Raw genomic sequence first — 129,926 nt, 5'->3', positions numbered from 1 at the left:
TAGTTTGATTTATAAATTTTACATATTTAGACAAATGCTACATGGTTCTCCCTTTATATTCTTGTCCCAGCCCTGCTAAATGTTGGGGCAGCATTTTATATGGCGAGGATGAGTCATGAATTCAGAGGATAGAGAGATCACAGTGGGCTGGGTGAGCTATGAAGGAAGGCTTCGTGAGAAATCACTGCAAACTGGCATTTTAGGGTAGAAAGAGACTGTTGAGATTAAGCTAACTAAAAAGTCGGGCATCTGTTATTTGAGTTTGGATATAGCATGCTGAAATCATGGATCTAGTCCAATCTTCTTACTTTGCAAAAGAAAGCTCAGGAAGCTCTGGCTGATGGTAACAGAGCTGGGCCTGACCCCACGTCTCTTGGCTGCCATGTCAGGGTCCTGCCACTTCCCCATGTGCTTCTGCTGACCTGAGAGGAGCGACAGCTCTGGAAAAGTAGGAGTGTGTTCAAGGATAGGCAAAGAGCCTGGAGCTCCTGGAACTTTTCAGACGGGAATCAAGTGATTGGCTCTTCTCTACATATGGAAGAGCAGCCTGAAGTAACTGCCTTTGAAATCTCACCCCTGATCGTTTTTTATTTTTTGTTCTACTTTAAGTTCTAGGGCACATGTGCACAACGTGCAGGTTAAAGGTGATGTGAATTGTACATTCTGTTCTCTAAGTGAGGCTTTGGAATTAGACCAAGAGTGGAACTGAGACGCTGCCCCTTAATTGGTAAATTTGGGCAAGTTATTTGACCTTTGAGCCTCAGTCTCCGTATCTATAAAATGGGAGTAATAATAGCAGCGCTGCTGTAAGAATTAGATGACATCATGTATATAAAGAGTTCTTTGGTGGCAGCTCACACCTGTAATCCCGGAGATTTGGGAGGCCAAGGCAGGGGGATCCCTTGACCCAGGAGTTCGATACCAGCCTGGGCAACATAGCAAGACTCTGTCCCTACAAAAAATTTAAAAATTGGCCAGGTGTGGTGACATGCACCTGCAGTCCCAGCTACTCAGTAGGCTGGGGTGAAAGAATCGTTTGAGCCCTAAAGTTTGAGGTTGCAGTGAGCTATGACTGCACCACCGTACTCCAACCTGAGCAACAAAGTAAGACCCTGTCTGGAAAAAGCAAAAAAAAAAAAAGAGTGCCTTTTGCTCAACACATGTGGGCTGATGAGCCTCCCAGCTGTGTGGGCTGGCAGATTTCCCTAATGAATGCTCACACGCGGTATGTTTACTTAGCTTTGCTATGTACATCAAGACGGTATTATTTAGTGTTTAGAATGGATGTTGCAACTTATCTTCTCCCTTTGGAAAATGATATGCCAGCAACAGCTGAGTTTTGAAGAATTGATGACACGTTAACTTAGAACGGACACAGAGTAATGCTGAGGCCTGGTAAATTTCCTGTGCAGCAGCTCATAATCAGTGCAGATTCTTGGATCAAGGGGAAGTTTCCCTTTCCAGAGTTCCAGTCTATTTTTGTCAGCAAGGAGAGGTGATATGGCTTATTTTGTAATAATTCTTGCAATCCTATGATGATTATGCATGATCTAAATAGACTAATGAGCCAGGCGCAGTGGCTCACGCCTGTAATCCCAGCACTTTGGGAGGCTGAGGCAGGTGGACTGTTTGAGCCCAGGAGTTCAAGAACAGCCTGGGCAATATGGCAAGACATTGTCTCTACAAAAATTAAAATTAGCTGGGCATGGTGGTGTGCACCTGTAGTCCCAGCTACTTGGGAGCCTGAAGTGGGAGGATCACTTCAGCCTGGAAGGTGGAGGCTGCAGTGAGCTGAGATTGCGCCACTGTACTCCAGCCTGGTGACAGGGTGAGACCTGTCATAGTATTATGCTTTTATACATATTTAGGGGGAACCCATTTAAGTTGCTAGAAAAGTAACGGATATGTTCATATGGTGCACAAAAGGAACCAGGAATACATATTTCACAGTGTTTTAGTAAAACTAGTAATAATCTTAAATATGAAATGCGTATGAGTCTCAAAATGAAATTAGAAAAAATGGCTTTGGTGGTGAGTATGTTCTCCCTGCAGTGAACTGTGAATTCTAGGAAGAAACTGAATGATAAATTGTGTAGCTCTATCACTAGGTTGCTGCAAAGTAACAGAATTGCTCTCCCACTATGTTTCACCCTCTTTGGATTTTAAGATGGGACTGGGACTGGCCCACCAATAAGGTAAGGATGAACACACACACACAATATTTACATACAACTAGCCCACAAACCAATACTTCTGACCCTCTGTCCACTCTAATCAAGTCAGATTGGGAGAGCTAGTTGGATGATGAGACCAAAGCACCTCTCACTTTGAAAACGATGTGATTCTTTGGCAAGTCAGTGACTTGCCTGTCTTCGTGTCAGAACATTAATTCTAGGATTTTACTAGGATTCTTCCAAGTATAAGATAAAGAATAAGGTCTTCAGTCCCAGGCTCCCCCAACCCCACATGTACACAGGGGCCTTGGTTTTCTGATCGTCTCTGAGACTGCTTTGGTTTCAAGATGCCACTGATAAATTGGTTACAAGAACCAAATTCTGGCTTGTCTGACTCCAAAGCTGCGTTAATTTCATTGCACTAGTATTACAGGTTTTCCAGATCTTTCCTTTGAATATTTTATCTACGATGTATTTTATATTTTAAATGTTCTTTTAAAATACTATGGTGTCTGGTACAAGAGGATACGTACTCTTTATCATGTTGGATAAAAAGGATAGATAATTATTGGGTAAATAATTAAAGAGAGAATTTTGCACCTATCAAATTTACTCAGAGGTTATCTACCCCTGTTTATGTTTTTTGTTTTTGTTTTTACAAAAGATAGGGAGATAGTAATAGCTTCCACCCCTTGAAGGCTCTGAAGTGGCTAATAGAATATTTTAAACAACCTTTCATTTCAAAGTTGATGATTTGTTTTCTAAGACCACCAGAGCGGGCACAGAAGAACCAGCGAGTAGGCAAGTGTAGCAGCAAAACTGCAAGTTTACTTCGGCACCAACTGATTTGTTTTTCTAAGACCAGTCCAGCGAGCACAAAAGAACCAGCGACTAGGCAAAGGGTAGGAGCAAAACTGCAAGTTTATTTTGGTCACCTAAGGTGTGGGGAAGAGGTCTGTCGGCCTCCGGCAAAGAAGGCCAACAGAGTCCCCCGGTGGGGCTCTCCGACGGAGTTCCTGCAGTCCTGACATCCCGACAGGAGTGGAGGACTGAGGAAGGCCGCCCGTGGCGTCCCTCCGGAGCGGCTTTTCTAGGAGTGGGAGGGCAATAGGCGGGGCACGGGCGTGTCAGGGGGCGTTCCGCAGGTGCAACCAGGTAAATCTTGGTCTCTTCGGATTGACATCACCTGGCGCATGCCTAGTTGGTCTGCACCTTCCCTGGGCGCTGGCTGCATTTTCGCACGCGCGGGAAAAGTTGGTGAAGAAGAACCCGAAAGTGCACCATCTTGCCTCCGTTCGTCTGAACAGTCCAACCTTTTATTGGTAATAGTGATAAGGGGTGCCGTGGTCTGTCTGGCTACTTCCTGCTGTTAAGGGGCGTCGTTAAGGTCGGGGCCCATGGTTGGCATTTGGACGTACGGATGAAAAATAAAATAAGGCACAGTATTAGTATAGGAATGAGGAATGGAAGCATTTGTTGGAATGGGGCAAAACCCAGAAGGAAGGTCCCAGCAAGGTTGAGGAGTATGAGATAGTTAAGAAAATTTAGTAAGTTTGAGGCGAGTGGGGGAAAGCCAAACTGATTTCCACTGATTGCTTTTGGTAGGAGCCCTTTTTAGCTGGGAATGAGGAACGAGTGCGCAGAGTAGTTGTTGGCCAGGCAGCAATTAAGGAGTGGAGTTTTTGTGGAGTGGATGGCTTTCCGCTTACTCCTACTACAGAGATATTGGATGGAAGGCTAGGTCCAGAGAAGGACGGCAAAACAGAATAGGTAGCCTCGCCGTTGATTAAAAAATTGATTGTCTTACCCGCTACCAGGAGAGTTACCCACGGCTCGGCGAGGGTGATGGGGGTCCCCGAGTCTCGGCACCTTCAGTTGTCGTCGTCGTCCAGATGTAGGAGCTGGAAAGAGCTCCCAGGATCCTGGGAAAGGGGGTCACGTGGAGACGCGGCACCTGTTCTCAGGGTGGGGCAATGAGACTTCCAGTGTCCTCCCTGCTAGCAAGCAGGGCAGGGGGTTGCTGGTGGACGAGGGTTAGGACATTCACTGGCCCAATGTCCTGACGCCTTGCACTTATAGCAAGGCTGCGTTGGGGCTCGGGGACCTTGCGGACATCTGTTGGCATAGTGTCCTGCCTTGCCGCACTTATAGCAGGCTCCTTTCGTAGCCTTGGAGTCTGCGGAGTGTGTACTCTCTGGCCTGGGGTTACGACTGGGCTGTAAAGCCGCTGCTAGGAGCTGTAACTTCTGTTTGAGGTGAGCTTGCCGTCTCCTCTCTGGAGTTATAGACCTTAAAGGCTAATTTAACCAGGTCTTGTATTGATGCCTGAGGACCATCCTCTACCTTTTGAAGTTTCTTACGAATGTCAGGAGCTAATTGAGAAATGAAATAAGACGATTAAAATTTACAGTTTTGTTTGAGGCTCCTTGCATACCAGCCAACAAACACTGAACCATTATGTCTCGCCTACGGCGCCCAGGCTGGTTTGCTTGGTGGTTCCAGTCTGGGTCTGCCGAGGGGACTGCTTGGTCCCCTAGTGGGATGGCGGCATCAGTTAAATGTAGTTGGTTGGCGTGCTGCCTGGCGGCCGCTAGGATGCGCTCTTGCTCCTCAGCGTTTAGGGTGGAGGTTAGGATAACCTGGAGGTCATGCCAAGTTAAGTCATAGGCCTGACAAAGGTATCTAAATTCCTTTATGTAGATGGTGGGATTAGCTGAGAAATCCCCTAAACGCTTCTCAATTTTGGAAAGATCGGCCAATGAAAAAGGGACATGTACTCTGACTACCCCCTCCGCCCCAGCCACCTCTCGCAAAGGCGCTAACACCGTAGGAGGGTGTGGGCAGAGATAGGGGACTCAAGACAGCCAGTTGGGGGCCCGGAAGGAGGCACGGGACCGAGTGGATTACTAGTAGATAAGGAGGAGGAAGGAGGAGTCTGGGCAGGAAGGGAGGGGGTGGAGAGAGCGGGGAGAGAAGGAGGAGTATAGGGCAGATCGGGACGAGAGCGTAAGGCCCAAAAGCCTTGTACGTAATTAATTTCGGACCACTTGCCTAGCCACTGGCAGAAATTGCTGAGGTCGATCACGCCACAGTGGAAAGGAAAATTAACCACTTCCTCCTAAGGTCTTGTTCAAGCTGTAAGTTTTTTAAATTGGCTAGGAGGCACCCTAAGGGGGTGCTCTTTGGAAATTTGGACTGGGGGGTTTCCCGTTTGTTTCCTCTTTACTTACACAATGGACACAATGGAAAGGGAAGTGGATCTCTGCCTGGCTTCAAAGCGTCCTTTGGAACCAGCAGAGACAGACTGGAGGCTCATGGAGCCAAAGTGGAGATTACCTTCAGGCGGACGTCTCCGTCCTGAACGGGTCTCCCGAGCCACTTGGTGGCTCAAAATGGACCTCGGACCTGCGCAGGATTTTGGCCGAGGGAGGTAAAGAGGAGACAAGGGCACTTACCCCAGAGAGGCCGTGAGAGTGAGGGAAGCAGGTCTCAGGTCCTGGTCCGTCTGCCGTGTGGGAGCAGGAGGAGGTTCCTCAACCCTTAGAGGCCTGAGGAGGGGTCTCCTCCCGTGCCTCCGTTCGTCCAAACAGTTGACTTTTCGGTATTGACATAAGGCTCAGTGTTTTCAAAATATTTTAAAATTTGAGATTCCTATTTAAAGGTATACTGAGACCCTTTTGTGGTTCATACATGTGATGATTGGGTTTTCACACTCACATGTGAGATGTGCCTCCCTCCAAATTTGTTATGATGTCAGCACATTACCCACCTGACATGAGGAACAAACAAAAAGGAGGAAAAAAAAGGAAAAAAATTCAACATTATGCAATCAAGTCATGTCCTGTCAATGGGCAAGCAAAACTTGTTTCCATGTGCTGGTCAGTTCTGCTAACCTCTCTGCTCAGTTGGCCAGTCGCCTTTCAGAGATTTGCCATTGTGTTTGTTCACCCTGTTCCAAAATATCCAAGTGTTTATGTACCAGATGTCTGGGCACAGTGATGACTGTATCATCCACATTTAGACTGAGACACTGGTCTATAATACATTCTTTTCAGCATCATTAATTTGGGATGCAGTTAACATTTCAGTTCTATTTGTAAGGATCCATTATTTGTGTTGGCTGTTGATGGAACAGCACATTCTTTGAGCTCCATCTATTTCAGCCACTATTTAGTGTTTTTCAAAGTGCTGTGAGGAGCTCTCTAGCTTCAGTGCAGAAAGAAGAGAGGGTAGAGAGCCAAGCCACAGGGGATCATGCCACTTTCCCTTTACCAAGAATGGTTCTTCTTCGACTTGTGTGCCTGGAGAATATCTCGAGAGGTTCATTTCAAAGATTTTTCTTCTTTTCCCTGTAACTTCCTCTTTTCCTTCCACCACTCAAGGAAGTATCCAGCTTAATTTTACTCCTTCCACAGAAGTGTGTTTTAGGGCTAAAAGGCAAATTCAGCTGTAAAACTTTCTGAATTTTGTTTCAAAATATTACGTCCATGGGAGAGCATAAGAGCCTTGTGGTGGAGGCTGATAGCAGAGAAGGATTTTCTGATAGAGGCAGAATGTCTGGAAGATGCAGAAGGGAGCATGAGGATCTCCCCTCTGATAAAAAAAATGCTTTTTTCTTTGTAATCATACTAATTTGAATAAGTCTGAAGACTAGTGGGGCAAGAAGCATTTGTTTTAAGTAATTTGCACTTAAGAAATTCACTGCATTGCCATCAGAACCTGGCTTGCTTATTAGACAGCATTGCCTGATGTCGAAGACAACATTACAAATTAGGTGTGCCTTAAGAGCTGTCTTTTGGCATATTTCACATTACTGATATGGGTTAGCTGTGTCCCCACCCAAATCTCACCTTGAATTGTAGCTCCCACAATTCCCATGTGTTGTGGGAGGGACCCAGTGGGAGGTAATTGAATCATGGAGGTGGGGCTTTCTCATGCTGTTCTAGTGATAGTGAATAAGTCTCATGAGATCTGATGGTTTTATAAGGGGGAGTTTCCCTGCACAAGTTCTTTCTTCCCTGCCACTATGTAAGACGTGACTTTTGCCTTCCACCATGATTGTGAGGCCTCCCAGTCATGTAAAACTGGGAGATTATTAAACCTCTTTTTATAAATTACCCAGTCTCAGGTATGTCTTTATCAGCAGCATGAGAACAGACTAATACATTTACTCATGGTGTCATACTCATAGAGTCATGGTTTTTATTTTGCTTTTCTTTACTCATACTCTTGAAACTGATAGTAATTGTTGCTTTACATGCTCAAATTGCCATTGCATGGCTATCCCCATGGGTAGGCTTCTTTCCTTTGCTGACCTTTCTGTCCAGCTAAACAAATATCTCTGGAACAAATAGCCCACAGATATCTCTAGAAGAATCACTGCTCCAAGCAATCATGAGTTCTAGGCCTATTTTGCTCTACCTGGCCCAAGATTTGGTAATTACTATCTCCAAAAAATCCTACTGGTTGCTATTATTAAATGATCGTGCAAGGGCCACGACGTGCACACTAGAAGTGCATATCATTCAAGGGAACTCCTGGGTGTTACCAGATTATCACCCAGGGAAGCCAATCTGAGATATTTTAGTGAAAGAATGGAAGCCTTTTAGAATGTGCGTCATGGTGGTCTTCTCATTTTAACACCTTTATTATTCAATTAATTCCACACCTGTTCTGGGAAAGAATTTTGGGAAGAGAAGAGCTACAGCAAAGGCCCTAGGTGGAGGATATGTGGTGTGTTCAAGGAACAGCAAGGGGGCCAGTGTGGCTAGAAAGGAGTCCGGGAAAAATAAGAACTCAGAAGGTTATCAGAAAGCCAGATCACGTAGGACCATGGAGGCCGCTGTGAAAACTTCGATGTTTTTCTTTGAGTGAAATAAGGAGCAGCAGAAAGATCTGACTTAAGTTTTAAATAGCGCCATGGCTTCTTTGCTGGACAGTGACAGAAGTAGAAGCGAGACCTCAAAGAGGAATTGCACTCATCCATGCACGACATGATGCTAGCTTGGATATGGGTCTTCTCCTCAATTAGCTGTGCAATGTGAGAGAAGGAGAAGGGTTCCATAGGAGCCAAAAGGTTTTTTGTTTTGTTTTGTTGTTGCTATGACCTGAATGTTTGTGCCATCCCCACCTAATTCATAATTCACATTGAAATCTAATCGTCAATGTGATGGTATTAGTGGTGAGGCTTTTGGGGGTGATGCGGTCATGAGTGTGGTGCCCCCCGAATGAGATCAGTGCCCTATAAAGAGCCGAAGAGCTCAGAGTTCTTCCTTTTCACATTCAAGGAGACAGCAAAAAGGTGCCATCTGTGAATCAGAAAGTGTCTGTTCACCAGGCATGGAACTGTGAGAAATAAACTTCTCCAGAACTGTGGGAAATTCATTTCTGTTGTTTATAAGCCGTCCAGCTTATGGTCTTTTGTTACAGACTATGTTGTTCCTCTTTATCCTTTATTTTGAAATAATTTTAGACTCACAAGAAGTTGCAAAAACAGTATGTACATTTCACCTAGCTTCCCGCCCCCCACCCCATAAAAATGAAATGATAACATCATTTTTTTTTTTTTTTTTTTTTTTTAGATACACCATCTTGCTTTGTCATCCAGACTGCAATGCAATGGCACAATCAAAGCTCACTGCAACCTTGAACTCCTGGGCTCAGCAATCCTCCTGCCTCAACCTTCCAAGTACCTAGAACTATACGCATGCACCACCATACCCAGCTAAGTTTTTATTTTTATTTTAATTTTTTTTTGTAAAGATGGGTTCTCACCGAGTGCCCAGGCTGGTTTCAAACTCCTGGCCTCGAGTGTTCTTCTTGCCTCAGCCTCCCAAAGTGCTGGGACTACAGGTGTGAGCTACCACACCAGGCCCCATGATAACATCTTACATAATTATAGTAAGTATTAAAACCAGGAGATTGGCCAGGCGCAGTGGCTCACACCTGTAAGGTGTCAACCTCTGCCTCTGGGGTAGCCTGGACTACAGGTGTGCACCACCAAGCCCGGGGATTTTTGTGTTTTTAGTAGAGAAAACTAGAATTTAGTTTTGTCGGCCAGGCTGGTCTCAAAATCCTGAGCTCAGGCAATCCGCCCACCTAGGCCTCCCAAAGTGCTGGGATTACAGGCACAAGCCACCATGCCCGGCCTGATTTTTGTGGATGCTTTTTACCAGGATAAGGAAGTTCCTCTCTTCCGAGTTTACTAAGTGCTTTTTATCATAAATAGGTGTTGAATTTTGTCAAATGCTTTCTCTGCACCACTGCATATCATGTCGTTTTTCTTTAGCCTGTTATATGATGGATTGGACTGATTTTTGATGAGTCAGCTTTAAATTCTAGGAATAAAACACATTCGTTTGTGTATATTCATTTTTAAATATATTGCTGGGTTCAGTATACTAGTATTTTGTTGAAGATGATATGCATCTATACTAATGAGAGATTTTGGTCTGTACTTTTTTTGGTACTATTTTTTTTTTTTTGAGATGGATTCTTGCTCTGTCGCCCAGGCTGGAGTGCAGTGGTGCAGTCTTGGTTCACTGCAACTTCTGTCACCTGGGTTCAAGTGATTCTCCTGCCTCAGCCTCCCGAGTAGCTGGAACTACACGTGCACACCACCAAGTCTGGCTAATTTTTTTTTTTTTCTTTTTTGAGATGGTGTTTCACTCTTGTTGCCCAGGCTGGAGTGTAATAGCACGATCTGGGCTCACGGGCAACCTCTTCCTCCCAGGTTCAAGTGATTCTCCTGCCTCAGCCTCCCGAGTAGCTGGGATTACAGGCGTGTGCCACCATGTCCCGGCTAATTGTTTGTGTTTTTAGTAGAGATGAGGTTTCTCCATGTTGGTCAGGCTGGTCTTGAGCTCGTGACCTCAGGTGATCCACCTGCCTCGGCTTCCCAAAGTGCTGGGATTATAAGGGTGAGCCACTGTGCCCGGCCATTTTTGATATGATTTTTGTCTGGTTGTGCTTTTGGGGTAATGCTGACTTCATAAAATGAATTGAGAAATGTTTCCTCTTCGTCTGTTGTTTGGAAAAGGTTATGTAAAATTAATATTATTTCTTCTTTAAATGTTTGGTAGAATTCTCCAGCGAAATCGTCTGGGACTGGAGATTTCTTTTTCAGCAGATTTTAAACTATGAATTTATCCCCTGTTTGCTCAAGGGCAGTGATGGCGATGAGGGCTCTACCCGTAGTTCCAGTGCTGTGCACAGTAAGCAGTGGAGAGAAAAAAAGATGGGATTTATTTGTGATGTTTGTCTGGAGTAAGACAGATGTTGTCAAAAGGGTTCTGTCCTGCTCAATGCCCCCTTTCCTTGTCGTCTGGCTAAAAAGAGCAGTCTTTTCTTGGGGTGTTTCTTTTGTCTGCTACTTGTATGGTGTTTCCAGATTCTGAGATGCTCCAGTCCAGAATATACAAGTGAAAAAATTAAATAGGAAACTAACCTCCATATCCTTTTTTGAATCCTAAAGTATCTAGCTAATTTTCCATATTTTCTCCACTTTTCAGTCTTCTGATATTTATTTTATGTGTTTTGTCCAGGGTTTTTAGCTGTAGCTGAAGGAAGAGATATGGTAGAATGTGTTTACTCCTCCTTGTGCGGAACACGTACACTCTTGGGTTTTTGAGCTGAACAATTGGAAGGATGGATTTACCATCAACCGAGATGGGAAAGACTATGGGAAGAACAGGTCTGCTCATGAAGATCAGCACTCTGGTTTGGTTACATTAAGTTTGAAATACCTAGTCTTCAAACGAGTGGGGATATTGAATAGGGCAATCATACATGTCTAGATTTTAGGAGAGAATGTTGAGGTTGGGGATGTACATTTGGGTGTAATCCAGTAGACAGAATGCCTTTAAAACCATGGTACTGAAAAAGATCACCAAAGATGGAGGAAGAAAAAAAAAAAAAAACAAAAAAAAAACTCAGCATGTGCAACTGAGATGTAGGAGCCCTTGACGGAGGTCTGTGGTATCCTGGAAGCCAACTGAATAAAAATGTTTCGAGAAAAAGGCAGCAATCACCTGTGTCAAATATTGCTAATCAAAAATAGTATTTTGGAATTAGATCTAGCATTGAATTTCGCAAAGTAGAGTCTACTGGAGACTTTGATAAGAAAAGTTTAAGTGAAGTGGAGGGAGAAAGAAAGGTTGGAGTGGATTTATGGGACAACAGGAATAGAGAAATTGGATTGCGAGTACAGATAATTCTTTTGAGGACTTTTTTTGCAAAGAGGAGAAAATAAATGGGGAAGGCATTGGCAGGGGAAGAAGGGTTAATGGATGATTTTAATTTTATTTATTTATTGTTTAGATGAAGGAAATAACAGCATGTATGCTCTTGGAAATGATCTGGTAGAGGGTGAAAAAATGCTAATGTAGCAGAGAGAGAGGAGAAATGTTGAAGTGTCCCATGAGTGTATGAGTGCTCTGGTTTGAATGTCTGCGTTACTCCAAAATTCATGTTGAAATTTATTCCCCAATCCAAGAGTATTAAGTGCTGGGGCCTTTAGGAAGCAACTAGGTGAATGGGATTAGTACCCTTAAAAAATAAAACGGCTTGAGGGAGCGTTTTTGGCTCTTTTGACTGTTCCACCGTGTGAGCACACAGCAAGAAGCTGCGAGTGAGGAACAGGCCCTCACCAGACACTGAATCCACTGGTGCCTAGATCTTGGACTTCCCAGCCTCCAGATCTGTAAGAAATAAATTCTTGTTCTTTAGTAATTATCCAGTGTAAGGCAGTTTGTTATAGTAGCCCTAGTGAACTAAGACAATGAGAAAGAATGAGATTTGGCACGTAAATTGAGGCATTGGCTTAAGATGGCTTTGTTCATCTGTGGGCAATAGGTGAAGAGGCAAGTATGTAGGTGGAGATGTGAAGAGAATCTGTGAAGTCTCTTCTCAGTGAAGTATGAAGCAAGATCATCTGCTTTTGAGTGTGGGTAGAAGGTATTCAAAGTTTGAGAAGAGAAGCAAAGGTATAAAATAGCTTAGAGGGCCTGGTTCTGTTGCTCGTGCCTGTAATCCCAGCACTTTCGGAGGCCGAGGCGGACAGGATCATTTGAGGTCAGGAGTTCGAGACCAGACTGGCTAACATGGTGAAACCCTGTATCTACTAAAAATACAAAAAAAAAATTAGCTGGGCATGGTGGCAGGCACCTGTAGTCCCAACTACTCAGGAGGCTGAAGCAGGAAAATCACTTGAGCCTGGTAGGCAGATGTTGCAGTGTGCTGAGATCGTGCCATTGTACTCCAGCCTGGGCAACAGAGCAAGACTCTGTCTCAAAATAAATAAATTAATTAAATAAAATAGCTAAGAGAGTTGGGGAGAGAATGGACTATGGGAAGGTACTAAGGCCCACCAGAGTTTTGTCACAAATGTAAAGTGATTCCAGTTAGAGTGGCTGTGTGTACGTGGGGTAACCTGGTGGCAGAATGCCATAAATCCAGCTTGAGTCTCTCACTGCTTTCAATTGTCCCCTTCTCTCACTCATATCACCTCTTATCATCCCATTGTTTTTGAACAAACTACAGAAAAGAAAGCATTGCAACAAATTTGAGGCAGCAGTTCCAAACATGCGCTCTGCAGTGACATGGAGCATTTTTGAGCTGTGAACATAGCGGCATCTTTTGGACACTGTATGAATTATTAGCTCAAGAGAGTTCACAGTTTTATAATTGCATGATACTTACATTCCTTTCCATTACATACTTTCTTTGTCAAGCTGAGTTTTCAGCCATTGCTGAAATAAAAGCAAGTATTGCACAAGAATCAGTGTGGTGTTCCATCCAATTTCAAAGTTTGAGGAGTTGTGTCATGCCCAACAGGCACACACATCTCACTCAGTAATTGTGCTTAAGAATGAAATAGGCCAGGCGTGGTGGCTTAGGCCTATAATCCCAGCACTTTGGGAGGCGGAGGCAGGCAGATCACGAGGTCAAGAGATCGAGACCTTCCTGGCCAACATGGTGAAATCCTGTCTCTACTAAAAATACAAAAATTAGCTGGGCGTGGTGGCATGTGCCTGTAATCCCAGCTACTTGGGAGGCTGAGGCAGGAGAATCACTTGAATCTGGAAGGTGGAGGTTGCAGTGAGCCGCGATCAAGCCACTAAACTCCAGCCTGGCGACAGAGTGAAACTCAGTCTCAAAAAAGAAAACAAAAGAAAAGAAAAAGAAAAGGAAATAAAAATATTTTTATTTCAACTTATATGTACTATTCTTTAAGCAACAACTAAGTTGTTAAGATATGAATAAGGTCAGGCACAGTGGCTCATGCCTGTAAGCCCAGCAGTTTGGGAGGCTGAGGTGGATGGATTGTCTGAGGTCAGGAGTTTGAGACCAGTCGAGCCAACATGGTGAAACCCAGGCTCTACCAAAAATACAAAAAAATTAGCTGGGCGTGGTCGCAGGTGCCTGCAATCCCAGCTACTTGGGAAGCTGAGGCAGGGGAATTGCTTGACCCAGGGAGTGGAGGTTGCAGTGAGTCAAGATCGCGCCAGCCTGGGTGACAGAGCGAGACTCCATCTCAAAAAAAAAAAAAGAAATGAGTAATAATTAAGTTGTTTAGACCTAAGCTACTTTTAGTGCTATCATTAGCAATTTATTTTGACCTAGAGGTGCAGTGGAAAAATTAGAGATGTTAAGGGCATCAGTAACTGAGAAAATGTGGGAACCTCTGACTTAAAAATGAATTCCTGTTGCTTTCTCTTTTTCTTCCACGTACTGGGTCAAGGCCCTGAAAAGTGCAGTTGTATGCAGTAAAACTAAGAAATTCTCTTGCCAAAGTCTAAATCTTGCAGGGAAATCGCTTATGACAAACACTGTCTCCACCCCACCCCACCAAGTTCCCTCATTGCCTTAAAACTTGAGCCTAAATATCTCTCCCTGGTTTTAATGGCATATGGCTACACCACGACGATTTGTTATAATATGGGAATTTAAAGCCAAGAGCAAACATGTGCCTTTTGGCTCCCCTAGAGTCTTACATCTCTAAAAGAAGCCAGAACATGTGGGTCACCAGAAGACTTGGCTTGGACGTTTATCATTTTGTCAACATCTACTCCAAATAGGTAATTCTTGATAGATGACTTAGGCCAAATAATTGTGGCCTCAGGACTGCTTTCTTTTTGCCAGAGAGACACCAGTAATATACGCATGTGTACTGGGGAAATGAGATGCCACCAGGTGGTGTTTGTTTATATGTCTATGTGTCTATATGTGTTATGGACCTTTCAAGAGACTGTCTCTCTTCCCTGACCTGACACTGTGAGTTTTGCAAGTCAAGATTGTGCTTTGCAGCAAAAGAAACTCTCAACAGAGTAAACAAACAATCTACAGAAAGAGAAAATATTTGCAAATCATGCATCCAACAGAAAATTTATATCCGGAATTTATAAGGAACCTAAATAAATCTAGAAGAAAAAGCAACTCCATTAAAAAGTGGGCAAAGGACATGAACAGACACTTCTCAAAAGGAAACATAGAAGCAGCCAACAAACATACGAACACATACTCAACATCAGTAATCGTCAGAGAAATGCACAACGAGATACTACTATCTCACACCAGTCAGAATGGCTATTATCAAAAAGTCAAAAAATAATAGATGTTGGTGAGGTTGTAGAGAAAAAGGAACATTTATACACTGTTAGTGGGAATGCAAATTAGTTCAGCCACTACGAAAAGCAGTTTGAAGATCTCTCAGAGAACCAAAAATAGAACAACCATTTGACCCAGCAATCCCATTACTGGGTATATACCCAAAGGAAAATAAATCATTCTTCCAAAAAGACATGTACTCGTATGTTCATCACAGCACTATTCACAGTAGCAGAAATGGAATCAACATAGGTGTCCATTAACAGTGGATTGGATAAAGAAAAATGTGGTACATAGACACCATGAAGTACTGTGTAGTCACAAAAAAGAACAAAATTATGTCCTTTGTAGTAACATAGAAGCAGACGGAAGAAGTTATCCTAAATTAACCAATGGAGAAACAGGTAACCAAATATCACATGTTCTCCTTGATAAGTGGGAGCTAAATCTTGGGTTCATTTGGACCTGAAGATGGGAACAATAGACACTGGGGACCCCAAAAGAAAGAAGTGAGGGAGGAAGGGAGGGAGTTCTATTGGGTACTATGTTCACTATCTGGGTGACGGCATCAACAGAAGCCCAAACTTCAGTACCACACAATATACTCTTGTGAAAAACCTGCACGTATACCCCTGAATCTAAAATAAAAATGGAAATTAAAAAATAGATTGTGCTGGCCATGCATGGTGGCTCACACCCGTAATCCCAGCGTTTTGGGAGGCTGAGGTGGGTGGATCATGAAGTCAAGAGATTGAGACCATCCTGGCCAACGTGGTGAAATGCCGTCTCTACTAAAAATACAAAAATTAGCTGGGTGTGGTGGTGCATGCCTGTAGTCCCAGCTACTCAGGAGGCTGAGGCAGGAGAATTGCTTGAATCTGGGAGGCAGAGGTTTCAGTGAGCTGAGATCACGCCACTGCACTCCAGCCTGGCGACAGATCGGGACTCCATCTCAAAAAAAAAAAAAAAAAAAGATTATGCTTTGTTAATCCAGGTGTGGTATCACACACCTATAATCCCATTTACTTGGCTTAAGCCCAGGAGTTCAAGACCAGCCTGGGCAACATAGTGAGACCTAGTCTCAAAAAAGACAGTTTAAAAAATAGTAAATGTTTGAGTGACAGATACCCTAATTACTCTGATTTGATCATTATACTTTGTATGCTTGTATCAAAATATCACATAAACCCCATAAATATGTACAGCCATTTTGTATTCATAAAAATTAAAATTAAAACAAATTAAAGATCATGCTTTGTTAATTTTTGTTATGTTCAGTATCCAGGACAAGGCATGGTATATGGTAGACTTTGAATTTGTTGCTTACAATATGGAAAATAATAAATTGATGCTATCTGCATAAGCAGATATACTATAAAAACTGAAAAAGCTTGAGCTTCAGGGTCCCAAAGATTTATGAAAGTAAGATAGGCTTACTGCAATTAGTTAAAAATATTATTTCCACTTTGACTTACCCTCCATCACATCTGACTTCAAGTCAGTGAGATAGGATAGGTTACAAATATTTTGGGGATTAGATTTAGAGGAAGTTGAGTTAGGATGTGTTTAGATTGGATGTAGTGGGCTATATATTTGTGTAATTGACATTCGCTTTGATATATATTTCTATCAAAGTGTAGGAATAGGTTCCAGGAATCCTTCTGCCCACTTTAAAGGACATATCCTAGGTGGTGAAATAAGGGTGCAAAGTCAGGGGCTACATCCCAACATGAAAGCCTCCTACAGTGTCCAGGACCAAAGGATTGTGCAAAGAGGAGAAACAGGGGTTGAAATGTACAATATGAGAAACTAGTAGGCAGAAAAAGGCTTCTTTTCATCAGGCGTGTACAATTATAAGCGGGTAAATCTTTCTCTACAACATCTAGTCAAAAAGGATGTTCCCTTCTGACAAGAATATACTCAAAAGAGCAGAGCATGCACTATCTATTTACTAGTCTTTCCTTTTTGATGGGAATTGCATGACATGGGGTTCACCAGAGTTTTTGTGTTTGTGCAGTATAAACCCATACCGATACCACAAACAGCAAGGACATCTCTATGTGAAGCCACACATTTTATGCATCCCAACCTATTGGTTTGCACCTTACCATATCTGATGGATCCGTTTCTGATGAAGTCTGGTGGTTCCTGATGAAATGGTACGCAAAATTGCCGAGTCAGCAAAAGTGCCTGGACTTTCTAAATTGTTAATGGTAAATAACAAATTCAATCTATCACTAGAAGATTGGATTACTTTCTATCTTTATATAAAAACACTTCACGAGGAAGCCATTGGATATTATATGGTTTTATTAACAGAATATCACAATAGCGACCAGCTGTCCATTTCAGAGGAGTTTAACTATGGTAATGTCAGCTGCGAAAAACTGTAGTAAGGGACCCCGAGAGCGACCCCAGCAACTTTTTTGAGGAACTCCATATATTCCAAGAACTTGAAATCTTTGCCACTAGGGGAACTCTGAAGTTTCTTTTCTTTAAGGTTGCAGGGGGAATAGTCCAGCGAATGGTTTTGGGTATAACCTCCAGTGAGTCTGCTGGTACACAGGCAAAAAAAAAGGGCTGATTTTGTTTTCTTTCAGAATAGAAGTTGATATCATTGTGATGAGGTTTTGATGTTGATTTATGTTTGCTTTGGAAACAATCCAGTCTTTCTGAGTCATAATCATACACTCTCTTCTTTCTGTCACGTTTCTCTTTACTGTGTGTATAACTGTAATTGTGGTCCCAATGACTGTTGTTCTTCCTAAATAAATCAGATCTGGCCTTCTTTCTTTCTTTGCTTTCTGGGTGCATGTGAGACGTGCCTTGTTTTTTTGCAAGATGTAATTTAATATTTGATTCAGTTAAGGAAGCTAAAGAGTAACTTGTTCTGCTCTTGGTAGTCCATGGAAGTTTCTGTTCACTGAATGATACACTAGATGACCTAGACTGAATTTCCACAGTATTTAATGAACTATGACACAACCAGTCAGGAGATTTCATTTTGAAAGATGATCCATATTTCCTGCTTTTGTGGGACTTACAGGAAGGTGATGTAATAATTAAGGTTTCCTTTCTGCACTCTCTAGTACAATGGGAACCTGAATCTTCACTGTAAAATGATTTCAAATCAGTTGTGATTTTGTAGAGATTTTCCAAAGGAATGCCTGTCTGTAATTCAAATAGAATGTTTTCTGATTCCTGACTTAAATAAGTATTGGCTTCCAGAAACATACATTCCTCACTCTCACTTACTTCAAGACATGAACATTTGTCCAAGTCAGCTGGACTCTCAATATCTGTCTGAATATCAATAAAATCTTCAGAAATTTGAGTTTCATGTGAAACAGCTGAACCAGTAGCATTTCTCTGGGTCCTTAAATCAACAGATTCATATGTATTCCTTTCTTGAAACCATATGTGATATTGTTTGTTTTTTTCTGGAGTCACATGGAATTCTGACTCTGAAAGAACTTGAGGATCTTTCTTCCTCGGGCTGTGCAGATCACGGTCAGGAGCACACACAAGGGTTGGCTCTGGGAATTTTCCGAGGAGTGATGAGTTTTCATGGGGACTTTGCTTTTTGAAAGAAATATGTTGTTCTAACAGTTCTGTATCAATGGAAAGACTACCACTTTCTCCACCAGCATCTACTTTTTTACACATTGCAATTGTGTTTAGCTTATTATGTTTGGGAAGTAAATTTGTCTTAGGGAACGTACTTCCAACAGGAAGCCCCAGGAGAAAACGAAGGTATTTGTATTGTAAATCAAGATCTATTTGATGGAGAGACTTTTCCTCAAAAAGTAACAAAATTCTGTTTTGTCGTTTTGGTCCTGTGAAACCAGGATGAATACAGTTAGATAAGGGTTTCTTTCTCTCACGAGCACTGGTCATTGCATAAGATTCTCTTACAATTCTGGGAAAGGCTTTCATTTGTATCTCCAATGTTTTCACAGAAAAGTGCATGAGGAGTTTGCCTTTTTCTTTTACTGAGTGCTTTTGGAGAGTATGAGGCAACAGCATCTCACTAGCAGAAGTCACTGAAGGTGTTCCATTTTCTAACTTATTAATACTCTGTGGCTTTGTGATTGTCTCCTCACCACCACTTGAAATATCAACAGTCAGTGTCTTCATATTGCTGACAAGAGGTGAATCATTTTGGTATTTATGTTTTGAGTTAGGTTCTATGGTATGAGTCCCTTCTAGAGACATAAAGCTCATTGTTTTATGTCTCAAATAGAATCTCCAACTGTTATCTTTTAAAATAGTCCCTTTTGGATAAAAGTTGAACATTTGTAAAGATTTTCTTGCCATCTCTGGTATCAGATTCAGTTGTATTTCAAGTGCTTTTGACTCTAAATGTTTAGTAAGCTTATTTCTTTCTTTGGGAGTAAACTGTTCTAAAAGGGGTTTGTGCTGCAGTTTGGGATATATTGCTGCTGATATTGTATCTGGACCCTCTGGAAAAGGTGGTGACTTCAAGTTGTCAGGCTTATAGGCTTGTATGTTACCCAGTTTATTGGAAGAAACTTTGTCTTGGATCATATTTTTAACCTGGGATTGAGAGATATCTTTGGCTGCTTCACAAATGGGAAGTAAATGTTCTGCATTTGTACTGTCTGCAACTATTTTGACTTCATTACTTTTAACTTGAGGCGGTATGGGCACAGTTCCTGGGAAAGCTTTTTGTTGCTGAACATTTTGTGTGCTCATATCCCATACTGGTTCACTCTGATCACTTTGCTCGGGTAACTTTGGATCTTCAAGCATAGATGGACACTCTGTGGGTGTCAGAATGCGTTTTGGAATCTTTTCTTCCTGCTTGATGATACGTAAGTCTGGTTTTTTAATGATCCTTGAGACATCATGCCCTGGAACAATCTGTTCTTTTGTTTGTGCTTTTAAGCATTTTTTATTCATTTCACTTCTGAGGTTTGCTTCTGATTTGACATCAGAAAGTTTCTGCATTTGTTGTTTGTCCACTGCAAAGGACTGGGGATCTTGTGGAACTGTGTTTGTAAAATTCTGTTCCCCTTTTACAATTGTTAAAATGTCTCTCTTAAACATTTCCTGGAATTTGGTGTTTGGTGATTTTTCCTGGAATTTAGAAAGACAGATTCTCTTTTCTCTTTCTCGGTTTGTCTTAGAGTCAGCGTGAGGTGAACGCGTCATGGAAATAGAAAGACTTCTGATAAATATTCCTGAGACATCCTTACTCCACGAAACCATGTTCTTTAGCTTAACATCATACTCTAATTTCTTTCTATTACTTGGTGTACCACGCCCTGTGATATTAAGCATCTGTGGAATTGGGTGATTCTGGATTTTCATAGTTAAATATTTGGTGCTCAATTCTCTTTTCAGATCTCTTATTGTTAATCTGCCTTTCTGGTCTTTACGTTTGGGAGAAAGAGGAACATATGAATAAAATGAATCCAAAACATTTCTTTGAAATAAGTTTTGTAGTTGAATGCTTTGTTTTGCATTAGATGCTTCTAGTTCTTTTTTCTGCTTTTGCATGGTTAGGTGGCTATTCTCCCTTTGAGTGATGACCTGAATCTTCATTTGAGATTCCTCTGCCTTTAGAGATGGAAGATGCAGGTGTGCACTACTGCTTGTGTCCATTCTTCCTCTCTTCTTCTCCAGACTGGCAGTCCTGGCCTTGTGCATCTCTGTTTTCTCTTCTTCCAGATGTAGGGCTCTGTTTGCACCTATTTTTAATTTCCTTCTTTCTGATTCAGAGTAGTATCATTGTCCATTTCTATTCTTTTATGCTCTAGATTTATATTGGTGTTTGCATCTGTTTGATCTTTTTCCTCCAGATCTCCTGATTGAAATGGAAAAGTCCAGGGAGGGAATAGGGACTTCGGAAGCAATTCCAGAACACCTTCCTCTTGTTTTGAAACGAGCAATGCCTGCTCCTTTCCCCCTTTTGCATGGTCAATCTCTGTCATATCCATGTGCATTCCTGGTAGCATCTGTAGGCTGGGGTGTGCTGTTGTTTTCTTGTCCACATCTGTTTCTGATAGTGTCTTCTGCTTTCCACTTTGAAGTGGAAACTTAAGAGAAAGGATAGTGTTGGGCCTGGTCTTGCGGCCATGTATACACCGTCGCATCACTTGCTTTTTCATGACAATATCTTGTTCTTCTATATTTTGGGGGGCATTCCAACTGATGACGATAGTTATTTTTTTGAGTGATCCCTTTGTCTGTGGTGCTAACACTTTGGGAGAAAACATTTTGCTGATTTTTTCATTACTTTGTACTTCTTTCCCTGGCTTATCAAACTTACATGAACCTGCAAGTTCTGGAGATACTTTTGATGAAGTTTCTTGCTGGTGAGCATATCTCTCTGAAACAGAAAATCCTTTTGAACTTGTAGGGGTGCCAAATGTGACATACATTTCCTCAGATATTTTCCTTAGCAGTGAAACTGAAACCTTAGGACTGATTTTATGGTTTAAGTTATCCGTTATTTCAGTTTCTTGCTGAGTCTTTTTCCCTGTAAAGAGCCATTGTAGCCTTTTCCCACTTCTTATGGTACCAAACCCTGTGAAATAAATGTCCTCATCCTCTGAATTTAAAACTAACCGATTCAAATCTCCTTTTGACCTGACTCGTGAAGGTTCGTTCCTTTGCTGGATGCTGATCATGAAGTTTGCCATCCACTGTTGCTCTGCCTCTGGGCGGGGCACATACTGTTCTGCTTGCTTAACAATGTTTTTATCATCACCTTCAACTGAGTCTCTATTTGCTATTTTCTGGGTATTTGAGGGTACGTGGAGATTTTGCTGTGGACAAGATGATCCTGTAATTCCTGGTGTGTCTTTGTCTATTTTGTTCCCTGAATCCAGATAAAGAGGAGGTGCTGATGATACAGAAAGAAAAGTCCTTGACAGAACCACACATGCTTCATCTTTATCTTTGTGTACTTTTTTCTCCAGTTTGTTAATATTCAACACTAATTCCTTTGCATTAAGGATATATGACATTGGTGAAATCCTTGGCTCTTGGCAGTGTATCCTGACCCTCATATCTATCCTTTTCACTTCAAGCCTGTTTTCTTTCTGTGACCTATGTGGCTTTCCTTTTCTTACATCACCATTCCTTGCCTCTGCATCTGCTGTTTTCTCTGTATCTGGTAATGCTGATGGCATTAGTGGAAGCAAAAAGGATGTCTTACCTCCAAGCCTTTCTTCATCTGCATGCGTAGCTCTCCCCAGTTTAAGGTTAGATGGCAATGGTTTGGAAAAGAGTATGCAGTTTTTTCTTTGAATCATACCTGGTGGTTTATCTTGACCGTCATGTTCCTTTCGTCCTTGCCCTCCAAAGTTCACGTGCAGTTCTGTTCTGTGGAGCATACAGGAACGAGGTGACTTCTTTGACTTCAAAGTTATATCTGTGCCTCTCATATCAATTATTTTTTCTTGGTTCCTCTCTTCTTTTTGAGGGATATGTTGCTTTTCATTTTTAACATCTTTTGAGATATCACCAACAATGGACTCTCTATGTACAGTCTCCCCTATGTGTGATATTCTCTGCAAAATAGGTCTTTTAAGCCTTAGCATTTCATTATCTGAATGTGTTTCTTTATCCAATTCTAGTTGAGATAGGGATGGCAATGAAGTGGATTTAGTCAGAACCGCACCTGGTTCAGCTTCACATTCCTGCGTCTTCTCTTCCTGATGTTTGGGGAATATTATGATGTTTACTATTTGCACATCATCCTCTTCCTTGTTCTGCGACACATGTTTTCCTTTTTGTAGAAAGATTACAATACCACTAGCAATTGGTCTTATATATGTGCTTCCCTCAGTATCTGGGGATACCTGGAGTTTTACTAGGGGAAAAGAGGATCTTGTTAATATTGGTATGCTTTCCTCCTGGAACCCAGCACTCATGTTAGGGTGAAGTGGGGAGGATCTAGAAGGACTCTTAGACAACATGACATCTGGCCCACTTTTAACTTTCTGGACCTTTTCCTCCTCTTGCTCTCTAGTTTTCCACTGAAGGTCACTTAAACTGTGTGTATGTAAGACAGGCGATTTCTTTGCCTTCAAATACATTTTGTTGGGTTCCAGTACACTGGTCATATCCACGACTTTTTCTCTATCCTTCTCTTCTTTCCGTAGCAGGTGTGCTTTTACTTGCTTTACATTACTTGAAAGTTCTCCATGGGTTGCTTCTGGACATGCTATTCTCCCTGCATCTGATGAGTCCTTGAACCGTGACTGGGGGAGAGATACTTTTGTAATTCTTATCACGTTCTCTTCTCCTTCTATTGTATCAAACTTAAGATAAAGTGGAGTACGTAAAGAAGTATTCCTGCTTGTCAGACCCGTAACTTGTTTATTTTTATCTTGCTGAATCTTTCTTTTTTGTTCTTTATTTTTCCACTGCAATTTTTTGGTATTGAGTATCTCTGAGAGTAGTAATTGCTTTGCCTTCAGGTCCGTACATTTGGGGAGCATTTTGTCTTCCGTATCTATTCTGAGTTCACCTTTCTCTTCTTCCTGTGCTATGGGTTGTACTGGTCCTTTTGAGTTGCTTAACGTGTAACCATGTAGTGACTCAGTGTATGCTTTTTTGCCTGAATCTGACGAATCCTGAATCTTGAGTGGTGGAAAACTGAATTGTGTTTTTCCTAATGTGCCTTCCTTTTCATTCCTTCTAGTGTCACATTTCAGGTAAAATGGAGGAGGCAATGAAGGAGAAGGTTTCCTTGGAACCACTCCAGGTTCCTTTTTGCCTTCCTGTACTCGTTCCCCTTGCTCTTCAATATTCAAAGGGTAGTTCTTTCTATTGCATAGAAGTGCAAGTGGGGATGCCTCTGGTTTCAAATGTATCCTTTTGGGGAGTATTCTACCTTCCCTGTCTTCTATTTTTACTCTGTCCTTTGCCTCTTTATATGGTATTTGTTGATTTGCTTTTAGTATTACTTCATTTGAGCTAATACCTTCATTTGAATTTGCACATCTGCTTTTTCCTGCACCTGATGATATAGGAAGCTTTAGTTGTGAAGGAGAGAATCTATGGTGAGAGAGAGAAGGCATGAACAGATGAATTTTTGTCAGAATCACGTGAGGACATCCTGTCCTGTCCCGCTTCTGTCCTGCTCTCTCTTTTATGCCCCACTGTGGCTCCTTTCTCTTGCTCAGAGGACTGTGCTCAGTGCTGCTGAACACTTGTGGAGGTGCTGATGTCTTTGCCTTGAAAACAGCACCACTGGGGTGCGTCAGGCCACACATGGATACTGTTTGTACTCCGTCTTCTTTCTGTGGGAGAAGTTGTTTCTCTTTCTTTACAAGGCTCTCTGTTGGCTTTGTAGGTGCTGTTTGCCCTGAAGGCAATGATTCCTGGATCTCAAGAGGTTGCATAAAGCTTCCTGTTATTCCTGGTTCACCTTCCTCTTCTTTTATTGAGTCTAACTCAAGGAAAGCTGAAGAAGTGACAGAAGGACAAGTTTTGTTCAGAAGCACAACTATTTCCACTTCACTTTCTTGTGCCTTTTCCCCTTGTTTACTGATGGTCACCTGCAGTTCCTTTGTTTTTAGTATATGGGAAAGGGATGATTTCTCTGCCTTCACAGCTATGTACTTGAGATGCATTACCCTTTTCTCTGAAATATTTGCTTTATCCTTTTGGATCTGGGCCATGTATTTTGTTCTTTTTGAATCACCTGTGATATCATTCAAATACAACAAAGTATATTTTAATTTCCCTGTATCTGATGATTCCATGTGCCATGAGGGTGGAAGAAAAGATCTTGTTACTCCTTGTTCCTCTTTTTTGCCTGCTGTTCCTTTGTCTAATTTACAGTGAGGTAGAAAAGGTATTGTCAGAAACTCATCTAGCTCACTTTTTCTTTCCTGTACATGTCTCCATTTTTCTTTTAAGTTTGTTGGTACTTCTCTAGTTTTGGAGCCACTGCTGCCAGGAATATTGAGTGTGTGTGGAAGTGATAATTGCTCTGCCTCAAAAATTGTGCCTTCAGGTTGCATTATATAATCCACACTTACTATTTCTCCTCTCTCTGCTTCTTTCTGTGGCTTGTATTCTTGTACTGTTTTTACATCATTTGAGCTATCCACTGCAAATGAGTTTGTATGTGCTATTTTCCCTGCATCAAATGATTTCTGCTGCCTCAGTTGCAAAGCAGCAGATTTTATTATTCCTTGTAAGTCTTTCTCTCCTTCTTTTCTTGTGTTCAATTCATAACAAGTTAGAGAAGACTCAGACGGCAAATATAGGAACAGAACTGTTTCCTGCTTACTCTTGTGTCCATCCCTTTTCCCTTGCTCTGTGCCTGTTCCATCTGCTTGCTGTTGCCCTTCAACTTCTCCATCCCTTTTCCTTTGCTCCTTACCTTCTCTGTCCTCTTTCCCTTGCGCCTGTCCTTCTCCATCCCTTTTCCCTGGCTCTTTAGGATTCAATAGTAGGTTCTGTGAAAGTGCCTTCTTTCCTTTCAGATCTTTGTCTTTTGGATGCATTAAGTCTTTCTCAGCTGATATTTTTACTTCATCCTCTTCTTTCTGTTGCATGTAATCTTTTGCTTTTTGTACTTCACTTGTGATATCACCCTCACTAGGCACGCCATTTGCTTTTTTCCTGGTCTCTGATGATTTATGAGGCCTTAGTTGTGAAATACCACGTCTGATTATTCCTTGTTGGTCTTCCTCTCCTTCTATTCTTGTGTCCAATTTATAATGGGGTAGAGAAGAATTGGAAGGCAAATATAGGAACAGAACTGTTTCCTGTTCACTCTTGTCTCCGTGCATTTTGCCTTGCTCTATGCCTACTCCATCTGCTTTCTGTTGCTCTTCAACTTTGTGATCCATTTTCCCTTGCTCTTTGTCTTCCCTATCAACCTTTTCTTGTCCTGCACCTCTTCTGTCCTCTTTCCCTTGCTCCTCACCTTCTCTGTCCTCTTTCCTTTGCTCCTCACCTTCTCTGTCCTCTTTCCCTTGCTCCTGAGCTTCTTGATCCATTTTCCCTGGCTCTTTAGTATTCAACGGTAGGTCTTGTGAAAGTGCCTTCTTTCCTTTCAGACCTTTGTCTTCTGGATGCATTATGTCTTTCTTAGCCGATATTTTTACTTCATCCTTTTCTTTCTGTTGCATGTAATCTTTTGCCTTTTGTACTTCGGTTGTGATATCACCCTCACTGGCCAGTCCATCTGCTTTTCCCCCTGCCTCTGATGATTTTTGGTGTGATAGTTCTGGAAGACAGTATCTTGTTATTTCAGTGACATGCTCTGCTTTTTCTCTCCTTGTTTCCAGTTGTAAATGAGAAGGAGAAGGCACGGAAGCGCAGGCATTCGTCAGAAGCACACTTGTTTCACCTTTAATATGTTCTATGTTTTTCTCTTGCTCTTTGATGTCCAACTGAATTCCCTGTGAAACTGATGATTTCATTTTCTTCAAAGGCCTATTTTTTTCCATTTTTTGCCTCTCCTGTTCTTTTTGCAGTATAGGTTCTAGGGCCTTTTTTACACGGTTTGAGATATTATCAGAAATACACTTTTCGTATGCTAATTTCTCTGTGTCTGATGACTCTTGGAGATTTGGTTGTGAAAAAGAGGATCTCGTTTTTATTTCCATGGCTTCCTCTCCTTTAATTGTGTCCACTTTAGAGTAAGGTGGAAAAGAGATGGAAGCAAAAGGTTTGTTCAAAATCTCAACTTGTTTATCTTTCTGAATCTTTCCCCCTTTTTCTTTGATGTTCAACACTAATTCTTGGAATACTGAAGGCTGCTTCACCTCCAGAGCTATTCTTTTGGAATGCATGTTTTTTTCCAAAGCCTTTTCCACTCTGTCTTTGTCTTTCTGTGGCATATGTTTTGCTTTTTTGATACTGCTTAAACTATCATCAATGGGCTGCTCACATTTTTCCATTGTATCTGATAATTCCTGGTGTGTTGATAATGAAAGACAGAATCTTGTTGTTCCTCTCATGTATACTTCTTTTATTCTGGGATTCCATTCCAAGTGAGGTGGAGAAAGAATAGAAATACAGAGTTTATTCTGAACTACATTTAGATTACTTTCATCTTCCTGCATAATTTTCTCTCGTTTTTTATTGCTCCGTTGTGGTTCCTTTCCATGCAGTAAATGTTTAAAAGGTGATTTATTTCCTTTCAAAGTGATACATATGAGGCCCATTATGTCTTTCACATCTACCATATTTTCTCTATCTGCCTTCTTTTTCTGTGGAAAACATTTTGATTCTATTACATTACTTAAACTCTCTCTATTAACTGACTCTGCAAATGATACTAGTCTGACATTTGATGATGCCTGGAGCTTTAGTGGTGGAAGGCAGCCCTTTAGAATTCCTGACTTACCTTTACCTGCTTTTGTTCTTGAATTTGAATTACTATGTGATAGAGATGGTAAAGAAGTACACAAGTTTGTCAGTTTCATACTTGATTTCCCTTTACCTTCTTGTATCTTGCCCTCTTGTTTTATAATGTCCAACAGCAAAGGGAATTCCTTTATACTGAGTATATGTGGCAGTGATGACTTCCTTGGCTTCAAAATGATGTTAGGGCTTTTTGTTCTTTTCACATCCATTGCTTTCACTCTATCCTTCTTCTCTCCCTGTGATATACGTTGTTTTGTCCTTTTAACATTACTTGAAATCACCTCATCAATTGTGTCTTTATTCAATTTGAAGTGAGGTAAAGAAAGAATAGACTCACATATTTTTGCTGCAACCAAATCTAGTTCATTCATTCTATGTTTCACATTGACCATTTTCTCTGTCACGTTCCACTGCATTTCTAGTCTGTTACTTGGGGCACCACAGTCACTGGTATTGAGTATATGTGAAAATACTGATTTCTTCAATTTTGAAGTTCTTCTTTTGTGGCATATCACGCCTTTCCTAATAACTTGTTTTACGCTATCCTTCTGTCCTTTACTTTCTTGCAAAACAGGCATGGATGCAGAAAGAGAATGTAATGTTACAAATGTTACAGGCAGACACACTTCTTTTTGTACCTTTTCATTTGCCTTATGTGTTTCTATCTTCTTCCCAAGTCTTAACTTTGGTGAGCTATTATTTGATATTAAATCAAAGATCTGTACCCCATCTGATGATTTCATACCTTTTGGAAATAAGAGACTTGGATATTTTATAGTTTTATGGTATGATCCTAAGAGCAGCATTGTATCTTGTTTTTTCATCTGCCTTGGAGTAATCAAGGGCATAATCCATTCCAGTCCATTCTTAGTTATAGTGCTTAGTTGATCTTCAGAAAACAAGTCTAGTTCTGGTGTCTGGCTTGATAAATTACCTCCTTCTGATAATGTTTCCTTTTCCTGAGGCATTAAATGTTGCAGGAGACAAGGATACTTTTGAGGATAAGATATATGCTCCCAAAAGTTCTCGTAGGAAATTGGTAGGCACTGCCATTTTTGTCCTGTTTTGAGTAAGGCTTGTCTTTCTTTACTGTTTTGAGTATATCCAACTATGACATCCTTTTGTTTTACTGCTCCTCTAGTCTGTGAAATTAAATAGTCATAATGCGGAATATCCATAGCATCTAATTTCTCTTGTTGCATAGATGCATTGAACTGAAATAGATCTGTTTTGGAGTGAGATGCAGGCTTTGGAAGAGCCTCGTATGTACATTTTTCTTCCTGCTCTGCCTGTCTTGGAAAAAGCAAGCCAATTCCTTTTGTATTTGAAGTGTGGTACCCTAAACTATCAACTGCCTTTAATGCTTTCTTTACCTTTGGTGACTTAATCTGAAGTATGTCCGTTACAGAGTGAGAAACAGATGCTGGAAAAGCTTCATGTATACTTTCTTGTAGATGTTCTTTTCTTCTTTTAATATGCAGATTTATTCCTTCTGAACATGGAGGTTGATCCACCAGAATACCTACTTTGTGTGATGCTTTCTCTACCATTGGGCTTAAAACTTTTGAACTCATGATTTCTTCTGCTGAGTCTTCTTTCTTGGGATTTTCAACATGAAGGTGATGCAATATGCAAGGGAAAATGGATTCCAGAATATTCTCTTTATTCTGATAACAATTACTTAGATGCTTCATCCTCATTTTTTTTGAAAAGTCCATTTTCTGTCTATTTGATTTTAATGTAATATCCAACTTTGATTGCTCTTTTCCCCAGAGATTTTCATTGAAACTTTCAGAGATGGTAACGTTTTCTTTTCTTATTGTATTCACTGTCTGTTTTAAGTGAAGAGGGTCTTTATTTAGGAAAGATTCAGAATCCAGAATACTTTCAGGAACATGATCTGGATTCACCTGTTCTTTCTGCACTGCAGGCACTTTGTTCTGGACCTCTGATTTCGTATAAAGAAATTTCTGTCCTTTAGAACCTACAAAGATAGCAGTTTCCTTTAATCCTTCTCTTCCCAGTACATGTGAACTATTTTTTCTGTTAATGTACACATCTTTTTCCTCAGCTACCTTTCCCGTGTTTTCCAAATGAAGAGGTTCCATAATGGGGCAGGCCATAGACCCCAGATTTGTCATAGAAATATCTTCTTGTTTCAGCAATTCTTGCTCCTGGCAAGTCTTCTGTTGAGAAGTATCCAACTCTGTAAAAAATACATTCTGTCCTTTTGAGTTTAGTGGAATATCTAGTCTCTTTGATTCTTCTCTCTCCCATGGAATTGAAACTGAATGTTTGGCAATGCCCACATCTTTTTCCTTTGTTCTTTGTGCGATGAAGAATTCAAGTTCTTCATCTGTTCTAACTCGCGGGGTGTCAAAACTACTGTAATTGATTTGTTGTGAACTAATCCTTAACGGTCCAATATAGTATTGGGATATGTCTTCTGAAATGCTTTGGTGTTTTTGTTCGTTTTCTCTAATATCTTGTTCCTGTTTTCTAAGAATGTTGGACGTATCAGTACATCCCGACAATGACCTTTGCATTTCTTGTAGCGGTTTCTCCAGCTTTAGCTGTGGAAGAATGCATGCCCTGTCTTTTGACTTGTCTTTCTCCATTTTTATTTTTGTAAGCTTTTTAATGCTAGACACATAGTATCCAGAGTCATAAACAGCCTTTAGAACTCGATGTACTGCATTTTTACTCAGCTGGAATGACTTCTGCTGCTGGATGTTACCTCTCAGTTCTTTTTTATTGCTTGCGGTACCATATTCAAGCAGCTGGGAAACTGGTATTCTCTTTGCCTTCAATTGTATCTGTTTGGTATGCATAGTACTTTCCATATCAGCTGTCTTTGCCTTATCTTTATGTCTTATGATTTTAGGAAAAATAGATGTGTAGGGATTAGGATAACTCCAGATAGTTCCTGAGACACACAGCTCTTGCTGTTTCTTTTGCAGGGCAAGTGTCTTGGGATCTGCCCTTGTTTTCCAGTCTGCAGTTTTAGATTCTTTCTTGTTTTCAATTTGAAGTAGATGTATCTTAGAGAAAAAAACAGATTCTGGATTAAACTCTTCTGCAACATTTATCTTTGCTTCTCCATCTATTAAATCAGCTTCTGTTTTCTGGGGAGTAATGTTCCTAGAACACACTGTATTCATTAAAGGTGCTTCTGTTTTGAAAGGACCAGGCTCTCTCATTTGATTTGCTCCAAACTCAGACGGCTGGATATCCTGTGGAGCTGTTTGAAACCAAACCTGTTGTCCATACCCTTCCTTCTCCCTCACTTTTGCTTTGTTTAGGGAATTTCTTGTTTCAGAAGATTGTTCATATATATCCCAGGTACTAGGTGATTGCTCCATATTTATGCATAGTAGACGAGGTATAGAGACACATATAGATTTTAGCTCTGCATTTAATGCAACTTTATTTCTCTCTCCTTCTGTCTTCTGGGCTTTAAAGTTCTGTTTCTGTTCCTTATTAACGTTTACAATAGCATACCCTGCAGTATTAAGTGATTGTGAAACTGCTGATTGCTTTGCCTGCAAAGATCTACCTTGGGAACTTGACCTGTCAGCTATTTCAAGGCTGCCATTCTGTCTTTTAATTTCTTCTGAAGCAGGCGAATGCCTGCCAACAGAATCTGGGACAATTGCTGCCAAATTACAGAAAGCTTTTTCTTTGAAAACAGAATGGCCAATGTTCTCTTTATCATATTTATTTGATATGACATCATCTGTTGCCTCACTGAGTTCTGCACAGTTATCTGATTTCTCCATCCTTGGGAGCCCAGCTTTGAGACTTTCTTTTCCATTTTTGTTTTTTTCTATTTTTACATTTTTTTCTGAATTCCCTTTGTAAAACTGACTTTTTGAGATAAAAGGTTCTCCCAAAAGCACATCTTCTGATTTACCAAGATGAGGATCCTTTCTAAGATGTGTATTTGCCATGAAGTTTTCTGCATAGAATGGATCCATTTCTGTAAGATGTTCTTGCTTCTTTTCCCCACTTTCTCTATCATGTAGTTTTGTTCCCTTTACCAAGTTGCAAGTCCTTCTCTTGTCAGAACACCTTGCTATCCCTTCAGCTAGTGACTCTATTTGTGTTGGTTGTATATGACTTAACCCTGATATTCTCTTGTCTATCTCTGTTTGGAATCCGCTTTGCCTTTTAATGTCAGAGGTATCTGGAGTGAAGGAAATGGTATTTGGAAATGTATCAGTCACATTTTCACCTTGCCACATTGCTTTCAGTTTGGTTTTTAAATTGGATTCAAGTTTCTTCCTATGTTTTGTAGTAAAGTGTCTATTGATTTTATGTATCTGTGAAATTGGTGATTTCTTTTCCTTCATAGTTAAACATTTGGGATTCAATATAGTTTTCCTTTCTGATAACTGTATTGTGTTTGTCTGGTTTTTAGAGTCAGATAAAACAGACATAAAGAAATCTAAAGGACCTAAGGAACTTGCAGCTACATTTTCTTGTACCTCTTCCTTTTCCTCTGTAGTATGACCATCCAGATTTTGTTGGTGTGTTCTGTTAGACAGAGTGCCCCTTGCTGCTGTATTGAATAAGAGTTTATCAATCATTGATTTGGATGGTGGACTTTTAGCATATTCAGTGGCACTGAGTAATGCCTCTCCTATACTTGTGTACCATTGCCTCCCTTTCATCTTGTACTTAAAGCGGTGCTGTTTTTTCTTTCTGTGGTTTTCTGTAGAATGTCTTATGATATTAAACAACTGCAAAATTGGTAGTTGCTTTGTCTTCAAAGTTACACGTTTGGGACTCGTTATACTTTTCTTGCTTATAAACTCTAATGTATAGCTCCGACTTTCATATTCAGATGACATGAGACTGGAGAAATCTAAAGGTTTTAAGACTGTTCGTAAGTTTTTTGGATTCCATGCAGTTTTCTCAGAAATAGAACTATCCCATTGCCTTCTAGGATTTTCATCCCAAGGGGTATCATGTGGTATTGAACCAATTTCTGATTTCCCTGTTTTGGGAAATGAAGTCATTAGACCTACCACACATTTTATTTCTTCTTGCATATGAGGACTCTGTTTCATCATGTAACCGGAAATAGGCTCTAAAACAGTTTCTCTAAAGTGTGTTTCTTGCTCTGTTTTTTGCATTATATGAGACAAATTCCAAGAACTTCTGCCTTCAGGACTCTTCGGTTCAGATCCTGATTTGCAAGGGTCAGGATCTTTCATTTGATGTGTACTGAAACTGAGGTGTTGACTATAGCATGGAACTGATTCTGGTAACATTTTTTGAGTATTTTTATCTTCCTTTTCATGTTGTACATTCATGTTCATTGCATTGCTAGATTCGCTTTCCATATCAGTCAAATTGACCTTCTGTGCCTCCCCACCATGTGGTGAATTCTGTAACTCCAGGATGGCTGCTTGTAGATCTTTATTAAACTCTGCCTTTCCCCCTTTACCTGAATTGTGCTGTTCCCCCACACCTTTCCTATCAGTTGGTACACCACGTTTTATTGCACCAATTAAAACTTCACTGTTTAGTGGGTCCTCTGATTTTAGAGGAAGAAGTTTTGAATTTAATGTGCATACTGTGCCATTTTGAATCCAGAGGCATTTCTTTGTCTCCTCTCCTTGTATTGGCTCTGCAGGCTGAAGTTGTGGGACATCTTGTTTGGTAACAAACAGAATTTTCCTTCTTCCTTGGTCTTCTAATTTGTGAAAGTCAAGATCCTTCCTCTGACCTGAATGGAATATGAAATGTTGCAGGTGCTGTGGAATTACTTTTAACAATGCCTCCGGTTCCCTTTCTTCTTGCTCTTCATCTTGAAGACGGGTTTCTTTAATGTTATGTGAAGTAATACTATCTTCATGTGGAGATGTATCTTGCTTTACTTGAGTAGAACTGAGTCTTTTTCCTCTTAGCGTGCCTTTCTCTGTTTCTACCTTGCCATACTTGTTAATGTCAGGTGTCATAGTCAGGAAAGCATATGTTTCATCTGCTCCCTTTTTGCCTTGATGCACTTCTTTCATTTTGGTTGTCAAGTTACAGTTCAGTTCTTTTCTACGGTTTGGACCAGCACCAGCCTTGATATTGAGCATGTATGAAATTGATGGCTTCTTTGCCTTTATAATTCCACATTTGGGATTCACTAAAGTTTTCATGTCTGAAAATTGTTTTAAGTTTCTCTTCCTTTTAGGTGTAGATAAAGCAGGCATGCAGGAATCAAAAATCACTGTCTCTTTCTTTTCACTACCAGCAGCTTGTTCCTTTTGATGGCTAGAATCAGATGAGATACCACCTTCTCTTGCATAAAATATGATTTCATCAACCTTTGCTTCCCCTGACTTTAGAGGTGAAAGCCTAACATAACTCTCTACCTTTTCAAATTGAAATTGATCCAATGTAGGGCATGAAGTAGACTCCAAAATAGTTTGTGTAAAATGCTTTTGTGGTTGTACCTGAATATTTGTATTTCCTGGTTGCTTCAGTTCCTCATCTGATTTGACAAACTCATTATCCTTCTGATATGCATTGAGTATGAAGCCATGGCTATTCTCTGGAGTCTGTAAAGCTTTGGGAGATGGAATCTTACAACCCACAGGGACTTTTATGTCATTTTCTGTTTTGTTGACTTTTGGTAGTTCTTCAGCTTCTAAAGGACCCATTTGGAGACTAGTCTCTAAAGTAGTTTGTTTAAAACCTGTTTGGTGCTGCAAACTTTGTCCATTAATAGGTAGCTCCATTGTTAAACAGTTCAGCACTGGGTCTGATTCAAGATGGATTTCCTTCATTTGACCCACATCAGACCCCAGCTGCTGGCTCAGCTGTGGCGCTGCTTCTAATAAAACTTTCTGTTCCTCTTCCTCTCCATCTTGCAATTTTTCCTCTCTGTCATGGGATATACTACTCTTAGCAAAGACATCAATGTATGTCTTATCTGCTGTTTCTCCTTGCTTTAATTGAGACGCAGGGAGACAGAACTCTGTCTGCAATCTGCCATGCATTGGAGAGCAAAGGGTATTTACACATTCAGGTACAAATCCTTTAGTTTGATTTAACTTTTTAAACTTAGTCTTAAAGTCTAATTCTGATTTCTTTCTGTGGCTTGTGACACTGACTGTCTCTGAGATTGATGGCTTCACAGCCTTTTTATTTACACATTTGGGCTTCACCGTACTTGTTGTGAGAGAAAATGTTACTCTCTTTTTCATCACTTTAGAACAAGATAAAACAGGCATGCAGTAATTGAAAGACTCTAGCGAAGTTGCTGGTAAATCTTTTGGTATTTCTGTCTTTTTTTCTGCAAAACAGTAACCCATTTCTCTTGTATCACTTCCATTACTTGGAACTTCATTTTCTCTTGTTTGGTTGAAAGGGTCTCCAATCAGCAATTTTCCCGATATTGGAGAAGGCATCTCTGAATGTGCAGTGCATTTGCAGCCTGTTTGTGTTGTCTGAGTACTCTTCACATTCTCAACATGAGATGGTTCCATTATGGGAGACACAACAGACTTCATAATAGTTTCTGTGAATGGTATTGGTTGATGCATTTCTTTCTCTGTTTTAGTCTCCTTAGCTAGATATGCATCAAGTCCAACGTTCCACCTATCATGCAGGACTGCTTTTGGTAGAGTTTCTTGAACACCTTTTACTTCATCTTGCAACTTAGCATCTAGTATGTTTTGGGATTCATTTCCCTTATTAATGAAATATGGATACTTTTCTTCCCTTTCAATTTGGGATTCCTCTTGGACTAGCTTGATATGACTGTGATTCTCTGCATTTAATCTGCTATGCATTCTAGTATTAGGCAAAATAGACATATGAGGGTAAATAACATTCAGAAGCATACCTGCCACAATTTTATCTTGCAGTATCTGTTTAATTATAATTTCAAAATTGCCTCCCATTTTTTTCTTGTGGTTTGGAGTACCGCATATATTGATATAAGGCATCAGTGAAATTGCTGGTTTCTTTACTTTCATAATTACATATTTGACACTGAGTGCACTTTTTGTTTCTGATAATTTTTTTCTAATTTCCTGCCTCTTAAAATATGGTAAAGTAAGCAAGTGGTTATTGAAAGACCCCAGGGCAACTGCAGGTAAATATCTTTTTACATCTTCCTTTTCTTCTACAATATGACTATCCATTGTCTTTTGGAGGTTTCCACCAAATGGGACACTATACTCTGTTGTTTCAATTAAAAGTTCACCAACTGGCAAGTTCTCTGGTATTGTAAGTGGATTCTTTGGATCTCTGGCACCCTCTCTGTCTGTAAGTCTATCTGTGCTTTCCTTCACCTTCTCCACTTGAAATGGATCCATCATCGGGCATGGACTAGTCTCCAAAATAGTTTGTGTAGAAAGATTTTGTAGTTGGACCTCTTGCTCTTTATTTGGGGCTTTACTTCCTGAACTGATCTGTTCCATTTCAAATGTGATGTATTTGGGCTTTTGCTTTAGATGTGCGCTGAGCCTGAAGCCTTGTGTCAGCTCCGAATTTGCTTCCTTCTCCTGTTCCTTTCGATCATGTTTTTGTGGCTTTTTAAATGTAGAGCTGTTATCAGTGTATTCTGCATTCTGTGTTTCCTTCTTATCTGGTAATTTCTCTTGCTTTGATGCTGAATGACTGAGCCTTATTATTCTTAATGTATCTGCCTTGGCTTTTAATCTGCTATGTGTTTCTGTATCAGGTAGTTGAGAAATGTTAGTGTAAGTGGCACTGTGAAATGCATCAGACGTTTCTTTATCTTGGTGCATATTTGTTATGTTACTTCCAGTGTGGCATTCTAGTTCCTCACTTTCACGTAGGTCACTGTCTTCTGTAACATTAAGTATCAATGGTGTATTTTCCTTCAGATTTACACTTTCTGCACTCACTTGAATTTTTATGGCTTCTAATTCTTCACTGCTTGTATGCATTTTGCTTCCTAGGGAAATGACCAAATGGACATTTGACAACTCCAGAACAAGTTCCAAAAAATCTTTTTGTTTCTGTGTATTTCCCCTTGGAAAGCACCTTTGCATTTTTGGTGTACTGGTTGGTAACTCCTCTCCATTTGAAAGTTGAAGACAGGAATTCTCTGAACTTTGTAGGTCCTCTGGTATTTTCATTCTATTGTTTGATTCCATTTCAGGAGAGAAAACAAGTTTCTGCATAGGTTTTGATATGGCTTCTTCTAAAGATGTCTTGTGATTTGGAATATGCAGATCAAATGGTTTTTTACTATTTGGAGCATGAAATTCTGTAATACCAATTCCCTTTGCTTGAGTAATTGAGTCTTTAAGAGATTCGTTACTCTTCCGATTTGTTTCTACTAGTAAACAAGGTGCTTTTAGTTGAACAATGTTGACCATGAAGGATTGTTCTAGCTGAGGTAACATTTTTGGTGAAATATTTTTTAGTCCTTTGTTTTCTTTGTCATACTCCTCTTCCTTTTTAGTAATACCTGAGATTCCTGTCTCCTCAAGAGGACCTGCATAACTGATTTTCTCTGTATCTGGTGACTTATTTTGCTTCTGCAGAAAATGTCCACATTTTATTAAACTTGGCATGACTTTCAGTAGTTGTTTTCTGGAATAATTTTTAACATAAGGCAGAATAAGCTTGGAAATAGAAATAAGATGCAAAGCTATATCTGATATGTCTTTCCTTTCATGTAATTCTTTCTTCTCAGTGTTATTCTTGCATCCTAACTCATTCCTATTTTTTAACGTGTGACATACTGTGATTTGAAATACTTGTGAAGTTGGTGTTTTTTTGGCTTTTAGAGATGGAATGTTAAGACTGAGTTTGCTTTTACTGTCTGGTGTTTTTCTTCTATTTTTCTGCCCTTTAATGGTAGACAAAAGAGGCACTGAGCTATGTACAGAATCCTGGTTTAATTCTGGTGAAAAAATTTGTTGCTGGCCTTGTGGTTTTACACTCCTTAGTTGTGGCATATCTTCGGTAACTAAATTTGGATTCAGAGTTAAAACTAGAAATTCAGCATTCTTAAAAATAGTGTCTTGCCCCTTAATTGAATATTTAATCTTGTTTGAATTTATAAACCAAACAGAATGCTGATCCTCACCTAAGTGCTCATCAGACTCCAGGCCCTTTACTGAATATTGTGCCTCAACAATTGATGGAATTTTAACAAAATGTTGGTTCCTATCCAAATCTTGGGACTGGAAGGAGTCTTGTGTGCTGCTAGAAAATGGCTTCCTCATCACATCTTCAGGTTGGGCAAAGTTGCTGGCCTTGCTATCAGGCTGGCTGTTAATTGAGTCTTGGTTATGATTTATATATTGGGTTTGACTAGTAAATTGGGCTTCATAAAGACATTGATTCTGAAAAGCATTTTGTCCTGGAAAAGAATCCTGTGCTTGGACAGAAATAACCATTCCAACAGAAGGTTGATTCTGATTCAAGGGCTCTTGAGACCTTGAGCATTGATAAGTAGTTCTAATCCCTAACTTAGTTTTGGGTTTTGAAGGAATTTGATTTCTCACATTTTCTTCCAGAAGTCTAACTTGATCTCTAGAAAGAAATAAGTGGGCAAGAGGGCAAGGTGCCACATCTAGATCTTCAATTTCTACAGCTAATCTAGAGGCTGAAAAGCTAAGATCAGAAGAAAATTCAGAATTTTTGTTTTTGTTGGTTTTCATCATTGAAAACAATTTCTTGGAGGAAAATTGTATTGTTTCACATTCACTGTCCGGATGCTCTGTATGGCTTAGATACATTTCCTCTACTTCTGAACAAAACAATGGCAAAGATGAGCTGATTCCATTTGAAGATGGCACATGACTTCCACTAGAGTGACTTACTTGATCTTCACTTTCACTAGTACCTGACCGTATTATTTCATGTGAGAATAAAATTCTATCTTCAAAGTTACATTCCTTTTCTTCAGATGTAAGTGATGAAGTAATTCTTTTCTCTGAAAAGGTACCAACTCTGAAATATAAGAAAACAGTGTACAAATGAATACTAGGATATATTTCATATAAGAATTACCTTCCAGATTCAAGAAAATGCAGCATAGTGTATGAAAACAGATCAGTATAGAGATAAATTGGAAAACCATTATCCATAATACAAAACAATTCATTACCTAGTTCTTCTCACTTAATAAACTAATTGACTGAAAAAGTGAAGTAAATCAATTATATATCTCAGAGAATATACCTCAGCATCTCTAAAAGTCTATTTTTGACAGGAGTGGGTCAAAGTTGCTGGATTAAGATTATATTCTTTTACAAGGAACATCTTTTCTGTTCTCTATATGAAAGTTTTCACAAAAAGAAAACATTCTTAAAAAATAAAAAAACATTCTTATGGAAATGTAATAGGTACAACAGAAGAATACCAATAGTATAAACTAACTGTCTGTAAATAAATCCAGATTATGTTAACAGTTCTTTGGGATCAACAGAAAAGCCTACATTTTAGGGAAGCACGTCTCAGTACAATTTTGGGCTGGAGTAACGATCATGGATGATGTGAACTTGCCAACACCCATGTACCTCAAATGATTAGTCTCAGTCTAAGAAGTGCTCAGACCAACAGCATCAGCATCATCTGGTGTGATAGTTAATTTTATTTGTCAATTTGGCTGGGCAGCGATGCCCAGAGATATGGTCAAACATTATTCTGGATGTTTCTCTGAGGGTGTTTTGGATGAGATTAACATTTATATCAGTGAACTGTGAGAAAAGCAGATTGTTCTTCCTAATGTGGGTGGGCATGATCCAATCAGTTAAAGGCCTGGATAGAACAAAAGACCGATACCTCAACCCTCTGACATACTCCAGCAAGAGGAAATTCTGTCAGCAGACAGCCTTTTGACTTAAACTGCACATTTTAGGCTTGCTAGTCACCATAATTGCTTAAGCCAATTCTTTAAAATATATCTCTTACTCTCTCTCTCTCTCTATATATATACATACACACACACACACACACACATAACCTACTGGTTCTGTTTCTCTGGAGAACCCTGATAATACACCTGGAAACTTATTTGAAATGCACATTCTTTGGTTCCATCCCAGCACTATGGTATCTGAAGTTCTGAAGGTAGGGTCAAAAAATCTGAGTTTTAATAAGCTCTCCAGCTGATTCTGATACATGATAAAAATTGAGAGTCACTGTTTGATGGATGAGCAAGCCTAAAATCAAAAACTGAAATTCATATAAACTAGGTGAGATCATTCTAGTAGCTATTTGTTTGGGGAACACAGATTACCTCTTACTTTACTGTAAGTGTGACTTTACTTTTAAATACCCCTCAATCAAAGTAGTGAAGGCAGCATATGAAATCCATCATGATCTACTCAACTGCAAAAAATTATTTATGCTAAATGATTACTTATAGAACTGAGAATTAAAAATCAAATGCTAAGTCTCACAAATGACTGAATGGAGCTCCTCTTGGCCAAGTGGACCCCAAAGAAATCTTGAAAAATGAATTCCTGACCATGATGGGATGGGAGGTCAGACAGGCCTTAGTATACTACCTCCCTCCCTCGCTACCATTAGGCTTTCTTTCCTAAGGGTAAACAGAACAGCCCTTTGGAAAGGCTTGCACCATCCTTGATATCAACCAATGACCTGATGCTGCCCCTCACTTCTGCTTTCAACGAAACAACCAGCTAGCATTCCTTCCTGATAAGAGACCACCAACCACAGAGTGGTTCTGCCCAGTCTAGCGAGGATGTGCAGTGGGGGTTTTCATGTCCCTGGCTTCACCTTTTGATGTCAGAGGGCCAAAAACTCCATGCTCATATCATGCTAAAGCTGCCATTTTCTGAACATGAGTTCCATGGAGAGGAATGAAGCTCAATTGCTCATGCACACATTTCTCCTTTCATAAATATTCATGATTCCTCCTACAGCTTATTGACTATAAGTATTATCCACCTCATTCAGCATGATTTCCTGTCTTATTCTTCCTGCCTTCCAATGGCCTGTGTCTGGCTTCTGACAAGAGGCTATGCTTCCCAGTCTGTCAGAATGGCTATCCTACAGGCTGCAATCCTTTATGAACACCATCATTCTTTTCAAAACCATCATTCTTCAGCTGACACAATGAAATCTCATTAATCTGGATTTGGTTAATTAGAATTTGGGGTTTTTAAGGCTATACTAATGATTTTGTTTTTTCATAGATAACACAAAAATATTAGGTAAATATTTAAAATATGTTAGTTTTCAAGTTCTCTCAATTTTTAGAGCACCTATTAACCTCTAATATATAGGCTATTTTATAGGCTGAATTGTGTTTCTCTAAAATTCATATGTTGAAGTCCTAACCCCAGTATCTCAGAATGTGACCATATTTGTAGACATGGACTTTAAATAGGTTATTAAAGTTAAATGAGGTCATATGGGTGGGCCTTAATCCGTATTTGGAGATAAGGCCATCAAAATGTGATTAAGTTAACTGATGTCTTTATTTAGAGTGGGGCCCTAATCCAATATGACTGGTGCCCTTGTAAGAAGAGGAAATTTGGACACAGAGACACCATGGACATGCACATACAGAGAAACGAGCATGTGATGCACATGTGTGTTTATTGCAGCACTATTAACAATAGCAAAGACATGGAACCAACGCAAATGCCCATCAATGATAGACTGGATAAAGAAAATGTGGCATATATACACCGTGGAATACTATGCAGCCATTAAAAAGAATGAGTTCATGCCCTTTGCAGGGACATGGATGAAGCTGGAAACCATCATTCTCAGCAAACTAACACAGGAACAGAAAACCAAACACCGCATGTTCTCACTCCTAAGTGGGAGTTGAACAATGAGAACACGTGGACACAAGGAGGGGAACATCATGCAAAGGGGCTTGTCAGGGGGTGGGGGGCAAGGGGAGGGAAAGCATTAGGACAAATATCTAAAGCACGCTGGGCTTAAAACCTAGATGACAGGTTGATAGGTGCAGCAAACCACCATGGCACATGTCTACCTATGTAACAAACCTGCATGTGCTGCACATGTATCCCAGAACTTAAAGTAAAAGAAAAAAAAAAAAAAGAGAGAAGAGCATGTGAGGACACAGCAAGAAACTGGCCATCTGCAAGTCAAGGAGAAACACGTCAGGAAAAACCAAGCCTTTCAGCCTTCAGAACCTTGAGAAAATAAATTTCTGTTCTTTAATGCCACCTAATTTGTGATACGTTGTTATGGCAGCCCCAGCAATCTAATACAGACTGTATACACATCTTTGTTATCTGCTCATTACTTTTAGTATATAATATTTGGTAGTAAAGTCCGTTCTCCAACTAAGACAAAATTTTGGGTTGGATGATCATGATGTCTACTCTCCAACACCTGTTCTACCTCAGATTATTAGGCTCAGTCTAATATAGTAATCCCATTTCTGAGTGATTAGTTTAGGAATGGGCATGATCTAATCCTAACGTAAGAAAATGCTAAAGCAGGCTGGGCAGGGTGGCTCACGCCTGCTAATCAATTCCAGGTCTTTGGGAGGCCGAAGCAGGTGGATCACTTGACATCAGAGTTTGAAACCAGCCTAGCCAACATGGTGAAACCCCAACTCTACTAAAAATACAAAAAGTAGCCGGGTGTGGTGGCATACACCTGTAGACCCAGCTACTTGGGAGCCTGCGGCAGGAGAGTTGCTTGAACCCAGTAGGTGGAGGTTGCAGTGAGCCGAGATTGTGCCATTGCACTCCAGCCTGGGCAACAGAATGAGACTCCATCTCCAAAAACAAAAACAAACAAAAACAAAAACAAAAAAACCTTCCAGCAAACCATTTCCCAAAATTCAATAATCCAATGGAAGATCAGCAGTTCGCTTTGCTCATTGAGACTATGCCTGGTCAGCACAGTTCTCTCTAATTTCTCATGTTACCTTCTGACATGTAATTTATTTATTATGTTGTCGTTTATTGTCTGACCCTCTCTCACCCCTACACACTGTTTTATTTGCTGATGAGTCTCAAGGGCCTACAGCAATGCCTGACACAGAGTAGGCAATCAGTAAGTATTTGCTGAATGACTATCTCCACCTCCAGGCTTCTGATTGCTAACAACAAACTGACCCAACTCTTTCCTCAATTTCAGTGAGGAGAAAAAAATCCCTCATACACAAACCACTCATAGATGTGACTGATTTTAGTGAAGACTTGGAGGCAGAAGCAGGAGAGAGTTGACTACAGTCATGCAAAGGGCTCCCATTTAAACATTAGGTACGTCTCCCCATTTCTGAGATGTCCTTTGGCCTCTCCCCACCAAGGAATCCTAATTGGCCTTTGAGATTTTAAAAATAACTCCTCATTCTCCTAGGAAAACAGTGACAGTACTAGAGCCATGGTAACCAGTACCAGAATCAGTTGTCAATCAATCAATGGCAACCCTATAGTCATAGTAACAAATAAACGCCAAGTCTGCTTCTAAACTGTTTTATCTATCAACAATAACTCCCTTTAGGAAATGCATTTCTGAAACCAACCAGTCAGTGACAAGTTTAAGCTTTGAGAGTCAGGTGACTAGTGGCAGATTCTCACTCAAGCATGCGTCTTTGAATAAGGCCAACCCTAAAACAAACCATTCCCCAAAATCTGATATAAGGTCAGCCGTTTGGTTTGCTTACTGATACTATACCTGGTCAGGTGGAGTCCCCAGATTTCAGATACTGAGTGGTGGTCTCATCCTTTATGCCACTCAGTCCTAAGCCTCATAGCACTACACTTGCAACTCCTTCTGTTCTGCTCCCCTTTGCCCCCCTGCTACCCCTTTCTCCTTTGTCCTATTTCATAAGCAAGATAAAATCCACTCCATCTCTAATGCAGTACATTTTAACCATTCTGATGCTTAGGTTTCAGCCAATATACCTTTCTATTTCAAAATAATTTATTAAGATGCTGTCCCACTATTTCCAATAGCAAACACATGGAACCAACCCAAATGCTCATCAATGATAGACTGGATAAAGAAAATGTGGTACATATACACCATGGAATACTATGCAACCATAAAAAGAATGAGATCATGGCCTTTACAGGGACATGGATGAAGCTAGAAGCCATCATTCTCAGCAAACTAACACAGGAACAGAAAACCAAACACCACATGTTCTCACTCCTAAGTGGGAGCTGAACAATGAGAACACATGGACACAGGGAGGGGAACAACATACGCCAGGGCCTTTTCAGGGATGGGGGATGAGGGGAGGAAACTTAGGTCAGGTCAATAGGTGCAGCAAACCACCATGGCACACGTATCCCTATGTAGCAAACCTACACGTTCTGCACATGTATCTTGGTTTTTTTTTTTGAAGAAATTTTAAAAAATTAAATGAAATAAAATTATTTGAAGGTGTCAATGATTAAAAATAAAATATGCTGTTCCAAACATAGTTCTTTTCCAAAAAAAAGAATTCATATATATAAAATATATGTGTGTATGTGTGTGTGTATATATATACACACATATATATACATACATATATACACACGTATACACACACACACACACACACACACCACACACACACACATATATATATATTTTCCTTTCTAGCTGGAGTCTTGCTTTGTCTCCCAGGTTGGAGTGCAGTGGCACGATCTCGTCTCACTGCAACCTCCGCCTCCCAGGTTCAAGCCATTCTCAGCCTCCTGAGTCATTGGGATTACAGGCACCTGCCACCACACCTGGCTAATTTTTGTATTTTTAGTAGAGATGGGGTTTCACCATGTTGGCCAGGCTGGTTTCAAACTCCTGACCTCAAGTGATCCACCCACCTTGGCCTCCCAAGGTGCTGGGATTACAGGCGTGAGCCACTATGTTACACATATTATTTCAACTAATCGTCATGATATTCCTAAGAGGTAATTCTTCTAATCCTTAGTTCAAAAATTAAAAAAAATAAAATAAAATGGAGGTATAGTGAGTTTAAGTCCTTAGCCCAAGGCCATGCCATCATTAAGAGGTAGAACTACAGGGCTGGGTGCGGTGGCTTATGCCTGTAATCCCAGTGCTTTGAGAGGCCAAGGCAGGTGGATCACCTGAGGTCAGGGGTTCAAGACCAGCCTGGCCAACATGATGAAACCCCATCTCTACTAGAAATACAAAAAATTAGCCAGGTGTGATGGTGGGTGCCTGTAATCCCAGCTACTATGGTGGCTGAGGCAGGAGAATCACTTGAACCCAGGAGGCGGAGGTTGCAGTGAGCCGAGGTCGTGCCATTGTTCTCCAGCCTGGGCAACAAGAGCAAAACTCTGCTAAAAAACAAAACAAAACAAAACAAAAAAACAAAGAGGCAGAACTATGATATAAAGCTAGACCTTTTTAAAATTCAAACTTTGTGTTTTTTCACCGTAATATGCTGCTGCCATAGGAGCCATATCTTTTCTCTAATCCTTTTCCTTCAACACCACCCCCAACCTCTTCTTCTCAATGAATTTCCCTTAACACTCCCTAGAAAGATGTCACCCAAGGATTAACTTCTGTCCAGGCAGGAAGGGAATAATAGGACACAGGGATGGAAAATCTTTAAAGTGTTCTTGATTCTGAAGCTGAAAATCCTTTTTCTTCTCCATGTATTTAATCCCTTCTTGTGAATTCCTCTTGCCTGTTAATCCTCTGGTTTTGAATTACATGTGAATCTTGGGTCACCAAGCACACCTAACCCCTGTAATATCTCAAATGCTGACTCTTGGTCTGTCCATTTGGACTTATTCTGATTGCACTACTGACATGCTGTAGCTTGTGCTGGCATTCCTGTTCCCAACCGGCCCTGACAAGGGTTCTACCTACTCACACCTCCAGATATTGTTACAGCTTCCCAAGACACTCACCTGAGAACTAGAGTTGCTAGTACCCAATACGACAATATAGCAACCAGATTAAAAGAATAAAGTCCTTTTATACCTGACAAATAAAAGAAATTAGAGGAACATCAAGTAATCCTCTGATTCACACAGCGACTAATCACACAGTGACTAGTGATCTAGCTGAAACACAAAACTGTGCCACTCTTATGTGTAACCACCACTAGTGGTTATTATCTACAGAATTGAATCCGGGCTTCTTAACACGGTATAGAAAGCCCTTTATGACCTGACTCCTACCTACCTCTTCACATTCGTCTTCCACTACTTCCTGACTCAACCTCAACATTCCAAGCAACTCTGAAACAATAGTAATTTCTTGCACATTGCTGCTGTTTCTGTTCATGTCCTGGAATGTCTTTCTTACCCTCCTAAACCTGTGTCCTTTTCGGGCTAATGCTCATTAATCCTTTAAAATTCAGCTCCAGCATAACATTCTTCGTGAAGCCATTACCAACGCCCTAGGCTGGCTTAGGCATCTCCTAAATGTTTTAATATTTATGTCACTGTGTCACCATACCACAAGGCAATTTTCCTGTATGTATACATCTTCTCCACAAGAATATAAGCTTCTTGAGAACACAGACTATCTTATGGCTTGAATCCCAGTGTTTGCGTCCACTTTATAGTAGATATCTAATAATTGTTGAACGGATTTCAATTAAAACAATTAAAATATTGATAGCAACAAGATTCGTGATTATGTCAGTATTTAATCCCTAGTATGGAGATAACTTTACAATTCTGAGAAATTCTGATTTTACAGACTCCTTTCATGTCACTCATGCAGCACCTAGCTCAGTGTTTGCTTGGTCCACAGTAATTGCTAAATAAATATCTTTTCAGTTGAATTGTAAGAACTGGTGTATTGGAGAGAGTGTTAGAGTAGGAAAGAAAGTCACTTATCGTCTTCAAGCTTTATTTTCCTCATCTGTAAAAACAATAATAATACTACCTACCTTGAAGGATAATTTCAATAATATACAAAAAGTCCTTAACACAGCTTGGAGCATAGCAACCATTTAAAGTAAATGTTAGATTGAATCGTGACGTTGAACAGCTAGGAAAACCCTTCTCTGAAATTCAGAAGTAAAGGCATTTTGAATAGAACACAACCAACTATTTCATTTAGCTTCAAAATATATATGTGATATATCACATACCTTTCTCCTGAAGATGGATTAATAACTGACCAATTCTCTGGAGCTGAGTAGGAATAAAAAAGTCACAGTATCAATGAGAAAAGCTCAGGATGAACAAGTTTTATATTAAAATGTGAAATTGTATAATACTTACCAAATTTCCTGCTTTTCAGGCAACTGTCTTCCCTCTATTTTAATGGAAAAAATTGTTAGAGGAGTAATCTGAGTATCAAAGTTCAAAAATTTTACAAATTATTCTTATGTCTGATTTTGAAAACTAGGGAAAGGGAAAATCAACCATTTGTTCTTACCTCCCTGACATCTGAACTACCCTTTTCAGGAAGTGCGGACTTCTTCCAAAAGGATGCACAAGCTTTCATGAGTATTATTTCAAAAACAATTCCTAGTAAAATTATAAAGAAAATTGCCATCCAATCATTTTGAATAACCCAGGACTCTAGAAATTCCCACAATGTCACAAATGTGTTATCTTCCAGTTCACCCCCTACCCCTTTTTTAAAGGAATAATATTGCTTTGACATTTTAATGTAATATGTGAAAGAGACTGGTGTCTCATTCAAAAGTCCTTGATTTCAGAGGCCCTGAATTATAAAAAGTTGGTATGCCCAACTCATAACCATGTGCAACGTTTGGCCAGTGCTTCTTGGTGTCTTATCAAGTGTGGCAGTGACTGCTCTGGGCCTAAGTTAAGTGAGGTACGTGTCATAGTGGGTATTTAACTGAGCTCACATCAACTTTAGCAATAATGAAAGTTCATAGGTAAGATATGTACACTGTATAAGTAGTTTTTTAACTAAAATTCAAAAAATTACCTTCTCTTAACTTCATAGAAAGCAACATAATTCTATCATGGATTGTCACTGCCCTATTATAAACATAGAATAAATTTGGATTGGTAGAAAGCATTTGATATAACCATTTCTATTAACACCAGGAATAGTGTATTTTATGCTTCTTTGTGGTCAGGAAAATATAGTCCTTTCTTAGAATGAATATAGATAGGGTTGACAGGTTTAGCAAATAAAAACATTAGATGCCCAATTTAATTTGAATTTCGGAGAAATGTCAAATAATTTTTTTGGTCTAAGTATATCCCATTGCAACTATGTGGAACGTATGATGACTTGTCTTTTATGGGCCTGATTTTTCTCTTAAAATAGAACACATTTTATATTTCTTTTTGCTAGCAGGGTCCATTGGCACCATTCCCCTTCAACAATCTATTGATATGCTGAAAACTAAAGTGTCTTTGGAATAACCTCCTGTTGAATTTCCTTTTCACCCTGTCTACGGTGATTTCAAGGAGCTACTTGTGATGTCCTTTCCGATGTCAGAATTAAGGGTGGGACAGAGGCAGATGTAAGTACAGTACTGCCCACTCTCCTCAAAGTCTAGTGGGTAGGCCTAGAAGCTTATTGAGAAGTACAATTTTAGTCACAAGTAGACAGGATAGTCTGGACTAGTAATGAAAAATGTTAACACTACCTTGGATTTAGAGTCCTCTTCCTTTGAAGGTGTAATTAATTAATACTTCCTTTGCAGATGTAATTCTTTAATGCTTCACTTTTGTTTTGTTTTTAGTACTTCACTTATCCAAGGTAGGTTAAGCAAAGAAGTATTACTCATTACACTGAAGTATTATTCATTACACTGAAGTAAACTGTTCAGGCCTCTTCTGTCACATCAGTTTAAATAAGTGCAACAAAGATTTACAACTTCAGCTGGGTGAAGTGGCTCATGCCTGTAATCCCAGCACTTCGGAAGGCTGAGGTGGGTGGGTGGCTTGAGCAGGAGTTTGAGACCAGTACTGGGCAACATAGGTGGACCTCTGTCTTTACCAAAAATTTAAAAATTAGCCAGGCATGGTGGTGTGCGCCTGCAGTTAGTCCCAGCTACTTGGGAGTCTGAGGTAGGAGGATTGCCTGAGCCTGGGAGGTGAAGGCTGCAGTGAGCCACGATCCCGCCACTGCACTCCCATCCTGGACAACAGAGCAAGACACTGTCTCAAAAAAAAAAAAAAAAAAAAAATTATCAGCTCTGTCCCTGAATGTTGGAGATTATGAGATCAGTGACATTCTAAATGTTAGAATTTACAGTCTTCCAGTCTCCTGGACCACAACGCACAGGTATTTATAATCTTTATTTAAGTATGACTCTTATTTTGAATTTTGTCTTTGCAAAGAGTCACCCTTTAGAGTGCTTGGTAGGTCTTCATTGGCTCTGAAAGAAACTTCAGCAATTCCTCTTGATTTTTCTAGAACTATGGTAAAGTACACCTTCCCCGTACTCGCCTCCTCACAAAGACAATTGAGGTGATTTTAGTCTCCTGGGTTTCCCCATAAAATTTAAGCATCTGGGCCGGGCACAGGGGCTCATGCCTATAATCCCAGCACTTTGGGAGGCCAAGGCAGGCGGATCACCTGGGGTCAGGAGTTCAAGACCAGCCTGGCCAGCATGGTGAAACCCCATCTCTACCTAAAAATACCAAAATTATCTGGGTGTGGTGGCAGGTTCCTGTAATCCCAGCTACTCAGGAGGCTGAGGCAGGAGAATTGCTCGAACCTGGGCAGGCGGAGGTTGCAGTGAACCAAGATCACGCCATTGCACTCCAGCCTGGGCGACAAGAGCGAAACTCCATCTCAGAAAAAAAAAAAAAAAAAAAACATTAAGCAGCTGGAAAAATAGTTACTCTCACCTATTTGCAGAAATTCTCTAAATCATTCAATGGTAACTATCTTAAAAGGGATTCATTGTTTCAACATTTTCTTCTCTCTAGTTCCTTAGATCTTTCCAAGCTTTATGGCACTGAATCCCTAATTAGTATTTCACTGAAGAGCTCTTAAAGAACTGAAAAGGAACTGCTGCGTACCAGTCCTGCTGATGGGTAGGTTTACATAGGGGTAAGTATTATCTCTCTCTAGGGCTTTGTCATGTTTTTTACTTATGTACTTGCTACTAACGAAAGTATAATTATCTATTTTTCAGCATAAATGCTTCTGTCCCTTGGACTAGAAACCTCCTAGACCAATGTCAAGTGAACAGCACCAAAAGTAAATGCTAAGCAAGATTTACTTGCTTAGAGTAAAAAGAAAAGGAGTATCAGAGAAAGCCTATTACTAACAGTAATAAAAAAACAGACACTACAAGAAAACACAAGGAAATTTAAAGTTTTTTTTTTAAACTTCCTATTATATTTACCAATGTTACCATCTTTGAACTATTTTGACATTATGAACTTGGTTTTTGTTCTTAACAGGAAAAAGTCCCAATATTAGATATATAAAATAGCAACACAAAGCCAGAGATTGTTCAAAATTGTTAGAAATTCTTTCTGTAAATATCTTAGTTTAATACATGTATTGAATAATAAATTGTGTAAAGCACTGAACAAGGAACGAAAACGTGCTTTAACACACTTTAAGTTTTGTTAACATCTTTGTTAACATTTAACAATGATGCAGAAAAAAAATCCCAAACTTGAAGGAATCTGTAACGTGAGATGGAGATATTAATAACTTAATGAGAAGGTAGAGTTCGGTTAACACAGAAAGGAGGAAGATATTACAGGAGTTTGAGGAGAGATACTTGGTTTGGGGTAATTTCTTTTTTGAGATGGAGTCTCGCTCTGCCGCCCGGGCTGGAGTGCAGTGGCCGGATCTCAGCTCACTTCAGCTCACGGCAAGCTCCGCCTCCCGGATTTACGCCATTCTCTCGCCTCAGCCTCCCGAGTAGCTGGGACTACAGGCGCCCGCCACCTCGCCCGGCTAGTTTTTTGTATTTTTTAGTAGAGACGGGGTTTCACCGTGTTAGCCAGGATAGTCTCGATCTCCTGACCTCGTGATCCACCCGTCTCGGTCTCCCAAAGTGCTGGGATTACAGGCTTGAGCCACCGCGCCCGGCCGGTTTGGGGTAATTTCAAGGAAAGCTGCAAAGAGAGGAAAAAAATTTTTTCCCCTACTCATTTGGATTTGGTAGCAGGCAAAGATGAACAAAGAAAGTAGGAAGAAGAGTAAAAAATACTTCTTCCATTTTATAAACATTTATATAGTCCATTTTAGCTATAGCACGGCTACAGGTGTGAAGTCTGGGAAAGGAAGGCTAAAATGTTGACAGACCCCTATTGTGGAGCCACCTTCGGAGATCTAACAGTTTTTGAGTTAGAAGTATCAACTGGTGTATCAAAGCAAGGAGACAATAAAATTGGAAAATCAATTAGGCTACTGCAGTGATAGAAGAGAATTGATAAGGGTCTGAATTAGAGTGATGGTAGTGTAAAAAGAAGAGTAAGAGACTGAAATCCAGGATTTAGCAACTAAAAGAAAGCAAATGGCTGGGTACGGTGGCTCATGCCTGTCATCCCAGCACTTTGGGAGGCTGAGTTAGATTGCTTGAGCCCTGGAGTTCGAGACCAGTCTCAGCAACAAAGCAGGACCCTGTTCTCTACAAAAATATTTGAGACCCTGTCTCTCTAAAAAAACCATAATTTAAAAAAGTAGTCAGGTGCAGTGGCAGGCGCCTGTAGTCCCAGCTACTTGGGAGGCTGAGGCAGGAGGATCCCTTGAGCCCAGGAGTTCAAGGTTGCAGTGAAGTATGATAATGCCACTGCATTCCAGTCTAGGTGACGAAGTGAAATTCTGTCTCAAAAAAATAAAACTGGGCCAGGCGCAGTGGCTCGTACCTGTAATCCCAGCACTTTGGGAGGCCAAGGCAGTCGGATCACTTGAGATCAGGAGTTCGAGACCAGCCTGGCCAACATGGTGAAACCTGTCTCTACTAAAAATACAAAAATTAGCGGACATGGTGGCACACATCTGTAATCCCGGCTACTCAGGAGGCTGAGGCATGAGGATCGCTTGAACCTGGGAGGCGGAGATTGTGCCACTGCACTCCAGTCTCAAAAAAAAAAAAAACAAAACTAAACTAAAATAATAATAATTAAAAAAAGCAAATGGGTCAAGGAGGGGGATGGAAGAATTAATGGTAACGGAGAAAGGACTTACAGATAATCCGAAATTTGGTTTAAGATGAGGCTTCCCAATGTGGGCACTATTGACATTTTGGACAGGATTATTTCTTTGTTGTGGCTGCAGTCCTGTGTATTGTAGGATGCTTAGCAACATCCCAATCTTCTACCTACAGAATGCTGGTAGCACCCCAACCCTAGTCATGACAATCAAAAATATTTCCAGACATTGCCAAATATCCCCTAAGGCAGGGGTCCCCAACTCCCAGGCTGCAGATCAGTACTAGTCTGTGGCCTACTATGAACCAACAGCAGGCAAGCCAGCATTACTGCCTGAGCTCTGCCTCCTGTCACATCAGCTGTGACATTAGATTCTTATAGGAGCAGGGAATCTTATGAACTGTGCATACGGGTAATCTATAGGTTGCATGCTTCTTATGAGAATCTAATGACTGATGACCTGGGATGGCACAGTTTCATCCAGAAAACATCCCTATCCCCACCACTCCCACCCCAGTCAGGTGGAAAAATTGTCTTCCATGACATGGGTCCCTGGTGCCAAAAAGGTTGGGGACCACTGCCCTAAGTGGTAAAGGTCCCCCATGGGTGGAGAGCATTAGTCTAGGCGAGTGGTTATGAGGCAGGAGAATAGGGTCTGGAGGCAGGGAACCTAAGACCCATTCACCCTGACTTCCTACAACTAAGTTGATAGGAAAATTCCAACTTTCCACGCTTAAGTAACAGAAAGACCAGAGGCTACTCCCTTTGCAAACCCCTTTTCTGTGTAGCAGATGGAAAATTGAAAGCTGGTTGCAAAATTGGTTGCTTTCTGCAACCAGACATTTGCATGGGAGTGTAACTTTGTAACTTCACTTCAGCTTCTAACTGGTTGCTTTCTGCAAGCAATCGGACTGATTGTGGGCCACCACTTCATTTACATGGGGTGAACACCAAGTAGACAATTGGAAACCTCTATGGGGTGTTTGCACCCCAGAAGATTCCTTCTCCAGGGCTCCTGAGCGACTGCTTGGGCCCACTGTGGAGTGTACTATCATTTTCAATAAATCTATGCTTTCGTTGCTTCACTCTTTCCTTGCTTTGCTGTGCATTTTGTCCAATTCTTTATTCAAAATGTCAAGAACCTGGACAACTTGCAGTCAAGACCCTCTACCAGCAACAGCTATGCCATTAATTAGGGCCTACCAGAAGAGGAACCCAGAATGGCTCTTTGTCTATAATCTCAAACTTGAAGGGGCTGAACATTTTCCTGCAAGGTGTGGTAAATCTATGGAGGAGAGCAGATGTGACCTCTTCCTAAATGTTCATTTCAGCTGTAGATATATCATTCATATCTTTCTCTAGGAGTTATATGTTCCCCAAATATGGCTAGCTATACAGTCCTCAAATGTCAAGCCATTACATCAATAAGGAACAGTAGTTTTTTATAGACAACTCAGGGGAAAATCAACTTTAAATGATCATCTACCTACATTACCCCTGTATTTGATGTAGTATCTTTGGTCATCATATTATGCCTATAGTTTAATTTTGCAAACACAAATATTGTAAATTGTATAGCCTGGTTAGCAGCCTTTTAAGTGTTTTGCTGTACTCTAACATTATGTAATAAGTTGTCCTTTGTGTTTTCCTTGTCCCATTATTTTTACTTCTGGTTCACAATACTTATGTTCCTCAGTGACTTAGAGTTGTTAATAGACCAGTGATTCTATCTTCTTGATAGCTTTGCATATTTTTTATGTTTATAATCTTTTGATACTAGTAGTGTTTTAAAATTTCAAATGTTAATTATTGTTTACTCATACAACATATTTAAAAATTTAGGTTCAGGAAATAACTTGGTTAAAAATATCTATTATACATAGTAACAGGAATTTTATAGTTATACATCACTTTATTCTATAATATGAAAGATTTAGACATTATTCCCTAGGTTTTCATTCTTTTGTCATATTTAGAAAAATAATATTTTAAATCTACTGATTCCATCAGGGCAGGAGGAATGAAGGGCCTCAAAAATCTGCAAGCTGCCCAGGCCACTTGAGGCTATTTTAATGGCCTAACATTAAGAGTAGTAGGGAGGATATGCAAAAGATTTACTATAAAGAAACATTTCTTACTACAAATTTCTATTTAAATTTAATATCAGCCTCATCACCTTTTGTGAATTTTACAGGAAATACAAAAACCATTTTTTAAAATATATAACTCAATACCATTCAAGCTTGAGATCAGGTGATAGTTGAAATTTCCAAGGCAAAATGAAGTGCACCAACTGCCTAGATATAGCAAAGATGTTAGTACCACAAATTTACAATTATTTCTCTCTTTAATCAGAGTGGTCTATTGATTTTACACACTATGTCGTTTTTCTGAGACATAGTCTCACTGTTGCCCAGGCTGGAGTCCAGTGGTGTGCTCTAGGCTCACTACAGCCCCTACTTCCTGGGTTCAAGCAATTCTTCCACCTCATCCTTTGAGTAGATGGGATTATAGATGCGTGCCACCACACTTGGCTAATTTTTGTATTTTTAGTAGAGACAGGGTTTTGCCATGTTGGCCAGGATGGTCTCAAACTCCTGGCCTCAAGTGATCCACCCACCTCAGCCTCCCAAAATGCTCACATTACTGGCATACGCCACCATGCCCAGCCTCACACACTATGTTGTAAGCTCCAAGTTTTTATTCATCTTTGCAAACCCAATGAGGTTTGCCTGTAATAAGCCTTCAGTGAACACTTCTTGAATTAAAGATCTTTATGTCATTCTAAAAAGTCTTCAGGGTCCCCATATTCGAAACATATGTCCACTCCTATCCCTTCACTGAGATTTATTAAAAGGTGAAGTGTGCATTCTATAAATCTGACTAGATTAAACATAATGTTTTGATTTCCTTTTCTGAAGATAACACTGCTCTGCAAAATTTCTCAGTTGTGTATCAATAAGACAAAAGCACCTTTGTAACAAAATTTGAATGTTTAATTCTTTTCAAAACTTAACTATACTAATGAAAATAAATTATATGTAGACCACCTTCAATATTTTTACATCATCTTTATACAACTATAACAGTGCTTTCAAAAGACATTTTGTGAAGGACATTAATTTCACATTTAAAACGTGTTTCAAAAATAAGGGAACATTAAAGAACATCAAATTAGTCTGAAATATATCTCACAATGCTGAGAGGCATACTCTTCTTTATCAAATTAACTGTATGTGTATTCAAGATGGCTTTTAACTAATGACATTTCTTGTCCATTTCAGTAATTTCTTGGATCCAAAACAAAATCTGTGTATTTATTTCTTTGAAAACATCATTTGTCGACCGTCCTTTCACTGCCATGGAATGATTTGCCTTCTCAATCCAGTGGATTTTATGGGGAGCTTGCATTTTCTGTGCCACTTTCTCCAACAAGTTCTAAAGAAAAAAAGAAGAGGATACTAGACTAATGTTCTGTTGATATTTAATAAAAGGTCCTCTCTCCCCCGCCTTTACTGACATTCATTCCCAAGTATTCACTAAATGCTGTCTCACAGACAACTTTCTAGGCAATAGAATGTGTGAGGAAATGTCCGTAAATGTGGCAGTCCACTTCTCTCAGCTGTAGCAATATCAGATCAAGCACTCATGCATCTACTAATGTTAAATAAATTGGAATAAAAAAATTTTTTCCCAAAAAAATCTTTTTCCCAAGCAAATTATATGCTCTGGGGAATACAACGTTGTTTCATAATATTGGGCTAATATTTAGTAATGTGTAGACATTGCCAACCCTTTCTCAAGAATCAATTTTACAACAAACAATCTGCCTGAATATTGAAATGATTTAAAAAATCTACAGTGTAGTAATCCCCAAATCAGACGATTCAGATATTAAGCCTTCATTTTCCAAATAAGGGTCATATTTACCAACTCTATTTCCAGGGAGACAAATTTTGTCAGTATACTTATATTTTTAGGTTCTCAAAAGCAACGGAGTAACCAGGACACAAAACTAGCATTAGTCAAATTGGCAACTTTTAAAAGAGACTGTTGCGCGAAGTATCTTGCTCCCAAGATATTTCTTTCATTCTCTTTCATTCACACAAACATTGAGTTATAATTCACCTTTTCACACATTTCATCTGCTGAGCCTGACACAAACAGTACAGGCTCTTTTAAACGAAAGAGGTCTTCATCTCTGAGTTTATGCTGCTGCTTTGGATGGTGCAGTGGGTAAGAAATACAAATGAGACCCCGAACAAAATCATCACCATCATCTGGCTCAATGTGACACATTACAGAAGCAGCTGCTCTTGAGCCCATTGAACGACCTAAAATCAATTAAAATTAAGTTCAGTTTGAAATATAAACTTTCACATAAAGTAGCAGTGATGGTGTGGCAAATTGAATCTTTTACTGTTCATCATATATGTTTACCAACACATTAACTCCAAATGGCAGCAATTAACAAGTTGCAATACCAGGCCAGGCGCAGTGGCTCATACCTGTAATCGCAGCACTTTGGGAGGCCTAGGTAGGCAGACTGCCTAAGGTCAAGAGTTTGAGACCAGCTTGACCAACATGGCAAAACTCTTATCTCTACTAAAAACACAAAAATTAGCCGGGCACAGTGGTGCACACCTATAGTCCCAGCTACTTGGGAGGCTGAGGCAGGAGAATCACTTGAATCCCGGAGGTGGAGGCTCCGTCTCAAAAAAAAAAAAAAAAAAGAAAAAGCTAAAAATTGATCTTAAGTCAAATGCTAAAAAAAAAAAAGGCAATTATTTTTCTGAACACTTAAAAGGACAAGGACAATCATTGTAAAGGAATCATATGCAAGAGGACGATTCAGCGATATGAATAAAAGGAGAGAAGCTCAGCTTATAATACATATACATGAGGTTCAAGTTTGCTCTAAGTATATAAAGTACTTTAACATTAAAAAGGTGACTTACGAAAACAACAAAAAATCATTAAATTAGCTTCCTATGATCAACTAATTTTAATTCTCCATTACCTATTCCTATATTAAAACAGGTACTTAACAAGTATTCACAAGTATTGCACTTACCTCCAAGAAAAACACCTGCAAGTTTGTATTCTCCTGATGTCTTTAGGTAATTCTAGAAAAATAAAAAAATTATCAGTTCTTCATCTATAAAATATTCCACTGGAAAGGCAAGATATATTGCTTCTCATCATTACTGAAATGTATGAAAATCTATGCAAAGATAACCAGAAAATCTTAAGGGATTCTTCTTAAAAGAGGTAAGCAGTCCTTCCTCTTCTGGTCATGCCTTCACTATTAAACCACGTTAGGTTATATAGGCAAATACGTAAGAAAAAAGTCAATCTACTTTTACTAAAATATTTAAGCACTAAACTATTTTTAGAGAATAAATTATTTTTTAAAAAGGCCAGCAAAGGCTTGCAACTAATACCAAATTTGATAATGTTAACATCTAAAGTTCTAAAAAACTTAGTAAGTTTGAAAGCATTTAGATCGGGGTGTTCAATCTTTTGGTTTCTCTGGGCCACAGTGGAAGAACTGTGTTGGGCCACACATAAAATACACTAACTCTCATGATACCGGATGAGCTTAAAAAAAAAAATTGTAGGCCGGGCGCGGTGGCTCAAGCCTGTAATCCCAGCACTTTGGGAGGCCGAGACGGGCGGATCACGAGGTCAGGAGATCGAGACCATCCTGGCTAACACTGTGAAACCCTGTCTCTACTAAAAAAATACAAAAAAACTAGCCGGGCGAGGTGGCGGGCGCCTGTAGTCCCAGCTACTCGGGAGGCTGAGGCAGGAGAATGGCGTGAACCTAGGGAGGTGGAGCTTGCAGTGAGCTGAGATCCGGCCACTGCACTCCAGCCCGGGCGACAGAGCGAGACTCCGTCTCAAAAAAAAAAAAAAAAGAAAAAATTGTAAAAAAAAAATGTCATAATGTTTTAAGTAAGTTTACAAACTTGTGTTGGGCCACATTCAAAGCTGTCCTGGGCCATATGTGGCCCATGGGTTGGACAAGCTTGATTTAGTGAAACTTTAGTGTTATCCAGGATTTTAAGCAAGGTTTCTAAATAACATATACAGAAAACAGTATCATATTTGTACATGCATAGTATGGTAAATATTCTAGAATGTCAAAATGATGTGCTAAAGTTACATAATTCCAGTGAGAAAAATCATAAGTAGTTTCCTTGGCAATATCACGGAGGAACATTTATGATGTAAGCATTCATCTCCATGGAAACTGGTGACAGGGAAATCTGACCATTAAAAAGCTTTCAGGTACTGCTGAGTTTTCTAAGAATACACTCATTCAAATATTTTTTTAATTAAACCAGATGACTACTAATAAGATTTATATTACATTTATTAGGGATTTCAAACAGAGTTCTGTTATAAGTAAATATAAAGAAATTTTCTTACCAAAACTGATTTATATGCCTTAATTCTATGTACAATATTAAGTCCTTTACAGGTAAATCTCAGGCAGAAAAACCCATGGGATGCAAGATGGGATGCCAGTGACATCAAATGAGGAAGATTCATATCTCCTGATGCTCCATGTGTAAGAATTATTCCATATGTTAAGCTCTTGTTAGGTACCAAACAAACGGCATCTAGTAATTTATTTCCAAAAGGTATTTTTAATTTAACCTGGAATTCAAGAGAATAAAGGGATCAAAAATTACTTTCTTGCCTATTAAGACAACTGAACAGCCACATACATGTTTGCTCTGTGAGGCTCATAATTCAAGTCATAGCCTCCAAATAAAAAGTAGTGATATTAATAATAGTATTTAAGTGCTTACTGTGTTGGGTATTATTATAAGTGCTTTATATGTATTAACTTATTTCAGCTTTCTAACAATTCTATGAGGCAAGCACTATCATTATCCCCATTTTATAGATAAGGCACAGCAGATTAAGTAACTTGCCCAAGGTTATATAGCCACTAGCTAGGATTTAAACTCAGGGCAGTCTGTTCTAGATTCCTCACTCTTAACCACTTATGCTATACTGCCTCCCACAGTGAAAGTTGAAAATAAGATTACTCTGAAGCCATATAATTACAAACAAACAAAAAACCAGGAACCCTGAAGATGCAGAACATACGAAAATATTACCTCTGTATGACTCATTTTCACTGTTGAATAACAAACTTAAAGTGCATTTACATCTGAGAAGCAAAGGACATCTCCCTGAAAAGAAGATTCTGTTGTGAAAGGTGAGTTGGCAGACATGGATATGACACAAAAACTATGAATGAACACATTCAGTAGCTAAAATAAACATTTAGAATTACTTCCCTAAAATCTGGTGTCTTTACATGTACATTTTTCTATGGGCACTCAGAATTGGTTAGAGGGCCAGGTGCAGGGTTGGTAGATGTTATAGAAGATAAAACAAAGGTGATACTTTGACATGGAAACTGTAAGGTAATTCATATCAAAGTAGGATGTTGTATCTTGGCAAAAAAATGATAATGTAAAAATGTATAAATACACATTTTTGTAAGAATCTTCATTCTAAATGAACTATCCTAATTTTTCAGCATCTTTCCATTAACCCATTTTCTTCATTATTATAGTTCCCAAGCCTACCTATCCACACCTTGTCATGTAACTTCACAGTGCTGCCAGAAGGCAGAGTATAGATGTCTTCACCCTGTTTACTTTGGACTTGGCTATGTAACTTGTTTTAAGTAATGGAATGTAGGTAGACATTTCAATGTGTGACTTCTGAGCTTAGGCGTGGCAAACTTCCAGAAGCCCTCTTGAACTTTCACCCTCAGCCATGAGAAAAACATGCTCTAGGTGGTTTTGCATTTTCAGCCTGGGTCTCAAAATGAAGACATATGGAACAGATCTGAACCCAAAACTGAAGTCTGGAGTCCAGACTAGTCTAATCAAGACCTAAACAACAGCTGATCTGAATATCCATGAGCATGAAATGTAAGCCACTGAAATTTTGGGGTTGTTATGTAGCATTCCTTCCTATGTTAAGAGCTCTTGTATTGTTTAGGATATTATCAACATTAGGATCTCCATTACTCACCCATTTTTCCCATTAACATTTATTTATTCATTCATTCCATAGGTAACAGTAACAAGGTTTAAAGTTCAAAAGGTACCAAGAATATGTAGTGAAAAAGTCTCACTCATTCCACTTTTGACTTGCCATCAGATCCCCTCTCCAAAGGTAACCAATATTATCTGCTTCTTACTTATCCTTCCATATAGCACTGTACTTATTTTCACACGAGTGTAAGTATATTTATAAGATAAATTCCTGGGGAAGGAATTGCTGTGTCAAAGGGTTTGTTCATAATTTTTTACAGAATTTTTTCATAGAACTTCCTGAGGTGAATACATTTCATTTTTGAACAGGTATCATGTGCACACGGTACACTAAAAAATGTAAACAGACGTCAAAGGATTTGTTCATAATTTACAGAATATTTTTTTCATAGGCCTTCCAGAGGTGAAGAATACATTTCATTTTTGAATAGGTATCGTGTGTACATGGTATGTTTTAAAAGACAACGTAAACAGAGGTTTCCTCACACTCTTTCCCCCGGCCACCAAGTTCTTTTCACTTCCTAGAAACCACCATAACCAACGTATTATGTACCTTTCCCCATCTGTGTGTGTGAGCGTGTAGAATACTCTTATTTCAGCCTGGAGAGCATTAGTCTGATCTGACTGTAAAAGTTTTGGAAGTTGAGTGAGATAAGGGAGATGAAAGACTTGAAGCTTCAGTGTCCCTAACTTCATACATGTAGCCCCATAATTATGCCTGGGTTTCTCAGTTCAAAGATCCTCTGTTTTACTTTCTCAAGAGAATAAGCCTCCATCCAGTCTTCTAACAAGGGGAAAGGCAGTCAGCCAACAGCGTGAAATGGGGAAGGGGATCTGGATATCCAATTGCTTCTCAGATTTCACCTAAATCGTTTCTTTAAGCTCCTTACACCCACCTTCTGCACCACGACCACCTTCATTCCCAGTACTACAGCTGTCCAGTGCTGCCAGTTTCCATGCAGTTTGAAGATTCTGTGGTTAATACAGGGTTTGCTAAGATATTGCCAGTGTTTCCTTTCCTATTCTCCTATATTGTTGGAGGTTTGTTTCTGTTTTTAAATCCCCTTAATGTAATTTTAGTGAAACTTCATGAAGGAGTAAATTTAGATGCACGTAAACAATCACTATCAACTTAAAATGCTTCACTATGTTTTTTTTTTTGTAGTTTTTTTTTTTTTAGTAGAGACGGGGTCCCACCGGATTAGCCAGGATGGTCTCGATCTCCTGAACTAGTGATCCACCCATCTCGGCCTCCCAAAGTGCTAGGATTACAGGCTTGAGCCACCGCGCCCAGCCTATTTTTTTTTTTTTTTTTGAGACAGGTTCTTGCTCCGGTGGACAGGCCGGAAAATTCAGTGGCGCAATCATAAGTTCACTGCATCCTCGAACTCCTGAGCTCAAGCGATCCTCTCGCCTCAGCCTCTTGAGTAGGTGGGACTACAGACGCTCACCACCACGCCCGCTAATTATTTTAAAATGTTTTTGTAGAGACGAGGGTCTCCCTATGTTTCGCAGGCTGGTCTTGAACTCCCGGGCTCAAGCGATACCCCCTGCCTTGGCCTCCCAAACCGTTAGGATCCCAAGGCGTTTGCCACCTCCCGGTCTGCTTTACTATTTTTCAGACTTCACGATGCACAGTGTGTTCTTCACGGCTGGTGCACACATGCTGCTTTTCTTCAGAAACACGGAAAATGCCCCATGATACAATCCCCAAGCAATCTGCTCTAGGTCGTCTGGGTGTGTTTTTTTGAGACAGTCTTGCTCTGTTCGCCAGGCTGGTGTGCAATGGCGCGATCTCGGCGAACTGCAACCTCCGCCTCCTGGGTTCAAGCAATTCTCCAGCCTCAGCCTCTCGAGTAGCTGGGATTACAGACGTGCGCCACCACGCCTGGCTAATTTTCGTATTTTTAGTAGAGACAGGGCTTCACCATATTGGCCAAGCTGGTTTTGACCTCCTGACCTCAGGTGATCCACCCGCCTCGGCCTCCCATCGCGTTGGGATTACAGGCGTGAGCCATTGCGCCGGGCCACTGTCGTCTGGGTTTTCATCTCTGGATTTAAGTTCAGAGAGGGCAGGGTTTCAAGACTGGCCCGGCCTCAGTGCCCTCAAGGGCGATGAAGATGACCGGCTAGAGGTGCTGCGCCCACGAAACGCCAGCGCTGGTGGCGTCCGGAGCGCCGGCTCCACCGGCTGGGCGGTCGGCGGAGTTCTAGGACAACTCCTACTCAAAGGGCTGGGCGATCCCCTCCAACGCCACAGCCCCTTCAACTTTCTGTTACAAACGTTCGTGCCCTGTTACGTCCACAGCATTACGTTGGCTGACGTGCGGCAAACAAAAACGTTGAGTCCGAGTCTTACAGGGGGTCGGCTCAACAACCGCAGCAAACATGGAGAGAAAATTCAAAGCGGGTCTCACAGGCGTGCGGGGCTCGGCGGCGCTCGGGCACGGGATCCGTTCCCTCAGCAAATGCGCGCTGCCGGGGCTGCCCCGCCGGCCGCCCCGGACGACCCCTCTCAACTCGGAGGCTGCTTCGAGCCAGTCACCCGGGACTGGCTGACGCGGTCCAGGTTGGCCGCGTCCGACTCTCCCTGTCCGTACCAACCCCACACTCCGCCCTCCTACCCGGCAAAGCCGACGAAGACCCCACCGGCTGGTGCCCGCGGGCACCGAACTTAACGGAACGCCTCCTGGCTCGGACCAACCGCGCCTGAGGAGCGACGCCCGCGAGCCTCAAACGCCTCAGGCGGGCCTGCCGGGTGCTCTCCCCGTCTCGTCTCCCAGGAAGCCGCCCCTCAGACGGCGGCGCCAACCGCCACCGCCGCACTTACCCGGGAAGGCAAAAGTGGCCGCGGGCACCCAACCGCCGTCACTCCCTTCAGGGAGCTGACTAGCGCGCTCGAAGCGACCGCTTCGCCTGCCCCGCCACAGCGATCGTCTACGACGCACGCACGCGCAGGCCACGCCCCCGGGTGCGCGGGCCGGGCCGCAGAGCACGTCGGGAGCGTGAGTCTCCCAGCCCGCCACATCCTGGGGCGGTACGCGCTGACTGGCAGAGCCGGAGGAAGACGCCAGGGTGGCCTCTGCCTCAGCAGCACGCAGACGGCTGGAAAGTCAGCCCCAGTTTCCGCATCCCCCAGGATTGCTCCACTCGGGGCTTTTCCTCATCCTAGCCACCACTCCATTCCGAGGCGCGATCAGCTCTGACCAGTCTCTTCCTCACATCCATAGTCAATTCGTTAGTCCCGTTAGGGTCAAACGCTTACAGAATCCAACCGCTTCGCACACTTCTACATGGGGTCAAACCTCCTGTTATCTTTGCGGGGATGACTGTAACAATCACTTAAACGGTCGCTTCGTACCATCTTGCCCCTGCCTGGGCCTTGTCGGCGACGCCGCAGCCACGTGGATACTGTGGAAGCCTACCTGCGCCCCTCCCACCCCGCCGGATCTTCCAAAGGCTCCGCGCTCATCCCCAAAGCCAGCGGCCGGCAGTGGCCTAGGTGTTGCACGCGATGGGCTCCCCCACATCTCCCCTCTCTATCTCCTTTCCCTGGAGGCCCGGGGCAGCCCAGCCTCCGCTATCCTCACCACCACCCACCAGGCAGGAACCCACGACGACGGGCTTTTGTCCTGGCTGCTCCCTCCCAGCGTGGGCCGTGTCTTCTCGGGGTCGGCAGGGTGCCTGGTTTTCACAGCCAGGCCTCTCCTGATCGACTCCCCGCTCTTCCTGTCCTTCCCTGGTCACCTCACCAGCTATGGATGTGTCTGTCTCCTCACTGCACTATAAGCTCCCAGGTGAAGACAGGGTTGCTTTCCCTAAATTTTTGTTTTCACTGTGAACCTCCTGTGTATGAATAATGCTCAGAAAAAAAAAAAAAAAATTAAATGAATGACTCTTGCCCAAGCCCAGTGCAGCTGGCACCTGCCCTCTTTTCTGTCACAGTACGTACAAGGAAATACATTCCACACAACCACACAGTCACTGTCATTTATCACAAGTGTTTTCCCAAATTACAAAGTCTTAATACTTCCTTGTCTCCTAAGTTTTTAGCTGTGTTTTCTTAAAAAATTTCTTTACATGCCATAAAATTCACTCATTTGAAGTGCACCATTCAATGATTTTCAGTAATTTTAAAACCATTTGCAACCACCACTATAATTTAAGAACATTTCCATTATCCCCCCGAAAAGTATGTGCACCGTTACAGTTGAGGTAGGAGATCAGCAGGACTTGTTTTCCAAGCACTGATCACCACCCGCTGAGCAAAACAAGATCCGGTCAGAACAGGATGCCCTAAAAAAACGGCCAAAATTGCCCTGAAGAAACAGGCCCAAACCAGCTAAAACAAGAATGGCCACCAAAGTGACCTCTAGTGCCCTCACTGCCCATTATACATTAATTATAATATATTAACATGCTACCACACTTACATGGGCGCCCTGACAGTTTATGAATGCCATGGCAAAGGCCAGACCTTACCTTATAGAGTTTAAAAAGGGAAGAATCCTCAGTTCCAGAGGAACTCTGCATCCCTTTTCTAGAAAATTCGTGAATAACCCACCCCTTATTTAGCGTACGATGAAGGAGTAGGTATTAAATATAGCTAGCCACTGGCCCGGTGCCCTGACTTATGCCTGTAATCCCAGCACTTTGGGAGACCAAGATGGGTGGATCACCTGAGGTCAGGAGTTGGAGACCAGCCTGGCCAATATGGTGAAACCCGGCATGTACTAAAAATACAAAAATTAGCCAGGCGTGGTGGCAGGAACCTGTAGTCCCAGCTACTTGGGAGCTGAGGCAGGAGAATTGCTTGAACCCTGGAGGCAGAGGTTGCAAAGCCGAGAAGAGTGCACCACTGCACTCCAGGCTGGGCAACAGAGTGAGACTCCGTCTCTCTCTCTCTATATATATCTATCTATATATCGATATAGATATAGATAGCTATAGATATCTGTCTATATTTATATAGATATATAGCTAGCCAGCAATCCATGAGTGTTACTCTGCCTGTGGGGTAGCCCTGCTGTGTTTACCAGAAGCAATTTTCCTGTGATTTGTTGCTCTAATGTACTTGCTTTGCTTTCATTTTACTGTCAGTTTGCTCTTGAATTCTTTCCTGTGCAAAGTCAAGAACCCTCTCAGGCTCGGCTCCAGTTTTGGGATTCACTGGCATTACAGCCATTCTCTGTTCCTACCCCTATCCCCGGGTAACCACTAACATACTTTCTGTCTCTCTGGATTTACCTTTTCTGGACAGTTCATATAAATGGAGTCCTACACTGTTTGGTCGTGTGCCTCTAGCCCCTTGCACTTAGGATAATGTTTTCAAGGTTTGTTCATGCTGTGACATGCATCAGTACTTTGTACCTTGTTACAACTCATGAATTTTTATTGCCAAATAGTATTCAGCATTTTTGAGTATCCATTCACTAGTTGGTAGACATTCGAATTGTTCATACTATTTTGTTATTATGAATTCTGCTGTGCCATTCAGAGAAACAGAAGGCGATGTGACGACAGAAGCAGAGAGATTTGAAGATGCCAAGATGCTGGATGGGAAGATGTAAGAGGGGCCTCAAGACAAGAAATATAAGGACTGCAGCTCTAGAAGCTGGAAATGGCAAGGAAAAGTTTTCTCCTCTCCGAGACTCCAGAAGGAATCAGCCCTGCCAGTGACCTTGACGTGAGCTCTGTGAAACTGATTTCAGACTCTGACCTCCAAAACTGTGAAAGAATAATTTATGTTGTTTTCAACCACGTAAGTTTGTGGCAATTTATCATAGCAACAATAGGAAACTAATACAAAAGCTTTATTTATGAACCAAAAATTGAATTTCATATATGCTTCGCATGTAATGAGATACTCTTCTTTTTATTTTTTTCAGCCACTTAGCAATGTTGAAATCATCCTTAGCTTGCAGGCTGTACAAACACTGGTGGTGGCTCAGATTGGGTCTGTGGGCTATAGTTTGAAATATCCTAAATTAAATATTAGTGCAATTAATTCAGCCATGTATTAAAATAATAATATGTAATAACCCTGGTTTTTTTTTTAAACCCTGGGGTTTTATAATGTTTCAAAAATTAGAATGCTGTTATTGTAATATATTACAGATTAATGCAGCAAAAACAAAGCCAAATAAAACATGAACATTTCAATAGATGCCTTAAAAACACTTAATAAAATTTAATGCCTTTCCTATTGAAAAAGGAAATAAGTCAGTATTAGATTAGAGACCAGCCTGGCCAACATGGTGAAACCTGGCATGTACTAAAAATACAAAAATTAGCCAGGCGTGGTGGCAGACACCTGTAGTCCCAGCTACTTGGGAGCTGAGGCAGGAAAATTGCTTGAACCCGGAGGCAGAGGTTGCAAAGCCGAGAAGAGTGCACCACTGCACTCCAGGCTGGGCAACAGAGCGAGACTCCGTCTCTCTCTCTATACATATCTATATCGATCTATATATAGATTGATATATACATATAGATATAGATATATAGATACATAGCTAGCCAGCAATCCATGAGTGTTACTCTGCCTGTGGGGTAGCCCTGCTCTGTTTACCAGAAGAAATTTTCCTGTGCTTTGTTGCTCTAATGTACTTGCTTTGCACTTAGGATGATGTTTTCAAGGTTTATCCATGCTGCGACATGCATCAGTACTGTTTTAATAGTGGTTGTTTATCATAAACTAGACCAAACATTTTACTCAACGTTGAAAAATCTGTAACATCTTTGATGATCCAATCTAAACTAGCCACCACTATCTACCCCACTTTTTTCTCTGTAATACCCTGTTTTTATTTATGACAATCCATAATTATCTTGTTTAGTTTTTACTTGATAATTTTCATTCTTTTCCAGAATAGACAGCAATTGTTCACTTCTTTATCCTTAGAGCACAGTACAATGTCTAGCACATATTAGGTGTCAAGATTTGTTGAATGAATTCCCATTTGTAATGCTAACTTTATGTGTCAAGTTGGCTGATCCAGGGTGCCTAGAAAAGTGGTCACACATTATTCTGCATGTTTCGATGAGGGTGTTTTGGGGTAAGATTACCATTTAAATCAGTGAACTGTGAGTAAAGCAGATTGCCCTCTGTAACGTGGTGGGTGGCAGGGGGTGGGCGCTCATCCAGTTAACTGAAGGAGTAAGTAGAACAAAAGACTAGCCTTCCTTGAGCAAGAGGGAATTCTGTCAGCAGACAGCCTTCAGGCTTGAACTGCGATACTAGTTCTCTCCTGGGTCTCTAGCCTAATGGTCTTCGGACTTTAACTGCAGATGTTGGACTTGGTAGCCTCTAAAATTGTGTGAACTAATTTCTTAAAATAAATCTTTATACACACACACACACACACACCCCTCTATTGGTCATGTTTATCTGGAGAATCCTGACTAATGATATACCATTGAAGTCTGAAAGACAATAAGAATGCTTGTTGTCACCACAATTATTCAACATTATGCTAGAAGTTCCAGCCAATGCAATAAGGATAGAAAATAAATAAGATTATAAATATGGTAAAGAAGATACACTGTCACTTTCAAATATGATTGTGTTTGAGAAAAAACAAGTGAAATGTATTAGAGCTAATAAAATCGTTCGTTAAGGGGTTGGGTACAGAATATATGTAAGAATCTACAGTTTTCTTAGCTACATTAAATAACCAGCTAGTGAGACCCTATCTCTACAAAAAAAACCCAAATAAACAAAAACATAATCTTTTGAGCATTAAAAGACACTGAAATGAGAGTCTAAGACATGCCATAAAGTAGAACGTATGCAGCATATACCACAAAGTACTAACTCCAAAATATATGTCTATGAATCCAGCAGAAAGTCGAACTACTTAGTAGGAAAATAATTAAAAATTTTACAGGAAAGGCAACACAAATGGCTAATAACCACAAAATGGTCAGCCTCATTAATAATCAGAGAAAAGGAAATTAAAACGTGTTACCATTGTGTACTAATCAGACTGGCAAAAAATTTGTCAGTCTGATAATATCAACTGTTACCAAGAAAGTAAAGCAACTGCAAATTCTGTACAGCCCTAGAAAGAGCATAAACTGGGACAACCAATTTGGAGTCATTTAACAATATCTAGTGAAATAACAGATGTACATCCCTTATAACCCAGTAATTCCACTTCTAATCAAAGTGGCTAAGAAACATGAATAAGAATGTTCACTGCAGCACTGATTGACATTTCCCCCAAATGGGAGGAATCCAAATGTCCATCTGCAATGGAATGGTAATATAAAGTGATCATATTTATATGGTGAAGTACTGTCCACATATAAAAAATGAATAAGGCTTAAAAGGAGACAGGGGTTCATTGCTTTGTCATTTAAAACCAGTCTGGGCAGGTGGTCTGGGCTGCTGTGCATCAAGGACCCAGGTTCCCTCTGTTTTTACTGCTCCCTGTTCCAAACACAGCTAATAATTAGCACAACATAGGCCTTTAAAATAAAGGTGGTTTTATTATAAAATTCTAAAAATGTACTTTAAAGTATAGTCATGAGAATACTGCATAAGTAGAAACGTGTCTTCATACTGCAGACAATCACACAGATATTACATTGTCCATGGAATTAATACTTTAAAAAATTCTTCTTTTTAGTTAAGAAGAGTCTTCAGAGCACCATTATTTTAATAGAAGCTATTTTGCATATCAGAGTTCATCTTTGGTCTGCAATTAAGAAGCAAAATATTTAGAGCTATCAAGAAGTCTTACACAAGTGAAGAAGACTTACATTCATTTGTTAATTATTTTCCTGTAAAGATGAGAGGGAGCCAAGCTGCCGCTAGAGGCTTTTAGGGCTTGGGACTATTTCCAGAGGCCCAGAGTCAGCTAAGGGTAAAATCACATTATGTTCCATAGCCTACTGATAAGGAACCCAAACTTCCACGGGCTGTACTACTGTAAAGGCCTTGTGTTATGAACAGTGGTGGTGAAAGGTTAGGATAGACAATGAGTGAAAAATAAACAAAGCTACCATTCTGGCTCCTAACTTCTACTAATCAGTGGAAGATACTGGCTGGGTACCTCCTCTCAATCACGTAGATGAAGATAAACAATTGAGCAGAAGTGGAGCAAGGAAGCTGCCTAGTCTCACTTAGAGCCAAAGTGAGAAGTGTTCTGATACCTAATCACAGATTGGTGAGGGGGAAGCTTTCAATTTGGCAATTCTTGTTTTGTCATTGGTTTTAACTGATTTTTATGGACCTGGAGCACTGATAGAGTTAACAATGATGATGAACTACCTTTGAGGGCCAGTTGGTTACTGGTAAATGAGTTCTACAAAAAACAAAGACAAAAATAAAACAACCAAAATTCTGATTTGTAGCATGTGCTGATTGTCATGGTGTAAATACTCCTATCAGGCTGATTCCAAACTACCAAAAATTTAACCAGTATGCAAAATTCCTGAATATTTATCAATGGGTGAGCTCATATACGCTGGTTCTGTCACATCACTGGGGCCGGCCTCACCTTAATTCCTTTTACACCTCCTTGAGAGGTAGACATAATAATTGCCAAATCTGCCTTCTTGTCTTTGGTTATAATACCACAATTTTGAACTTGTCCATTCAGAGACCTAATTATGTTGCTTAAAATGTCAAGTCAGCATATGTTACACACACACATACACATACACACAAACACACATATACACTCTGTTTTATGCAATTTACATTCCTTCAAACAGAAATCATAATCAAAGCAACAGTCTCCTGCCACACTATGTCTTTATATACAAACACACACAATCACAATCTGATGATGAGAGATTGGTTTTTGCTTTGCTATAATCCAGCTAGACTGTGATTTTGAGCACAATTCCTTTTAGGGCTCAGTTTTGTTAACCATAAAATGAAGGCATTTACTGGATGACTTCTAAGGTCCTTTTTACCTTAAAAGTCTGGATGTGAGCCTGACTTTCATTTTTATCAATGAGATCCTTAAGTAGTGGTATCAACAGAGATGACTTTCAAATGAAGAATTGGAAAACATCAATAATCGTGGTTACATATTTTTCCTTCTCTAAACTGGGATGATGAACTTTGCCAAACTTATGAGGAGATGAGTGCATCAGATGATACACATGAAAATATTTTCCAGACTGTAAGCATCCATTCAACTAGGGTGTGAACTGGATCCTCACATTATAAAAGGCTTCCCTCCACTTTGCCAGGGAGCTATCATGTCTTCTCAATTATCTGCATTGTAGCATCCTTTCTTGAGCACTGCTGTCTTCTATACCTATCTCTCTGGCAGACTGAATTGCTTGGAGACCTCGAGAGGAACTCAAATATTTGCTGCCTGATTGAATGACTATAAGAATAAATGCAAGTTTGGATCAATGTTCGTTTTTATTCTGACACTGGTCATAAGTTCAGTTCTGGTTACCTTTTTCCTATGGCAAGTACAAGGGAAGAGGTCATCCTCAGTCTGTGGTTGTACCCTTTTCATGCCCTCTCGGATTTGGGGCTCACTCACTTGTAAATTGGCATATTCCTGTTTAAGCAACAACATAAAAGCATTCCTTATACAACACTTTATATCCACCCAATGAGACAGGCTAGAATATATAAAGACTATGATTCATTTAACGTATGTGTGTCAAACTGTGATCTGCATAGTCTGTCAAATATACTAGTTCTGAACACCAACAGTAGAGCATCTGAGAGGATGAACACTGGCTGCCTATTCCTAACAGATATCTCTTTATTCTATCCTACATTTCCATGACTTTTTTTTTTCAACCATCTTCTGCCTTACGGTAAAAATAATTTTGCACACAATCTTCCCTAGACTGAGAATGTGAAGACAGAGACCATTCTGCTTTCCTTATCATGGCTTGCACAAGCCTCCATCATCATCTTCATTTATCATATGCTTACTCTGAGTAAGGCACTGTGCTAAGTACCTATGCTGAATGAATGAACACTGCCCCATGGATGCTTAGAAATTCACATGGTAAATCCCCCGAGTTTATTCATTTTACATGGTTTATCCTCCACTTCCCTCCATCAAGGGAAGGTTACAAAATGGGGAGGAGCCAGTACAGGCCAGAAATACATCAACTTTGATCTGCACCAGAGCCTCAGATATGGGGCTCAGTATCTGCAACTGTGAGATAAAAATCTTACTCTAGATCTAGTACTATTATTAGCCAAGAACTTGTTTACTACCTTTTTTTTGAGACAGAATCTCACTCTTGTCACACAGACTGGAGTGCAGTGGTGTGATCTTGGCTCACTGCAACTTCCACCTCCTGGTTCAAGTGATTTTCCTGTCTCAGCCTCCCGAGTAGCTGGGATTACAGGTGTGTGCCACCATGCCCAGCTAATTTTTGTATTTTTAGTAGAGATGGAGCTTCTCCATGTTGGTCAGGCTGGTATCAAACTCCTGACCTCAGGTGATCCATCCGCCTCAGCCTCTCAAAGTGCTGGAATTACAGGTGTGAGCCACTGCACCCAGCCTACTACCACATTTTGAAAAGAGTCCTTTAAATGGTCAGATATGCTTGATTACAATCTCTAAATGCTTGGGTCCATGGAAATAATTTCCAAGGGAAATCATGGCTCATATGGAGACAGGACAAGAGGCCCAAACACACTTGGCACTGTTTAGACAAAGATACGGTGAGGCAGCAGCAACGTAACACAAAGAGAACATACAAATCTATGCACCATAACTGTGCCTACACAGAGGCCAATTTCTTAGTCAAACATCACATAGTTCTAATATTAATACTTTTCACTTAGTATTATAACATTTTCCATTAGCTAATCTTTGGTTTTCAACTATTTTTATGATTACTTAATATTTGTCTCTGATTTTCATCCACAGAAGTATATATATATACTTCTGATACATATATATATGTATCTCCCTATAGTAACATATGTTTAGAAATTGTTAAGTAAAATATTATTTGTTTTTAACATGTCTACTTATAAGTTATGTGATAATTTTCTTAGAAAATACTGACCTGGAAAAGTTTGAAATAATAACAGAATATGTCATCGCCCATGAGATTATTTCTTGCAAATTCTTGTCCTGCTTTTGCTATCTTTTTGGCCTACAGGAAGAACAATGATAAAGTCCTGTAATAGAATCCATTTTTCCCACGCAGGCATCTGCAAACTGCTCTTCACAGTACGTATACATTGAGGCAATTGCGGGAAATAATATCTTTGGGGATAGTCTCATGTTGTAAACAGAACATTTAACAGAGTATGTTTGTTTAAATCGGAATGAGGTTTCTAAGACTTGAAAGTTTCAGAAGTCATAATGGACCTTCTAGAATTAAGCCTCTCTTGGAGAGACAAGGTGTACACCAAGCAAACTAATGATGACTTTGTAAACGCAAGATGAAGCTTAGCACACTGCCTTCACAAATTTCAGCAAACAATTAGCTTAAAGTTTATTGCATTCCATCCCTCTTTATTTATCTATTTATGGCTGCATCTACTTCTGAATCAATCCCTCATTTTAACCTGTAGCCAGTTAGTGACACCTGCCAGACTGGCCATCTTATAATTTTCGCATTGCTAGTGGAGGTAATGCTTGTGGCTCAGAGCAATCCTACTGAAAGAGAAAGTGTAATCAAGGCCACAGTTCAACTTTTTGTTGTTGTTGTTGTTGTTGTTGTTTTTTGAGACAGAGTTTCACTCTTGTTGCCCGGGCTGGACTGCAATGGTGTGGTCTCAGCTCACTGCAACCTCCACCTCCCACCCAGGTTCAAGTAATTCTCCTGCCTCAGCCTCCCCAGTAGCTGGGACTACAGACACCCATCACCACGCCCGGCTTATTTTTGTATTTTTAGTAGAGACAGGGTTTTACCGTGTTAGCCAGGCTGGTCTCAAACTCCTGACCTCAGGTGATCCACCTGCCTCAGCCTTCCAAAGTGCTGGGATTACAGGCGTGAGCCAACGCACCCAGCCTAGTTTTTTATTTCACATGCGGAGTGGAGAGTTAATGTAAGATGCAGTGCTCGCTGTGTTCAGCCCAGAGGAACTGCCGTGCCATCCATGAGCAGGCAGCTTCCCATTTACAGGACAAAGTCTATTACGTGAACATCCTGGATGCTCTCCAGCTACAATACATTTCAAAGGGACCCATGATATTGGGAAACAAGTGGAAATAAGCCTTCAAGGAGACTAACCTTACCTCTTCATCATGATCTTTTGCCCATTTAAGTTTTTCTAGCAGATCGCTCAGGTTGCTCTTAACCGGAATGTAGTGTTTCCAGGGCTGCAGCTCATTATAAAAATGTTCATAGTAGATGGAGTCCTGCTTCAGGACAACACTGTCACCAACTAGCAAATATGGCAGGCGGTAAGCTGCCACAGTGCCATCGATATTTATTTGATACTTATGCTGCAAAACAATGGTAAAGTCTAAGAACCTCCATTAAATTTCCTTTTCTCCACTCTATTTTCCTTCCCAACCCACACATAAACCTTTGCAATCCTCAGACACAATTTGGCCAGCTTCCATGCTCTGCCTTTGCCATTTAGTAAGCGTCATTATACAACAGGTTGATCTAGAGCTAAATGCTTGATGTGCTCCTAAATTTTACAAAGGAGGATACAAATCTGGTGTTGAAGCAGCCAATAAAATCATATTGTTGTCCTAAGGCTACAACATAAGGAAGGATGGATTCATTTGTGACTTTTTGTAATTCTCCTACTACTTTATTGATTGCAAACATATGATGGCACATTCTGAGCCATGTTAACCATATTATTTATGTATTTATTTTGAGACAGAGTCTCGCTCTGTCACTCAGGCTGGAGTGTAGTGGCGTGATCTCAGCTCATTGCAACTTCCACCTCCTGGATTCAAGTGATTCTTGTGCCTCAGCATCCCAAGTCACTGGGATTATAGGCACGCACCACCACGCCCGGCTAATTTTTGTATTTTTAGTAGAGATGGGGTTTCACCATGTTGGCCACGCTGGTCTCGAACCCTGGACCTCAGGTGATCTGCCCGCCTCAGCCTCCCAAAGTGCTGGGATTATAGGCGTGAGCCATCACGCCTGGCTAACCATGTTTTTTAAACACCCAGACATATGTCTTAAAGAAATTAGCAAGCTGTGGAGCAAGAACACCTATGAATAAAAATATTCATAGAACTGTAGTAATCTATCATCTTTAGTTGCAGAAAATTCAACAGGCAGGAATAAAGCCAAGGCAGGATGCAGCATCCCTCCACTGAGGAAGGATGGCTAGTGTCCTTTCACTTTTGTTATAATCATTTCTTTCAAAAATCTTTGGGATATGCATATAGAAAAATATGGACAATTCAACTTATAACATTCTTTAGGTCAACCTGCCTCAACACAACCCGTCAAAAGAAAACCTGGTCATCTACAGGGCAGACAGAACTCCTTAATCACTTGTCTTCCCACATACAGAGGACAGATGACGACCTTTTCCCCACCTCTCTTTCTACCGTGGGGGACTTCAGAAACAGCTACATGGTCTAAAGAGCAGGGTGCTGCCTACTGCCTTAAAAACGGAGTTGTTAGAAAAAGGACTGCTCCCCAGGAAACACGGGGAATCCACATTCTAGACACAGAAAGCAAACCCTAATTCCCAGGCAGAACATTTGGACAGGTTTCAAGTCATTCCCTACCACAAGGCCTGATAAGAAACAAATAGTTTCTATCTTCCTTATTCTGTGGTGATAACATGGCTCTGGGGAAAGTATTTGTAAAATGACTTACATGTAAGTATTATTAAAAACATATTTGGAGGTGACATGTGCTTATCTCAAGGGTTAGCTGCAAAAAAATTATAGCTCTATCCAGGCTCCAAACTCCCTTGATGCACATTTAATGTCAAGACTGGGCAGTGAGGGCAGATCCTGGTTGCCAAAACAGTCCCCAGCACCCCCATGCCTCGATATTCACTCAATTTTGTGTGAACTTCTCCCACCTCTTGTAATTTGCAGGCCTCAATTTCCCTTCCCAAAGCACTATGTACAAATACATTAGAAAAACAAAAAAGATTAGCCACTGATTAAGTCATACCTTGAAGAAATCAAAAAATGAAATGTGTTTCACAATGGGACCATACAGGCTTTCATCGTGTTTAAAGAAGAAAAAGTTGGTGAAAGCAGCGTCTATGAGTTCCGGGTGTTTTCTACTGAGTTTAACCAACTCGAGTCTCTCTTTGCGGCTGTCTCGCCCTCTCCAGACGGCAGTGGAATTTTTGCTTTCCCAGGGAGGACCCGTGTTAGCTTGCACGGACATCATATCCAGACTCACCCTAGAAGACAAAGTGCAACAGATTTTCCTCCCAAATCATCATATCACAAAGGTTGCTGGAAAAGAACTCACCAAAGAAAGAAAACCAAGGCTCTGAGCCAACCCTGACTTCTCTCTCACCGGCCCATGGTTTCCAGAACAGAATCAGTCAAGTCGTAGGTAGGCATCACGATATCCTTGGAATCTGTGGAGCCACACCAGGAAAAGATCGGATGGATGTTTGCATTGGATTTCTTTTTTTCCAAAGGCCAGTCTCCCAAATTAACAAAGAACTCCATATCTGGCATCTTCACCTAGAAAAAACAAAACAAGAAGCTTATTCACATTTCCTGCATTGGATAATACATTGTATTTATCAATTTAAATTTGAAATTGCATTCATGAAAGGCCAATGTTATATGTTTTAGGTAATGATAATTACCTTGGTTTGAATAGTGGGCAATTTTTCAGAATATGGTCACATGTATAAGCATTCTACGTTCCCTACGAAAGGGATGAAATGGCAAAAGTAATCTCTGTTCTAATACTGCAAACAGCCTCTGAGATGATCAAAGAGAAGGAGAATTATTGGAAAATAATTTAAAAATTAGCACTTGGGACTCTAACCCTAGTTTCTTGCTAGTGAGCCAATGGTTCCATTTTAAAAAACATACACCAGGTAGGTAGTGGGACCAGGATTTTAACTCAGGAAGCCTAACACCAACAGCAACATAGTAAGTTTCAAGCTATGCTTTCTTCCTTTACTGGCAAATGACATGAATATGTAAAGAGGATCTGTTTTATCTAGTCACAGAAAATGTTCAGAGTATTTACAAAACAACAGATATATATTTTTAAGGCCAGAGCAGCACTGATCAGTCTGAGAAGCATCTTGAGAAACTGAAGTCCTGAAAAACATTCTCATTTTCCCATAGATTGACACAGAGGAGCAAGAGAAGTAAGACAGTACTCTGATGTCTTAGTTTAAAGGAGGCTTAATATTGATGCTATATAACTACCTACATTCAGAATTAACAGACTGTAAGTGCTTTGAAATCTCGAAAAGAAAGGTATTATGATTTTCCATGAGTAGTTTAATCAAGAAATACATGCAAATTATTCAATAAATAAATATTATAATGGATTATAAATAAATATACATTTGGTAAAAATGTCGGTAGAGTCTTTCACATCCACTATTTTAACATTACTTTCAAACCATTCCACTAGAACCCGACAAAAGCCCATTATCTCAAGGAATGGGATTCAGTACAAGGCAAGTCATCTTTGGACTCAAAGTTAGTTTAGTACCAAAATAATTTTATGATAAGGCATTTTTCTTTCCTCTATAAAATATTGTGTCCCTGCAAAAGATATGCTGAAGTCTTAAACCCCAGTGTCTCAGACTGACCTTATTTGGAAATAGGGTTGTTGCAGATATTAGTTAGGATGAGGTCATACTGGAGTAGGCTGGGCCATTAATCCACTGTGCTGTGTCCTTATAAGAAGAAGAGACCCAGAGACATGAGGGGAGAGGCCCACATGATGACAGAGGCAGAGATGGGAGGATGCAGCTGCAATCCAGGGAACACCAAAGATGGAGGGTCGCTGCCAGGAGCCAGGAAGGGGCAGGAAAGCAAAGGATCATCTCAGAGGGAACTGGCCCTCCTGACACTTTAGTTTTTTTTTTTTTTGAGACAGGATCTCAGTCACCCAGGCCTTGGGAGTGCAGTGGTGCGATCTGAGCTCATGCAGCCTCGACCTCCTAGGTTCAAGCAATCCTCCTGCCTCAGCTCCCCATTAGCTGAAACTACTACAGGCTAATTTTTGTATTTTTTTGTAGAGACAGGGTTTCACCATGTTGCCCAGCCTGGTCTCGAGCTCCTGGGCTCAAGTGATTTACCCGCTTCGGCCTCCTAAAGTGCTAGGATTACAGGAGTGAGCCATGGCACCTGGCTGACACTTTGATTTTGGACATCTGGCCTCCATAACTGCGAGAGAATACATTTATTTTAAGCCTTTCAGTTTGTAGCACTTTGTTATGGCAGTCCTAGGAAACAAACGCAGATACCTGAAATAACAGAAAGCTTCACAACAGTATTATCATGAGGCTCTAGAAGAGAATACGCTGATAGTGTTAGAATTGGTATTTTGAAAAATTATCCTGTAAAATCTGGGCTTAAATGATTTATTACAGCTAAGAGAAAATATATACTTACCTTCCTAGTCAAAGAAAGTAGTATGGCATCCATGAAAATTCTAAAACCTACATGTTCACCGTGAGTCTTGATATAAACCTAAAAGAGAATTTACCATTTATTATGTTAGTCTAAAAACACTGGCAGATTTCACTGAGGAAAAGCTTGTCACAATGCTCATTCGAATGATGTTTATAACATGATTTAGCTAATTGTAGCCAAATGTTCAAAACAAGCAAAAAAAAAAAGAAAAAAAATCACTAAAACAAACAAGCAAACCTGAATCGCATGTTGTACCTTGTTATCCTTCAAGGTGTAGTGACATAGGCTCTGCCTCTGTCCAAATCTCTTTGGGATTTCTACTGCAATCTTTTCTGGATCCACAGTAGGGAAATGTGCCAAATCTCTCTGAATCTGAGCAATGGTTTCAGGGCAGTTCATCTCCTGTAGCCAGGCTGCACTATCTTGCAAAGGACAGTCACAATTCTCATGATAAACCGGCCCTATTTACATAAGAATAACAAAGCACAACAGTGATAATTTCACTCAGCATTTGAAACTTGTAATAAATACCTATAATATGGCTTCATGAGTTTTGCCTAGTTACACAGGAAGAGCATTTTCATTGAAAACACATTTTAAGAGAATTACAGGCCAGCAAGGTGGGCTCATGTCTGTAATCCCAGCACTTTGGGAGGCTGAGGCAGGAGGACAGCCTGAGCCCAGGAGTTCAGGACCAGCCTGGGCAACACAGGGAGACCCTGTCTCTACAAAAAATAAAAACCTAGTTGGGTGTGGTGGCATGCACCTGTGGTTTCAGCTACTTGGGAGGCTGAGGTGGGAGGATCACTTGAACCCAGGACGTTGAAGCTGCAGTGAGCCATGTTCGTACCACTCCACCCTGGGCAAGACAGTGAGACCCTGTTTCAAAGAAAAAAAAAAGTAATACATTTTTACTATATTGGGGCATTGCAAGTCAGTCAGTCTTCTCCTCTGACAGCTCTTCACAGTGAAGTTCTGGGATATTTTCATAATAATGTCTACTTTGCATTGAGTTCAAAAGAAAGCAAATAAAGGCTGGGTGCAGTGGCTCATGTCTGTAATACCAGCAGTTTGGGAGGCCGAGGTGTGTGGATGACTTGAGGTCAGGAGTTTGAGACCAGCCTGGCCAACATGTTGAAACCCCATCTCTACTAAAAATACAAAAAAGTTTAGCTGGGTATGGTGGTGTGTGCCTGAAATCTCAGCTGCTGGGGAGGTTGAGGCATGACAACAGCTTGAACCTGGGAGATGAAGGTTGCAGTGAGCGGAGATTGTGCCACTGCACTCCAGCCTGGGTGACAGAGCGAGACTCTGTTTCAAAAAATAAAAGAAAGCCAACAGATACTTGGTTTATGTCTATGGTATATATTACAGCTCATTATTCCTTATGTTTTGTAGACTGAAGAATAACCAAATACTGGTAAAAGGGTATCAGAGGGGCATACCTATTTTAATGAAAGACAAAAGTGATATGATTTAATATTTTGATAGTCTGTTATACAAACAGGTTCTTAAAGTGTCTACGGTACTTTTCTCAATAAGTAAATCATCAATAACAATGAAAATAAACAAGGAACTGCTATTCTGTTTTTTTTTTTGTTGTTGTTGTTTAAGAATTATTAAGAAGCAAAAGTAGGCTGGGTGCCCTGGCTCACGCCTGTAATCCCAGCATGTTGGGAGGCCGAGGCGGGCAGATCATGAGGTCAGGAGATCGAGACCATACTGGTCAACATGGTGAAACCCCGTCTCTAATGAAAATAAAAAAATCAGCCAGGTGGTGTGGCATGTGCCTGTGGTCCCAGCTATTTGGGAGGCTGAGGCAGGAGAATCGCTTGAACCCAGGAGGCAGAGCTTGCAGTGAGCCAAGATTGCGCCACTGCACTCCAGGCTGGCGACAGAGCGAGACACTGTCTCAAAAAAAAAAAAAAGAAAAAAAAAGAAGCAAAAGTAGCTGGGTATAGTGACTCACGCCTGTAATCCTAGCACTTTGGGAGACCGAGGTGGGCAGATCACTTGAGCTCCAGGGTTTGGGACCGGCCTGAGCAACATGGCAAAACCCTGTTTCTACAAAAAATACAAAAATTAGTGGGGCATGGTGGTGAGTGCCTCTAGCCCCAGCTACTCATGCGGCTGAGGTGGGAGGATTGCTTGAATCCAGGAGGTTGAGGCTGCAGTAAGCAGTGACTGCACCACTGCACTCCAGCCTGGGCAACAGAGCGAGTCCCTGCCTCAACAACAGCAACAAAAAGAAGCAAAAGTAATTCTCAAAACAGTCCACTTCACTAATTTTATAACAAGTTAATTACAATCTGCATTGAGGTTTTACTGTTATTCCTTTTTATAATTCTCAGACCCCACCTAACCCAGGCAGTGGCTGACAATGGAATATCTTTTTAAGGTTTAGTGGGTGATACTGTACCAGGCGGTACTGGCGGAATGCAGAAAAGGAGCCTAGACACTCTTTTTTTTTTTTTTTTTTTTTTTTTTTGAGACGGAGTCTCGCTCTGTCGCCCAGGCTGGAGTGCAGTGGCCGGATCTCAGCTCACTGCAAGCTCCGCCTCCCGGGTTCACGCCATTCTCCTGCCTCAGCCTCCCGAGTAGCTGGGACTACAGGCGCCCGCCACCTCGCCCGGCTAGTTTTTTTGTATTTTTTAGTAGAGACGGGGTTTCACTGTGTTAGTCAGGATGGTCTCGATCTCCTGACCTCGTGATCCGCCCGTCTCGGCCTCCCAAAGTGCTGGGATTACAGGCTTGAGCCACCGCGCCCGGCCGAGCCTAGACACTCTTAAAAAGTATCTACGTTTTCTTACTTCTCTGCAGAGTTCACAAAAATAAAAAAAAAAGAGTTTACTTTTCTTGCCGTTGTTAAGGGGGGCAAGATTTCTGCCCTTGTATATACACTGTTTCCCTACTGTTTTGTGGTACTGTCGCCTGTAAGAGGGAAGGAGATGGCTCTAGGTAACAAAACTGTACTCTCATCCTATATAAGAAACATCAGAATGGCCGGGCACAGTGGCTCATGCCTGTAATCCCAGCACTTTGGGAAGCCGAGGCAGGCAGATCATGAGGTCAAGAGATCGAGACCATCCTGGCCAACATGGTGAAATCCTGTCTCTACTAAAAATACAAAAATTAGCTGGGCATGGTGGTGCGTGCCTGTAGTCCCAGCTACTTGAGAGGCTGAGGCAGGAGAATCACTTGAACAAAGAAGGCGGAGCTTGCAGTGAGCCAAGACTGCGCCATTGCACTACAGCCTGGCGACACAGCAAGACTCCGTCTCAAAAAAAAAAAAAAAAAAAGAAACGTCAGAGAATATCTCTGGGAAAATGGCATTGGAACAATACAAAAAACAACCATCAGTGCCCTCCTTCTCTTTCAAGCTATCTGAAATTGGAAATATATGACTTAAGTAATTGATAAGTGTTATTGAAATTTGATAGAAGTGATCTATCAAATTTCAATAACACTTATCAATTACTTAAGTCATATATTTCCAATTAAGAAAGTATCATATATGATCATGCACACAGCTTGATTATTCTTGCTAATGTATGTCTTCACGGAGTAAATTCTCTACTAATATGTTCCTTGCTCTTAAGCAAATCAGAATTTCCGTTCAAATCTTGTCTTTTACCAGGACTTATAACTTAGCTTTCAAGTAGAAAGCCTTTATTTTTTTTCTTTCAGTAAAAAAAAAAATATGTATATATATATCATGCCAAGTTGTTTTTGTTGATGGAATAACATATATTATTTTATTCAAATACTGCTGGTATAAAATTATATTCCAAATTACCTTTTAAAATATATGGGGATTTGGCCACATGCTGACCTTGGAATTTAACTTCCACCTTCAGATTTTTGTAGCTTGCATACATTCTGTATCTTACTATGAAGGACCCATCTTTTCGGTCTAACACTTGGACTCCCACTCTAGTGAATTGCTCCTCTGGTGCTGAGACTTTCACCTGGAAGACCTTTTCGCCTGGAGAAGATGTGAATCTGTGATGAAAAGGCGATGGGGAAAATAAACAGATTATTTTAATGAACAAACACACAAAGATTATGTTTTTCAGTCTGGAAAGCTGATTATTCTCCTCCACATTCTTCCTCTAACATATAATTGCTTCTTTTTCTCTTATGCTTTTAGTACCAGAATGAATATGATGGATCAAAGATTTAAAAAAAATGAGGACGACAATGGCCAAGATAACATGAAACAGTTTCATTAAACAATCACAATGGAATACGTTAAGACTACTAATCTATATAAGCATAGAACATACTCATGCATTCCATATAGAAAAATATTCTTACCAACTTGTTTATTTCATGCCATCACATCTGGATATTTGTGATCAAACGGTGTCCCAAAGATAATGATCCTATTTTGAAAAATCTCTGCCAATGAATCTTTACAATAGCAGTATTATAAATCACGCTCAGGCCTGGCACTGTGGCCCATGCCTACTATCCCAGCATTTTGGGAGTCCAAGGCAGGAAGATTGCTTGAGGCCAGGAGTTCGAGATTAGCCTGGGCAACAAGGTGAGATCCTGTCTCTACAAATAATAATAATAATAATGATAATAATAATAATAAAATAAATAGCCAGGCGAGGTGGCACGTGCCTGTAGTCCCAGCTACTAGGGAGGCTAAGGTGGGAGGGTAGCTTTCAGCCTGGGAGGTTGAGGATACAGTGAGCTGTGATTGCACCACTGCACTCCAGACTGGGCTAGGAAGTGAAACCCTGTCTTAAAAAAAAAAATCACGCTCAGCCATGGGCAAAAGCAAAGTAGTAGGTAGTGTATCATCTTTTGCCAAATAACAAAATTTACAACCTGTCTTTCACTTGACAACCTTTTATTCCAGTATTTTTTTCTGTACGAAATACACATGGTCAGCATCCACCAATAATAAAGACAATCATTTCAGAAGTATATGAATCATAAAAATAAGTTTTAAGTATGATGTTAAAGTATTAAATTCATTGGAACAAAATATTTGTTACAATCATATAGGAGATTAATACTTCGATACTTTCCTTCTGAACTCTAAAGTTTCAAATAGTACTTCATTTTTCTTTTTCAGTTTCAAAACATGCTTACCTGCAGATGTCTCCTTGAAAATTGAGAGCTGCACCAGAGAAAGATGAAGCCCATCAAGTCTCTAACAGCTAGGTTTAAATCCCTTATAACAGCTTATGCGAAAAGTAGTTAGAAACAGTATTTCCAGCAAAGTGGAGGGACTTTGTCTTGCCCTGATAATGTGGGAATCCGAATCAAAATTGCTAGGAGATTATTTTATATGTTATATACAATACATTATATTGCATATATTATAATTCGGAAGAATTTCTACAGCTACAGAGAAAAACTGGTACCCAAATATCCTGGAATTTAAACTGTTGTGGAGAAACGAGTTCTTGGAAAGAAAAAACTTAAAGGGAGAAACAGATTTAACCGCCATCCAGAATAGGTAAGGAGCCGTTTCTCGACTTACTTATTCCCTGATGTATCCACTGCCTGAATATAGAAATAGCGGGCGGGAAGGACGACGTCTGCTTTTAGCCCGGGTCCCCATATTTCGCTCTTCTCCGGGCTCAGCTGCCTTTCTCCGCCGGTCTCGGCGAGTGCTGGAACCGTCGCCGGAAAGAAGCAATAAAGTAGCAAAATGCTAAACATTTACAAGACGGACTTTCGAAATGATCCACGGATAAATGAAGAAGTGTAAGAGGTGGACAGAAGCAGTCGAGGCTTCGGCAGGGGCACGCCGGCCGATTGCAGCAGCCAACGCGACCGCAAAGGGTGCCGCCCGGCGTGCAGGGCAGGCGCGCGGGTCTCCGCAGCCCCAGGACAATCAAAGCCCGTGCCCGGGCGCGCCCAGGTGAGGGTCCCCCGGCGTTCTGCTCTGCCGGCCGAGAACCGCGCTGTTCCTCTCTCTCAGGACAATGATGAACTTGAGTTGCTCCTGCCACTGGAGCATCTTTTGGGAGCGAATCCGTCTCAGGTTCCAGCCAAGGTATAGGGCGAGGGGATTGGCCCGTGCGTCGAGCCAGGCTCAGTAAGGCCTTCTCCAAGTGGATGGCGGGGTGGACACGCGTCCCGGCGCCCCGGGCTCCCTGGGATATGTAGTTCGCGACAGGACGAGCGGAAATACTGCCAGGTTTTTACCACCTCTCGCCCATTTATTTACTTTTCGGTCACCGCTTTCGGGGGACAGATAAACACCACAGATGCCCATCAAAGGGGCGCACGGGTCTGGAGGCGCAGCTCAGGTTTTTGCGTTGGTCACCCTGCCCTCCGCACGTGCAGAGGGCAGGCATAAAGCACCTTGAAAGGAAGGTGCTGTCAATGCTATCCGACGACCTGTCGCCGGGCACCGCAGTCCAGAGCGCTGTCCTCGCGCGCTCCGATGGGACGAGGGACGCCGGCCCCAGGGTAACCGGAGGCGCCTCGCGGGCCGCGCGCTGGATGCTGTGATCCAGGTCCGGAGCCGGGTTCCGCCGCGGCCGCAGCGACCCGACCCCACCGGACAGGCCAGAGGTACCCCGGGGCGGGGGACAGGGGCCGAGGTGGCAGCCGGCTTTGCGCCCTGAGCGCCTGGCCCTCCGCTGGGCACCTTGGCGCCGCCGTCCCGGCCTGCTGCCACTTTACGCGCAGCCACCTGGGCATTCAAAATTTTTATTTAATTCTATACCAGCCTGGGCTGCCAGGGGTCATCGCCTCTCCGGAGCCCCGTGGCGTCCAGATGGAGGCCACTGCATGGGTGCCCGCTCTCCCGGGAAGGAGTAGGGGGAAAAGCTGGGTCGCAGGGGGAAGAGAAGCGCCAGGGAGAGAAAGGCCTAGCCCTCTGGTGAACAAAGCTCGATTGGGAGGTGTCCATCTGGATACCGGTGACCCCCGTGCTGCCGTCGGTCTCCACGCCACTCTGGGCAGGGTCCGGGAACCAGCGCGCGGCGGCTGTTGCCTTACCCTGCATGCCGGCACCCGGGCCCGGGCCGCCGCCAGGAGTCACGGGCGCACCGCCCTGGTCAGCTCGGGAGTCGGACCCGGAGCCGCCTCCTCTGCCTACCTCCCTCTTGCCAGCTGCCCCGAAACCCAGAAGGGCCGGTGGCTCCGCGCCAAGGCGGGCCTGGTCAGGCGCCAGGGCAGGGGGTTTCTTTCGTATTTTCTTTTGTGCAATTGTCATTATTAATGATATCGACGCGTTTACTCAAACACTCGAATCGGAACCCCAGCTCTTAGCCCGGGTGCAGCAATTGCCCGCGGGCCCCCTTTAACACCGACAGCGTCCCCGGGCCCGGGACAAGCATGTTCGAGGCGGTCACCCCCGGGCCTCGGCGCGCTCCCCCGGTGGAGTGCCTCGTCTTCCGGCCGGTGAGGGAAGGTGGAGGCGGGAGTAGGGGCGAGGAGGCCTCGGCGGCCCTTGGGCGCTGCGGACCCGGGACTCGGGGTCCTCGCGACTCGCGCTGAGGCGCGGGCTGGGGTGGCAGCGGACAGGGGGCGCAGCAGCGCTCCTTCCTCTCCGCCCGCGTCGCCTCGGCGCGCACTGGTTCTGCGCGGCCGGGGCTTGGCCTGCGCTACCGTCTCCCCAGTCCTGGCGGACTCCGAGCTGGCCGAGCCACGAGCTTGTCAGAGGACCGTGGTGGGAACGCTCCCGGCCTCCCCAGGAGCGCGGGCTGCAGGCCGGCGCCAGGCGCGGAGGACTCGGGTATCTTTTGACAGGCGGGCGCCTTGGCTCTGGGGACCTGTAGGTCTGAAGGGGAGGAAGGGGCCTGGAGGGCGCGGGAGGACACTGGGTGGGAAGGGTGGCATCAGCTCGGCTGGGGGCCGTGCGCCTCTGGTCTCGCCCGCCGGCCCATATTCGACCTTTACGAGGTCACCGGAGTGCCCCTGCTCCTCAGTTGTCTTCTCTACAGAATATGGATGAGGGTATTTTGTCATATGAAAAGGCTTTACTGAAGAGGGTTTTAGAGATGTTTGGTTCTCTCATAAACTTGGTACTTGAGAATATAGACAAAATATAACCAGAAAAGTCTATAACCTAGGCGATGAAGATTGGCTTTACAAATGGACGTTTATTTTACAGAACACGTCTTTCAGTGACTTTGAACAATTGTGACTCTGGCGATGCTTTTAATGGTTGCCATTTTATAAATTTTTGCTTTGCATATGAGCAAAACATATTTCTATTGCTTATGATGTGATTTTATGTGTAAGCTATTAGTTGAGCCTGAGGTCCTGCAGTAATTCTTAGTAGTAAATCTTCTTTTTTTTTTGAGACGGATTTTGCCCTTATCGCCCAGGCTGGAATGCAATGGCACAATCTCAGCCCACTGCAACCTCCGCCTCTCGTGTTCAAGCGATTCTCTAGCCTTGCCTCCTGAGTAGCTGGGCCTACAGGCATGCGCCACCACGCGTGGCTAATTTTGTATTTTTTTTTTCAGTAGAAACGGATCTCACCATGTCGGCCAGGCTGGCCTCAAACTCCTGACCTCAGATGACCCACCCGCCTCAGCCTCCCAAAGTGCTGGGATTACAGGCATGAGCTACCTTGCCGGCTTAGTAGTAAATCTTAATATAGCAACACCTCACTTGCCTGGAAGAGGGAACCTCAATCAATCAAAATGAGGGCCTACAGTAATGCCTGACGTGATGCAGACACTTAAAAGTTATCTGTTGAATGAGATGTCTACAAATGCTAGGCCCTGGGGATACAATAATCTGGAAAACCAGACTTGCAGGATGCAGACGTTGATCATATAAACAGATGCGCACAGAATTAAATGTAAAATTGCCACCTGGTAAGACCTGTGCGAGGAAGGTACTGGAGTCTCTACTGGGTGACCTGGCCTAGTTTGAGAAGCCAAGAAAGTTTCCCCCAGAAAGTGACATTTGAGCTGACGTTGGAAAGATGAATGGGAATTAACTAAGTAAGGGAGACAGTATTGGGAGAACCAAAAAGCAATGTGGAGCTTGGGGGGTGGGGGAAGGGAATGAGATGGAGCTAACCACATAGATCTAGGGACCATCAGGAGTTGGCCTTTTGTTCTAAGAGCAGAAGCTTTCAGGCAGAGGAGTTCTGTGATCATGTATATGTAGCAAACTTTATTTTCTAATATCTCTGCACAGGTCAGGTTAGAAGTATCAACTCACTGGGAATGGTTTGTAAATAGAGAAACAAAAGGAGTTACAAGATGAGTCAAAACAGTGACAGCTCAGTCTATTAAGTGGAGGGACAAACTGCCTCTCTATATCTCAGTATTGTCTATAATGATTCTGTTATTAGTATTATCAGTAATAAATTGTGCTTAGTGTACTTTAAGAAAGCTAGAATCTGAGCAAAGCACTGAGGATGCAATAATAGAAGCCCCCTTCGCCTCTTCGGGCTCTCACTGTAGTGAGAAAATAGACGTGAGACAGTGTGGAAAGAAAGTAAACACTAGCAGTGTTTGGGTCGTGGGATTTGGGTAATTTCCATTTTCCTGTAATATCTTTTGGTACTTTGCATTTTTTTGTAATGTTTTACTTATAAAATCTATGAATATTACATTTTCAAAGAGAAATTTACATAAATATAGTTTCCAATGAGAATGTTTCATGCCCTTGGATTTTAGTGACAGTCAATATAAAATGCATCCTTATGTTGATGATCTTCATTTTTTTTTGCTAAAACTTCGACCAAAGAGATCATCTTATTCAGTGACCATTATTTAAAAGCAAACAAACCAAAAACACAAATAAAACCAGACTGTTACTTTTTTCTGTCTTTCTTTCCTTTTTTTTGAGACAGAGTCTTGCTTTGTTGCCCAGGCTGGAGTGCAGTGGTGTGATCATAGCTCACTGTGCAGCCTCAAACTCCTGGCCTCAAGCGATTCTTTCGCCTCAGCCCCCCAAAGCACAGATATTACAGGTATGAGCCACTGTGCCTGGCCCACACTGTTACATTTTCTATTAATTGAGTGCTGTGTTCTATCTTTAGCTTCCAAGAAGCTTACCCCCAACTTTTGTGCTTAAATGCAGCCATTTCCCTTTGCCTATGTTTTTGATAAGAATATTCTCCATGGCTGGGCATGGTGGCTTGTGCCTGTAATGGCAGCAATTTGGGAGGCTGAGGTGGGAGGATTGCTTGAGGCCAAGAGGTCAAGACCAGCCTAGGCAACATGGCAAGACCCAGTTTCTTAAAAAAAAAAAAAAAAAAAAAAAAAAAAAAAGATTATTCTATATATGTTCCAAATGAGCATACTTTTACAATCCCTGCTGGGCGCACTGGCTCATGCCTGTAATCCCAGCACTTTGGGAGGCCGAGGCCGGCAGATCACCTGGCCAACATGGTGAAACCCCATCTCTACTAAAAATACAAAAATTAGCCAGGCATGGTGGCACCTGCCTGTAATTCCAGCTACTCCAGAGGCTGAGGCAGGAGAATCTCTTAAACCTAGGAGGCAGAGGTTGCAGTGAGCTGAGATCCCGCCATTGCACTACAGCCTGGGCAACAGGGTGAGATTCCATCTCAAAAAAATCAAATCGAATCAAATCAGATCCTTACACTGTCACACAGAGAGCTGGTCCTACAGGCAAAATTCCATTCAGTGTGAGGAAGGAAGCCCCGGGAAAGTGGAAGCCAAGTCTGAGATGAGGATATAAAAGGGGCAGTGCCTGGAACATTTCTGTCTCCCCACCAAACTCACTCCAATAACCTTTGCCTATTGCTTCTCACCCAGACCACATGCTCTTTCATTCCTCACCTCCCACAGCCCACCCCTATGACCCCAATACCACAAATACCTACCTCTCTGTCCACCACACTGATGTAGAGAAAGGCATGAAGATCACAGATGAGAAGTAGAAAATGCTGTTAGGACACATGCTAAGAATCAGAGCAACTCTGTCTTCCAAAAAGATAAGAGTTTGGTCGGAACAACGCCAGGTACTGAGCTTCCCTCTGCCATTATCATTGCACCACCAGATGAATAAGGAGAGACCATCAGCACTTCTACCTGAGGACCCACTACACCTACTCCAAGATTTTTTTTTACCAAAAGAAAGTGAAAGTTTTCAAATGAAACCACGGGAGGTTCCACCTTTTGTGGTAATGTTCCTATCCAACTGACCCTCCTGCAAACAACTATAAACTCTGCACAAATTATTTTAAAACTGAAGGGTTTTTCTTTTTGTTTTTGTTTGAGACAGGATGGAGTGCAGGTCGCCCAGGCTGGAGTGCAGTGGTGCAATCTTGGCTCACCGCAACCTCCGCCTTCCAGGCTCAAGCAATTCTCCTGCCTCAGCCTCCAGAGTAGCTGGGATTACAGGCACACGTCACTACCGCCTGGCTAATTTTTAAATTTTCAGTTGAGATGGGGTTTTACCATGTTGGCCAGGCTAGTCTCGAACTCCTGACCTCAAATGAGCCACCCGCCTCAGCCTCCCAAAGTGCTGGGATTACAGTCGTGAGCCACCACACCAGGCCTAAAAACTGAAGGTTTGAATAGAGAAAAAGCATGCTTTAAAAGTATTTTTTAAGTAAAGAAAATGGAATTTTGCCTAGCACATGTGGAGTCCTACTATGCAGCTCTGTTTCCTTAAATTCCATGAAAGCCATGCAATACCTTTGCTAGTTTCTCCTCACAGATCAGGATAACCGAGGGGGCTCTTGCGTGAATCATCTTCTATTTCTTGCAGCCTAACTCATAGGCTTTTGTTGTTCAATATTTGTGTGATGGTTTTGATACTATTTTTTTGTAACCCATGACAGTTATTTTTATTTCTAATTTTTTAAGTAAGCAAATGGGCAGAGATATTAACTGGTAAAAGTCCAACTGATCACCCAGGGTGGATTGAATCTCTCGACTGATGCTCTGTTGCTGGAGCCCTGAGAAACCCACATACCCCGCCTGGGCACCTGCCTGGGGTTGTCTGCTGCGTGACCTGGGATGGTTCAATTCACCAAGGACTTCCTCTGGTATAAATCTTCAGCTTCCTTGCATGCCCTCAGTTGCTATTTAAGCTTTCTGTTTTCTTCCCTAAAGGAATCAGTTTAGACTTGAAATTCAGTTTTTCCTGAAACTGATCAGAAGTTAGTGACACCTTGATTGGATCCGTTTTTCTGTCAGGTGATGAATCTTTGAAAAATTTCCTTTCCGTATTCTTTGTTGATTTAAATCTGTGGTCATTATTCATTATGTATCCTTTATGCCTATGTACTTAAAAAATCTTGCTAATGCATTATTTTTTAGACAACTTTACGGAGGTATAATTCACACACTGTATAGTTTACCCATTAAGTTATGCAATTCATTGGCTTTTAGTGTATTTACAAAGTTGTGTGTTCATTGCCACAATCATTTATAGAATATTATTATTACAAAAAGAAACTCCACCCCCAAACCTCAAGCCCTAGGCAACCATGAATCTACCTTCTGTCCCCATAGATTTGCCTGTTCTGGACATGTTGTATAAATAGAATAATACATTATCTGATCCTTTGTGACCATCTTCTTTTACTCACTATAATGTTTTTAGGGTTCATCCATGTTGTAGCATGGGTCAGCATTTCATTTCTTTTCATTGCCAAACAATATTCCATTGTATTGATATACCACATTTTATTTATATGTTCATCAATTGATAGACATTTGGGTTGTTTCCATTTTTTGGTCATTATGAATAATGCTGCTATTAACATTTGTGTGAAGATGTATTTTCATCTGTCATGGATATATACCTAGGCATGAAATTGCTGGACCATATGGTAACTCTGTTTAATTGTTGGAAGAACTGTTTTCCAAACAACTGGACCGTTTTACATTTCCACTAGCAGTGTATGAGGGTTATGATTTCTCCACATCCTCACCAACACTTTTTCTTACCTTTTTGATTATAGCCATTCTAGTGGGTGTGAGGTGTTATCTCATTGTTGTTTTGATTTGTATTTCTATGATGGCTAATGATACCGAGCATCTTTTCATGTGCTGATACTAAGCATCTTTTTATGTGCTTATTGGCCTTTTATTTTATTTTATTTTTATTTTTATTTTTGAGACAGAGTGTCACTCTGTTGCCCAGGCTGGAGTGTAGTGGCGCGATCTCAGCTCACTGCAAACTCTACCTACCAGGTTCAAGCGATTCTCATGTCTCAGCCTCCCTAGTAGCTGGGACTACAGGCACGTGCCACCACGCCTGGCTAATTTTTGTATTTTTAGAAGAGATGGGGTTTCACAATTTTGGCCAGGCTGGTGTTGAACTCCTGACCCCAAGTGATCCGCCAGCCTTGGCCTCCCAAAGTGCTGGATTACAGGTGTGAGTGACTGCGCCTGGCCTTATTGGCAATTTCTATACTGATTTTGAAGAAGACACTATTCAGATACTTTGCCCATTTTTAAAACTTGGGCTATTTGCTGGTCGGACATGGTAGCTCACGCCTGTAATTCCAGCACTTTGAGAGGCAGAGGTGGGCGGATCACTTGAGGTCGGGAGTTTGAGAACAGTCTGACCAAGATGGAGAAATCCCATCTCTACTAAAAATGCAAAATTAGCCGGGTGTGGTGGCGCATGCCTGTAATCCCAGCTACTTGGCAGGCTGAGGCAGGAGAAACACTTGAACCCGGGAGGTGGAGGTTGCAGTGAGCCAAGATCGCACCATTGCACTCCAGCCTGGGCAACAAGAGTGAAATTCCATCTCAAAAGAAAAAAAAAAAGGGGCTATTAGCTTTTAAATTATTTTTTAATTATTTAAAAATAATTTCATGCATTATTTTAGACTAATTTAAAAAATAAGATAGTGATCATGACTCCAGTCATATAGTAGTTGTAAACTTAATATAGAATGAAGGCATATGTATGCATAAAACTTGCTGTGCTTTTTAGTGCTGTTTGTGTATCTGGTGGATTGTTGATCATTCTTTTTCCTTTCTCTTAGGAGCTCATTTTGTGACTCTCAAGCTTTTATAGCATGCTGTAAACAGTTGTCAAAGTTGTTTATCAAGAAAGAGTTGCAAGTTCTTTCTAGTAATAGAAATTTTACACTGCATTCAATGCCTAACGTTGCAGAAACAGAAAGGTCAAATGATTCTGGAAATGGTGAGCACAAATCTGAGAGACAGTCACCTGAAGAGAATCTACAAGGTGCTGTAAAATCTTTCTGCACAAGTGCCTCAGGAGCACCCTTGGGTCCCAAAGGAGATGGTCATTATCCATGGAGTTGTCCAGTGACTCATACTCGGGAAAAAATTTATGCCATCTGTTCAGACTATGCCTTCCTCAACCAGGCGACCTCAGTCTATAAAACTCCAAATCCATCCCGCTCTTCTTGTCTCCCTGATAGTACCTCTATATCTGCTGGAAATAATTCATCAAGATACATTGGTATCCCGACTAGTACGTCGGAAATCATCTACAATGAAGAAAATAGCTTGGAAAACTTATCCAACAGCCTGGGCAAGCTACCTCTTGCATGGGAAATTGATAAATCTGAATTTGATGGAGTGACCACAAATTCGAAATACAAAACAGGTAAGGAGGGAGCCATGAGGTTCATATGTGAAAATAATGAGAAAACAAACACTATGTCTTGTTTAATCTTGCCATTACACATAGTTTCCTTTTATAATACTAAATAAGGAACATGGCTATCATCTTGTCTGTCACTGTAGTTTTGGGAAAGTAACCTTGACATAGGGCATGTAGTTCATTACAGGGTTTCCACTGGAAACTTCAAGCATAACCTTTGTATTAAATTATTTTGAAAGCTTTGAAAATCTAAGAATGTTGTACAATATTATAGATAAACAGATGATAGCTTAGAAAAGGTTAACAATATGGCTAGAACAACTTACTACTGTTTCATAGTTTATAGGCACATGAAGTCATATTTCCTGACCAAACATCTCTTTTTCCTACTATATAATGTTTTAGCTTTTTTTTTGTTAAAATTTTTTAGGCACCCAGCAAAGCCTCCATGTACCACTGAGTGGGTTGTATACTGCTCAGTTTAAGAGGATGCTCTTTACCTAGGTTGTGCGTAACTTTCACAGTTGCAATGGGGTGGTCCTATGGCAGATAGAAATACTTTATACTTCTTTCTTTTGAATTCAAAGTAATACAGGAATTTTGTGAGGCAGGTACTGCTACCCACATTTGTAGGTGAAGAAATCGAGGCTTAGAGGGGATAAATTTCTAGACCGAAGTTGCAAAGTTAATAACAGGTCAAACTAGAATTTGTATTTTACTTCTAGGCTTCTTTGATGATTTTGTAAAACCTTAATGCTTCTGCTTGTTCATCTGCAAGATCAACTTGTTTCATAGAATGTTATGTAAATTTGTAATTCTCAAAGGTAGGAGGGGGATTTTGCTTTTTTGTCTAAATTTGTAAGTAATGAGCCTGCAGTTTTCTTTTTGTCTAATGCCTTTGTCCAGTTCTGGAATTAGGGCTATGCAAATCTTCTAAGAAAAGTTGGGAAGTGTTTTTTCCTCCTGTTTTCTGAGGATTTTCAGAGAGATATTAAAATCTCTGTGTATAATTATGGAGTTGTCTTGATTTCTGTTAATTTCTGACAAATTTTAATTTGTCCATGTCATTTAAGTTGTCAAATTTGGGGGCTTAAAGTTAATGTTATCCCTCTAACATCTAAGGAATCTTTATTTATTTATTTATTTTTTTTGAGACGGAGTCTTGCTCTGCCACCCAGGCTGGAGTGCAGTGGCCGGATCTCAGCTCACTGCAAGCTCCGCCTCCCGGGTTTACGCCATTCTCCTGCCTCAGCCTCCCCAGTAGCTGGGACTACAGGCGCCCGCCTCGTCGCCCGGCTAGTTTTTTGTATTTTTAAGTAGAGACAGGGTTTCACCGTATTAGCCAGGATGGTCTCGATCTCCTGACCTCGTGATCCGCCCGTCTCGGCCTCCCAAAGTGCTGGGAGGAATCTTTATTGACAACTCCTTTTGCATCCTAACACTGGTAATTAATTTATTTTCTCTATTTTTTAAAAACTGATCAGTCTAGCTAGGAGTTTATCAATTTTGTTCATCTTTTCAAATAACCAGCTTTAGCTTTGTTAATTTTCTCAATTGTTTGTTTTCTATTTCATTGGTTTCTGCTCTTTATTATATCCTTCCTCTGACTTACTTTGGGTTTACTTTGTTCTTCATTTTCTGACTTCTTAAGATGAAAGCTTAGATTATTGTTTTTAGACTTTTCTATCATAAGCATATAATACCCCAAATTAGTCTTTAAGTACTGCTGTAGCTGCAGCCCACAAATTTGATATGCTTATTATTATTATTTAATTTGAAATATTTTCTAATTTCCTTTGCAATTTATTCTTTGATACATGTATTACTTAGATGTATGCTGTTTAATTTCTAGATATTAATAGTTTTTCGAAATATTGATTTCTAGTTTAGTTCCATTGTGGACAGAGGGCATATGCTCTCAGTCTTTTTAAATGTACTGAGACTTGTTTTATGACCCAACATATGGTCTATCTTGGTGAATGTACCATGTGCACTTGAAAAGAATGTGCATTCTGCAGTCATTGGGAGTATCTATAAATATTAATTATGTCAAAGTGTCTGAAAGTGTCATTCACATCTTTTGTGTCTCTGCTTAACTTGTGTCTTTTCTACCAATTGCCGAAAGAAGGGTGTTAAAAATCTTCAACTATGATTGTGAAGTTGTCTTTTCTCCATTTAATTTCTTTTTAAAAAACTAATACATGTTTAATAACAGAAAATTTACCATCTTAACCATTTTTACATGTACAGTTTAGAGGCATTAAGTCCATTTACGTTGTTGTGCAGCCATCATCACCATTCATCTCCAAATCTCTTTTCATCTTACAAAATAAACTTTGTACCCATTAAACAATAAATCCTCATTCCTTCTCCTCACACTCCCTCGAAACCACCATTTTACTTTTTGTCACTGTGAATTTGACTATTCCAGGTACCTTATATAAGTGAAATCATATAGTGTTTGTCTTTTTATGACTTGTTTATTTATAGCTACCCCTGCTCTCTTCTGGGTGCTGTTTGCTTTGGATACTTATTTCAGTCCTTTTACTTTCAGCCTATTTGTATCTCCAGATCTAAAGTGAGTGTTTCAAAGAGAGCATATAGTTAGCTAATTTTTTCTGTTTCTTTTTTTGTGTGTGAACCCACATATACAAAAACATATTTTTTTAAACCCATTCTACCAATCTCTGCATTTGGAGTGGAGAATTTAATCCATTTACATTTAAAGTAATCACTGATAAGGAGAGACTTTTGTCATTTTGCTACTTGTTATCTATATATAAAAACTCTGTTCCTATACTGCTTAATCCCCACCCACTTTCAGTTACTGATGTTATAAAATTACATCTTTATACATTGTGTGTCTGAAAACATAAACTAATAATTTTTATGTATTAATCTCTTAAATAATGTGGAAAAGAAAATGTGGAGCTACAAACCAAAGTTATTATAATAATAGCTTTTTTATTTTTATTTTTTTGTTTTGAAATAGGGTCTTGCTCTCTTGCCCAGACTGGAGTGCAGTAGCACGACTATGGCTTACTGCAGCCTTGACCTCCCAGGCTTAAGCAATCCTCCCACTTCAACCTCCTAAGTAGGTGGGACTACAGGTGCACACCACCACACCTGGCTAATTTTTTAAAATTTTTTGTAGAGATAGAGTCTCACTATATTGCCAGGGCTGGTCTTAAACTGCTGGTCTCAAGCAATCCTCCTGCCCGGCCTTCCAAAGTGCTGGGAATACAGGCACGAGCCACTGCTCCTGGTCTACTACTAGCTTTTAAACTAATAATAATTTTTCAAAAACATATTAGTCTTATAAATCATATAGCATACAAAAACTGGAGTTGCAAATTAACAAAATAACACTGGCTTTTGTGATTGTTCATGTATTACCTTCACTGAGGTAAATTTATTTCTTCCTGTGGCTTTGAGGTACTAGCTAATGTCCTTTGATTTCAACCAACAGGAATCCTTTTGGCATTCCTTACAGGGCAAGTCTAGTGATAATAAACTCCATCATTTTTTGTTTGTCTGGGAATGTCTGAATTTCTTCTTCACTTTTGAAGGACAGTTTTGCTGGATTTAGGAATCTTGTTTGAATTTTTTTTCTTTCGACACTTTGAATATATCAGCCCACTTCCTTCTGGCTTCCAAAGTTTCTGATGAGAAATCTGTTGATATTCTTATTAACAGTCCATTGTATGTGATGAGTTGCTTCTCTTGTGTTGCTTTTTAAGAGACTGTCTTTGTCTTTTTGCAATTTTTAAATTTTTAAATTTGAGGCAGAGTTTTGTTCTTGTTGCCCAGGTTAGAGTGCAATGGCATGATCTTGGCTCACCACAACCTCCACCTTACGGGTTCAAGCGATTCTCCTGCCTCAGCCTCCCAAGTAGCTGGGATTACAGGCATGTGCCACCATGCCTGGCTAATTTTTTATTTTTAGTAGAGATGGAGTTTCTCCATGTTGGTCAGGCTGGTCTCGAACTCCTGACCTCAGGTGATCTGCCTGTCTCAGCCTCCCAAAGTGCTGGGATTACAGGAGTGAGCCACCAAGCCCGGCCTTGCAATTTTATTGTATCGTATATTGGGTCTTTCTAAGTTCATCCTGCTTGGAATTTGTTGAATTTTTTGGATGTTTACATTCATGTTTTTTAAAATCAAATTTGGCAAGTTTTTAGCCATTATTTGTTTGGATAATCTCTTTACCCCTTTTTCAGGGTCTTCTCTTTCTGGAACTTCTGCAATGTATAGGTTGGTCCACTTGATGGTGTCCCCAGGTCCCTTAAGGTCTGTTCACTTTTCTTCAGACCTTTTTCTTTCTGTTCCTCATACTCAGTTATTTCAGTTTTCCCATCTTCAAGTTCACTAATTTTTCTGCCTGCTCCAATCTGCCTTTGAATCACTCTAGTGAGTTTTTCATTTCAGTTATTATATTTTTCAGCCCAATAATTTCTCTTTGGTTTTCTTCTAAGTTTTCTATCTCTTCATTGATATTTCCATGTTCTTCATACACACATCTTTCTTTAGTTCTTTTAGCATCTTTAAGATAGTGGTTTTAAAGTCCTGTCTAGCAAATCTGCCATTTGGTCTTTCCAGAGATGGTTTCTGTTGGTTTATATATTTTTTTGTTTCTTTGAATGGGCCTTATTCTGTTTCTTGTGATTTTTTTGTTGTTGTTGTTGGAAACTAGACATTCAAATGTTATTTAATAATGTAGTAACTCTGGAAATCAATACCCCTCTTTCCCAGAGTTTGTTGATTTTAGTTTTTGTTTTTTGATGGCTATAGGCTGTTTCTATGCTGGTAATCAACCTGAGGTATACATTTAAGGGCTTCTCAGGGAAAAGCCCCTGCCTTTCTCTGAGTGTGTACAGTGATTTTCTAAATCTCACTGTGTAAGTGATTGCTTTTGAATATACTGTTTTTGAAATGTCTGACTCCCCAAAGGGAAAATGAAGAGAAAAAAAAATAGAACAAAAAAACCACACCCCTTAAGTCCCCTGGAAGTTGCTTCAGTTGTAGTGGGAGGGGCTTGCAACACTGGAAGGAGAGTTGCAACAATGGCTGCCCCCCTGTATCTGTACTTTCAAGATCAGAAGCAGCAGTCAGCAATCAGAACACAGGTTCCCAATTTTAGTAGGACATGGACCTTTTTGCCCACCATGGTTCCCACAAACTGCCTGGAGCTTCTCCAGGAACATATGCACAGTTGCCTGGACTTGGGGATAGGTACTTGTACCTTGCTATGTCCTGAAATTGACCAAAATTTGCATTTACTGTTCAGGACTTCCTCTGAAAGTTGCAATCCTTTGAATAGACTCTGGAATTCCAAAATATTTACATCAGACAGGTTCTGCCAATGCAGTTGTCTAAGTGGGGAGACAGATTCCTGGTACCTCCTACACTGCACTTAATTCTGTTAATTTTTTAAAAAATGTAATTTGAAGCTCTGTTATTAAGTTCATGCACATTTATGAGATTTATGCCTTCTTCCTGAATTGACCCTTTTATCATTATGAAATATGTTTCATTATTCCTGGAAATTTTTCTTGTCTGAAAGTTACTTTGTTTGATATTAATAAAGCTCCTCAGCTTTATTTTGATTATGTTTGCATGGTAGACATTTTTCCATCTACTTATTTTAGTTCTAGAATTTACATTTTTATAGCTTCTATTTCTTATCTGAGATTTGCTATATTTTTCATTTATTACAAGAGCATTTTATCTATGTCATAATGCATAGTCATAATATCTACTTTAATGTCTTATCTGCAAATTTCAAAATCTGGCTAATCTCAGAGTAGGCCTTATCTTTTTTCTTGAGAATAAGTCATATTTTTCAGTTTCCTTACATGTTCTATAATATTTCATTGTATCCTAGATAGTGGGACTATTATGTTATGGCAACTCTGGTATATTCCTTCAAAGTGTCGATTTTTTTTTTGGTTTTGGGAGGCAGTTAATTTGGTTGAACTAAAACTAAGTTCTGTCTCCTTGGTACAGCTCCAACCATCTCAGTTCAGTTCCTTTAGCTGTGTTGCTTGGGTTTGCTCCTTGCATGCATGGTCCAGGGGTCAGTCCAAGATTTGGGCCAAATTTAAATGCAGAATTTGGGCCCCCTCTTCTCTGTGGCTGTCTTCTTTATGGGTTCCCTCTCACCTCACTTTCAGTGATGGTGATTGCACAGGACTCTGTCCTTTGGTTCTTCCAGTAAAAAAAGACTGGATTTTCTGCTTTTATTTGCTCTTCTCATACCTTTTTCTAAAAGTCAGTGTGGTGAATACATATATTTGTGTGTGTGTGTGTGTGTGTGTGTGTTTGGTGTTGAGGCTGTGTGTGTGTGTGTTTGGTGTTGAGGCTGTGTGTGTGTGGTGTTGAGGCTCTGTGTGTGTGTTTGGTGTTGAGGCTGTGTGTGTGTGTGTTTGGTGTTGAGGCTGTGTGTGTGTGTTTGGTGTTGAGGCTGTGTGTGTGTGTGTTTGGTGTTGAGGCTGTGTGTGTGTGTGTTTGGTGTTGAGGCTGTGTGTGTGTGTTTGGTGTTGAGGCTGTGTGTGTATGTGTTTGGTGTTGAGGCTGTGTGTGTGTGTGTGTGTTTGGTATTGAGGCTGTGTGTGTGTGTGTGTTTGGTATTGAGGCTGTGTGTGTGTTTGGTGTTGAGGCTGTGTGTGTGTGTGTGTTTGGTGTTGAGGCTGTGTGTGTGTGTGTTGGTGTTGAGGCTGTGTATGTGTTTGGTGTTGAGGCTGTGTGTGTGTGTGTGTTTGGTATTGAGGCTGTGTGTGTGTGTGTGTTTGGTATTGAGGCTGTGTGTGGTGTGTGTGTTTTGGTGTGAGGCTGTGTGTGTGTGTGTGTTGGTGTTGAGGCTGTGTGTGTGTGTGTGTTTGGTATTGAGGCTGTGTGTGTGTGTGTGTGTGTTTGGTATTGAGGCTGTGTGTGTGTGTGTTTGGTATTGAGGTTGTGTGTGTGTGTTTGGTGTTGACGTTGTGTGTGTGTGTGTGTTTGGTATTGAGGCTGTGTGTGTGTTTGGTGTTGAGGCGGTGTGTGTGTGTGTGTTGGTGTTGAGGCTGTGTGTGTGTTTGGTGTTGAGGCTGTGTGTGTGTGTGCTGTGGGTAGGGTGAGAAATGGAAGAGGGAACTCGGTAATGAGAAGGAGCGGTGGGCAAAGGTTCTTGGAGCTGTTGTGATGGGAGGCAGAAGGTGCAGGTGTTGCTCTTTTATGTTTCCATCTCAAACTGAGCTTTCACTTTGATGTGGCTTCTTTCCCTCCAATCGAATCAACTTTTGCCTGTGGGACCTGCTCTTTCTGTGGCAGCGCGGAGATTTTATGAAGTATGCTCATTTGGACCGTATATGCTCATTGATCCCAGGGGCAATCCTAGATTCAGCAAAAAGAGAATGGGGGCAAGGTCATGGAACCCTGGAGGAAAGTGTGAGTACAGACTGTTTGCAGAGCCTATCAAGGTCACACATTTCCATGTTTCATTAGACTTAAAATTTTAAGTGGCTGGGAAAACTACTTAGGGAATTAAGTCATTATTAGGCAGTGAAGACATCTCAAGAAATGTGAGAAACTCATTCTTCTGTCATCTGACTCTCTTAAGAGTCATTTTACCAGTCAAGGAAATTTGGCACAATGAGATCTGGCGCAATTGCTCACCTTTGCCAGTGGTGTTCAGCTCTGTGAAAAGTGTGTTCTCTGAAAAAACTTAGAAAAAATAATTAAAAGGGTTGAGCACGGTGGCTCATACTTGTAATCTCAGCATTTTGTGAGGCTGAGGCAGGTGGATTGCTTGAGCTCAGGAGTTTGAGACCAACCTGGGCAACATAGCGAGACCCCAACTTTATTAAAAATACAAAAATTAGCTGAGCATGGTCACATGCACTTGTGGTCCCAGGTACTCCCGAGGCTGAGTAGGAGGATTGCTTGAGCCCCGGAGACTGAGGTTGCAATGACTGGAGATTGCATCACTGCACTCTTGTCTGGGCAACAGAGCAAGACCTTGTCTCAAAACAAACAAAAAGAATAATTAAAAGGAAGGTGAAACATTGTTTCTTGACTTTATAGTCTTCATTATTATTACATTTTTACAGAAATTCCCTGGTAGGCCGGGCGCGGTGGCTCAAGCCTGTAATCCCAGCACTTTGGGAGGCCAAGACGGGTGGATCACGAGGTCAGGAGATCGAGACCATCCTGGCTAACACGGTGAAACCCCGTCTCTACTAAAAATACAAAAACTAGCTGGGCGAGGTGGCGGGCGCCTGTAGTCCCAGCTACTCGGGAGGCTGAGGCAGGAGAATGGCGTAAACCCAGGAGGCGGAGCTTGTAGTGAGCTGAGATCCGGCCACTGCACTCCAGTCCGGGCGACAGAGCGAGACTCCGCCTCAAAAAAAAAAAAAAAAAAAAAAAAAAGGAATTCCCTGGTAATAATAGTTCCTGAGTTCCAGCTGTTCCTAGGTGCCAAATGGTTTCAGTGTAGAGTATCTTGAAGGAATAAAACAGATCTCTTTCTATGTTTGCTTATTAGGCGCATATGTATATAATCTGTTTTATAATTTATGAATGACTCATAAAAATGAAATATTAGCCTTCAGTTAATTTTTATAACAGAACTGTTGTAAAATAGAATATGTGTGAAAGATTAAAGTATTTGAGCATAGCTATCTGAAATCTTAATAGTATTTTAATTAAATGAGGCTTGGATGTTATTTATTGATATTTTACTTTATATACCTTTTTTTACTAGATATTTCACTAACAATTTAGAAATAAAACATATAAAAAGTATAGGGATGGATACCCCATTCTCTATGATGTGGTTATTTCACATTGCATGCTTGTATCAAAACATCTCATATACCCCATAAGCATGTACACCTACTATGTACTCACAACAATTAAAAAAATTAAAAAGTACAAATTCTCACTCTTACTTTTGGCTCCCTTTTGTCTAGCTCCCAATTCTCCCTTCCCCAGTAGTAACCACTGTTGTTTGTCTTGAGAGTCTTTTGGAGAACGTATATGTGTGTGTGCATGTATGAGTGTGTGTAGGTACATGCATACATACATGCATATATGCACACAGGAGACTTTGCTTTTCATTCTAGTTTCTGTGCTAAAGTTGCATTTTTGTAATGTACATATGTGCATCATTCTTCATTCATTCTGTTGTCTCTGTAAGCCCAGAGATATTTTTAAACATCACATCACCACATTATTGGATCTGGTGCTTTTACTTTCTTAACAGAGTTGCAGTAATTTGGTTTTATTGTTTTATAGAAAGCCTTCATTTTCTGGAAAGTGGTCTAGTTAAATTTTTTACTGTCGATAATTTGATTTTCTAGATGTGGCTAAAGATTTAGTGATTGACCGTTTCACCAACTAAGTGACTAGCTCTGGAGTTGGAGTATAAGAACGTGACACGAAATAGAATTCATGGTTGTTTAAATTTGTTTTTATTCTCTCTTTCTGTTTAAGGTGGGGGACTATTATTGAAAATACATGTATCACTTCACTGTGTTTGCAAATATCATTTTTAGAACCAGTGGCAGTTATTTATTTGTTGTTATTTTTTCTTTATACTTTCTCAGCAGAATTATTAAGGCAGTTACTTCTGAATTTTGGTGTATAATTTTTGTCATTTCAGTTTACTTCATCTTAAGCATTCTGCTTATTTTATACCCTTGTATTCTAGGCAATGCAAAGAAACAAGTTTCCAAGAGAAAAACTTCAGATAAAAAGGGAAGATATCAGAAGGAATGTCCTCAGCATTCTCCTCTTGAAGATATTAAACAGCGGAAAGTATTAGACCTTAGACGATGGTGACGTTATCAGTTTTTATTTTTTTCATTTTTGAAATATGTAATACATGTTGGCAATAACTTAGCACTTTACAAATTAATACATTATATGTATCATAAATATTTTTCTTTCTAAAATTATTACCAGGATTTCTGAATCTTTAAAGTCTACCACAGATGTTTGAAGTAGATTAATCATGTGCTATGCTGGTCTTTCCCAAACTCGGCTGGTCATTAGAGTCATCTGTGTGACTCCACATAACTGCCATCTAGATTTAACAATGATTAAGCTTTTGATGTAGTTACATACTTAGCTTTTCATTGCTGAAGAATTTTCAAGTGACTGATTTTTATCATATTTAATCTCAAGTTACCTAAGTATGCATCTCTAAAAAATGACTTTTTTCTACTTAACCACAATACTTTTGTCATACCTAATATGATTAACAATATTTCCCTAGTGTCTAATTCCCAGGCTAAATTCACATTTCCCAGATTGTTCTGAAAAGGTCTTCATATCTGTTTGTTCAAAGTGGGACCCAGTTGTGAACCACATGTGTGTGTGTCATGACCCATAATTGTCTCAATCTAGGACAGTCTCCACCCCACTTTCCCCCTTTTCTTTTTAAAATTCTATTTATTTTAATCAACAAATGAGAATTGTAAAGATTGACTTATTGAAGAGACTTGGCCAGATATTTTGTAGAATGTCCTACATTCCAGATTTGTTTTTTCCTTTTAGTTTCCTAAATTATTCATCTAACCTCAATATTTCCTGTAAACTGGAAGTTGAATATAAAGACTTGGTTAAATTCCAGTAAAACATTTTATGCAAGAACGCTGCTTAAGTGGGCCCTCATACTTCAAACGTTTCATATCAGAAGGCACATGGTATCTGATTATCTAATCTTAGCAATTCTAAGTGATTACTGGGTTAAGGTGGTGACAGTTGTATTCTACATTGACGAGTTCTTTCTTTCCCGTCTGCTACCCTCAAGTAATCAGTAGGGTGACAGAGTGGCATTAGGTAATAGCTAGGTTCTATCAACTTCTTACCTTATGGTTTTAGCCAAATGTATTGACAACCCAAACTCATTGATGATCCTTGTCTGAATATTTGTTGCAAAATGGTTACATTTCAAAATTCCATTTTTTTTTTTTTTTTTTTTTTTTTTACTTTCATTACCCAACCTTCTTCTGTAGCTTCATTCATCAACTGGGGCTATTTGGTTATCTTAAAATACAGTTCCTAGTCTAATGAAAACAAGTTTAATTCATGACAACTTTTCTGTGTTACTGACTCTGATTGGGGTTTTTAAAATTCCTTTGTATGACATTTTAGAAATGCATTTTTATCACTTATTTAATAGATATTGGACCCTTTGCTGTAGGCTGAGAAACAGAGATGCACACAACATGGTCTTTGTTTTCCCAAGGTTTACAATCCAGTTGAGGAGAGGGGACAACACAGAAAAATGTGAAATATCTTAGGCAGTTTGTCACGTGATGGGTATGAATCACTAATTAACCATGAAAGGAGGTAATGATCACCAAAATGCCTTACTAAGGTCCTGGGTCTTAAGGGAGGGAATATGAAGTGTTGTAGGGGGTGAAGGGTCTTTGAAAGGATTACAGCAAAGTGTCTCTGGAATGTAGGTAATGAAGAGTAGAGTAGCTTGTCTAAAGGGAGGCTCAGAGAAGCCAAGAAACCTGCCAATGTCACATGGCTAAGAAGCAGAAGATCTTGTATTGAAGCCGAAGAGTCAGACTCAAACATTCATGCTGTTTCCTTATAACACATGTCATGATCTGTTTCTTAGACATCAGGCTCAATATTAATTTTGTTTTCTGAGTTAAAGATAAGCCATGGATGATTTCTTAACAAAAAGAACTTTTATAAAGATAAATTTGAAATAGTTAGTTTGTAGGGAATAATGGAGAAGAGACATTAAAGTGATAAAACATTCATTTTAGTTTCTTTGAAAAGAAGGCTTTGCTCGTTTGTGCTTCTAATCACTTAGATTTAAGCTTTGTTTCAACAACAAATCTGTGTAACTACATGTTAATAGTATATAACATGTGAGGCCATGAAGGCTAGGACTAGGAAGGATAGATGAGAGAAATGCCCTGAAGGGAAAACATCACCAGGAATATAAGCCTGTTTTCCACCGAGAATATTACAAGATTAGGTTAGAATGGAAAGTCCCGTAGAAGGTAGTAGAATGTTGGTAAACAGTTTAACCTGGTCATAAACAAGACTAGGAAGCAAGTTGAGATTGATGAAAAAGTATGAAAAATCTTAAGAGAAATCCCCCTTTCCCTCTCCTTTTAAACATTCTTTCAGGCCAAATTTAGTGTTATGAGAAAAAATATACACATGCATATAATACTTTGTTAGTAAATGTATGTAAAGATAAATTTTGTAAAATATAAAACACTGTTAGTATTGGACTTGAAAAATAATCCCCAAAAAATTGAACTCTGGCAAAAATATTCACAGCAGAAAAAACAATCAGTAAATGAATGAGTTGCTTGTGTTTTATCAGCATGGACCATATAGCTTATGATGACAGAGCTGTTAATAATCACTTGTCCACAAAGATCTCTTAGGTTGGAGTTCACATTCATATTTAAACAACTAGGGCAGATTACTTCAATAAGGACATTAGTAAATTGCTCATATGTTTCCAGGGTTGGGGGAAAGGGGAAAAAGGGAGTTGTGTTGTTCAATGGGTAAAGAGTTTTGTTTTTGCAAGATGGAAAAGTTCTGTTGCCTAACAATTTGCATATAGTTGACACTACTGATCTGTACACTTAAAAATGGTGTACATGATAAATTTGATGTGTGTTTTTACCACAATTAAAGAACAAAGCAAAACTGCAGGAGGACTCAATAGATTTGACAATGAGGTGTTGAAGACAGCACTTAGTATGTTAAGTGACAGTTAATATCTTTTGTGTGTCATTTTGTGTAGTTGAGTCTACAGATTTAGGGGTCTGGGGGTACGTTCTCACTTATAAGTGGGAGCCGAACAATGTGAACACATGGACACGGGGAGGGAACAACACACATTGAACCCTGTTGGGGGGTGGGAACCTGGGAAGGGAGAGCATCAGGAAAAATAGCTAATGCACACAGGGTGTAATACCTAGGTGATGGGTTCATAGATGCAGCAAACCACCATTACACACGTTTATCTATGTAACAAAGCTGCACATCCTGCGAGTGTACCCTGGAACTTAAAAAAAAAAAAAAGATTTAAGGATCATGGTTAACTTGTATGTTTGCCAATATGCATAGTATATATACATATACAAATGCATATATGTACGCATGCATATGTCTAATTTTTCATTTTGTGATTAATTTTCAGACGACACTAAAGTTGCTCTTACTGATGATAGGTCTTGTTTCTTTGTTTCATTGTGGCTACTTCTTAGCACCTTCTTTAGAAAGCAGTTAGGAGAAGATCATCTGAAAGTCAACGAGTATTGTGGGTTATTGTTAAGCTGATTTAACATTGTCTCCCCCTACAACCATGCTTGACTAGCTTTGCATTTGGCCAGGTGCAGTGGCTCACATCTGTAATCCCAGAACTTTGGGAGGCTGAGGTGGGAGGATCACAAGGTCAAGAGACTGAGACCATCCTGGCCAACATAGTGAAACCATGTCTTTTCTAAAAATACAAAAATTACCCTGTTGTGGTGACACATGCCTGTAGTCCCAGCTACTTGGGAGGCTGAAGCAGGAGAATTGCTTGAACCCAGCAGATGGAGGCTGCAGTGAGTCGAGATTGTGCCACTGCACTCCAGCCTGGGCGACAGAGTGAGACTCCATCTCAAAAACAAAAAAAAAAAGAAAAAAAGAAAGCCAACCTATTTCTTCTTAAAGCAGAATAAATAAATAGTCTGTCTCTTTCTCCTTCTGTTCACATTTGCCCCAGTTTCTTCTCTTGAATCATGACAGTTTGGAAAATTATCTGGATTGCTTAGTGCCACTGAATCATGCCATGGAAGGATTTTGTATTTCATTTTTAAAATTCTCTGTGACAGGAGAAGCACTGCTTCGTGGCTCCTTGCCCAGGGATTTTAGATGGACAAGTGGGTAATAAATGGATGATTTTTAGTTTGGGTTGGAGAATTTCTCTGAGAAGTTGACACGTGGGGGTAATGCTTTGTTTCTCCTGTATTTCTGAAGTTGCAAATAATCATGCATGCAGTTCAACCAGGAGTTTATACCAAACTTTTAATAGGTGATGTCTAAATTTATGTATCATTAATTTTTTTCCCATTGGTTTGGATAGCATCCACTTTAACTGGTAGTTAGTTATACTTAGCTATTTTTATTAAAGCAGGTGATTTATTGTTATTTTATATTTATGACATGATTAATAAGTGAATATGGAAGATTTTACATTGACTTAGGAGATCAAACTTTTCATTACATTAACACCCTTAATTGCCATGAGTTTTCTATTTCTAGCATGCATATTTTGTATTCATTCAAGTGAAGAAAACAGTTTTTGTTTTCTCAGGTACTGCATAAGCCGACCACAGTATAAGACTTCTTGTGGCATCTCCTCATTAATTTCTTGTTGGAATTTCTTATATAGCACAATGGGAGCTGGAAAGTAAGTATGTCCATTTATCAGTATCCTCAAACTCCAAAGTAATTTGATGTTGCTTTTTCTATAACAGAAAAATTTTTAAGATTTTTTATAAATTAAAAAACCCTGCTGTATTTTAGTGTAAGTCTTTTAGCTTAAAATATACACATGTATTATTTTCAATAAAATAAAAATGAGCCAGGTGCAGTGGCTCACACTTGTAATCTCAGCACTTTGGGAGGCCAAGGCGGGAGTATTGCTTGAAGCCAAGGAGTTTGAGACCAGCCTGGGCAACAAAGCAAGATCCCATCTCTACAAAGTAAAAAAGTAAAAACAACTAGCCAGGCACAATGGCATGTACTTGTAGTTCTGGTCTCTTAGGAGACTGAGGCAAGAGGATCACTTGAGCCAAGGAGTTTAAGGCTGCAGTGAGCTATGATCATGCCACTGCACTCCAGCCTGGGTCACAGAGTGAGACCTTGTCTCTAAAAAAATAAATAAAATAAAATAATGAAAAATATTACTAAAATTATTTGCAAATCAGACAAACATATTAACATTGAGATAGGTTGTATTTGCATATGACTGGAATTGAAAAATGAAAGGCAATGAATGTTTCTTTTGTAGTCTTCCACCTATTACCCAAGAAGAAGCTTTACATATTCTGGGCTTTCAACCTCCATTTGAAGATATTAGGTTTGGTCCTTTCACAGGAAATACAACACTTATGAGGTATGAAGACCCTCTTAGAGGCAATACCATGTTTCTAGTTTTGCAAAATAATAATGCTGTAGATGTGTGTTGATAGTAAAGCATGTATCCAGCTGCTGGGCTTCAACCTCTCATGGGTATACCAACTTTGGGCTATACCTGGATTTTTTTAGAATTGGAATAATGCCATCTTTGTTGTAGAATTGTTGCCATGAGCAAATCTTCTTGTTATTTTCAGGTGGTTTAGACAAATTAATGACCACTTCCATGTAAAAGGATGCTCTTATGTTCTATATAAGCCTCATGGGAAGAACAAAACAGCAGGAGAAACTGGTAGGTAAACATATAGAAGATTTACACACACACACACATGCACACACACACGGTTTAGAGTTCATCTCAAAGACTGGCTGTTTAGCTTCCTGGGACATTATGTAAACCCTCAATATAGTCTGTTACTTGCATGTAATCTGTAGGGCACTTTCTAATATGCAGTTTAATATTTTGCCTCTTCTCACCTTTTTATGTAGAACCTTTAGAACTTTAAGGTATATCACAAACACTACTCTAACATATTGTATCGTTTGGGTCCATGGTGTGTGCGTGTGTGCGCGTGTGTGCGCGCACATGCTAGTAAAACTCTAAGGAAGCAGCATGGAGTTAGCAGTTTTTCTTCCTGAGAAGGAATGTAAGGATTTGAGAATATTTTATGTTAGACCTGTGTGGTAACATATAATGGCAGGAAAATAGACTGTGAAAGTGACAAAGTTTTGCTATAAAATAGTCTTGGTTATAACAGAAATATTAATGGAGTTGATCTCAAGGATTATTCTAGTTATGTGCTAATTAAATAATTGGTACTATTTAGCAATTTCCATTTTTAAAATTGTTACAATCTTTTGACTGTATAAATCAGAAAACTATAATACACTGTTAAAGAAAAAATTATTCTGACACTTGTTAATAGGGTGAGGAAGACTTTATTTAAGACTTGTGAAAGGCTTATTGTAGTAGGGATGAGAGATCAGGCTCAACTCTGAATACAGCAAAGACAGCTGGGACTTTATAGCCAATGGACACAGCAAGGGGTTTGGGGGTGGAAAATTACTAAGAGGGGTAAGGGTATGGGGATTCTTGCTAAACTGGCCTAACAGACCTCTTGCTAAAGGCAGGTCAAGGTCTGAGACATCAAGAGTTGGTAGGGGAGGCCCGTGAGGAACTTGATTAGCTATTAAGGGTTGTGGGTTCTCTCTAAACTGACTTAGCAGGATTCATGCTAAAACTGGACACAGAAGTCAAAGGTCCAGGACTGTTTGTGAAGAAGACTCAAGGATTAATCAAGAAGAGAATTGTTATCAATAGAGGGTATATGGTTTACCAAGGTAAAAGACTGAGCACAAAGTCAGATATCTTTCTGTTGACCTATATTGGGGATATCGAGTTGGTTACTTGGAGGCAGGCTTGGAGATTACATGTTGGTTTCTACACATACTAGTTTTGTGTCCTTGAACGAGTCACTTGCTGAGCCTTGATGTAGACCTTTTATCTTTCTATATTTGTATAGGGTCAGTGTGAGGATAAAAGGAGACATATTTGTAATGTACTCAACATGCTGTGTTACAGAGTAAGGACTCAGTAAGTGCTAGCATTTATTCCTACTGACTAAATTCTATGCATTCACATGGGGCCTGTCTATCCCTCTGGAAAACACAGCTTTAAATGCTATGTTGCTATTTATTTCTGTTTCTAGTGAGACTGTAACCACACTACTCTCAGTAAGTGACCAGGCAATGAAAAACTGAGAAAGGATATATTATCCTGTTTCATAATTTTCTCTTCAGCTGTGTCTAGTTTGCTTTTTATACTGTCTACTGAATTTGAGTTTTTTAAAAGAGGTTTTCAATCATTTTTATTCTAAAATATGTAGTTCTTTGAAAAATATGCTTTAAAAAATAATCTCATTCCTTACTCATATTTTCAAATCCTTTTATTTTTGAAATCTATTGAAACTTTTTTCCTCTGTATTTGGTATAATGTAAGAAATGTGTATATATCCGATTTTGCTGTCTCTTGTTTCTTCTGGATCTTATTTGAGGTGTCTTCGTGTGCCATGAAAAGAAAATGCATAATTTGGCATTGTCTTGTATAGTTCTTGAATGTTTACTTCCACAAGATGTGCCAAACCTTTTTCTAGTCCAAAAGATTTTCACAGTCATTCTCTAGTTATTAGAAGGTATAATAATGATTCTGTCAATTGTGTTCATTAAAAGTTTTATAAAATGTCTGCCAATGACATTTTGCACCCTGTAAACTGAATACATAGCAGCTCAGTGAAAGCAAGTGAAAGGGTGAGGGTGTCAAGGCACAGTAATTAGCAACCTGAGCCCGCACCACCATGTGGAGTTCCTGCCCCTCTCTCAGGATAGCACATGTGTGACCTGGGACCTTTGGATGTAGGGTTGTATAGTGTAGAGAGCATCCACACTCAATCCACAGAATAAATACTAGTAAAGCTTAATTTCTTTTTAAAATACGAGGATCACTATAAATAAATGTTCTGATATTTTGTTTCTGTGCCCCCAAAGGGGGTCATCTTGTATAACCACTTGGATGTGTCAGTACTGAAAATCATTAACCTAGAGGAGCAGTAGTTGGCAAACATTTTTAAATAAAAGGCTTGATAGTAAATATTCTTGGCTTTGAGAGACACATGGTTCTGGGGCAGTCACAGCTGCTTGATGCAGCTGCTTGGATCTCGAAGGCAGCCATAGACAACATGTGAACAAATGGATATGGTGGTGTCCTTGGAAAAACCTTACCGATGGGCCTGAAATTTGAATATCATATACTTTTCACATGTCACAAATATTATTTTTCTTTGGAAATTTAAAAAATTTTATTATTTATTTTTTAGAGATGAGGGTCTTATTCCATCCACTAGGCTGGAACACAGTGGCTGTGATCATGGCTCACTGTGGCCTTGAACTCCTAGGCTCAAGCGATCCTTTCCCCTTAGCCTCCCAAGTAGCTAGGACTACAGGTTCATGCCACTGCATCTGGGTAATTTTTAATTTTATTTTTAAATTTTTTTCGATTAAAAAAATTTTTAGAGATGGGGGCTCACTATGTTGCCCAGGCTAGTCTTGAACTCCTGGTCTTAAGTGATCCTCCTACCTCGGCCTCCCAAAGTGCTGGGATTACAGGCATGAGCTACTGTGCCTGACCCTTTTTTCTTTTGATTTTTAACAATGTAAAAACCATTTTATCTTGCTGCCCATTTCAACACAGGCTGCAGTCTGCAGACTGGATTTATCTGTTGGTGGGACTTTGCCAACCCCTCACCTAGAGGATGAAGCTTAAATTCCTGAGCATGGTGTTTGAGGGACTGGCTTTCGAGTATACTGCTCCAACTTCCCTCCCCTGGTGTTCAGCCATGCTCCTCGCTGTTTCCCTGTTCTTCACAAGGTCATCCTTAGGCCTATGTGCCTCACCAATGAGATGCCCTGCTGTGGAGCATGTGGAATGTGGGATTTCATATCTTCGTGATTGGTGGATTCCTATGTATTTGTCCATCCTGGACTTCAACATAACAGATGGATATAGTGGTGTCCCGGGAAAACTTGGGGGTTGGTGGGCGGTGGCTTTTTCTTCTGCTTGCCAGGCAGGATTCAATCCCTTCCTTTCCTGGGTTGTCACAGCAGCACGTGTGCCTCTGGTAGAACCTTGATTTCGTTGCGAGGTAATTCTTAGTGCACCATATGGTTTCATGCAGAAAAACTAGAATTACCTTCCTTGATGATCAGGCCAAGTTCTTACTCATTTTTGCATCACAGTGCCTGATACTTAGGTGCTCAATAGGAGTTAATTTAATGAATTCTCAATTGAGGAAATGAGGCAGGAGGAATTCAGGAGATTGGGGTTAGGAAACTTCTAGGAGAGAATTTTGTTGTCCATTCCAAAGCTGGCATTCTTCCTTTGCAAGAGCTCTGTCTTGTGATGTGGAAAGGAAAATGTTTTGTTTTTCCCTTTCTGTAGCTCATCTTTCCTTCTGGCTCCTAACTGCTCTCCCCTCCCCGCACTCCCAGACACACACTCACCTGCACCTGTGTGCTAGGTCGGCCGTGCTTTCCATCAGAACCCAGTGCATCCTCCTTCTGTCTTCTGGAGTCTTTCAGTTGACAGTTTTTCAAGTGTTCCTAAGGATGGAAATGAGCCAACTCATTGAATCTGATGTTTTCAACTTTACATCTTAGCAGTGCCTTGAACATTGTCTTTTACATTATAAACAGTAAAAGATTAAGACTGTCTCAGAATCACTTCTTAATTGATTCATAGGGTGGCTTTATATCTCTTTTAATGGGGTGTGGACCAAAATGCATGTCTGGGAGTATAGAAATGATCACTGGAGCGAATGTCATACTTATGTGTTAGACATAATGGAAAGCTATTACAATGCAGTTCTCAGTCTTGTGTCTCAAGACTGCATTATGAGTAGGGCCCTGGGAGACACCAGAACAAGACTCATAATTCCTTTTACTTGTTTTCTTTTTGTCTGCTGATTAGAAGAGGACTTCATTAGAGCAGTTCATGGCTTTTTCTATTAATATCAGCAGTATCTAGATAGAGTGAGAAGATAGATGAAGAGATGGGTCAGTGAAAATAAAGGAAAAGAGGGGAAGCAGGAAGACCAAGAGAAATTAGAATAAGAGACAAAATCTATCAAAGAAACTCTGGGTATCGAGGACACATCAGCCATATAAATTTAATCAGATTCCCAAAGTAAGGATATATAATTTTTAAATTAATGGAATGAAATAAAACACTAAAAGGGCCATGGAGAGAGTTGACTTAGGAACCACTATTCTGGAATTTTAAAAGATTTTTGATCAACTGTCCTGTCCAACTTTCAGATTTTATACTATAATCTTGCTAGAAATTCTCATTTGTAGATCTTTTGAATATCTGTACTTTATTTATTTTATTTTCCAATAGTCTGGTACCTCCCAAGTTCTTTGTGACTTATTTAAATGTAATGATTTGGTGCATGTGTTAACCAGTTCCCTTAATAATCAGGATGTGTAGCACTGGGTCCCAGTGACTTTTTTGTTTTTTTTAAATATATGTGTTTAAATTTCCTTCAGCATATATTCACACTTTTTCATTGAGGAATGGGATAAACTACCTATTTTTCTTAACTTTTTTTCTTTCATTTTGTTAGGAGGTTGAGGTGGTTACTGTAATTTCTTTGAGTAAGTTTTAATATATTTTTCAAATCTTATTCCTACTTTCATTTTTTTTTTTCAGACTATTTGACTTCTTACTGCTTTTCTGTGTGCATTTCTGGAAACATAATTAATCTGCCTACTCCTCCTGGAATATTTTTGTCTTTACCTTTGCTAATTGGGGGAGCCAATTAAGCCCTGCTTCATCTCTGATATGTTCCTTGACTACCTTAGCCCTGGATTCCTCTAAATGATTATTCACACCCATCATTTTCCATTTGCTATGTGCTATGTTTTATTATGTTTCACCTGTTTAATGTGAGTGTCCAGCTCCTTGACCATAGGGACTGTTCTGTGTAGCCCTTACATTCTAGATATGATGCCCACGACATCACATGTTACCCTATGAATTCTGATGGTATTCAGGGGGTAGGGTGGTTCATGTGTAAAGTGCAGACATCTCTTCTGTTCTTTCCCATTGCGGAAGAAAGAGTTGCAGAGATAGGCTTTCTCCTTTCTTTCTGGGATGTTCACTGGTGAAAACCGTTGTCAGTAGTGCTGTTTGTTTAAAAACACTTTTAAATGGATCTTCTCTCTGTGCTTAAATTGTTTTTTAAGGACCGCTAGGCCTGTTTTTCACAATGGGCTTTACGTTTTTCTGGGGACCACGCTGCTGTGATTCAGGGACTCCCCGGTGCTTATTTCCAATGGGTTCTCAGTAACTGTAAATTAAGCACACTAATGGAATAAAAGCGAAGTCCGGGGCTTTTGATAAGACTTAGCTGTTAATATGAGTATTTTTTTTCAGAGATGTCACTAGCCACAATGAAAATTTATCTAGGAGTTGCCAACATTAGGTCTCTGTTCAGATAACTTCAAAGTATGGGTTCACTTAGCCACCAACATTTGTGCCAGGCAAGTCCAGATTCATTTTTTTTTAATCAGCTAGCTTGAAAATTGTATTTATGTTCATGTATTAGTTTTTTTCTAGGGGGTATTGCAGTTCATAACTTTTGCTTAACAGAGAATACTCATCTTTGGCCTCATTCCTATATAACTCACATATCCCTTCGCCATGACTGTTGCTACCAGCTTACTGCAGCACCTCAGTACATCTCAGGTGGACAATGCATTAGTATTCTGTTTTCCTCATGTACTGATTTTCTCCAATTCATATTAGACACAAATCATAAATCTCTTGAACATGCAGTGCTAGTATACCTCTTTCCTCTTTAGGAGCTGTCTGGTGCTTGCTTACAGCATAAACTGCTTAGTGTCATTCCAAGCTGACACAGATTGGTCTTCCCCTGTTGTCCTCCATGTACCGGTTATATTTAGAAGATGTCAGGGGAGGCTGGCATGGTGGCTTATGCCTGTAATCCCAGCAGATTGGGAGGCCGAGGTGGGTGGATTATTTGAGGCCAGGAGTTTGAGACCATCCTGGCCAACATAGTGAAACCCCGTCTCTACTAAGAATACAAAAAATTACCTGGGCCCCAGCTACTTGGGAGGCTGAGGCACGAGAATTGCTTGAACCTGGGAGGTGGAGGTTGCAGTGAGCTGAGATTGTGCCATGCACTCCAGCCTGGGCATTTTTTTTTTTAAAGGGGAATAAGGACCTTGCAGACTAATGTTAGGTTGCTGGATTACCTATCAGAGTTTCAGAAGCTATTCTTGTCTTTGTAGATGTAAAAATATACTCTAGTAAGTTCTTCTGGAGTTATCTAGCATTCCTCTATAGATGATCAGGGTCTACAGGACAAGCTCATACCAAGCAAACTCAGAATGTCAGAATGTTAATGGAGTAACTTGAAGTAAGAAACAGAATCTCAAAGGGACCAGAATTCTCTTGTTGGCTGCTCAGGATACCTGCTCTTCTCCATGCAGCAGGCTGGTGAATTCCTGTAGATTTGTTCTCCTTTCTCTATGCCGTGCAGATCATGAGTCTGCATTTGGTGGTGGTTGCTTTGTTGCTTCAGTTTCAGATTTTAAAGATATACTGAAGTACAGACTCAACTTCATTCTGAATTTAGCTTCCCTCAGTAATACATTTGTGTCTTCTCATACACAGAATTACTTTCTTGGACGACTACCTTAATGTATTAAATGCTGTATTTACTGGCTTGGCACAGTGGCTCACGCCTGTAATCCCAACACTTGGGGAGGCTGAGAGAGGTGGAACACTTGATGTTGGGAATTTCAGACCAGCCTGGTCAACATAGTGAAACCCTGTCTCTACTAAAAATACAGAAATTAGCTGGGCATGGTGGTGAGTGCCTGGAATCCCAATTACTTGGGAGGCTGAGGCATGAGGATCGTTTGAACCCGGGAGGTAGAGTTTACAGTGAGCTGAGATCACGCCACTGCACTCCAGCCTCGGCGACAGAGCTCTAGACCCTGTCTCAAAAAAAAAAAATAAATAAATAAATAAATTTTTTAAAATGCTGTATTTACTATCTTTTATTTCAGAGGGTGATCTTTTTCTGATTTTGGCCTGAAATTGTTGGGTTGTCCCACAGTAGGCTTCTCTATACCATCATACCCTTTATTCTATAAACTAGATCATGGGCTGTTCCCTGAGTACATTCCTTCTTCCCCAGTGGTTTTGTTTTCTCCTAATGCTCTTTCTTCTGTCTAGATTGTTGAAATCCTGACACTTCATTAAGTTTCATCTTGAATGCTACTTCTTCTTGACTCCTCAAACCTGATGTGCTCTTTCTCTTTTGAATTCTATACCCCTTTTGTGGCACTATCTTATTCCACTTTATATAAAAGTTACTTGTTCCATCTTCCCTACTAATAGACTTGAGGGACTGTGCATCACTCCTTGGCTCTCTGCTACAGCCGTGGACCTGCCGTTCTTAGTAGTCTTCAGCTATTTCAGTGGCCAGAAAGTCAGTCATTGAAACTGTGACTTGGAAGCTTTCATCTGCTTCATCTATTTTTAGGATTTCTAGTTTTAATGGGCTGTTTATGAATAAATAATTTAGCTTCTTCTGGGAGATGCAAGTTAATGAAACCTCAGTTAATGGCTTTGAGTACTAAGTGCTGGTAAAAAGTCATTTCTTATGGTAATACTTTTGAAATTGACCACTATTATAGTTATGGCAAATGTCCAAGGAAGAGTGGATATAAGAGGGTGTGGTGGTACTACCAGCCTGTCTCTGTAGAGATGTTATCTTTGTCACTTGGCTTTTGAAGGCTACTCCTCTAGCCTCCATAAGTTTTGTGTAAAGATTAAAAGTGTGTGTTAGTGTTGTAGAAAAAACGGGGTTCTTATCACACAACAAGGAAAGATTAGGCTCGCAAATACTTTGAAGGGTGAGGGGGAACAGAATTTATTGGGTGAAAAGGAAAAACTTCAGCAAAGCGAGAAGGGTTCCTGCTAACAGGCCCTCATCTCACAGACTGAATCCCAGGTTACCACACAGGGACAGGAGAGGCTCTTCCCCACTGCAAACAGCGGGCACTTCCCGAGGCCCAACCCCACCCTCCCAGCCCTTTTTACTTGGCTGTCCCATTAGTAGGAGAAGTTTGCATTTTTAGAACTTGTTTATTACCTGGAGTTTATTTTTATGCATATACATCAGTAGTCTTTTAAGTTGGGATGGGCGTACTGCATATATATTAGAACCTCTATATTTTAACCTAATTTTAAATTCCAACTTTTTGTATATCTTTTATAAAGACATATTAGTACAGTGGTGTATGTATATACTTTACAAATGCATGTGCTGATATTGGGCATGCTTGTTCAGAATTTTAAGTGATAGCTGTGTATAACCAGAAAAGTTGAAACCATTGCTGAATACACTAGGTATTAGGCTTTAGACACATTAAATTTCATAGACAACTTTGTGTGTTATTAGAAGGTTTTGGTAAGCAAGGACATATTTTAGTTCTTTAGTTTGCTAATGAGCTTATCTGAATTTCGGTTTAAAGAGTAAAACAGAATACATTTATTAACATTTTTTGTACCTATCAATAGCCTCTTGTTTTTCCCCAGCAGTGTCAGTGTGTTCCAAGTAATGTGTTTTCTGTCCTTAAGCCCTTAACCAGTCCTGTGTGTAAAGCGTGGACAGTGCTTTATGGGCTTTCAGTTTGTTTGTTTTTAATAGCTTCAGGGGCCCTGTCGAAGTTAACCCGTGGATTGAAAGATGAATCGCTGGCTTATATCTATCATTGCCAAAATCATTATTTTTGTCCAATTGGCTTCGAAGCAACCCCTGTTAAAGCTAATAAAGCATTCAGGTAAGCATTGACATGTTTTAGAAAGTGCATTTTAAGAAATATTTAAAAATAGCCAGGCACTGTGGCTGTCGCCTGTAATCCCAGCACTTTGGGAGGCTGAGGTGGGCGGATCACGAGGTCAGGAGATGGAGACCATCCTGGCTAAGACAGTGAAACCTCGTCTCTACTAGAAATACAAAAAAAATTTAGCCAGGCATGGTGGCGGGTGCCTGTAGTCCCAGCTACTTGGGAGGCTGAGGCAGGAGAATGGCATGAACCTGGGAGGCAAAGCTTGCAGTGAGCCGAGATCGTGCCACTGCACTCCAGCCTGGGCAACAGAGTGAGACTCCGTCTAAAAAAAAAAAAAAAAAAAAAAAAATTAAAAAATATTAGAAGTCTCTGAAATTGGAAGGCTTGGTGATCTGCTTTCCTGACATCAAGTTAGACTATTCTTTAAGCATTATGACTTATTCTTCTGTAGAATTGCATTTAGTTAATTGTGCTGTTGAAAATATCCATTCAGATACTGTCGTTCAGTCATTATAGGAAAAAGTCATTTGAAAAGTCACTTGTTTTTCCCTTAGAGATGGGGTCTCACTCTGTCATCCAGGCTGCAGTGCAGTGGTATAATCATAGCTCACTGCAGCCTCAAACTCCTGGCCTCAAGCGATCCTCCTGCCTCAGCCTCCTGTGTAGCTGGGACTACAGGCATGCACCACCATGCTCAGCTCATTAAATTTATTAATTTTTTGTTTTGTATAGAGACAAGGTCTTGCTGTATTGTGCAGGCTGGTCTCAAACTCCTGGCTTCAAGTGGTCCTCCTGCCTGGGCCTCCCAAAGTGCTGGGATTACAGGTGTGAGCCACCACACTCTTCCTGAAAAATAATTTTTACATTTATTATAAAACAGTTGCAAAGGATTTTACAGACTATGTCTTAGTGCCTCATCCAGTGTCCCACATGTACAATGTATTGCAGAATCTAGTGTCAAGAAGATTGTCACAACTGAGTAAATTAAAAAGCATCTTCTTTTCTTAAAGTGAAGAACATGGAATTTATCTGGGTTCCCCCTTTGTCCTGATTGCAAGGAAGCTCTGAGCCAATGTTTATTTCCAGTGTCAGAAACTACATGACCTTCATGGTTATCTTTCTTTTTTGCCTAATCCAGAGTTTCTGTTTTATTAACTATATAACTTTACTGGTAAACTTCCATCTTTTTGGAAGAGATGATCCCTAAGAAAGAGAAGGTGACTGAGTTTTAATGGTTTTTTTCTTGCTTTGCCACTTTTCCTTATGATGGGTTGAGATAATACCAGGATGGTTCAAATCCAAGGGAGAAGTGTCTTGTTAAGAATTGGTGGGTGGGGTACAGTGGTGTAATCCCAGCATTTTGGGAGGCCGAGGCAGGCAGATTGCTTGCACCCAGGAGTTCAAGACCAGCCTGGGCAACATAGTGAGACCCTGTGTCTACAAAAAATACAAAAATTAGCTGAGTTTGTTGGTGCGCACCTGTAGTCCCAGCTACTTGGGAGGCTGAGGTGGGAGGATCACTTGAGCTGAGATCATGCCACTGTACTCCAGCCTGGGCAACACGGTGAGACCCTTTCTGTAAAAAAAAAAAAAAAAAAAAAAGGAATTGGTGAAAACACGCACCATGAATACTTTGAGCAAAGGGATTGGCTTGGTCATGGGAACAGGATGGGTTCTTTTTTTTTTTTTTTTTGAGACAAGTCCTTGCTCTGTTGCCCAGATTGGAGTGCAGTGGTGAGATCATAGCTCACTGCAGCCTCAACCTCCTGGGCTTAAGTGGTCCTCCCACCTCAGCCTCTTGAGTAGCTGGAACTACAGGTACACACCACCACACCTGGCCAATTTTTCTATTTTCTTTTGGAGACAGGGTTTCAGGGTCTCACCATGTTGCCCAGACTGGTCTTGAACTCCTGGGCTCCAGTGATCTGACCACCTCAGTCTCCCAAAGTGCTCGGATTATAGGCGTGAGCCACCACACCCAGCCAGGATGGGTTATTTGGGGTTGGAGGCCATGTGACCTTGGAGCCCCACTCAAAGGCCCCTCAGGTTTAGGGAAGAGAGGGATTCTGAGACAGGTTGGAATGACCTGGGAGAACCAGGAAGCTGGAAGTTGAGTTTTGTGAATGAGGAGCAAGAGGGAACTCTCTTGTTCTCTCCAAATGCTGAAATGCTTTATTCATCTTTCTGGAGGTGGAATTTCTTGTAAGTGAGGTATGCTGTATGTTTCTTTTATTATTTCATCCTGCATCTTCACCTTATTTCAGACATTTAGCAAATATAAATCATGGTTTTAAACCGACTTTGTACCCTTTAAAAGAGAGTTCCTCATTTCTGTCTTTACCTAAGAATCATGTGAGATTTTTTTAAAAAACTATACAAATCCCCAGGCTGTACTCCAGACCTATTCGAATTAGAATGTCCAGGGATGGGCTTAGGAAATCAGTGTGTTTAGAGACTCCATTGCTTTAGGGTTTTATTTTTAGGCTGCCTTTTGAGATGTCTTGAATTCATAGTGAAAGGAGAAGAGTAGTGGAAAAATGCAGGTAGCATTCCAGGATTTTTTTTTTCCTCCTAGAATTTTAGAGGTGGTCTATTAAAACATTTTATAGCCCTAGATTTTTGAATAGAGGATTAAGGCTGAAATTTAATTTGTGAGTTCTCTTTAATGGCCTATAGAAATTGACCCTCACCTAAGCTCTAATGTCTGTTCTTGATGAATGAATGCCGTGTTTGAGTACACTCTAGTATGCCTTTTATTAATATATAGTTGAAGCAGTATACTCAAGGGAGTAACTATGAAACTTACTGCAAATGTATTTTATGTTTAGCAGGGGACCTCTCTCACCACAGGAAGTTGAATATTGGATCTTAATTGGAGAATCCAGTAGAAAACATCCTGCCATTCACTGTAAAAAGTATGTTGACTTCCCTTTATTTTCTTTAATTGGGGTAACATTTAGAGACAGTGAAATGCACAGATCTTAGTTGTATATAATTAGTTTGATAAACGAATGCACCTGTATAATCACCACCCAAACAGGATATGGTACACTTTCATTGCCATGGAAAATACCCTCACTCTTTACTCCTATCAATTTCCATAGAAAGCCCCTCTTCTGATTTCTGTCACCACAGATTTGCTCTGCCTCTTCTTGAATTCCACGTAAACAGAATCATACAATATTATTTTTGCATCAATATCTTAAGTAACATATTTGAGATTCCTCCATTGTGTCACGTGTATCAGGAGTTTATTTTTTTTTTTTATTGCTGAGTAGTATTCTGTTGCATAAGCATGCTGCAATTTGTTTTCCATTTTCCTGTTGATGGGCATTTGAATTGCTTTGAGGTTTCGTCTCTTGTGAACGAAGCTGTTAGGAACATTCATGTACAAGCCTTGAAACAAATTATATAAAAATTTTAGTGAAATATAATTCACATACCATAAAGTTCACCGCACCCACCATGTGCGGTGGCTCATGCCTGTAATCCCAGCACTTTGGGAGACTGAGGGAGACTGAGGATCGCTTGAACCCAGGAGTTCGAGACCAACCTGGGCAACATAGTGAGACCATGTCACAACCAAAAAAAAAAAAAAAAAAAAGAGGCAAGAAGATTGCTTGAGCATAGGAGATTGAGGCTGCAGTAAGCTGTGATCATACCACTGCACTCTCGTCTGGGTGACAGAATGAGATCCTGCCTCAAGAAAAGGGAAAACATGTACAATTCCATAGATTTTATTATAGTTACAGGGTTCTGCACCAATCACCACTATCTAATTGCAGAAAATCTTCATCACTCCAGAGAGAAATCCCATACCCCTTGGCAGTCACTCCGCATTCCCTGAGCCTTGGCAACCACTGATCTACTTTCTGTCTCTAGGGATTTGCCTATTCTTTTTTGTTTGTTTGGTTGGGTTTTTTTTTGAGACAGAGTCTCTTTCTGTTGCTTAGGTTGGAGTGCAGTGGTGTGATGTCAGCTCACCGAACCTTCACCTCCCAGGTTCAAGAGATTCTCCTACCTTAGCCTCTTGAGTAGCTGGGATTACAGGCGCCCGCTATCATGCCCAGCTAATTTTTGTATTTTTCGTAGAGACGGGGTTTTGCCATGTTGGCCAGGCTGGTCTCAAACTACTAACCTCAAGTGATCCCCTCGCCTCAGCCTCCCAAAGTGTTGAGATTACAGGCGTGAGCCACTGCACCCGGCTGGGATTTGCCTGTTCTTGACATTTCGTATGTAGCATTTCGTACCTGGCTTCTTTCACTTAATACAGTGTTTTCAGTGTCATCCATGTTTTAGCCTGGATTAGAACTTCATTCCTTTATATGGCCAAATCATTTCCTTTGTATGGATAAGTCACTTTTGTTGTACAAGTCTTTTAGAGGACATATGTTTTGTTCTCCTGGAAGATACCTAGGACTAGAATTGCTGATTCATAGTATAGATGTATATTTAAGAAACTGTGAGAAAATTCTCCAAAGTGGTTGTAAACCTTCTGATGAACAGAAGTTCTAATTCTAATTAATTTTAATTAAATTTATTTTATCAATTTTGTTCTTTTATGTGTTTTGTGCCTAATAAGAAATTTTTGCCTACCCCACGACCTCAAAGATGCTTTCCTGTTTTTTTCTAGAAGCTTTATAGATTTTATGTTTAGATTTCTGATCCATTTCTTTATTATTTTGAGACAGGGTCTCTATCACCCAGGCCAGAGTACAGTGGTATGATCATGGCTCACTAAAGCCTCGACCTCCTGGGTTCAAGTGATCCTCCCACCTCAGCCTCCTGAGTAGCTGAGATCACAGATGTGTGCCCCCATGCCCTACTAATTTAAAAATTTTTTGTAGAGATGGAGTCTTGCTGTGTTGCCCAGGCTGGTTTAAAACTCCTGGACTCAAGTGATCCTGCCTCCTTGGCCTCCCAAAGGGCCAGGATTACAGATGTGAGTCACCATGCCTGGCCTTAATTACCTTTTGTGTGTGGTATGTGGTACAGCTCAACTCTGATTTTTTTCCCCCAGTGTTTATCCAGTTATTCTAGCACCATTTGTTTACAAAGATTTTCCTTTCCTCATTTAATTCTTTGGTGCCTCTGCTGAAAACTGTATGTGTGGGCTGTTTCTGGACTCTGTCCTACTAACCTGTCTGTCCTTTTACTGATGCCAGACTCTGAATTGTTTATACTAAATCCTGAAATTAGATAGCACGAATTTTCTGAATTTTTCTTTTTCTTAAAGATTGTTTTGGCTCTTCTAGGACCTTGGCTTTTCCATAAAAATTTTAGGATTTGTCTTTTTGCTCAAAAGCCTGCTAAGATTTTGATGAGGATAGAATCTATAGAATTCATAATTTCGGCTGGGTGCGGTGGCTCACGCCTGTAATCCCAATACTTAGGTGGGAGGATCACTTCAGCTCAGGATTTCGAGACCAGCCTTGGCAATATGGTGAAACCCCATCTCTACTAAAACTACAAAAATTAGCCAGGCATGGTGGCATGTGCCTGTAGTCTCAGCTACTCGGGAGGCTGAGGTGGGAGGATGAACTGAGCCTGGGAGGTCGAGGCTGCAGTGAGCTGAGATTGCACCACTGCACTCCTCCGTAAGTGACAAGGTGAGACCCTGTCTCATAAATAACGAAAGAATTAATAGTTTAGTTTTAGGAGAATTGACATTGTAACAACATGGACTATATCTTTACTTAATTAGAACTTTAATTTAAACTTTTTTAAAAAAATTTTTCAGTATGGAGTTTTATGTCTTTTGTTAAACATTTTTTCTCAATGTGTTCTTTTACGCTGCTGGTGGGAATGTAAATTAGTACAATCATTATTGCAAACAGTATGGAGATTCCTTAAAGAACTAAAAGTAGCTCTACCATTTGATCCAGCAATCCCACTACTGAGTATCTACCCAAGGGAAAATAAGTCATATGAAAAAGACACAGGCACACATGTTTATAGTGACACAATTCTCAATTGCAAAGATGGAGAATCAACCTAAGTGCCCATCAACCAATGAGTGGATACAGAAAATGTGGTATGTATATACCACGGAATACTACTCAGCCATAAAAAGGAATGAAATGATGTCTTTTGCAACAACTTGGATGGAGCTGGAGGCAATTAATTCTAAGTGAAGTAACTCAGGAATGGAAAACCAAATATCATATGTTCTCACTTTAAGTGGGAGCTAAGCGCTGAGGATGCAAAGGCATAAGAATGATATAATGGACTTTGGGGACTCCTGAGGGAAGTCTGGGAGGGGGGTGAGGGATAAAAGACTACATATTGGATATATTGGATACAGTGTACACTGCCTGGGTGACAGGTGCACTAAAATCTCAGAAATCACTACCAAAGAACTTATTCGTGTAACCAAAACCCAGCTGTACTGCCAAAACAATTGAAGTAAAACAAAAGATATTGCAATAAAAAGTTTTTCCTCAGTGCGTTACACTTTTTGATGCTATTGTAAATTGATTTTTAAAAAATTTCAGTTCCTCATTATTTGCTGGTTGAATACAAAATTACAATTGATTTACCTATGTAGACCTTGAATCTTACATCTTTACCAAATCCTATTAGTTCTAGTAGTTGTTTTGTAATTCCCTTGGATTTTCTGCACAATTGTGTTGTCTGCTAATAGAAACATATTAACTTTACATTGTTTTAAAAGTGGACTTGACTGTAATTGAAAAGGAAATATAGCATGTTCCTGCTTTAGCCTGCAGGATGTCATCTAATATGTTGGTATTTATTTATTCTGTAGGAAGAGTAACCAATTGTATACTGAGAACCTTGGCAATGGTTGGATAAACAGAATTGTCATAAAACTAGAAGTTATTAGTTTAGTAGATGAAACAATGTTGAGATAAGAGAATTACTGCCAGTTATTGCTGTGATAATATTGCAGCAACTTGCTCATGAAAAATTCCATTGCAATGATACTTTGGACCTAAAGAAAATTGTGCTTTATCCTTTCTTCTTAACTATAGATGGGCAGATATTGTTACTGATCTAAACACTCAAAATCCAGAATACCTGGATATCCGGCACTTAGAGAGGGGACTGCAGTATAGAAAAACAAAGAAGGTAAGAAGAACACCATTGTGTTTGAAGGCATTTCCCAGCTGACCAAAATGCACTGTTTTACTTAGCACTCCTTAGGTTGTAAATAACAGAAACCTATATTTCATAGAGGAGTGAAAATTATTTTAAGGATACAGGGCTGTCTTTAAAACCCTAGGGCAAGGGGTATAACCTGGAGTCATAAAGGAATGGTAGATGGTAGCAGGTATTGGAATGATAGCAAGGGCCAAGTAATTGGTAGTCTGCTTCACTCTTTTGGGGGCTATATATTGTTCTTAGCTCTCCTTGTGTCTGATTACTTTCTTCTTATGATCATCATCTTTCAACTTATATATCTTTTTCAGATGAACAGTCTAGACTGAGACTGAGCTGTCTTGGGTTCAGTTCCATAGTCTTAGCCCAGCTTGGGCCAGATTAACTGTGGCCTTGTGGCAGAGTCATGTGTACAAACAAGGCTTTGAGGGAGGCTCTCAGGAAATGATATCCCATTGATATAATCTTACTCATAAAACTATATGAAGAATAGGAGAGAGAGGAAGAGGAATGATCTTGGTGTTTGAATTAGGCAGTTGGGGAAGTTCTCTAGTATGTGTTGCGAGTAAGTAGTAGAGAGGCACGGGGAGGAAGGTGTTTTGGCTCCGGTGGGCACTGTTATATTTTGTAAAGGCAGCTGTCAGAAAAGGTGCAGGATAAGGTGCTCTGATGATGCCTGGAAGGAAAGTACCATTTTGAGGCAGGTGAAGTAAAAAAGAAACAAGGGAGTTCATAGGGACAAATTAGTACAATTAATTTCCCTTTATTTTCTTCACCCAATTTTTTTTTCTTCTCAGGTTGGGGGAAATTTGCATTGCATCATAGCATTCCAGAGACTTCACTGGCAAAGATTTGGCCTTTGGAACTTTCCATTTGGAACCATTAGACAAGAATCACAACCTCCAACACATGCCCAGGGAATTTCCAAATCTGAGAGTGAAGACAATATTTCCAAGAAGCAGCATGGGCGTCTGGGCCGGTCTTTCAGTGCTAGTTTCCATCAGGAGTCGGCATGGAAAAAGATGTCTAGTATCCATGAGAGAAGGAACAGTGGTTACCAGGGTTACAGTGATTACGATGGGAATGACTGACTGTGCTTGGTACTGAACAGCTGGCATTATATATGAAACTGGTATATAGAGGACTGTATAAAGACAGTAGAAGATTTTAGTAAGCCTACATTAAATAGGAGCAGATCTTGTGGTATAAAAAATAACCTTGTAGTTCTCCAGATACTAAGCTTGTACATGATTATGATGGGTGATTTCAGATATATAAGCAGATAAGCACAGATTATTGTCCTTTCAAGTTAAGAGTATATAAATAATCTGGACAGAAAATTTCACAAAATTCAATAAAATTACAATTGTTGTCTAAATAAGTCAAACACAAATTCACTTAATAGCATCAAGATTTGAAATACTTAAGCATGAAGTGACTTTTTTAATGACTCGAATCTCTAGATATTTGTTACAGATAGTTTTACTCTCAAGACCAAGATGTAAAGTACCATCTGCCCTTAAAGAAATTGGGGGCCGGGCGCGGTGGCTCAAGCCTGTAATCCCAGCACTTTGGGAGGCCGAGACGGGCGGATCACGAGGTCAGGAGATCGAGACCATCCTGGCGAACACGGTGAAACCCCGTTTCTACTAAAAATACAAAAAAACTAGCGGGCGAGGCGGCGGGCGCCTGTAGTCCAGCTACTCGGGAGGCTGAGGCAGGAGAATGGCGTAAACCCGGGAGGCGGAGCTTGCAGTGAGCTGAGATCCGGCACTGCACTCCAGTCCGGGAGACAGAGCGAGACTCCGCCTCAAAAAAAAAAAAAAAAAAAAAAGAAATTGGGGCCATCAATTTCTAGTTTTCACTCATGGTTGACACGCGCTTAAAATTATTTCATGAGTCTAGTACTTCTTTGATTTATAGCAGGATCTTGCTTGCCTCATTTGTTTCCTGGTTATGTTCTTAGGATTCTGACTAAGAGGCAAAAGAGAAAAGACTCAAGAAACTGATCCTTTCTTTTGGTGCAAATGGATGACTTAGTGCATTGATTCCGATTTTTTGACTTTCTTGATGTGGTTTATAATAATCAAATATTGACAAGAACCTTAGGTCTTGAAAGACTTTTGTAAGTCTAGATGACGTTTGCCTTAGGGATAAAGTAAAAGAACAATTGGCACCCAGGGTTATCTGTGACATGAGATCTCCTGATATTTGATTGCTCTCTCAATATGGAGTCATATGTTGGTAACAGTACTGAAGATGTGTAAGAAATGCCCAAGTCACTCAGAGGACAACTACCCATATTCCAGACTCTGAGCTGTTTCCTTTTTTAAAAATCGTATAGACAATTAGCTGTTTGAAGTGAGTATTAAATATTTCAGAAGTGTGAATTTCATGTATTTGAGCTCCTCTAGCTGCTGTCAGTTTTTCTTCTGCTGCCAATCTGTGACTCACAAATGACTAGGATCTCTTGTTCTTTAATTTTAGGGTCTTGTTCCAGGACTCAAATCAGTAACTTGGTGATTACAAGGTGCTGAATATGTTGGTAACCATATCGCAATACACCTCAAGGAAAAGGTTCAGATTTTTATTTTTAAAATATTTTCATTTCTTCTTGAATTTTATATCCATTTGTTCACTCATACATGCCTAGCCTACAGAAGGGGATATATATTATGAAATGGTCATTTTTCTGAAGAGAATATTTTGCTTGAAATGCAAAGAACTGAAAGAGATTTGTAGGTTGTTGATTTTGTTACTTCATACTGGAACTTTTAAAAAGTTTTCATCAAATAAAGTTTTGTTTTCTACTTTTAATTGTATGTTTTTAAACCTTTGTTTTAGGTAGAAAGTACCTTATGTCTTTGAAGTACATGATACTTTGTCAATTGTGCTCAACTGGTACATCATAAGAAACCATCTTGAGTCTTTTATTATTAATGAAACAATATGCATTATGACTATAATTTTAGATTTCTAATTTAATAGGAAATAGACAATTTGATTCTTGTATTAGTTTGAACCAAATGAAGTTGTCATCTTTGTAGATCAAAAATGGTTATCAGCAATTTCATACAGTTCAACTGAATATTTCAGAGAAGAGGTAGGTAGGAAGAACCAAGAGGAAAGGAGAAAAATGCAAAATAAAATAAGAAATTAAAGGATAGGGTGACACCTAGAAAAAGAGGATGAGTTACAGGCATGAGCCACCGTGCCCAGCCTTTGCAATCAATAGTTTGATTGACCATAATCAGTTTTTATAAAAGTCTTGATGTGTTCTAAGTTTGGCTTTCCAGTTATTAGGAGCACAATGAGGTTTGAGTTTAGTGAGATTATTTTTCCCGCAGAAGCTGTAAGCAAGAGTTACTGCATACTTGTCTTAGAAGATTAGTAAAATTCCCATCATATTTGACTTATTGGTCAGCTCTGAGGAATCCCCATAGATAAAATGAATGTTCAAATACTGGCTCTGCACTTACAAGCTATATCACCTGTAGTGATATAGGCAAGTTAAGGTTAATTATTTTTCTGTGCCTATTTCCTCATTAGTAAAGTGGGGGTAATAGTATCTACTTTATAAATGATTTTGAAGAACAAGCTAATACATGTAGTGTTTAGAACAGTGCTTTGTAGATAGGAAGTGCTATTTAAGAGTTTGCTGTTATCATTCCAAAAGATGTGAATTTTACTATTCAGAGTCTTTAGAGAGAGCCCTTTAGACAGCATCTTAAGGAGCTAATTCCTTTTAAATCTAATATGCACCCCTTAGTTGCTGTTTCTTCAAAAGAATATTTCATATTCAAGAATGTTGCTTTATTTTTTTGAGATGGAGTCTCACTTTGTCGCCAAGGCTGGAGTGCAGTGGTGCTCTCTGCAGCCTCTGCCTCCCGGGTTCAAGTGGTTCTCCTGCCTCAGCCTCCTGAATAGCTGGGATTACAGGCATGCACCACCATGCCTGGCTAATTTTTGTATTTTTAGTAGAGACCAGGTTTCACCATGTTGGCCAGGCTGGTCTTGAGCTCCCGGCCTCAAGTAATCCGCCTGCCTCGGCCTCACAAAGTGCTGGGATTACAGGCATGAGCCACCGTGCCCAGCGTTTGCTTTGGTTTTAAAAGTACTTACAATACTCAAATACCTATGTTGGCTATTTGTTTTTACCCAACTCATGGGCAGAAAAAAATACAAGTTTATTTAGATCAAATTCTGCGCAGTTCCTTTCCCTCCTACTATTATTGTTAAAGAACTGTGTGCCATCATTAGGCCAAGTTGGTGCAGCAGCTACAATAATTCCCAACTTGTCTTCTCCCAGACTGGAGGGGCTCAGGCAGCTCCTCTAGGATCTATCATATTCTGCATCTCAGCTTTACCCATAACACTCCCACCCCTCCTGTACCAGCGATTCACTCAACTAAATTATACACCATTATCAGGTCACTTCTTAAATAGCTCAACAACAACAACAACAAGATGTTGGCGGCACTCCCATTTTACTGGCAGAAACTGAGGCTTTCATTGGTGAAGAAACTTGCCTAGGATCACAGTGTCTTAGTTTCTCAGGGCTACCATAACAAAACACCACAGACAGGGTGGCTTAAACAACAGAACTTTATTTTCTCACGGTTCTGGAAACTAGAAGTCCAGGACCAGGCAGGTTTGGTTTCTTCTGAGGCCTGTCTCCTTCACCTGGAGAGGGCTGCCTTCTCACTGTGTCCTCACATGGCCTTTCCTCTGTGCCTGTCATCCCTGGAGTCTCTCCATGTGGACCAATTTCCTCTTCCTACAAGGACACCAGTCAGATTGGATTTAGGGCCTATCCTAATGGCCTCATTTCAATGTAATCATTTTTAAACGCCATGTGTTCAGATAGTCACATTCTGAGGTACTCAGGCTTCAACAAATGAATTTTGGAGGACACAATTGAGACCATAACACAATGCAACGTATGTCTCAGATGAGATCTGAATGAATTATCAGCCTAACCTCCAAGCAGATTCTTTCAACAGACTGCAAGGTGCACTGGAGAGCTTTAGACTAGAGGCTTAAGAGGTCATTTAGGCAATATTTACAGAACTGCTAAGTGCCAGGAGTGGGGGATGTAACAGTCAACAAAATCGTTCTTCATTTCACTAAGTTTACAGTCTACCATGGGGAAGAGACAAATACTGAATAGGCAATTATATTACTCTCAGTAAAATAACAACTGGGAACAGTTTCTGGGGATTACTTTACATATGAAGGAAATGCAAAAAACACTTTGTCAGGATTATTCCTGTAGAAAATCAGTTGTGACTAGGTCAACCAAACATGGCCACTGTGAACCATCTTGTTGGGCATAGAAATGGTTTTGTTAAAAATGGATTTCTCCACAGAGCATGGTGGCTCATGTCTGTAACTCCAGCACTTTGGGAGACTGAGGCAGGAGGACTGTTTGAGACCAGGAGTTTGAGACCAGTTTGGGCAACAAAGCAAGATCCTGTCTTTAAAAAAAAAAAAAAATCAGGGCGTGGTGGTGGGGGCCTGTAATCTCAACTACTTGGGAGGCTGAGGCAGAAGCATCACTTGAGTCAGAGAGGTGGAAGTTGTAGTAAGCTGAGATTGCACTACTGCACTCCATCCTGGGCGACAGAGTGAGACCCTATCAAAAAAATTAAAATAAATAAATAAATAAATAATCAATTTCCCATATGCTTCTGTTATAAAGAAGTCTTAAAAAATTGCCCGCTCCCTTAAATCAGCCTTTTCACTGAGTTTAAATTTAGTTCAAATTTGAACAAATATGGATGCTAATACTGTCATTTATTGAGTAGTTACTAGTGCTAAGTGCATTGTATGTAACACCTTGAATCCTTACCTGAAGTCTGCAAGGTCGCTTTTATGCCCTGATTGCTGATGGGGACACAAATTCTGGAAAATTGTGACTTTAGTAACATCATAGGGAGGCACGATGGGGGGATCTGAATCTTGGCCTGAGGGTTCCAGAGCTGTGGCCTTTCCTGGGGTTACTCTGTTAATTGATTTCTAGTTATTTCTGATCTACAAGCCGTGGCATTATAAATTTTAGATGCTGAAGAAAACTAAACTATATGTCAAGGATTAAGGCTTGTGAACCCCCAAAATTTGAGACAGGTCTCAATTAATTTAGAAAGTTTATTTTGCCAACGTTAAGGAAGTACACCTGTGACACAGCCTCAGGAAGTCCAGATGACATGTGCCCAAGGTGGTTGGGGCACAGCTTGGTTTTATACATTTTAGGGACGCAGGAGACATCAATCAATATACGTAAGTACACTGGTTCCTTCCAGAAAGGTGGGGACAACTCGGAAGCAGGAAGGGCTTCCAGGTCACAGGTAGATGAGAGACAAATGGTTGCATACGAGTTTCTGATAAGCCTTTCCAAAGGAGGTAATCAGAATATGCATCTATCTGTTAGCAGAGGGATGTCTGACTAGAATAGGAGGCAGGTTTTGCCCCGAGCAGTTCCCAGCTTGACTTTTTCCTTTTGCTCAGTAATGTTGGGACCCCAACATTTTCACAGGCTTTACATTCTATTACTCTTTGGTAACTACGTGCTAGCATACAAATAAATAGTACAAAACCAAGAAGGCACCCACCTTCCGGTTGTCTCTTCACGTGTAAAACAACATTTAGGGGTAAGTGTCGTCCCAACTGGCGGAGCAAAGGTGAGAAACCGATACTAAAAAAGCGCGTAGAAAATCGTCACCTCACAGCCTGGGCAACACAGGGAGACCTCATTTCTACAAAAATAATTCGCCTAGCATAGTGGTGCGCGCCTGCGGTCCCAGCTACTTGAGAGGTTGAGATGGGAGAATCGCTTGAGGTAGGGCAGCAAGAGTTCCAAGCTGCAGTGAGCTAAGAACGCGACGCTGCACTCCAGTATGAGCGACAGCGTGAGACCTTGTCTCAAAAAAACAAAAACCCGTTACCCCACCAAGAAGGTGCTTTTGCACATTGTTTTAA

At 40.5% G+C, this 129,926-nt stretch overlaps 5 protein-coding genes and 1 non-coding gene across 18 annotated transcripts; 3 read left to right on the top strand and 3 right to left on the bottom strand.

Moving 5' to 3' along the window:
- The first annotated feature begins 5,845 nt into the window (after positions 1 to 5,845).
- Positions 5,846 to 5,949, top strand: LOC117063768. The gene has a single exon (XR_004429061.1). It is a non-coding gene; the product is annotated as a small nucleolar RNA U13 (small nucleolar RNA).
- An 11,123-nt stretch (positions 5,950 to 17,072) lies between these two features.
- Positions 17,073 to 46,682, bottom strand: CCDC168 (coiled-coil domain containing 168). Its single transcript, XM_033177553.1, is given in 7 exon segments — positions 17,073 to 20,506; positions 20,509 to 25,698; positions 25,729 to 30,267; positions 30,586 to 38,084; positions 46,162 to 46,204; positions 46,295 to 46,328; positions 46,452 to 46,682. Coding segments are annotated over 7 exon segments (20,889 nt in total). The 3' UTR covers positions 17,073 to 17,153.
- A 7,416-nt stretch (positions 46,683 to 54,098) lies between these two features.
- Positions 54,099 to 62,192, bottom strand: TEX30 (testis expressed 30). Of its 3 annotated transcripts, XM_033177319.1 has the most exons (6): positions 62,045 to 62,181; positions 58,261 to 58,335; positions 57,560 to 57,790; positions 56,199 to 56,250; positions 55,253 to 55,458; positions 54,099 to 54,562 (listed from the first exon to the last, which is right to left on the bottom strand). In XM_033177319.1, exons 2-6 carry the CDS (start codon positions 58,273 to 58,275, stop codon positions 54,383 to 54,385), a joined length of 684 nt encoding a protein of 227 aa, XP_033033210.1. In that variant the 5' UTR covers positions 58,276 to 58,335; positions 62,045 to 62,181; the 3' UTR covers positions 54,099 to 54,382. The 3 variants fall into 3 exon arrangements, with proteins under 3 accessions (XP_033033210.1, XP_033033209.1, XP_033033211.1); XM_033177318.1 differs by lacking the exon at positions 58,261 to 58,335 and having other exon boundaries at positions 62,045 to 62,192; XM_033177320.1 differs by lacking the exon at positions 55,253 to 55,458.
- Positions 60,906 to 64,989, top strand: LOC117063690. The gene is made up of 4 exons (XM_033177552.1): positions 60,906 to 60,951; positions 61,282 to 61,869; positions 62,270 to 63,011; positions 64,712 to 64,989. Exons 1-3 carry the CDS (start codon positions 60,906 to 60,908, stop codon positions 63,001 to 63,003), a joined length of 1,368 nt encoding a protein of 455 aa, XP_033033443.1. The 3' UTR covers positions 63,004 to 63,011; positions 64,712 to 64,989.
- A 2,693-nt stretch (positions 64,990 to 67,682) lies between these two features.
- POGLUT2 (protein O-glucosyltransferase 2) lies at positions 67,683 to 82,823 on the bottom strand. 2 transcript variants are annotated; one of them, XM_033177316.1, is made up of 10 exons: positions 82,228 to 82,823; positions 80,524 to 80,729; positions 76,983 to 77,188; positions 76,707 to 76,784; positions 74,629 to 74,801; positions 74,272 to 74,509; positions 72,405 to 72,614; positions 71,224 to 71,313; positions 69,636 to 69,743; positions 67,683 to 67,913 (listed from the first exon to the last, which is right to left on the bottom strand). In XM_033177316.1, the coding sequence occupies exons 1-10, from the start codon at positions 82,407 to 82,409 to the stop codon at positions 67,896 to 67,898; spliced, it is 1,509 nt and encodes a 502-aa protein (XP_033033207.1). In that variant the 5' UTR covers positions 82,410 to 82,823; the 3' UTR covers positions 67,683 to 67,895. The 2 variants fall into 2 exon arrangements, with proteins under 2 accessions (XP_033033207.1, XP_033033208.1); XM_033177317.1 differs by lacking the exon at positions 71,224 to 71,313.
- Positions 82,799 to 124,326, top strand: BIVM (basic, immunoglobulin-like variable motif containing). 10 transcript variants are annotated; one of them, XM_033177309.1, is made up of 12 exons: positions 82,799 to 83,270; positions 88,757 to 88,840; positions 90,646 to 91,238; positions 98,544 to 98,660; positions 100,924 to 101,050; positions 105,565 to 105,660; positions 106,264 to 106,368; positions 106,586 to 106,680; positions 115,688 to 115,820; positions 118,658 to 118,744; positions 122,822 to 122,918; positions 123,746 to 124,326. In XM_033177309.1, exons 3-12 carry the CDS (start codon positions 90,761 to 90,763, stop codon positions 124,037 to 124,039), a joined length of 1,629 nt encoding a protein of 542 aa, XP_033033200.1. In that variant the 5' UTR covers positions 82,799 to 83,270; positions 88,757 to 88,840; positions 90,646 to 90,760; the 3' UTR covers positions 124,040 to 124,326. The 10 variants fall into 10 exon arrangements, with proteins under 10 accessions (XP_033033200.1, XP_033033206.1, XP_033033205.1 ...); XM_033177312.1 differs by having other exon boundaries at positions 83,264 to 84,104; XM_033177311.1 differs by having other exon boundaries at positions 83,264 to 84,438.
- Positions 124,327 to 129,926: the final 5,600 nt, after the last annotated feature.

The sequence above is a fragment of the Trachypithecus francoisi genome, unplaced genomic scaffold, assembly GCF_009764315.1.
Source record: "Trachypithecus francoisi isolate TF-2019V2 unplaced genomic scaffold, Tfra_2.0 Lachesis_group18, whole genome shotgun sequence".
Lineage (NCBI taxonomy): Eukaryota > Metazoa > Chordata > Mammalia > Primates > Cercopithecidae > Trachypithecus > Trachypithecus francoisi.
Note: the sequence above shows the minus strand (reverse complement) of the source record. Positions and strands in the feature narration are given on the sequence as shown.

Coding starts and splice junctions, on each gene's coding strand:
- BIVM (XM_033177306.1), top strand. CDS start 88,661: ATGGTTCAATTCACCAAGGACTTCCTCTG. Junction 88,690..90,645: donor TTCACCAAGGACTTCCTCTG/GTATAAATCTTC, acceptor CCTTTCTCTTAG/GAGCTCATTTTGTGACTCTC. Junction 115,821..118,657: donor AAAGCTAATAAAGCATTCAG/GTAAGCATTGAC, acceptor TTTTATGTTTAG/CAGGGGACCTCTCTCACCAC.
- LOC117063690 (XM_033177552.1), top strand. CDS start 60,906: ATGCCCCATGATACAATCCCCAAGCAATCTGCTCTAGGTCGTCTGG. Junction 60,952..61,281: donor ATCTGCTCTAGGTCGTCTGG/GTGTGTTTTTTT, acceptor ATTTAAGTTCAG/AGAGGGCAGGGTTTCAAGAC. Junction 61,870..62,269: donor GACGAAGACCCCACCGGCTG/GTGCCCGCGGGC, acceptor GCTGACTGGCAG/AGCCGGAGGAAGACGCCAGG.
- POGLUT2 (XM_033177316.1), bottom strand. CDS start 82,409: ATGTTTAGCATTTTGCTACTTTATTGCTTCTTTCCGGCGACGGTTCCA. Junction 76,785..76,982: donor ACACCTTGAAGGATAACAAG/GTACAACATGCG, acceptor ATTCTCTTTTAG/GTTTATATCAAGACTCACGG. Junction 72,615..74,271: donor CATTTTTTGATTTCTTCAAG/GTATGACTTAAT, acceptor ATTGTTTTGCAG/CATAAGTATCAAATAAATAT.
- TEX30 (XM_033177319.1), bottom strand. Junction 56,251..57,559: donor AGGCATATAAATCAGTTTTG/GTAAGAAAATTT, acceptor TTATTTTTCTAG/AATTACCTAAAGACATCAGG. Junction 55,459..56,198: donor TGCAGGTGTTTTTCTTGGAG/GTAAGTGCAATA, acceptor AATTGATTTTAG/GTCGTTCAATGGGCTCAAGA.